General features: G+C 41.1%; 4 protein-coding genes and 1 long non-coding RNA gene across 9 annotated transcripts; 3 read left to right on the forward strand and 2 right to left on the reverse strand.

The window, feature by feature from the left end:
- Positions 1–11,487: 11,487 nt before the first annotated feature.
- LOC117561457 lies at positions 11,488–11,845 on the forward strand. Its single transcript, XR_004571379.1, has 2 exons — positions 11,488–11,628; positions 11,721–11,845. It is a non-coding gene; the product is annotated as an uncharacterized LOC117561457 (long non-coding RNA).
- Positions 11,846–16,807: 4,962 nt separating this feature from the next.
- Positions 16,808–115,011, forward strand: garnl3 (GTPase activating Rap/RanGAP domain like 3). 5 transcript variants are annotated; one of them, XM_034238859.1, is made up of 31 exons: positions 16,808–17,264; positions 65,314–65,383; positions 77,194–77,268; positions 79,786–79,885; positions 82,358–82,476; positions 83,391–83,455; positions 84,695–84,758; positions 84,896–84,922; positions 85,302–85,377; positions 86,014–86,112; positions 86,215–86,318; positions 89,441–89,549; positions 89,673–89,718; positions 90,861–90,967; positions 91,062–91,177; positions 91,547–91,669; positions 94,042–94,116; positions 97,418–97,532; positions 97,777–97,803; positions 99,100–99,204; positions 100,024–100,140; positions 101,158–101,309; positions 101,955–102,113; positions 102,439–102,505; positions 103,451–103,558; positions 104,068–104,186; positions 105,749–105,884; positions 108,011–108,070; positions 110,740–110,958; positions 111,740–111,860; positions 112,288–115,011. In XM_034238859.1, the coding sequence occupies exons 1-31, from the start codon at positions 17,167–17,169 to the stop codon at positions 112,451–112,453; spliced, it is 3,144 nt and encodes a 1,047-aa protein (XP_034094750.1). In that variant the 5' UTR covers positions 16,808–17,166; the 3' UTR covers positions 112,454–115,011. The 5 variants fall into 5 exon arrangements, with proteins under 5 accessions (XP_034094750.1, XP_034094751.1, XP_034094753.1 ...); XM_034238860.1 differs by having other exon boundaries at positions 16,809–17,264; positions 91,565–91,669; XM_034238861.1 differs by lacking the exon at positions 16,808–17,264 and adding an exon at positions 59,020–59,293.
- Positions 38,686–40,368, forward strand: LOC117561451 (transcription factor Adf-1-like). Its single transcript, XM_034238888.1, has 2 exons — positions 38,686–39,150; positions 39,675–40,368. Exons 1-2 carry the CDS (start codon positions 39,021–39,023, stop codon positions 40,286–40,288), a joined length of 744 nt encoding a protein of 247 aa, XP_034094779.1. The 5' UTR covers positions 38,686–39,020; the 3' UTR covers positions 40,289–40,368.
- LOC117561449 (protein ANTAGONIST OF LIKE HETEROCHROMATIN PROTEIN 1-like) lies at positions 39,643–42,465 on the reverse strand. The gene is made up of 2 exons (XM_034238886.1): positions 42,116–42,465; positions 39,643–41,601 (listed from the first exon to the last, which is right to left on the reverse strand). Exons 1-2 carry the CDS (start codon positions 42,229–42,231, stop codon positions 40,695–40,697), a joined length of 1,023 nt encoding a protein of 340 aa, XP_034094777.1. The 5' UTR covers positions 42,232–42,465; the 3' UTR covers positions 39,643–40,694.
- Positions 115,012–121,821: 6,810 nt separating the features above from the next.
- ptges (prostaglandin E synthase) lies at positions 121,822–124,606 on the reverse strand. The gene is made up of 3 exons (XM_034238892.1): positions 124,414–124,606; positions 124,223–124,305; positions 121,822–122,842 (listed from the first exon to the last, which is right to left on the reverse strand). Exons 1-3 carry the CDS (start codon positions 124,528–124,530, stop codon positions 122,593–122,595), a joined length of 450 nt encoding a protein of 149 aa, XP_034094783.1. The 5' UTR covers positions 124,531–124,606; the 3' UTR covers positions 121,822–122,592.
- Positions 124,607–126,257: the final 1,651 nt, after the last annotated feature.

Below are 126,257 nucleotides of genomic sequence, written 5' to 3' on the forward strand. Positions count from 1 at the left end.
GACAACAGAAGTCCATTGTTCAGATAATTGTTCAGACATGTTGGGTACAGATCATCGTTCGGCTCCAAACATCCTCCTGCAGAAACAGACTCTGACACAGCAGGCTGGGAAACTGAGGAGAACTATTATTTAATAACTGCATAATGAGTTTCTCTCTTTTTGGTTTATGATGCAAGCCCTCTTAAGTCTAAACCAGCAGGTAAAGTCATTTTGGGGAATAGCTTATTAGTTTATCTTGTAGAGAATTAGATGACAACAATGAGGCCTTCTTCACATCTGTATGCACAAAATGTGAAGCTACATCCAGGAGAGATGGTTAGCTTAGCATAACATTAAGACTGGAAACAGCTAACCAAGGTAAAAAAAACAACTATATATCCAAATGTATATATAATATAATATACAAACATCAAAGTCACAAAATAACACACATATACATTGAGGGAGTGGAAGAAAAGCAACTCAAATAAAATAGTAATTTTTATTCCGAGTGAACTCTAGTTAATGGTTTAATTTACTTCCTCTAGGCTAGGGTAAAGCAGTGAAAATATTAAAAAAAATAGCATACTTTTTAACTTGTATTGATTTTTTTAGGTTGACAACAAACATTTAGTTGCTGCCCCTGTCTAAAGCAGTACATTAGTTAGCTTATTTACCAGTATTCCTAAATAAAAGCATGCCGACCACATCTACTGTAGGTATTTGGTAATACGCTAACTATGGATAATACCTCAAACAACCCCACTTTAAACAATTCAAACCCCTTTAAGTGTGTGAGTGTTACGTCTCCCCAAACTGCCACTTCCTGACTAATGGAGGATGCACACAGAAGTACCCTCTGCTGCTGTCGAGATAATATGACCTTTAAGTGCTCGTGTGAAGGTCATTGGTCGGGTGATTGAGCCAAAATCACAGCAGGAGGCCGGATACGGATCATACGCCACACTCCCCATGACACTGGAGTTTTAAAACTGACAGCTGGTCATTACTGTGCAGATCAAGCTGATGAAGTCTTGCACAGATATGGAGCTCCTGATGGCGATGATCATCACACATAAAAATCACCTATTCCATAAACTCTTCTGTCATTCAATGTGTTGAATCTTTCCAAAACTCTCTCATGCTTCATTTACTGGTATTTTAAAACCAAATTGGACTTCTAAAAAATATCTTCATTTGGTTTGTGAAACTTATAAGGCAAAGAGTCTCAAAGCTACAGCCTAAAAGCAGCAATACTCAGATGTAATTTTATTAATTTAGCCGACAGTGACCATGGGCGTCACAGCCATTATATGAGGGTGGGACAAGTCCCCCCCACTTTTTCAAATGATTAGTTTAGACCAGTGGTTCTCAACTGGTGGGTCGCGACCCAAAAGTGGAATTTTTTTTTTTGGGAAAAAAGTCAAACTTTTATTTTGAAGGCCCGATTTTCTAACGCTGTGCGTGCAGTAGGCGTTGAACTGGAAGTACCGGAGACCATAAACGGCTTTGAAAACTTCTGTCACGTAGTGATCATCTTCTCAATAAAACATCTTTGCTGATATTTTTTCGAGTCTTCTGGCCAATTAGAATCAAGATTGTTGCCGGAGAATAACTTTGCGGTAGAACTATTCTTTATACATCCATGGGTACAACTTCAGATACAAATGAACACGTAATGAAATATGACCCCCGGTTTGATGATTAACAGGTCACAGAACAATGGGAGCTACCTACCCTAACCCACAATTTAAAGTAAGTCACACAGACTCGCTCCTCTTTGCTCTTCTCTCTGTGAGGAGCAGCAAGTTCAGCTTCAGAACAAAGTGAAAAACAAACAATGGCATAAATGGCTTTAGCCCCGGATGTTTTTTCTTTAGCCCCGGACAAATTCTCCCTCAATAATATAATACATTAACCTACTTTACCTATAGGACGGACGGCAGAAATGTAATTTCCCATGTTCCATGAATGCAACACAGAGGCAAGATGACGCCACCAGACCAATCAGAGAGTTGCATGGAAATACACGTGTTTTATTGGCTGACAGGTACGTACCTCTCCTCTGTGACAATGTTTAAACTTTAAACTGTCAGACCCGGACGCGGAGATTCTGAAGATGGACATTAGACATTTCTTTAATAAAAAAGACGGCAATTCTCAAGTGGTGGCTCACACAACAACCCCAGAGCCACCACCTGAGCCAGATGAACAAGGTATGTACCTGTCAGTAAACTTACAAGTTATGCGAACATGTAAGCAAAGCATACATTATAGCTACGTTGACGTTACTTTGAATCGCGCGGTTAAGCTAAACCGTTAGCAAGTAGCTATAGCTAGCCAGATATATTAAATAAACACTTTGTCATACAATCTAAATGTTGTGTTTTTTAGCGTTACTTGGTGATTTCAAAGAAAGCTCTCTGGGAAATGTTGACTTACTGTCTGTGTTCGACATGAAGCTAGAAGCTACCTTACAGTAGTACACAGTTGATCCTGATTCCTCAGTCCTGTCAGTTAAAGTGTTTCATAGTTAGCTTAGCTAAGCATCAACCTAGCACTGAAATATATATATGGATGTTATGTGACAGTATTTCTGAGAAAAAGTCAGCTGAAATGGTGGCATAGTTGCCACTGCTTTACGTGTCGACAGCATGTTTGAACGTATTTGCAGCAGTACATGTGGCTGTCTGGCCACTGACGTTGCCATAACAACACCTGCATTTAAATGTGCAACCTCTTTTTGTGACAGATTTTGCATGAAAATATAATTCTTCTGATTTATATTTCCTATTGACAGCTAGTTTCTATGTGAACATTATGAGATGGACAGCCAGCTAACAAGCTTTTTATACAAATATTTCAAGGGACACTGTGCTCCCAAATATTAAGCCTTGACCCGCATCTTAAAATTGATATGATCAAAAAATGATCTGCATTGTCGGAGGCCTTTTTTCCTCATTATCATGTCAAATTGTACAGCTTTCCTTAGTGTTGAATGCAGAAAGATGACTATATTAGAGTATTAAGTGAAAATGACTATATTAAAGTTTTAAGTGAATTACTCAAACTGCATTGGTATAGGAATGATTCTGTCCTATTGGCAGATAACTACTCTAACAGTGATATCTACAAGAGATGTAAATGTAACTATTTTCAATTGGTTAGTATTACATTTTGTGACAGTGTGGTGACACTCATTTTAATGAAGACAAATGTGTGTATCTTGAAATTCATTTATTTGACAGAGCTGGAAACTGATTGACTTACATACTTGTTTGTGTTTACCTACACAGTCATCACAGATGAGCCAAACAGAGTAGAGGATGAGGAAAGGGGAACAGGAGACAGGGACACACAAGAAGGAGATACAACAGACAAGAACAACAATGGAGGCAACAATGAACAGGAACACCAGAACAGACAAGAGTCAATGGGTAACATGACTGATTTAGGGACTGCAGATACAGGGCCAAGGCAAGTGATACATCACTGCTTTCCATCCAGCATGTTTGGCCAGCAAAAGAGATCATTTCAACCGCAAACAGCAAGTGATGAGGGATTATTATGTCCTCCTTCCATCCCTTTTTTCTGTTTAATCTGATTACTAACTACTTCTAATCATTTGACATAGTTTATGATTTAATTGGAAAATGAAGTGTTTTTAAATAATAAACCGTTTCTGATTCTTTGATTTCTTTTTGACATATGGGTGTTGAGAGATGTATCCATATCTCTTAATGTTGCTCTCAAAGTGCACAAGATTGATGCTTTTAACTTCAGTATTTAAAAAAAGTCTTCCTGGGGGACCCCAGAGGAGGTGAGTTCCCCCCAAAATAGCACTTTATCTCTGCTTATGTAACTCCGGTGTAGTGTCCGCTCGTCAACAGATCACTCAGAGCTGGTGATTACTTTCCTGCATTTCAATGGACAGCATATAAAAAGGACACGTGAGCTGCATTGCTTAAGAGATCCTCTCATGCTATCTCTTTTACAAAATAAGTGTCCAGTCAACAACAAAACATCAGTGATCGTATAGTGGTAGTATATTTTTCACAAGCAATGTGAAACATTAAACTTATACAAACTGGTGTACAAAACTCACATACCTGCGTTGATCTCCTGGAGTGTCTCTACTCTTTCTTCTCCACATCTCTTGTCCACCATCAGAGATTGCAAACATTTCAGAAACAGCTAGAGGTAGGGGACAAACAACTTGTTCGCTGGGCATGTCAAAAACCTCCCTGCTTTGATCAAGACTTTAGGGAGCCTTTAGCCCCTCTACCAAAGGGACTGGAAAGCAAGCTTTGAAAATGCAGTACCATCTACATGCTGTCATGTTCCAGACACTGCTCTCAACCACTCAGGGCCTGCACACATACCTGCAGAAAGAAACAATTGACTTGGTGCAGGCAGTAGATTACAAAACAGCAGTTGAGAACACACTGAAAAGTTACCAAAGTAACGAGAAAGCACATGAGGTCTATGACAAGACCAAGGCCCTGTGCAATGATCTTGATATTCCCGAAACTGACACAGAGGAAGAAGCGTAGAAACATGGAAGACTTTGTAGTCAAGGCATCATGTGGAGCAATGTGAAACATTAAACATAAATAAACTGGTGTACAAAACTCACATACCTGCATTTCAATGGACAGCATAAAAGGACACGTGAGCTGGGTTCTGGTGCTCAGATTAGCTATTGATGATCACGTTGATAAATCATATAAAACAAATAGCCAATCACACTAAAAACATGTTGCTGTGACTGTGAGCATTAAACAATTAACATTAAACTAAACAAACACAACAGTACGTTATTGTCCTTATAAAATAAAAACATACATTTTGTCCACCGAGATAATACAGGCACCTTACCCTCAAGTGATCCTCACGTGCTTTGAGAATCTCCCACAATCCATTGCCGTAACAAAGCTAATGCAGGCACACGTTTGTGACATCAGATGGCGCAATTGTGTATGTGCGTGTGGGGAGTCTTGCAGTAGAACATTTGACTGTAGCGCCGCCACTGTGGGCCAAGCCCCGAATGTTTCCAGGTCCAGGCGACGCCCCTGGTGTCAGTGCTTCACTATCAAATCCATTCCACTTGCTTATTGAGAGAATGCCCAAATCAATGAAACTCCGTACCATGTTTTCACTGCTACTTTGTACCAAGGCAGTTTCTCCCATAGATATATATAAACACTAGATGGCTCATGGGAGATTTTCCAGCGTAGCTGACCGGCCGCCATCTTGCTACAGTCAACAGTTACTCTGATTCGCGCTATGGTAGCTGTTGTGAGGTGAGTGATCTGCACAAAAATACTCTTAACTCGCTGAAATCTTGACTGATTTACAAACGGTTTGGTTTATTATTATTAAACATTATTAGCATGGCTATGATACAGGATGCTTGGGCATGTTGAAATTGCAGCTTTTCTTTGTGTAGGTGGTTGTATTTGTTAGCTGGCTAATAACAAGAGGCTGTGAGTGAGACCTAGTATTACAAAGTTCACCCAGCAACTTTAGACCAGTGAGAGAGGCAGAACTGCTCTTTCTTTTCAACATAACTTAAGTTACACATGATTTCTTCCAAGTGGTTTGGCTTGTTAAAAACATCTTGCATTATGATACAGGAATTTACTGGCATTGTGTTTACAGAAGTACCTGACTATGCCGGACTTTTGTGCAGCCTACGGATGCTCTAATCACCGCAGTCTGCAAACAAGAACCCGTGGGATCACCACATATGTTTATGTTTGCTCAGTCTAATAAATACATAACATGGTTGTGAAAGAATACCAAAGCTGAGGCTGGACGATGATTGATTGTTGGTGTGCCATGTGTCACCGTGTGTCTTATTGGTTTTGTGTTATACTGTATTTTATTGTGTGCAGCTGGTCCTTATCTCCAAGACACATTTAAAACAAATAACCTTGAAGCCCCATCTCTCCCCACCTGCTCCTGCTTCCTACATCCCCTCCACACCACACCAAGTTGTTCTTCTTAATAATAATATTACATTTATTTTGGGGGTCCGCCTTTCATAACACCCAAGGACACCTTATAGGGGCATAGGGGCAATATAGGGAACAATTTAAACAGTGGATTTTGTGATATATCAGCCGGGGTGAGACAAGACAAACCACAAATGGACTACAGAAGGACACAAAAGGACACATGGTACAGTTTATATTATTCTTGGTCTTTTTTCAATAACATATTTCAAAGGTTCTGGATTTGTTTACAAATCTAGAAACTAAATACAAAACTAGGATGATATGAAGATCTCATGTCAAAAATAATTGCGATAAATTAGACAGAACTGGCCTGTCTGTGAGCACATTTTATGTTGGTTTGGTTCTTCTGATAAAGGTGTGAATATCTAAATAATATACCAACATATGCTATTGTCATTAGTTGTGTCCCTGTTCTTCAAGCTAAGGCATTGCTAAATTAACAACTCTTGGCTTACAGAGTGGTAACATGAGACCGATTTTTATATATAAAATATAAATGTATTTTAATTTTATAATGTATTTATAATTTATTTTAAATATTAACAATATAATAAAATAAATGGAAATATATTTAATATAAATACCTTGTGTGTGTGTGTATAGCTATAGCTTTATCTGATTAATGTTATTTTCATATGAAAGTCCATGATTATAAGTAGGCAGTATCATAACTACATCTTTGATGTTTATAAAAAACCAAACCGTTTGAAAATTGGTTGAAAATTGAGCAAGCTATGGTTATTTAAATAGTAAACCATAATGTTATGAATGAGACAACTGCCTGTAGCAAGATGGCGGCCAAGTGGCAACGTCGGTCTCCATTGGCCAGCAGCGCGGGTGAGTCATCTAGTGTTTATATATATCTATGGTTTCTCCCATAGCGCGCGCATGTTCAAGGAGTGTTGTCGTAGTTGGACAGCTCAGATCTGTTGTATGAAGCGATGCCGGTAGCAGAGGTAAGGCACACACACCAAGTGTTCAGGAAATGGTTAATACAGCGAAAATCAAAGCTGACGATCTCTTGGTTTGATATGTTTTCTCCCCAACATGGACAACATGGACATAAGAACATTTTTTTCAAAGAAGAGAAAAGTAAGTCATCAGCTGGTAGCAGTTAATCAGTTAACAGTGATGGCAGCGGAGGACTTTCGTCTTTATGTCATGATAGAGAGATACAAATACTGAATAGTTTAGATGAGAAAAGGCATCGAAATGCCAGGTTACTAGTATTTATCATGTTAACAGGGAACATGAATAACCCGATCTCTCTGTGCTCATGTAAACACCATATCCCCAATATGATCATAACCGGGATAATACTCATAAACGGCTTACTGGTGTCCATGTATGCCCCTTTCACACCAGCGCTTTTTCAGCTCCGGCTCGGAGCTGGAGCCTGAAAAGCGCCGTTTTTTCCTGTTCACACCGCAGCGGCGCCGGCTCTTAGCTCCAGAATCCGGTTCACTTCCAGCTCCAAAAAATTGTCGGTCTAGAGGCAAGAGCTTCAGAGCTAAGAGGTGGCGTCGCTTACGTCTCTCTTACGTCGAGGCGTGCAGGAAACTAAACCCGCCTCCCCTGAACATGGGTCGACTGTCATGCCTGCCTACAAGCAGTAGTGCTTATAAACACACTTTATAAAGTCAGGCAACACTAACCAGGCTTCGTGTGATTCTGTTTATTTGTATCTTACTTTGACCATCCGTTCACTGTTATTGATCATTGTGGAGAGAGGCAGACGTTTTGTTTTGTATTGTAGCAGCTATAGGATGGAATCAATACATGGGCTGCACAGGTTGTCGTGTCCGACTATCACAAGTAGAATCATAATAAAAATACGCCGGTAAAATGTGCCTGTAGAAAACGGTTTATGGTCCGTTTAGCTTCGGTTGCTATGCTAACATCACCCATTTTATACCAGAGAAACTTTCATAACAGCGTTATGCCAAACAGCGTCAATTCAGACTGACACACATTCAGGGGAACTGGGGATATGTATCAGCTGCTTGTGTGAGTTGGACAGTGAATACTTTAGAGCGGCCGCTGTAGTGTGAGCTAACCGGGAGCTAACGGGAGAATAAACTCCCGTGGAAGAGCAGCCAGCACTGCAGCGGTCGGTAAATGCCGCAGAAACACATTAATAAACAATGAACCACGGCACTCTGGAGAAAAGCATAAGGTTGGAGAAGTCGTTATTTAATTTAATCTGGCTTCGTGTGATTAAAAGCAACACGATCATCGACCCGACGGAGTTGTTGTTGTTGTGAGCGCCGTAACGCCGTTGGGGAGCAAATCAGCCATGTAAACGGTGACGTCATGACGCAGCAGCGGCAGCACCAGTCTGGCTCTGGGCGGTGTGAACAGAGCGGGAGCAGAAAAGGGAAACCGGAGCTGAACCAGAAAAGCTCCCGCTCGGAGCTAGAAAGGGAAAAGCGCTGGTGTGAAAGCCGCAGTAGAGACGCAGTCAGTGTGTTTAGGAGCCTCAGTTCGATAAGAGATTATTTTCTGAGTTCTTTAACTTCGGTACTCTCTCTCAAAATGGTAATGTGCATTATGTTTCAATTATACTTCTTATCATTCAGAAGCTTTTTGTGTGTGTTTATGTTTTACTGAGTGCTTATAGGCAATTTCCATCCCAGTATTCAGTTAACTGTTTATTTTCTGTGCACATTACATAGCTAATATTCTACCTCTGCTTGGGACTTTGAGTCTTCAAAATGTCCAATGTCACAGACTGGGACTTACTTTAGAGTCAGTTGTATTTACATTCAGTATGACTTGTTATGATTCAATGTGAAAGAGTATACTGCTCAATAAATAATGATCACTTCACCACCTCTCTTGACATCTAGGCGCTTGAGAGTGAGTCAGAGGCAGAACACAGGGACAGTGGAGAGAGGTCCATTGCTGAGGTGAGTGATGAAAGGGAAATAGACAGTTTAGAGTAAATTGTGATGTGGACTCTCATCCCAGAATGTTAAGGAAATCAGTGGGGATATTGAACATGAAGCATTTCAGTCAAGGGGCATCATGTGACCAATATAGACAGAAGAGCAACATTTAAGTCAATGATACCATTCCTAGGTGAACTTAACATCAGATGTCAGAGTCAGATCAGTCTCAATGTTAATAAATGCTCACAGAAGGATTCACAAATGTATTTTGCGATTTATATATAAATGACTCCACAACAATATCTCTCAATGCACTCACAAATATTTATTGTTGTATATAAATGTACAAAAAATGGGCATTTAAACTGCATTTTATTAATTCAAAGACGGCTCTGAATTAATAATCAAATATGTTTCCTTTCCTTACTGCTGGATGAAATTACAAAATGTACCCATCATTTTCATCATGCTAGTATAGCCACATAAAAGTATCAAACCACCTGTTAAAATGCACCAGAATACAGGAAATATTTGTTTTTCCCGTGGGGGCGACCCCTACACCCCCTGTAAAAAATGTCCCCCCCACATTCAGGATGCTTCCTACGCCCATGACAGTGACACAAGGCCAGAATATTTCCAGGCTTTTTCAGACGTGCTGAAGGTTGCAACCCCACAAGGCCTTTCAGTGTCCTCCATGTTCATTAAATACAGAAAAGAGCATTGCATAACCTCACTGCTGCACTCCATCTGAGAATGCATTTTTATTAGATGGTATTGATTTGGAAAACATATACACAGTAAAATCTGGAGTGTTAGGCCCCGGCCACACGAGGACGATAACGGTAAAACGCATACGCAAACGCAAAAAAGGCTTCCGTCCAGGGACGTGCACAGGTACGGGCTAATGTTGCCCGGGCAACGGCCCGTTTGGCCTTTTTGGCTGACCTGCCCCTCAGGAGAGAGCGAGTGTTTGTTTTTGTTTTTTCTGTTGTGGCCGAATCAACATGATAAGCCCTCAATTAGTATTGTAGCGTCTCGCTGCGGGAAACACACTTTGTCAGCGCTGTCATCTGCCGGTGCGTTAAGACCACCTCAGTGTCGGATTTTGGAAACTTGATTTTGAGTTGTCTCATGGCAGTTAGGGTATAAGGGACAAACCAGGGGACTTTACTTCCTCTTGATACCGTCGGTTATTTACAAAAAAACACCTAAATATAGCCTACTTGTTGTTATTGTGCTTCTGTCTTTCTGTGTCTTTTCATCTGTAAACTCCCTCAACGCTCGCTCTCTTTTCTTGATCGCCCTCTCACGGGTGAACAGTTCAACATCCCGCTTCATTGTAGGATTTCTGCCATGTCTCTACTTTAGTTTGACCATCTCTGTTATTAAGTTATGGAATACTAAATAAATAAGTAATTAGATAACTTACCATTACTGCGCTCATAAAGAATGATAAGAATAAGAATAATGCGTATTGAATTGGTTTAATTAATTAGTGAGTTTATTTAAGGTAATTAGTTAGAAGCCCTATTTTATCAGTATGTCTGGACTGCACAGCAGTTACAATGGTCAAACTACATTAGAACAGAATTGTCCCCATTTTGTCTTTAATAGTTACTAACATTAGATATTTTTGATGAGATATGGACCGCAAAACAAAAAATGTCCCTGGTTTTCATTTTTAAAATCAAGTCACCGAATGCAAGTAGTCGCCTTAGCTTATTTTGTTATGAGATGTGAATTACTGTTCAATTTAGTTGATGTAATAATCGTTTGGTTTCTTTTACATTAAAAACAAGTTACAATTTTCAAAAGATCTTGTGTTTTTTATCGGGGGGAGGGCCTTTTCCCAGTTTGGAGCAATAGCCCCTCCAAATGTCTGTGCACGTCCCTGCTTCCGTCCACACGCAATAGACACCGGAAAGTTTCTGTCCACACGAGACAGCTCCGTTTAGCTCCAACCGCTGGAGAAGCTGCAGTACATATGCCGAGCCTGTACGTGGTGCTGTAACATCCTCCACAAAAGCAGCGAAGAAGCATGGTTGTCATGGTTGCCCTTCCGTTTATTCTCCGCGGTGGGGGCCGAGGGAACCGGGCAGTTTTTCGCCAGTCAACGTGTATTAAAGTTGAAATCTTCCGGACAAAATTATAAAAGTGCCGGTCAAAGGTCTTCTTTGTTATTTATTGAGCTTTAAAACAAATGAATAACGACTCTATATAATATAATAATAAAATACACGGAGCCTCTCTTTGTCCTCCCTCTCTTCTGACAGCGTCAGTGTCTCTCATGCAGCAGCTGATCCAGTAATGAGTGACCCGGCCGACAGTAAAAATAAACATATTTATAACTAGTTTAGGTAGTTTGAGAGGTAATTAAAATAGCTACGGGTGATTCTTTCACACACACATACGGGTTTTGGGCCGAGGGCGACACCGTACTTCCGGTATCCGCCATTTCACACGAGGTGCAAGCAGAATATCATAGTCTATTGCCTTAATCAATATCTAGTTGTGGTGGTTGCATTCTCCAGCCACCTTCCTTGTGTGTGTGTTTTCCCTTTCCCTGTCTGTGTGGGCGTGGTGCCTGTCACTCCTGGCTCCCGGCTCAAATCTCCACCAGCTGCAAACAGTTGAGCACTCTCCTCTGCGACACACCTGATTCCCATCAGCCATTACGGATGGTATATCAGCGGAGGCTCCACAACCTGTCAGCGCCAGATCGTTGTTAAACCCCAGTGGTAAAACTCTTAGCCTTCTCAGCCTTCTTAAAGTATAGTGATTATTTTCACTACACCTGAATATATTCTTACCTGTTCTTCTTGTGCTCCAGGATTACGCTTCAGTGGATTACGTTCCAGTGGATTAAAACTCCGGAGGATACTCTTCAGTGGATTACGCTCCAGTGGATACTCTCCAGCCGGATTATCTCCTCCAAATAAAACCTTTGTAACACACTGCCGTGTCCTGCGTTTGGGTTCTCTCAGATAACCGTAACACTAGTCAACTCTAAAATACCACATATAAGCATTGGCATGATAATATTATTGTGACAAGTGGGGTATTCACCTGGTGTTTCCAGAAGATAGACGTAGATGCTGCCAAAATCGACCGAAGGCCACTTTCGAGAGTCGTTTTTCCATACATCTGCAGGCAGCCTGTAAGGGCAATCGGACAACCCACACAGCTCTAGTTTACGCTGGTAACGACCTAGAGCACACCCCTCAAGTCCAGAGATGTAATCCGAAGACATGCAGCGATTTCTTCGGTCGTTAATTCAGAAAAAAAAACTAGTGCGCTCTGCCTGGCTACATTACCTAGCTGTTTATATTAGCACCTCCAGGATATTAGCACCTCCAGGAAAATGGCGTATTTATATATATATATATATGACGCGCGTTGCATTGTGGGTAGCTCGTGACATCACTGTGTGTGAAAGAATGATCTTACTTGAAGTGTGTGTTTTGCTCCGTTCACCGCCGCATCACAGCGGGAGGAGCTGCAGGTGAGCAGAGCTGCGTGTCTCCGTCCTGTCAGATTAGACTTCACTCGCGTTTAGGTCCATATCGAGAGAAAGATAAATAATCTGAATTCAGTGTGCAGTTTACTTTGACGCGGGGGTGAGCAGCAGAGGTGGGGAGATTGATTCATCATTATCAGAAAATTATCGTATAGGGCGTATAGGTCTACACACGGAGCCGTTGGACCCCCCAGAGCGTTCCGTATGCCGTTCTATCCACCTTGGGACCCGTTATCGTTACCGTAGTCGTTTAGTGCCGTATTCTGTCGTCCTAGTGTGGCCGAATGGTCTATATGACACAAAATGGTAACGACCGTTATCGTCCTCGTGTGAGATAAGGAACATATGTTCACTGGCTCAGTGTTAAAATTGACTCTTTAAGTGTTAATTTAACACTTAAACCTCCCTTTCAATCAAGTCAATTTGAATATTGAGCCAGTGAACATATGGTCCTTATCTCAGTGTTAAATTAACACTCCAGATTTGACTGTGTAAGCAAAATAAATATCCTTGCTATGTTGCCTCATGGAAGTCTAGATTACAGTCAATTCTGTGTCTCTAACGTTAAACCTTAACAAGAAAGTCTTATTTCAGCTCTTTCTCTTGCTGTAAAGACACGGTGAGATTGAAAAGTGGTGTTAGTGAGAGGAGAATCTTTGTATGGCGTCTCTCTCTCTGAGTTACCATAGCTGTGGAGAAGATGTGGTGAGCTGTTGTAGCGCAGAGAATCAGATGGTCTTAGCAACACATCTGAAGTCTCTCCAATCACACAAACATGCCTCTCTGAATGCAGCTGTGTGAGTCACGTTGAGAGAATTCCTCATATAAACAGCGGGTGTGTGTGTGTGTGTGTGTGTGTGTGTGTGTGTGTGTGTGTGTGTGTGTGTGTGTGTGTGTGTGTGTGTGTGTGTGTGTGTGTGTGTGTGTGTGTGTGTGTGTGTGTGTGTGTGTGTGTGTGTGTGTGTGTGTGTGTGTGTGTGTGTGTGTGTGTGTGTGTGTGTGTGTGTGTGTGTGTGTGTGTGTGTGTGTGTGTGTGTGTGTGTGTGTGTGTGTGTGTGTGTGTGTGTGTGTGTGTGTGTGTGTGTGTGTGTGTGTGATCAGCTTCTCTTCTATTGGATGGAAAAGGTGAAACGAACAAATAAGAACTTCCAACATGCACATGAGTATTTCCCGATCAAAGTAGGGACCTTAATTTAAGAGACCCTATTATTCTCGTTTTCAGGTTCATATTTTGTGCCTCTACTGGGACATTTTTCTCATACTGTCTGTCTTTTCACCCTCTGTCTGAAACCAGAGCCCAGTCTGCGCTGATTGGGTAGCTGGCCGGCTCTGTTATAGATGTCTCGTCCCTTATCACGTACACTTTGTTGGAGCGCTATACAATTGAAGTGTGAGTGTTAAATAGTGATGTCACTTTGTACCCATGGAGGCGTTTCAGGCAGGGGAGGGGGGGCATTAACTAGCATTAACAGACTTTCTGGCCACCATAAACCACAGTGACATATTATTGCCTTTTAAGATGTTATGGCAGATAATTGATTATTGATAACATATTTAGCAGTTATCATTATTGTATTTTTATCCTGTGTTTGCGGCTGAGGGAAATGTCTCTTCAGCTGCTAAATGTCAATTACATTACATTTTACCTACAGCGCCAAATCGTAAAAGTTATCTCAGTAAACATTTCATTTGAAGCAGGGCAGGTGCAGACTGTACTCTTATTATATTAAACATGAATGTCATTACAACAGGTTATGTTAAAGGGAACTTTTGTATTGGGGACAAATGTTTTATACTTTTACTTGAAACTAATTTGATTTTGAAAAGAGCATTTTCAAGATAAATGATTACAAACTTTGGGGAAAGTGAAATGAATACACACAGACACGGGAGACTGTCTGTGTGTGTGTGTGTGTGTGTGTGTTTCGGTTTGCCCTCTGAATCCCCCTCCTCGTCTGGCCCTAATGAGGCGCAGGATGAAACCTCCACCCACACCTTTATATATTTGGAGCTAATCAGCTAATCCATAGCACCCACAGCTGGGTGCACCTGCAGCAGAGCGAGGGTTTAGCAGAGTAAACACAGCTTCAAGGTCTCCCCTCCTGCTATTCTGAGTGTGATATCCTGAGATTTCCCAGCTACAAGTTAGACAAAGACAATTAATATAGATGCATATTATTGACGTCAACAACAGTGCATTGTGCTGTAGGCTGTAGAAACAGGCACTTATGTGTACTCTCATGTTCTGCCTTTCTCACGCATATTGTAATTTACACATTTTATTCTAAACACATTCACTCTTTCTCAGATAGTCTCACCACAAACTGTTCTTTTGAAAATTGGAATAGCTGTATTGGCATGACCAAAACACGTTTACAAAAGACTATGCTAAGGAATAGGCCTGTCTGTATACATGAACAAAAGCACAATTAGCTTGTGTTCTGTACCAGCAAACCAGTGCACTTTTTGGATCACGAACAAACAAATTAAATTCATTTCTGAAAAAAATAAAAAGTATATATTCTGATTTAATAAGGTGTGGATGAGTATGGCAGTATATTCGAAAATAATCCCAAAAATTAAACAAAATAATGTTGTTTTTTAGTTGGGGATGTTGGGGATCGCCGGTTCAAGTCCCCGAACAGACCTAATATGGAGTGTGGAATGTTACTTGGAGAGGTCCCAGTTCACCTCCTGGGCCCTGCCGTGGAGGAGCGCTGCCCGGCAGCGGGCACGAAGTCCTCGGGAGGAAGGAGTCGTGGACAGGGGAGAGGCGAGACGGGGTCCAGAAGTGCTCCACCCAGGTGCCGATGACAGCGTGGGCGACGTCCGAAGCCGCCGTTGAGGCGAACCGTGAGCCAAGGTTAGAGGAGAGGCCAGGCAGGGTCCAGAAGTGCACCACCCACGAGCCGATGAAGGCGTGGGCGACGTCCGAAGCTGTTGCCGAGGCGAGGGAAGAGGCCAGACAGGGTCCCGAAGCGCGCCACCCATGGGCCGATGAAAGCATGGGCGACGTCCGAAACTGTCTAGGCGAGACGGGGTCCAGAAGTGCGCCACCCAGGCGCCGATGAAAGCATGGGCGACGTCCGAAACCGCCGTTGAGGTGGTGAAAAAGCGAGAGTGTCCACACGAGGTCGACTGTCTGATCGAACCTCCTCTCAGGCACCAGAAAAAGCTCAAAAGGGTCGTCCTGTCCACGATCAAAAACAGGTGGGTGAAATTGTGAGAGGATCCACACGAGGTCAACCAGGCTTGGTCGAACCTCCTCTCCGGCACCACCAAAAAGGGTTAACAGTCAGATGTTAACATATGGAAGCAGTCAGCCGTCAGCTGCTAGCCGTTAGCCGTCAGTCGTCGTTAGCTGCTAGCCGTTAGCTGTCGTCGTTAGCCGTTAGTCGTCGGTAGCTGCTAGCCGTTAGCTGTTGTCGTTAGCTGTTAGCCGTTGTTAGCCGGTAGCTGTCGTTATTAGCCGGTAGTTGACGTTGTTAGCCGTTAGCTGTTAGCCGTTGTTAGCCGTTATTCGATGTCGTCGGCCCCAGAGTCTCTGCTAGGCGGCGTGCCTCTACCAGGGAAGGTGCCGCTGCGTGTCGGGGCCAGCACCTCAAGGGTAAAGCGCGGGGCTCAACACTAGCCGTGTTAGCAAGCGCTGTCTGGACATGCAGCCGCATGTCCCGAAGAAACAGTGCCATGAACAAGAAATCGGGTTCTTCCGTACCTAGCAGGTCGCGTATAGTCTCCATGTGGTCGGAAGGCTTGCTGTCTCCCAGTGCCGAAACGATGTGGGAATGGCGAGCGACGTCCTCGGCCATTCCGCGGAGGCCGCACCGAGCCTCAGTCCGTGTGCACGAGGCAGCCACGGACGTCTCCAAAAATCTCCGGCAGTTGAAGAAAAACTGTGTTTCTAGCCGTGTTCGGTTCAGTCTCGGAAACTTCTGCGAGACTTAATTCAGGGTCACCAGTGTAGTGCCGAGAGAAGGGAGTCAGAGGCGGTGCATCGAAGGTGCAAAGTTGGCTTTATTAAGCAGCAGAAAACCACATGTTGCCGGCTTGAAGCCCGGGAAGCAAAGAGGAAGAAGCAAGGAGGGCACACAATAAGTACAGTCAACAACATATATGTCCGTGCGGAAACAATACCCCCAACCTGTAGTTCCATGAGTGAATTATGTTAACTTAATTAGTGATAACTACACTATTAAAGAATATTCGAAATTCCCAAATATTCAATAAAGGAAAGATTTTCTTAAATGATTTGATAAGTTGTCGATGTCTATAGAGAATTTAGGAAACAAAATGTTCCAGGACAGACTTAAATTGTGGGCATTGTTTGAGGAAGTGCTGCTCTCTCTCTCTCCCCCTCCCTCTCTCTCCATCTAACAGCCCTCAGTGCCGGGCAGCAGTAGAAGGAGCGCTGTGGCTCTACTCCTCAGGATCAGTGGATCAGGACTCTCGGTCTCTCAGGTTGACAGCAGCAGCATTACAGCCCGCATGGAGACATTCCCCTCCCCGGACACCATGCACCTCTAAGAGCTCCAACCACACCGTATTTTGTCTCGCCTGAGGGGGGGGGGAGTCTGCAAGATCACTTTCCTCGGACCGAGCGTCAAAGGATTTTTTTCCACCTCTCTTTTTTCCCACCAGCCCGTTTCTCTCCGTTTCTCCTCCGCCTCCTTCACTCTCGCATTTTGGGACTTTTTATTTTCTTCTCCTTTGGAAAAAAGGCGCTGCCGTTTCCACGAGTCTACCTGCTCGCCCAGCACCCATGAATTCAGATAAAAATGTGTACCTCGGCAGAGACAAAGGCATCATGCGGAAGAGAGCCCTGCTCCTTCGGAAGGGTTGCAGCTTCGAGATTACCAGGTAGGACCTCTCTCTGTCTTTTTACGATGTTTGGTCTGGGACAGGCTCGACTACCCCACAGAAACTGGCACTTTAAATGAAGCCACGCCATGAGTGTTTTAACCTTGTGGATTTGGGTATTTAGCAGTGTGTGTGCATACATTAGTAGCCCTTAAAACCTGCATTTGAAGAGATTGGAGTCAGATTTGAACATAAAAGCCTAATTTATTGTGTTAATTTAATCGTTTTTTTCCTGACACCGTGCGCTCTGATTTCCAGTGTTTGGAATCGTTACGCACGGATACATTTGTCTGCACCTGCAATGTTGACAAAGCTGCTGAGTGGCAGGATGCCGTCAATCGTAATTTTATTGCCAAAATCTGGTTTTCATTGGGTGGACCAGCAGTGCCTGAAGGCTGTCCAATCATGCGCCATAGAGCGGCTGTGAATATGCAGTTTTTAATTCCACCAAGAGGAGGTATACATTCTTGGGATCAAATCTCCTGCTGTAGTGTTTAAATGCACACCTGTGAGTGCACACACACCCTGAGGCGATAAATACGTGATAACAGGGGGTCAGGGTGATAGATGGAACACAGACTGTGCAACTGATTTGACTTCTCAGCGTGGTGGGAGTGTTCTTTTGGCAAACCTCCTGAAGGTGTTTTAGATATTCTGAGCGCAGCCTCAACAGGATGACACTGGTTGTCCCTAATGCACCACATTTTCTACATAGTGTCAGTTTGTGTCCTGTGGTTATAGTTAGCATTATTTAAAGGCTCTCACTTTTACTGAGTTCACACTGTTTCCTTCCTCTTTGCATAACCACTGGCTGTGCACAACACTTCCTCGCTGGCTAAGCATTGTTTGTCAAGAACTTGTGATGACATGTGTGTTTTCTTTTGGCTTGCAACATATCTTTATTCTCATTATCGGTTTACTCATTATGGTCTCTAATCTGTATCTAATCTGCGTCTTGTGCAGTTTTCAATATCATATTCAGATGTTTTTGGACGAATAACCCTAGATTTATGACAGTTTTAAGGTTACATATTAACTAACACTCGGTCAAAATATCAATTTGGTACTAGTAAAGGAAACGTAGCAGGCCTATATCAAAATGGGTCAATTTGAACCCAGTGACCTAAAGTGTTTAACAAATCTGCAAACCCGTTTAAAGGTACAACATAACAATCAAAAAATGTCTTGTTTTGAACAGGAAGGTCATCCTTTCACTCCAAAATGTATTTAGTCACCAAAATAAAAGCTTTTGGATTCATACTTTCTCGTGGTTACTTGATCTCACATTTGCACATTCACCGTTTTCCAAGCGCACCTACCACCTTTATACATGTTTTAGTGAACAGTCACCAGTTATCTCCTTCTTAAATGTCTGGTTTTGTCATTATTACTTTAAGAATCTCAAACATATTCAATTGACTTAAGTGTAAGACTGCCTAAAGTTGATCACTTTAAAGTTTAAACCATCAGAATGTTTGGCATTTTTGTTGAGAAAATTACTTTTTTTCTAACAATTGGCCAATACATTTTCTTTTGAATCCCTTTAACATTTGGAGCTCTAGTTCTCATTATCCTGATCTGATTGTCTGTATTGTTCCGATCACATAGTCTCCCTTTCTTCCACCTCCACTCTCATTTCCTGCTATTTCCGACAATCTGTGGAGGTGTACATGAAGTGCAAATGTACTCATGAATCTCGCTTCATTGATGCCTTTGTCTCAGTATGTGTGTTTGTTTGATATAAGACTCTTTTATCGGAGATCTGTCTCCATCCAAGCTGCCAGGTCCCAGTCTCCAAATAAGGGTACGCGGGGGCGAGATTTGGCCAGCTTTGTGCCAAACACTTACTTTCAAATTACACATCTCTTGTAATGAGCTTGATTTATCCTGTGCGGTGAAGAGGCTCGCTTCTTGTCTGCGTGCCGGGGACCCGGAGTCATAGAGCAGAGCTTCCTGGCAGACTGTCTCTCAAACACCAGCAGTTTAACACACAATCAATCCGAGGCCAGCCTGGAGTGCTACTGCAGGGGAAATAGATTCTCCGTGATATGAAAGACACTTACGGAAAAGGGCTGGGGAGAACTCTGTGTATAATTCATTGTGCTGCAGAGGTGCATGACCAAACGGACGTAACATCTGTACACAGTATGTTAGAAATGTGCTTTCTCACGCATAGTACCCTCACTCACACACACACTAACACTGGATGAAGTGTTTCTGTGTGTTTGCCTGTGGAAGTATGTCATGAGGTGGTTTTATCTGGATATCGATCTGCCCTCTTTCTCTTCCAGGCTGCAGGAGCAGTCTCAGAGACAGTGAGGAAAATACTGCGTCCTTTGATTAAGCACCAAAACAACATGGGGAAATACTCTAAACACTACTAGTTACAGAAGAGAGGGGTTCTCCACAAAATGCAACTAAAGTATCAAAAGTTCAAGTACTAATTTTGCAGATAAATGGCCCCTGTGACTGATATAATAGTTATGACATTGTTTAAATTGATGCATTCATTTATTAGCAGTCGGTTACGGTAGGTGGATGAGGTGGAGCTAGTTTTGGTTTGTATTCACTTGGATAGTTTGTAAAGTGGTTCCCAACCTAGGGGTCTGGACCTTCTAAAGGCTCTACTGGTACATCTGAGTGGACGTGAGATGATTAATAATGCAGGAAATAAGGAATAAGAAAAGTTTTGCTACAAAATGTAAATCACTACTAATCTCCAACTTGTCCTTGAAATATGTTATTGTAAGTGAAGTTTTAAAGGGGCCTTGTTCTGCTTTTGGGGGTTTCCTTTTCCTGTAGTGTGTTTATAGGTTTCTGTGCATGTAAATGGTCTGCAAAGGCTAAAATCCCCATGTTCCCTCCAGAGGGAGTTTCTCTCCAACAGTTTAGATTTAGGTTTTGATTAAATGTACTGTTAATTACCACTGACATTTTAGTGTGGGGATCCAAGATTATGTACAATGTTAGTGTTGAATTCTCATGATCTGGGCTCATCTCGACATGCTGATCTGCTTCAGTATAAAAACACACGCATCACATTATTATTTCTGAGTGTGTTTTGGACTCTGCTTCACAGTGACTAAGCTTTATCTAACAAAGTGAGTGGACAGCCAGTTGGCAGGAGTTCTCTGACAGCAGGTATCTGCAGAGCTGCAGGTGAAAGCTGCCAATCGATTGGTCATTTCCTTCCGATGTGCTGGTTTCACGTGTTTGAACTAGGGCTGAACGATTAATCGATTTTAAATCGAAATCGCGATTTTAAATGATGCGATTATCAAATCGCAAAGCCTGCGATTTAAAAAAAAAACATTATTTGTAATAAACGTACGTGCTCCACATGTACCAGCCATTGTTAACCAATCAGAAGTGGCCCATGATAGAAGGTGATAGACAGATTGATCCAATCACCTGCCAAGTATTTTTGAAATACTTTTCCAAATGGCTTCCAATGGAGCTTTCCTAGATGGTTTGGTGAAACAAAGCATCTGGGTAAGGTTAGTAATGCTCCATCACATGTTTCTATTACAGGGTGAATCTTAAACTGAAGCTTGACTTTAAAGCAACCCAACGGAAGTTTCATGTAAGTTTAGTTCTTTCACTCGTAGCTCGGGCTGCGGGGGTGCTAGAGACGGGAGTACGTTGATGCGACCTTCCTAGCCGGAGATATGGCCGCATTTTACAATAACCTTCCATTGGGTCGCTTTAAAAACAAATATCACAAATCGAATCGCAATCGCAATATCTGTCAGAAAAATCGCAATTAGATTATTTCCCCAAATCGTTCAGCCCTAGTTTGAAATTGATGTCTATCTGTGCATGCTGTATGTCAACATTTTTGTGTGACCACATTTGGCAGAGTATATGTGGAAAACAACCGATTGAACACATCAAAGTCTGTTCACGGGTCTATTTGATTATGTTTTTGTGTGATGGCAGTGTAATGCTTTCCTGCATTAAGAGTGTTAGTTGTGCATGTCTTCAGAAACTAACGTTACATGTTGCAAAAGTAAATCATACCACAGGCAATAAGACTAAGTTGCTAAACACCTGAACTGTTGAAACAACATCCATAACATTCATCTGCTATGTAATTATTTATCTATTTATCTAATATATCATTCCAATAACTTGCATATAGACTCTTATTGCACTATTTCACTTTTTTAAACTATTCTTATTTTTGTATTTACTATTACTTGCACTATATTGTTCTGTCTGTGTTATTGTGTTGCACTGTTGGAGAAGCCTGTGACCTAAGAATTTAATCGGCATAACTACACTGTAGATATGTTCGTATGACAAAATAAAGAACCTTGAACCTTGATGTGGTTGAAAAGCATAAATATCTCCAGCCGAAGGGAATTCTGCTGCTTACGTTTTTTGTTTTTTTTAAGTATTGTGTGGTCCCAGTGGGAGTCGACAAAATATAATAGATCGCCTCAGGTGATGTCACATGATGAGTCAGCGTTGGTTATTCAAAGTTTTGAAATGAAGTGAGTTTTCTCTCTGCTCAGAGCTAGCAGTTTATGGCTACATTACCCAGTACTTGCATAATACAACCAAATGGTAATCAGAATGCATAGAGTAAAAAGGAATGACTGTGTTTGGAATCTGGAAAGTGTTTATTCCATGCGTACAAATTATGATGTAAAGTTGGTGACAAAGTACTTTCCAACTGTATACATGTGTGGGTTTTATCTATGTGAAAAATACCTGGATGTATACTAGATTAGCAAGTGAGCCTAATGGACATGCTCAACTGCATGCTGTGTGTATTTTTTGTATGATAAAAATGACTGGCTGTACTAGATCAGCCCATATTTCTGATTATTTGGCATGAGCTTACTGGATATAATGACATTTCCCTATATGCATTGTGTCACTACAGGCTGGGCAATGGCAGAGATTTTGAGCCAGGCTATAAACTGTCATATGTCACCTAATTAAGTTTTTATTGGTCTACAGACTTGAAAGTGACCAATAGATTCACAGTATGATGTCAGTGTAATAATGTTGGTTTGGAAGTTGTGAGAGATATGAGAGCTGCAGGCCGGGTCAGACTGTTAGTCATGTGTCCAGTCACATGAAGTAAAAGGCTGATGGCATACTGAACCTTTTGTTTAATAGGCAGTATGCAGTACTGATGGAACATATAGTATGCAGTATGTTGGCATCGGCAAATGGTAGAGATCTCTGCATCTGTTGCAAATTTCTAGGGCTGTCAGTCGATTAAAATATTTAATCGCATGATGTCCATAGTTAATCGCGATTAAATTAGGCTTTTTATCTGTTCTAAATGTACCTTAGAGGAATATTTTTCAAGTTTTTAATACTCTTATCAACATATGAGTGGACAAATATGCTTTATGCAAATGTTTGTTTATTATCATTTGATCAATGACAAATATTCTCCTGAATATTCTCAACACAACAACCTGGAACCTCTCTCTCTCTCTCTCTCTTCACTCTCTCCCAACCCTGTCTACTTCTCTGCACTGAGCCTGTTGCTCAAACAGACAAGCCTGTTTACAGTTGTCGGCGAAATGCCGCTCCTCTGTCTTCATCTTCAGTCAAAGCATGAGCCTGAAGTTCCCACCTTGGGTCAAAATAATGCGCTGTGATGTGCAGTCGACAGGTTGGATGCGATCCGAATTATCTCACATAGTCCCTCGTCCTCCACAATGTTAATTGTCCTGCAAGCTGTAGCCACCGCTACCCATTTAGCTATCGCTGTTGAAAGCTTGCTGCTCGTAGACACCGTGTCCAGGCGTCTCCCCGGCAAACGTTCAAGCGTGGTCTGCCGCAAGCGAGCGACAGGAGCGGGGCTGTCAGCATCAGCTGTGTGCTTGGCATACAACACATTTTTTGTATCCATATCTCTCGCTAGAATCTCCCACCATCCAACAACAACAACAACAACGTCAAGCCTTTGGGCTCTGAAACTACGGGGCGGGCCGAGGACAAATACACACGCGTTAATCACACGTTAAAATAATTAGTGGCGTTATTAACGCATTAACTTGACAGCCCTACAAATTTTACATTTGGAAAACAGCTAAGATTTCTGCTTCTGATGTCAAAGGAGTGCTGTATCATAGGAGTACTCTTAACAAAGTATGCTGGTGCATAAAACAAGCACACACAACTTTGGGCAAGTTCTTTCTCCTTCAGTCATGAAGCATCTGGATATACTCCAGGAATAACAAATCCAGATATTGAATGTCTTTTCCTATTAATTTTCATAACAAATGTAGCATATCGACTCCTCCTGTCACTGAACTCTCGGTTCTGGCCCGTCTCAGACTTCACAGAATGAGCCCAAACTAATTGTGAGTGAATGAGATTGGGCTACACAGTGACACTTGAAGAGTCAAATAAATCTCTGACAGAACAAACATAACTCTGAGAGACAGAACCAGAGAGACAAAGGAACATCTGAAAGAAAGTAGAACACATTAAGAAGCAACACACATACAAACACTGACTAACAGAGGAAGATGAAGCCAGTGCTAAACATCAGAAAATGGCAACATCAGGACATTCTGATGTGGTGGAAACTAACCTCAGCATGTTGTCTCTGGGCTCTCTTGTCAATCCATAACAGAACATTTGTAGTTAATTTAAGGAAAGGCATGCGGATAGCAGAACAGCCCATTTATCACCAGGCGAACACAGGCCAATGTGTGAATAGAACATGTTACTATGGTTTAATTTGGTAACGCAGACCGAACAAACACTTTGAGATAAGGCGCTGGTTCTGATGTAGAGAGGGAGATTAGATTTGACGGCCCTGGATTAGTTTGCTTTGTGTGTCGTTCATTAATCAATACAGAACCCGCCTTGCTTTCTTTTCCATCCATGCGAGCCTGAATGAACAAATAGCTTCTCATAAAGCAACTATAACTTCACCTTGCAACATTAACGGAGCAAAAATACATCCTGCAGCCGCCAAAACTCTGACTCTCACTCCCTCTGCCTGAACTGCTCATTTCAGAGGTCATTTGAGTGCATGCGCTCTGAAATGCTATCGGTGTCTTCATTAACCTCTCCTGCTGCCAAACCCACGATGTTCTGTGACTGCAGTTGCCAGGGGGTTGCCTGCTTGTCAGATTTGCACAAGACTAGAGCCAGATGTAGCTCAAGTGCTGCATTAAGGTGCTTTAAAAAGGGTCGGCGAGGCAGTTTTGAACAAAAATGTCTTTTTTAAGAGAGGAAAAATGTGTTGGGACCCTCTTGTGGTTTTTACAGAAGGCTTCAAGGCAGCACGTGAATGTCAGACATGTTTTCTATGTTTTTAATTTTAAAAATGCACTAGCAAAGATGGAGCATTTGTTTGCAGACAGAAGGAAAGAGGAAGGCTTTCTGCTGCAGGGTCTCCCTCTGCGTTACAGTCTGTCATAATGCCCCCAGCAGGAGGGGGATTGATGGACTTACTGACATTTTCGCTGACTTAAGGCACTCCTGTGCTTCGCATACTGTGAACTAATTTAGCTCACACACACACACACACACACACACACACACACACACACACACACACACACACACAGCTGATAAAGCTGTATTAGGTTGGCGTTTTGCCTCAATATATTGGCAATGTTTAAAAGCTGTGAACACCATTTCATACATGGTTTGTGAAACATCGTTGGTTATTTTGAAATGAATCCTTTATTATCATTAGCCGCGTTCACACCGCAGTACTTTTCCCACTTTAGTTCCGATATAGTTCCGAAATGTCGCGTTCACATCAAAAAGAGCCAGAACTAAAATTAGTTCATCAGAACCTTTTTTACCCCCTTTTCCGTCCCTGCTAGAGAGCAGGGACTTTCGTGGGAGAAAAAGGTTCCTAAGTCTGATTGGCTGGGCGGATTGCAAACCACACCCCGTAAAACTCCCAAAAAGTGTTGTGAAGCCGCCATTTTATTATCCTCGCATTAGCATTATTAGCATTAGCCCAGCGCAAAAACTCCAGGGGACTCTGGGGACTTCGGGTGGCAGTATACGCCGTGAAGTGGTTTGCGGCCTGCCAGTAAACCCAAAGCAGAAGAAGAAGTGACCTCAGCGCCTTCATTTGCCTAATCCACCCCCAGGGACTTATTGCGGTGTGAACGTGATCTGTATTTAGTTCATGCGAACTAAAGAGTTCTCATGAACTAAGTTCTCATGAACCTTTGTGGGAAAAGTACTGCGGTGTGAAAGTGCCTATTGGAAAATAGAAACTCCCCCTGCAGGGAACTTTAGGATTTTAGCCTCTGCAGGCCATTTACATGCACTAAAACCTATATAACGCACTACAGGAAAGTGAAAACCCCAAGAAGCAGAATAGGGCCTCTTTAAGGAAAGGGAAACATCATTTGAGTATCCGTCTTGTGATTGGATCCAAACCAAAATAATTATAGTTTTTTCCTTGGCACATGATGCACCTTTCCGACAAGTTCCCTGAAAATCAGGCCAGTATTTTTTCCGTAATCCTGCTGACAAACAGTCAAACAAACCGAACAAAGAACAAATCCTTCTTGATGAATATAACAACATAAAAAAGATCAATCATGTGTTCATTTAAGCATGTTCTTGATTCAGAGAGCCATTTCTTCCTAGCACGCTTAACATTTCTCCTTGCTTCAATGGGTTTCATCGATATTAGAGGTTTGTTCCATTCAATTGCAGCCATTACAGCTTTGATAAGTAATCGTTCCAGCTGAGGTATTATGATTGTATGTCCAGCGTTGGTGCAAAACTGTAACACTTGTCTGAGCTCCATAGAAGATTGCAGCGGGGACATGTGAATGGTGTGTGAGGCTGGTTGTGCTCCGCTCAGCCGTACAGTGGTCTGATAAACACATGGACTGTAATCACTCCCATATGTGGCTGCATAGCTCAGCTCAGCTCAACCCGGCACGGTTCAGCCGTGCGCACAATGCAGCGCACCGGCCACATTTAGACAGAAAAATAGATTCAAATTACTGGAAGGAAAAAAAAAAAGAAAGGAGAAAAATCCCTCGCTTGATTACAGCCCTATGTAAACTTCTTCTTCTCTCAAACTGAAACAGCTGCTTCCATTTAGGGCTTCATACCTACACATTTAAAATACACTGCTCCGGGAAATCTTGGAAACTGGAAAAACATTTCCCATTATAGCTGGCTGCAGCGTAGAGAGAGAGAGCTGTGCTTAAAGAAAAGGTATCGGTTGAGATGCCACAAGCCACTTTTATTCCAGAACTTGTATAAACTTCCTCTTTTAACCACGGTTAAGAGATGACGCAAAGTGAAAAGTGAGTGTGTGTTGAAGTAAGAGGGATCAAAGGAAGTGTGCACAGTGTGAGTGCGTCTGTGTGTATTCTGCCCACTGCCCCCGTCATAACCCTGAAAAAGCCATCCAGGAAATGGAGCCTGTGAAGGGTTACTGTTGTACATTTTTACCCTGCGGTTTCTAAGGGAGGCCCGCCAAGAAAACCCTCCTCTTGGTTAGAGAGTGAGCAACAGAACGAAATGGTGGAGATATGTGTGGAAACTATCTAGGAAGGGTCTATTTTCAGTAGAGGCTGGAAAGATGTGGCTCTAGTTAAGTTGCTTAAATGAAATTTCTCAGGGACTTTCCAAGACTGTAGTGTATGGATTACATTGCATGTTTCCATTTCCTTTTGCACCATCTTGAAATTAGAACATCTGTATGTAATTTCCTGTTTTCCGTATTGGCTTTTAGGTATTTTTGGTAAAAAAAAGCTATGTGATGTAAAAGATACAGGTGCATATTTGCATGAAATGTGTACCAACAAATGCATCTTCAGTAGGGACATTAAACTCTCCGCAGCACGACTTTTGGACTCCTAGACGCTGCCATTTAAAGAAATTGAAATCTTTATATATTAAAATATCTCATTACATGTTTTTCTAATCAATAAAATAAGGAACTCAGGAGGACATGTTGTCGTTTTTTAGGCTTGTAACATCCATATTGAGCAGAGCCACATGTGGTAAAGTGCCAGAAATATACATTTGACTATTTTACACCTTTTCAATCAAAGTAACTTATTGAGAAATAAGCATAAATGATACTGTAACATGTTGGCGTTTAGCATGTATAGTATTTAACATGATCAAAACCACATATCTCAGCATGCTAAAATGTTCTAACTAGTGCTTAACATAAAGTGAAGCTGAGGTCAAATAAGCATAATTGATGGCAAATGGACATAGGCCACATATATAACTAAATTGTGATTTTCCATTTGTTACTTCATGGGGACACAGGCAGTGACTGTTTGTAGGTTTAATCAATCTGTAGCCAGCTCACAGAAACCACACCTGGTCCTCTAAGAATTACATAAATCTAAAGCCAAGAATGATTCATATTTCAATCAATCAATCAATGTTTATTTATATAGCCCAATATCACAAATGTTACATTTGTCTCAGTGGACTTCACAGTTTGTACAGAATATCAGTATGACAATACGACACCCTCTGTCCTTAGACCCTCACATCGTACAAGGAAACACTTCCAGAGAAAACCCACAGTTTAAAGGGAAAAATGGGAGAAACCTCAGGGAGAGCAACAGAGGAGGGATCCCTCTCCGAGGAGGGATCCCTCTCCCAGGACGGACAGACGTGCAATAGATGCCGTGTGTAAATTGTAAATATTTGACATTTATGATAATATGAACAGGTTTTTGTGATGTGTAGGATGGAAGTAACAAAGAGGAGATAATAACATAGATACTGTTTCACAAACAAAAGTCTAAAAAAACTGAAAACACAGACTGAAAAAATAATGTCAGGATTCACAAATGACTTCATACAAAATTAGTTTTAATGTGTTCCCAAAATATGACTTTAAATGCATATTTCACTATTTTCTTTTTACATCAATTATGATCACAAATAGGTTTCTGGTTTTTTTTCTCCAGTATTTATGAAAATGTTTGCCCTGAAGCAACAAAACATATTCTAGATGGATTAAAGGTGGGGTAGGTAAGTTTGAGAAACCAGCTCGAGATACACTTTTTGTTATATTTCCATGGAATGCTCTTAACATCCCGATAGCAATGAATATCTGAAGTGCTTTGACAAAAAATACATAGAAAAATGTCATCTGTGGAAGCCGTAGTACTGTAAAAAGCACGACCAATCATTTTAGCCGGCCCGGCTAAAATAACTGGATGGCCTACCTGCCTGTCAGCCTTCCATCTGTGCACAAACTTATCTCGTGCCCTCATTGGTCATGTGCGCGTTCGTGTGTGTTGGAGGAGGGGCTCTGTAAGGAAGTGGCAGATTTGTTCCGGCTTTGTATTTTAAAATTCCAGCGCACTCAAGCTGGTTTCTCCAAAATTACCTACTCCACCTTTAATAGTTGTTTTTTATTGGATTGATAATCAAAAGACCCCAATCTTCAAGAAAATAGGATACGAATGTTAGTATTTCATAAAAAAACTAAAAAGAGGAAGGTGGATATTACTGTACTAATACATCATATAAATAATATATCTTGTTTGAATAAACTCACAAGTCAAATGTATGCATGTTTCTTGTTGAATTGTGCTACAAGTTATGACCACAAGAGGGCAGACTCTCCCTGTCAAAGCACTGATGTCACCCTAAAGTTGAGGACCACTTAAAGGTGATTTAAAACAACCTTCAGGTCTTTATGCATGGAGTTTAAGCTTTTTTTATTCTGCACAACTCTGGAAAAAAAAGGACCTGAAGAGCTGCAGAAGCATTTAAAAGTGTAAGCTATTTACAAATAGGTGAAACATTATATGAATGACATGCTCTTCCACAAGGAGGAGAACGTCCATTAAGACGCAGTGACATTTATGGAGTGCAGCTGGACTCGAGTAGCTTCAGAAAAAAAAGTGAATTTCTTTGTGTTCTCTAAAATGGAAATGGCAATTTTTGACCTTAAGTACTAATGCCTCCCTTATGTTTATTCAGGCCTAAAGTGTATTGTCAGTGTCCCAAAAAAGTGTACAAGTGGAAACATGTGTGTATATTTGCAGCATGTAGCCACAGGGCGAAGGGCAGAGTGTGTACAGAGCCGCCCTGATGGCTACAGGCGGAGGTTAATTCTCCTGATCACATTTAATGAGAGACTCATCATCAATCGCTGCGGCCCGACACAGTGGCATTTCACAGAGGCCACACGGTGACCTGCTGGCATTTGGGACGCACGAGAAACAAAGAGGCTGAGCACTGAATCCAAATCGTGTGTGTATGTATTGGCTTTTGTGTGCAAATGACCGCCGTTAGAGAATATGGGAAACCATCAAAGCAGCATTATACTGATAGACTGAAAATACATCCAGAGGTTTGAAGTTATAACATAATCTAAAATAAAATATAAACAGAGATGCAAGAAGAACCTTGAAGAGTTGATCATTGATTAGCCATTTTTGTAAAAGAAATGACAAAAATTGTGAAGTATTCAAGAAAAAAGAGAAAAAAAACTTGTTCCATCTATGACAACAAATAATCCAATCTCATATTTGAGTATCTGACACCAGTGAAGATATTGCGCTTTTTAAAGAAACTGTTTAAAGAATGACCAATAGTTGCTGAATTATTCTTTGTCGCTGGATTACTCAATAAATCGTTGTTACTGCACTGCAATTAAAAGTATGCATTCAGACAAAGTACAGAATTATTAACATAAATATGTATTTAAAGTGAGTAAACATAGTTATTTTTGAAACTTGCATGCTTGTTGTATCTAGATACAGCAGTGAAGTAGTTCAATCCAGCGTACCTATCTAGGGGTCAGGCTCACGCCCATCTACTTCCGGTCCATGGGACCTTATTTCGGAAAAATTATGTATTGAAGTCAATGGAGAGAGAAAACGTATCTTTCGATCCCGTTTGAATTGTGCCACGAATTACACATGATGTTTGTCAATCTTAAAAAATCATTTCCATGTCAAAAAAGTCACAGTTTGTCGTAAAACTGTTGAAATATAAGACTATGAAAAATACGCAACTAGAAAGACTACAAATCCCAGAGTCGCGTAAGTGATGTCATAACTGATGTCACAATTGTTTTCCTCCGCTAAATATAAGAGATAGCTAAGATAAGATAACTTTAACAAGACGCCTGTGTGCTTAGTACCAGGTTGTTATCATACCAGCAATGGGTCTTGCTCGTTCTTTCGCTTCCCGTCTGAAGAAAGGACCAGGGGCCTCATTTATAAAGGGATATACGCTCAAAAAATGTTGTACGCCAGTTTCTACGCAATGTTTGCGATTTATAAAATACTAACTTGACGGGGAAATGTGCGGTCCTCCACGCAAACTCTAACCCATGCGTACGCACTAAGCACACAAACGGGAGAGACGAGAAACTGCGACACCGTTTGCAGAAGGAAGAATGGAGAGAAATATGTGGAAATAATACCATAAACAAAATGTTACCTCTCATTTATCATATAGGAAGAATTCATGTTCAAACATTGATTAAAGCCAATCTTAAAATGATTAAACAAACGCCTGTTTGAGACTCCTCAGTGCACACACAAACATAACTTGGAGAAATAAATAAATACGGATATGTTATTTAAAACCACCTGGAATATGTTGTGTTAATGTTATGAAATGTTTTCTCATGAATAGGAGGACAGAATTACGTCTAAACTGACGCCGTTTTGCATTTCTATAGGTTAGATACGAGCATGGTTTTATATACTATCATGTTTAATCGTGTGTTATGCCGTTTGCCAAGACTTGATAAGTCGCTCGTAAAACACAGGAGGTATGGAAACTAAGAACACCATATGTGGTAAATTGTACAGCTAATATAACATAACACATTAGTTGTATTTCCTTTAACTGGTGGATTATGGATATATAGTTGCTGATCGAAAGCTGGAACACAAACCGCCAAATACAAACAAATAATTCAGATCCAGTCGTCATGACTCCACTCCGGAGGGATTCCCCGATCATTTCTTAGAGTTTCTCATCAAGGGGTGGGTGGGGTGTCCTGTCCCGTCCCCGGTACAAACACACTGCCTGAGGAAGGTTATAGGCTATGTGTATTTTTTTTGTCATTAACCTTTTTCGGACCACTTATTTATTTATTTTGGTGACGATCCGACCTCCATGCTGCTACTCTGGTTCAAACTGCATCCACCAAACAATAGGGTTTATCTCGACCTCCCCAAAATAACCAAAATCTGACACGGTGTGAGATGTCTTTTTTAGCTGTTCTTGTGACGGTGTGTGAAGCAGGTAGGACCCAAATGCAGAATAAAGTGACAATTCCTTTATTTCAAGGCTAGGTGATAACAACGACAAAACAGAACACTCACCGACGAACAAGTCATGACAAAAGACGAACCGACAAAGACAGACAGAAAAACCAGAACTTAAATACACACAAGACTAATCACAGAAACAAGACACAGGTGAGGAGGGAGGAGAAAACACAGGGACACCAGGTGAACACAATCGGGTAAATTAGACACACCAGGGAAACTAACGACCGGGAACCACAGACAGATTTAAACAAGACACAACGCAGACAGAAACAGGCAAGACAGGAGGTGAAGACCTTTCAAAATAAAACAAGACAAGACAAAATACCACAAAGACAGATCGTGACAGTACCCCCCCCCCCTCAAGGGACGGATCCCAGACGTCCCAAAAAAAACAAAACACAAAAGTCCAAAACCTCAAGCAGGGTGGGTGGAGGGGGTCCGGAGGAGGGACGTATCACTAGGCCACCAGGGTGGGTGGAGGGGGTCAGGAGGACGGGACTGAGCTGACCGCCCAGAGGCACAGCAGAGGACCAGGAAGGGATCTCGGGCGGACGGCCCGGGGGCAAGGCAGAGTTCAAAAAGGGGGATTCGGGCGGACGGCCCAGGGGCAAGGCAGAGTTCAAAAAGGGGGGTTCGGGCGGACGGCCCGGGGGCAAGGCAGAGTCTAAGGTGGGGGACTCGGGCGGCCGAGCATGAGGGCGAAGGCAGCGGCAGGAAGAGTCAGGGGGCCGGGATCGCGGGCGAAGACCACGGCTCACAGAGGACCGGGCTCGAGGGCGAAGACCACGGCTCACAGAGAGCTGGGCTCGAGGGCGAAGACCACGGCTCACAGAGGGCCGGGATCGAGGGCGAAGACCAGAGAGCTCCGGAGGCCGGGCAGGAAGGCGCTGACGGGCCAGCGCCGGAGGCCGGGCAGGACCCGGTGTCGGCCGGACAGGAACCGGAGCTGGTGGGACAGGCCTCGGCAGGATCCCCCACGGAAGAGGACCAGGACACGGGATTGGCAGGACCCCCGGCGAGACAGAGGATGGCGGGGCCTCCAACGGAACAGGACAAGGGGTTGGTAGGACCCCCGGCAGGAGAGTAGTCGGCGGGGCCTCCAACGGCACCGGACAAAGGGTTGGCAGGACCCCCGGCAGGAGAGTAGTCGGCGGGGCCTCCAACGGCACAGGACATTACATTACATTACATTACATTGCATTTAGCTGACGCTTTTGTCCAAAGCGACTTACAATAAGTACATTCGACCAGGAAGACACAACCTTGAAGAAAACAGAATCATATAAGTACATCAGGTTTCATAGAGCCAAACATTTCAAGTGCTACTCAACTGGCTTTAGGTAAGCCAGTCCTTTATTAGTATAAAAGTGCTTCGTTAATAGTTCTAACGCTCGAAGTGGAGTCGAAAGAGATGAGTTTTCAGTTTGCGCCGGAAGATGTGCAAGCTATCTGCCGTCCTGATGTCAATGGGGAGCTCATTCCACCATCTTGGAGCCAGGACAGCAAACCCACGTGTTTTTGCCGATGGGAACTTGGGTCCCCCTCGCAGCGATGGCTGATGCAGAGCGTAGTGCACGTGCTGGGGTGTACGGTTTAACCATGTACAAAGGGTTGGCAGGACCCCCGGCAGGAGAGTAGTCGGCGGGACCTCCAACAAGACAGGACAAGGAGCTGGCAGGACCCCCGGCAGAAGAGTAGACGGCGGGACCTCCAACGGGACAGACATACGATTGGTAGGACCCCCGGCAGAGGAGTAATCGACAGGGCTTCCAACGGGACAGGACATGGAGTTGGCAGGACCCCCAGCGGAACCTCCAACGGACCAGGACATTGGGTAGGGACTTGAGACGTGACTCGAGAGGGGAACTCGAGAGGGGACTCGAGAGGAGACTCGAGAGGGGACTAGAGGAGAGAGGAGGGACTAGAGGAGGGACTAGAGGACGAACTAGAGAAGGGAACTCGAGAGGGGACTCACGAGGGGAACTAGAGAGGGGACTAAAGGAGGGACTAGAGAGGGGACTAAAGGAGGGACTAGAGGAGGGACTAGAGGAAGGACTAAAGGAGGGAACTCGAGAGGGAACTGGAGAGGGAACTCCAGAGGGAACTGGAGAGGGGACTCCAGAGGGAACTGGAGAGGGGACTCCAGAGGGAACTGGAGAGGGGACTTGGGTAGGAACTTGAGAGGTGACTCGAGAGGGGACCCGAGAGGGAACTGGAGAGGGGACTCGGGTAGGAACTGGAGAGGGGACTCGGGTAGGAACTTGAGAGGGGACTCGGGTAGGAACTTGAGAGGGGACTTGAGAGGGAACTTGTGTCGGCCGGTACGCCAACAAGACTCTGGGAGCTGGCGTCGGCTGGGGAGCCAGCAGGAGACGAGGTGCTGGAGTCGGCCGGTACGCCGACAAGACTCGGGGAGCTGGTGTTGGCTGGAGAGCCAACAGGAGACGAGGTGCTAGAGTCGGCCGGTACGCCGACAAGACTCGGGGAGCTGGCGTCGGCTGGGGAGCCAGCAGGAGACGAGGTGCTGGAGTCGGGACCATGACTGCTGGAACCGGTACTTGAGCCGGAACCATGGCTGGAACTGGGGCCGGAACCATGGCTGTATGGGCCAGCTCTGGTGCAGGGACCACGGTTGTAAGATCCAGTTCTGGAGCGGGAAACATGGCTGCTGGGGCCGGCACTGGAGCCGGAACCATGGCTGCTGGGCAAGGAACAGGAACACGGATCCATGGCTGTGTGGGGTGGTACTGGAGCACGGTACCATGGCTATGTGGGATGGTACTGGAGCACGGAACCATGGCTGCTGGGTCCGGCACTGGAGCCGGAACCATGGCTGTTGGGGCCTGTACTGGAGCCGGAACCATGGCTGCTGGGGCTCGGGCTGCTAGCCTGGCCTTGCGACGACTCCTCTTAGCAGCCTCCTGAATACTCTGTGGACCTCCATAAGCCTGATGAGTTCCGGAATACGACTCCTGGACAGGAGCAGGAACTGGGGCAGAAGCACGGGTTGACTTCAGGCGGAACCCACCAAGGCGTACGGTGCCAGGTTGGGAATTGGGAGACAGGGAGCTAGCATGCCTGGAATCACATGCTTGAAGGAAGTCCAAAATCCAGTCAGGTAAAAACTCAACAAAACATGGTTTCTCTGCTGCCAACCGGAGCGCCTCTACCAGAGCGGCCCTTTTCTGCCGAACACTGGACGCTCCCTTCCACCAATCGAAGCAGCAAGCCAGATAGAAAGTGAAATGCTGTAATTGAACCTCCCATGGATCATCTGCTGGGTCCATTTTGTGGTCGGTTCGTTCTGCCACGGTGTGTGAAGCAGGTAGGACCCAAATGCAGAATAAAGTGACAATTCCTTTATTTCAAGGCTAGGTGATAACAACGACAAAACAGAACACTCACCGACGAACAAGTCATGACAAAAGACGAACCGACAAAGACAGACAGAAAAACCAGAACTTAAATACACACAAGACTAATCACAGAAACAAGACACAGGTGAGGAGGGAGGAGAAAACACAGGGACACCAGGTGAACACAATCGGGTAAATTAGACACACCAGGGAAACTAACGACCGGGAACCACAGACAGATTTAAACAAGACACAACGCAGACAGAAACAGGCAAGACAGGAGGTGAAGACCTTTCAAAATAAAACAAGACAAGACAAAATACCACAAAGACAGATCGTGACAGTTCTGTCGTCATTTCCTGCGATCTTCTTCATAAAGTCAGTAAAAATAAATGAATGAATGGGCGTTTCTTTGACTATTTATAGGCAAATATGGGCGTTACGTGGAGCCCGCAAAAGCTGCACCGCATTTCGAGTCGATTGTTTTTTATAAAGGGAAACAGGCGTAGGCCGTGCTGTACGCACTTCCCTACGTAATGTTTTGTGAATCGGAAAATGTCGGAACATTTCTGTACCTATTTTTTTGCTTTGTACTACGTAAGCAACCTTCCCACGTGAATCCTACGCACAACGTTATAAATGAGGCCCCAGGAGTGGCTGGATCAAGTTAGCTACCTAGCTAGTAGCACGTTAGTTAGCATACGTTAGAATATCAGTATGACAATACGACACCCTCTGTCCTTAGACCCTCACATCGTACAAGGAAAAACTTCCGGAGAAAACCCACAGTTTAAAGGGAAAAATGGGAGAAACCTCAGGGAGAGCAACAGAGGAGGGATCCCTCTCCCAGGACGGACAGATGTGCAATAGATGCCGTGTGTAAATTGAAAAGATAATACATTTGCAACATAGGTAGTCCAAATGTTTGGAAATGCATGTGTGTATAATAGGAAGATGAATCCACGAGGATATCCATCCAGGACTTATGATCCAGGACCACAGCAACAGGCACAGCCACGACTCAAGATCCACGGCTCGAGATCCAGGACACAGGACCGCATGCTAAGGCATTACAGCCTTAGCCTTCTCATTTGTATTAGCCTTAACATGAAGTAACATTAAGTAACCCAAAATGTTAAACAGTAAGAGTAGTAGTCATATTTCGTGAACCCTTTGAAGAGTACTGTCACACCGGTGTGATCATTCTATAATACACAATTTAAGCCCGGGGAGAAATGCTAACGCTACATTAGCATCGGCTATCTTTTGTACTTCATGCTATCTGCACAAATGGTTGACATTAACATTAAAAAGACCAGGCAGTTCAGAGAGAATCAAAGGAAGGCAGGCAGGCAGCTGTGCATGACGTTCTTCTGGACGTGTTTCATTGTGGTGATAGTGAGGGTAGTCAATCCCTTGTTTAGCAAGACAGTGGTGACGGCCATCTTGGTGACGTGTGTTGTTCTGTGAGACCAGAGATGTAGTTCATTGACCGTTTCACACACAAAAATGTGTTACTTCAGTTTTACCACACTTTTTCTTTTTTTTTTACTGGCAAAATTATCTTTTAAATTGACAAACATCATAAGTGTAATTCGTGGCACAATTCAAACGGGATCGAAAGATAATCTTTCTCTCTCTGTAGCGGCGATCGCTCATCAAAAAAGGCCACTCATGGAGGTTAGCAGTGAGAGTTCCCAACGTGTGTTGTGGTGAAGGATGAGGTCCACCATGACGTAATTTGTAATGCTTAATTTATTTGTCCAAGGTTAAAATGTCCTTTTACGACTCGCATATCTAAAATCTTGTTTAAAACATAACGATCACGCACACGCTCAGACACAAACAATCACGGTCAAAAAACGTGTGGCTTCCTCTCTAACCTCTCATCCCAGCTGATCACCTGTGCCCACATATATAGGTTAATTACCTCCCGTGCTCCCAGGTGCGCAAATTGGATGATGACGCGTTCACACACATATAGACAAACCCCGTGCACAACCCAAAGCAAATTCGCTCCAACACACCGGCCCCTAATTGTGACTATATAATAAAGTGACAATTACACCAAAACACCAGTGGAGCAAATTATTAGTAAAGAGCACGAGAGTGTCTCAGTCCATACTGTCAGTCAAAAAGTGTCCACAAAGGGAAAAAGTAATTTGAACATTGGGATCTATGTCAGTTCTTCATTCAGCTTTTTGGAGAAGACAGATCTTGGTGACTGGTTGCTCCAGTATGCTGCATTTCGTCTGGACTTTAAACATACCGCACCTGTCCATGTGCGTCAGGAAAGGTCTGCAGTATTTTCCCTAGCAACAAAGGTCCACGGGGGGCAGTAGAGTCTGCAACGATGACGATGTCTCCTGTGACGAGTAAGTAACAGTGGTAAGTACTCTCGGATCCATCTGCTGCCCAGTGGCGCCTCCAGAAATGTTTCATAGGGCTGGCCAAATGAGGCCACTGAAAATCTTGGGGTGGCCCACCAAAACCAAGAATTGAATTGTTGTAAAAGTATAGACTAGATGAAAACAATGGCAAAGAGAATCACCTACTGATATACTTTGGTTTCTTATTTTACATTTTCTGATACTATTCATCTGAAGTGAATATAATACGGATAGTTAACATTTTACTTCAAACAACATTTAAAATAACCTTGTTTTGTGTTATGTATACATGTGTTGGTGATTTATTGTTTTGTTTTTTATATATGCTAATGGTTCTTTCCTTTTTTAAAAGACAAATACAGCTTAATTAAAATAAGTTCCTTTATTGTAAGGCACAAAATGTTCAGCATTCTCAACACATACAATACACAACATGTTCTTCAGTTATATTATGTCTCTAGGTTATAAATTGTTTTAGACTGAACAAAGCTGTTTGTGTCACACTGGGATCAAAGATGATTGACATGACTTTATTAAATCAAGTTTTAAAACATGACTATTTTATTTCAACAGGACCCAAAAACACAAGGGGTATAAAATGGTAAATACATACTGTGATTGAACACAAAAACACCATCTATTATTGACCTTTATAGCCAATTCAAAACATTATAAATGATACAAAATATCACCTTTTAGTATTAGACAGAAAATAGGTGACGAGATATATTTCAATTTTTTTTTTAGATTAGGCCACTGTGGTGAGAGTAATACATATAGCTTGTATTCCATTTGTTTTGAAAATGTATATATATACACTTTATAAACAAACTGGTTACCCTTTTTTAATTAGCATACAGAACATTATGAAACAAACTTGACTAATGGTCGGCTCATAACGAGGCTTGGAATTTCGTCATTTTAGGGGCAAGGCCATTTGGCCTTCCCGTTCACATTTTTTTTAAGGGCACAAAGGCCACATGACAGGGCACAAAGGCCGTTTGGTTAAATTACGCTGGTCAATCAACATGACTGAAAAGTGTAGCACTAACGTCAACACCAGTCGTTTTACAAATGGCTGAATAGCAATAGTGTTTCTTAAACGTATACGTTAAGTTCAGCCATAAACCACATAAGTCAGTCATGTATTATATCAAAACCGCTTAGCAAGAAAAATACTAGATTCAAAGGTGACAGCTATCTGCTAGCTTGTAGAAGCAACACTAGATGTAGACCCCTTGAAGGGAAGACGTTAGCGCTATCCAAACTAGCTAGCTATCGCTAGTTTTCATGACAAAAGGTAACAAGTCTACTTTAAATAGGCTAATACAATGGTAATTACCATAGACTGTATATATAAATGGACGTAGGGTCCGTGACGTCACCCATAGGATTCTGCAGAGTTGCCGTGAAGCCCTTACGGGCCCTCCACACTACAAGCGTTTCAGGCGTAAAATTACGCCTCTAGCGCGTCTGCCCATTCACTTTGAATGGGGTGACGTCACGTCCGCTCACGTTTTCGCCGAACTGCATCACGGGAAGGCAAGCGTAACTTTGAGAGCGTCTCGCGCGTAAAAAGTTGAACAATGTTGAACTTTTTACGCACGAAACGCTCTCTCCGTTCCTGACAAGTGAGCGTAAGCCAATCAAATCCCGTTTCAGAAAATCTGACAGCTCAAGCCGTAGCCAATCAAAAACCGCGCATACGCTGGGAGAGATATCCTGAGATATCCCGCCGTTCATGTCTATATTTGAAATAAAATGGACGAGGTTATAATCGTAGCGGTAGCGAATCACCCTGTATTATTTGATGTGACCCTGTTCACCTACCGGGATAGAAACCAGAGGAACCAGGCATGGAAGGAGGTGGCAGAGACAGTGGGGGAAACTGGTAGGTTTTCGCCTGTTTGGGGATTTTATATCCAGTTTACTTCATGTTAACATAGCTAATGAAACATAGCCGGTATATTTAGCATAAAATAGCGCCATAGACATTAATCACATACATGTTAATCATCCGCTGCCACATCATAGACTATATTGCATTACATTAATGCACACAGTCATACTCCTTTCACATTTCTTAGTTATATATATATATGCAAAAATTCATTCCTAGCATTCTATTTCCATGTAAATTACTGCTTTATTTAATTTTTATCTTTTTGCAATTTAACTGTACAATACATGTTGTGTTTTATATTAGATTTCTTGTTTTGTATATATGCACCATGACATCAAGTCAAATTCCTAGTATGTGCAAAGCTACCTGGCAATAAACCTGTTTTTGATTCTGATAAAGTGTGACATGTAAAACCTTGTATGCAATTGAAAGGGATTTGGTTTTCATTAATGGAGCAATCATTTTCTGAAATTCAAGAAATTAACTGTATTCTTTCATTTTCATTTTATTAGACGAAGTGTGCAAAAAGCGTTGGAAGTCCCTCAGGGACCGATACCGCAGGGAGAGGATCCTGGAGAAGGAAGGGAAAAGTAGCGGGGCAGGGGCTTCCGGGGGATCTAAGCCCTGGCGTCTCGCGGCAGTAATGAGCTTTTTAAAGCCCTTCATGCTGGACCGTGAGACGTCCAGCAATTTCCCCCGGCAACCCCTGCCTCCACCCACCGGAGCAGAAGAAGAGGAAGACTCTATGGGTGACAGCCTGGATGACAGTCTGGAAAGCCAGCCAGAGCCAGGTAGCAGTCAGCCGGCCAGTCAGCCGGCCAGTGTGCCGGCCAGTGTGCCAGACGGTGTGCCGGCCAGTGTGCCAGCATTCCGGGGGAAGAAGAGCAGGGGAAGGGAGATGTCCCCTTTTGAGGAGAACCTGCTGTCGGCCGTAGGCCCGATGCTGGCCATGCCACCACCACCACCACCCCCACCACCAGTGGTGGAGGTGGAAGACGAGGACCTCCTTTTTTTAAGGAGTCTCTGGCCTGCAATGCAAAAGCTGAGCAGGACGAGCAGCATGAGACTGAAAATGAAGCTACAAGAGGCGGTCCTGGAGGCCACAGAAATGGACATTAATAATTAATTAATTAGATACTGATACTGATCCACATTACATCTTTTTACACTCATCACTCATCACACACAACATCACATAAATAAAAGTTATTTAAAAGTATGTTATGGCTATACTGTGTCTTGACTTGTTCATGTGGTTTGTCAGTTACAACATACCAGGAGCTTCTTGTATGTCGATATATAATGTGCTGTCTTCTGTAATTATTCAGGTGAAACCCTGATGAAAATTATGTGTGGTTTATCACTAAAAACAGGGCTGAAGGAAAAAGGTTGTTAGTTATATCATGATATCAATTCAAGAAACATGTTTATTAGGAATGGTTGATTTTAAAATGGCTCATTTGGAATATTTGCTTTTTAAAGAAAATGGGTAGCTCTTAAAAGAGCTTTTTGGTTTGGAGACAAATATGGGCCTACACCACATTTGCCTGCCATCGCACTGCCCCCTCCTCGTTGAAGTAGGAGCAGAAGGTCTCCCGCTGTTGGATGGATTGCCGTGTGGCATTGTTGGAGCCCATCCTCGGTGCATCACACAGGGTTGGAGTAACTTCATCCGTGGACCTTGCGATAGGTGTGCGTGATGGCATATCAATGGTCTTCCTGCGGAGGAAGTTATGCAACACACAGGCAGCCTTCACACACAACTCCGTCACCTCGGGGCTGGTGGTGATGACACGCCTGAGCATTCTCCACTGGGTTGAGAGGATGCCAAACGCACATTCAACCACCAACCTGGCACGGCTGAGGCGGTAGTTAAATAACCTCCTTTCACGGGTGAGGTGACGTCCAGGGAATGGACGCAGAAGGTTGTCCAGCAGCGGAAATGCCTCATCTCCAACGAAGACATGGGGGAGAGGGCCCCGCCGCTCTGATCCTGCGATGACGGTGTCAGGTGGTAGCTGCAGACTGCCGTCTCGGAGGCTCTCTCCAAATGCAGAATTCCGCAGGCTCCCACTGTCGCTGCTCCTCCCAAAGCCTCCAACATCCACTACCCTGAACAGGTACTCAGCATCCACCACAGCCAGCAGTACCAAGGAGTGGGTGGACTTATAATTAAAGTAGAGGGAACCTGCATTTGCTGGAGCCTGGATAACGACGTGCTTCCCATCTATGGCACCAACACAGTTGGGAAACTCCCAGCGCTCCTGGAACCCAGCAGCGATGGCTCTCCAATCCTCCACCTGTGGTACCGGCATGCACTCCTCGACCAGGGCGGTCCAGATGGCCCCCGCAACCTCCTTGACAATGACTGCCACTGTAGAACGCCCGACCCGATAGCTGAAGGCTATCGTCGCGTACGAGTCACCAGTTGCCAGGTACCTGAGAAAAAAAGATATATACATGATTACAAAATATATTTATTCAGACCCCACACACACACAGACCACAGATCCCCCCCCTCCACACATTGAACACAGACACACACATTGAACACAGACACAGATTGAACACACATTGAACACAGACACACACACATTGAACAGACACACACATTGAACACAGACACACACACATTGAACAGACACACACATTGAACACAGACACACACATTGAACACAGACACACACATTGAACACAGACACACATTGAACAGACACACACATTGAACACAGACACACACATTGAACACAGACACACAGATCCCCACACACACACATTGATCACAGACACAGACACACACGCCATGTACACAGGGGAGCAATACTGTGTTTACCTAGATATCTTAATTAATGTTACCCATCTGAACTAAATCACAGACTTCAGTCATCATTCGTGCATTCTCTCTCCTTCTATACAGAGTCAGATTAAAGAAGTAGAAATACACAAAACGTACCGTAGGCAGATGGCGAGTCGCTCGGCGGGGCCGATTGACATACGCAGATGGGTGTCCACCTTTGTAATCAGTGGGCCCACCTTTCCGAGCAACTCGTCGAACACCTCCTTGCTCATCCTGAAGTACCTCTGAAAAAGGCGGTCATCGAGACGGAGCTCCTGGACGAGAAGGTGGTATTCCCCCCTTTGTAGACGGCATCCATTTTAGCAATAGTGGAGAAGAACCGGGGTTTTTCACTTTGTATGTCCGGGGCGGGAGATTCACATGGAGATTCTGATTGGTTGTTGGTCGCGGGGCTCGAAGAAACGCCCCAAGCGTAAATCTTGGGGCGTTGGAAGCGAATTTTACGCTTGTAGTGTGGCCGGCCCGTTAGTAGGCAGAGTCGGCCACTAACGGCTCGACGGTGTCGTCAGAGTCTAATTCCCGCCTTCTCCCGCCTTCTCCAAATAAGGGCAAAGAGGCGGAGCGCTGAGGCGGAGCGCTGAGGCGGAGCTGAGGCGGAGCTGAGGCGGGACAGGGCGGGACCTGCTGCCAACGAGCGTGACGTTCGAGTCCTAGCTCAGGCTAAGAAGCTAAGCTAACATGCTCTCAGTATCAATCGAATGTAAAACATGATTGATGAAAGTAGTAAATCGGTCAGATTTGACCCGAAGACAACAGGAGGGTTAATGCCATATTCACTTAGTAACGCATGAACAACTTTTACAAATATTTCTATATAGTCTGTGTTGGTAAATGTCATCTAGGTTGCACATTTCCTGCTGAAATACATGTATACCAAGTCACTGCGTGGCACTTTGGTTTTGATAAAACAGTATAGTTCCACTATATAAACGTTACATTCATAATCAAACGAGACAATCTGCAAGATAATTAGCTATTTGGTATTATTCTTAATGCTTGTCATTCACATGTTAATAAAATAAAATAAGTACCGATACATAGCAGAATAATTGTGGCGGTGTTCAGCTTAATAAGCCTTGCTCAACATCATTTATTTAGCCAATACTACAGCGGGCTGCAGGCGAACCAAGTCCGCGTTACGATGCATTCCTTGATCTCCAGTTATAACGCCGGACTCCGCCGCTGGCCGAAGCTAACGGAGCCCCAGGGTGCTAGCTACGGCCGCCGGGACGCGCTAGCGAGCTAGCACCCTGCAGCCCCGTTAGCTTCGGCGGCGTGGACTCCGGCGGCCCACCCCTTTTAACATTTGCTCCCGTTTAGCATTATGGGCGTCATAGCCATATAGTATACAAGTCTTACCCAAGGCTGAATCATAAACTAAACTGTATATATGTATAAAGGGTTACGTCCAGCTGGCTAATAAACTACATAACAGGCTAAGCTAACAAGCACACAAACACCTGCTAACGGGGTTAACATGTATAATATTATCATTTTACTCACCGAAAAAAGCTGAAAGTAGACTTCTTGGAAGATCTGTTAGTACATTCAAGCGCACAGCACGACATTTTAATTATCTGGTATTTGTAACAATATTCCCTAACAGGCACGATCACCACGAACACAGCTAAAGGATCAAGTACAATAACTACAACTAACTAACGTTGTAGCCTCTATGGTTGTACCCTAGCAGATTGGACAAGTTGCTGTTAGTTGACAGTGAGGCACGTATCTGTCAATCAAAGTGACCACGCCCTAATGTATGCACAAACTTTAAGACCTAATATAAATATAAAGGGTCGCGTTAGAAAACAATTCACTCACAGATCCATAATCATGAAGGTGGAATCTAACTGTATCGATAATAAAATGTATGGAGCCAGGGGTAGAAACATGTTTTTTTCTGCTGTAAAATCGGGCATTTTAACATGGGGGTCTATGGAAATTGCTCCTTTCTGCAGCCATCGCCTATCGGCCAATATATGAACTGCAGTGTGTGGCACTTCCGTATTGGCTTCCCGGCTCTACCCCACAGTTTGCCGCTTGGTAATTACCTATCAATAGTACTTTCTATAAACACGTAAATGTTAAGTCCTTTCAAATACTACCACATACTTCAGTTAAATCATATCAAAACAGCTTGGTCCGCTTGCTTACCTGTGCTTGTCTTGCTCCCGCGGCTGAGGAGGAGGCTGTCGGGCCCCTACAGGCTTTTCTGACGGAACAATCACAGCAGAGAAATCGCTCTGATCCACAGACACGGGACTATCCTACTGCGCGCACTAATATGACTTTACTAGCATTGTTTACACGGCATCTCTGATGGAACAATCACAGCAGAGCAATCGCTCTGATCCACAGGCACGGGACTATCCTACTGCGCGCACTAGTATGACTTCACTAGCGTTGTTTACACTGGAACTTTTGACAGGGGCACAAAGGCCACTTTGGCCGTGAATTGCATTTTTTTTCACAGGGCATCACGGCCAAAGTGCGGGGCCATGGCCGTCGTGGCCGTCGTGAAATTCCCACCCTGCTCAGAACACAGAAGAGGAAAAACTGCATAGATTCTCGTGTCATTTTGAAGGAGTTGCAGACCTAAAGTGTGTAGAAGACATTAATAAAACTGTACTTAGGTTTTAGTTTCACAAAACAGAGTTCCACATGTACTTTCTAGCATGTATGGCCATCTCCTCACTAGCCCTATGCTGCTGCTCCCCTGCCAGCTCTGTCTCTCCTTTACTCATCTTCTTCTTAAAATAAGAAGAGATGTCTGTGGACTTTCTCTTCATTTTCTGCAAATTGACATTACACACAGCAGTGATTAATAGTAGCCTACGCATTACACCAGCCCAGCATACTGACATCAGCTAATGTTAGCTTAGCAAGCTAAACTAACGCTAACTAGGATAGCCGCAAAAGTGTGTTTACAGACGAATTATACCTGAAGCCAAGCCAGCCTTTACTGAGCCCCGAGCCTGTTTTCCAGGTCTTCCAGCGTTTTTGTCGTTATGCCATTGAACACAATTTGTTATCAGAATAACAGCTAAAGGTAAGCATATCTCCGTTTTTTGCTACCTAAAGCTAACACACTAAAGCCTAAAGTGTTGTGGGGCTTAACAGGCTACGAACGAATATGACTTACCTTCTAGAAGTCTGGTGGATTTTTGTCAACTCCAGTCCAGTCAGTAGAAAGAAACGTTTTGCTGCAACCTGCTGCTGTCTGTGCGAATATCAGAGTGGTGCGCGCGAGTATCAGAGTGTTGCGCCGAGTATCAGTGTTACCATGGTAGCAGAGGGAGAGGGAGGGGCTGCAGTATGAGCGACTCGCTGGCTGTGTATTTGTTGTTAAATATCAGATAAACTACTGTGCATACGTGACTGGTGGTGTGTGTGGTGGGGAAGGCCAACAAATATATCAGGGTGGCCATGGCTCCCCCTGGCCCCCCCCCTGCTGGCGCCACTGTGCTGCCAGTAAGCAGATGCTCAGCTTTCATGCCACGAGATGCCTCATCTGCTGGATTTTGCTTCGTACCAACTAACCTCCATTGTGAGATATCAGTTGGCATCTCTTATAGCAGAAATCCTATTGGCCACGAAGGTGTGAAAACGCTTTGTTTAATTCCTAATGTACTTCAGTACAGTTGTGCTATCCGTCCAGAAGGTTGAACCTTTCAACTCTAGCTGCAGCTCAGCTCTCAGCATCTTGTCAACTCGCACTGCAAGCACAGCAGCTGTTAATTCCATTCTCGGGATTATCACTGTCTTTACTGGAGCAACTTGTGATGATGAATGAATGTCTTTCCGGTCATTCTGCAACCGCAGGTATGAAACTGTGCCGTATCCATGCTCACAGGCATCAGAAAAATTGTGTAGTTGGGCACTTGTGGCCTGTCCAAAATCTTTAGGTTTGATACACCTTGGCACACTGAACATGCTTAGCTTTTGAAGGTCTTCCAGCCACTTCACCCACTGCAGCTGATTCGTTTGTGGGATTTGCTCATCCCAGCTGTAGCTTAATCTGCACAGGTTTTGCAGCAGTAGCTTGCTGTTCAGTGATGTCCCTTTTTAAAGCTTGCACCGCAATCAAACACAACTCTCAAGCTTCCCTTTTTAGGCTGATGCACCAGACTTTTCCTTCTCTGCCTTTCAGTTCAGGCACTCTTTCTGCATAGCCCTTTTTTATGACATTGCCCAGAAAGTTGACATACTCCTCGTTAAATGTTGCATTTTTCTTGAATTTCCTTTTAAGACACAGAGCCCTTTGCTCAGCAACATGGCGATTGTTTGGCATTGAAACTTTCTCTTCTCTGAAAGGTAATTTCAGACTGTAATGTCCATCAGTGAGGTTGGCGGAACTTTTCATGATTTCCAAAAACTCATGATCTTCTCTGGACATATCAACTGATCTCTCATTGAAGTCGTGGTTGTATTGCTTTACCAGCAGTTCCTCCAAGCTGGTTAATGATATGTGATTGACTGCAATTGTGGGACAGCTGTTTACAATGTGGCGGTCTCCTCTCAGCAGTCCATTGACAACCCACCCTAGCAGGGTTCTGACAGCATAAGGTCCATCATCATTGCTGTTCACCACCTCCCATGGTTCCATGAGTTTTGAGACATTAGCTCCAATTAGCAGCTCCACGTCAGCGTCAATGACAGGAAGTTTCACAGAGTTTAAGTGGTGCCATGCACTTATCTCTTCCTGTTTTGGAATGTTGTCACGAGTCACAGGCATTACAGTTTGTGTGAACACATCAGGTAGCTCATAGTAATTGTTACTGTTGAGTGCAGCCACCTCCAACCCAGAAATGATGTGACTATCACAAGCTTTTCCTGATTCATTGTTCTCAACAGGAACTTGGATTATCTTCCTCTCATCTTAAGCTCCCTCATCAGTCGCTCTGAGCAAAAGGTGGCCGTGCTACCAGGATCTAGGAAGGCATAAGTGTTTATCACTGTGCTGCCGTTTGTAGCCTTGATCTGAACGGGCACAATGGGCAAGGCACACTCCTGTCCTCCAGCCCCAATATGGCCACATGTTTTGGTAGAAACGTTGTGATCCTCTATTGATGTTTATTGCAGTATGTCCTCTGATGAGACTTCCTTTCTCGGTGAATGGATGTGGAGGATGGTGGGATGTTTTAAATTACACACTTGGCAGTACAGGCGGCTGCGGCAGTCCTTACTCATGTGTCCAACAGCTAAACAACCAAAACAAGAACCCTTTTCTTTCAGAAAACAAATTGTCTCTGTGTGCATCATCCTCTCCATTTTGTAGCATGTCTCCAACTTGTGATCCTCTTCACACAGCAGAAAATATATCCTTCTTGGCCTATACGGTAGGCTATTCTCCTTTTGCTTTTCAGGTGCAGTTCCACGATTGACAGCTTCAACAGAATTCGCAAAACTGCTTCCTTTCTGGCGGCTGCCAGGCTGTGATGTGTTGTTTCCACTTATTTATTTTGGTGAAGACATGGATGTGTCTTGAATGTTTCCAAACAGCGGATCAGAGGCAATAGATACTTGTCGCTCAACAAACTTGACAATATCGCTGAAACCAGCTTGACGATGTCGCCTCTCCTGTAGCTCGTAAGCAAGGTCTCTCCATCTTTCCCTCATTTTATAGGGCAACTTTAAGATCATCGCCCGCATGTTAGTTGGCATATTCATCTCTGACATGTAGCTTATGTCCTCCATGGCATTGCAGCAAACACGGAGAAACAAAGAAAAAGCTTGCAAAGCTTTAACATCCTCTGCTTTCCCTGGTGTCCATCCAAGCCCTTGCTCCATGTATGCAGTGGCTATTATTTGTTGATTTCCAAAGCGTTCTCTCAAAAGTGTCTTTGCTCTTTGGTATCCCCTGTCGGGTGGCATGTGTTGACAGCTTTTAACCAGTTCTTTGGGTTGTCCCTTGGTGTATTGTTCCAAAAAGTATAGGCAATCAACATTATTAGCAGTCTTTGCTTCTACTCCATGTTCAAATGCTCGTATGAATGCACTATACTCCAAAGGGTCTCCATCAAAGGTTGGTATTTCTCTTGGTGGCAGTGACAATGTTGACTGTTGCTGCACCAGCAGAGCTGTGATATCATTTTGCCTTTGCATGATGTTGATAATGTTGCTTTGATTCACGTTACTTTGCACTGAACCTGTATGTTGGTTGGTTTCCTGCACCAAATGTGTGTCAAGATCATGAGTGACTTGTGTGGCAGAGAATGTCTGCTGACATATTTTAGATGACGTAAGTTCATAGGCTTTAGATCCATTTCCTTCTGGTATTGCCGTGGCTGTGAATGCCTCCATTGGCAATTACTGCCACAGACTGATGGATGATGCAACTGCTGGTTTGAATCTTTGGGGCGCGCACCCATTGACAGAGCACAGTTCTTATCCTGTTCTGTAGGATTATGGTACTGCAAGTTTGCATCCTTGTGCAGAGTCTCCACTGACACTACAGCTCTGCTGCCCCCTTTTGGTGAGGGGTTGAACTGACCTTCTGAACCTTGTGGTTTGAATTCTGTAGCAGAGGGTCTAAGAGAGATGTTCCTTTTGGCTCTGTCTGGATACGAATTCATTCCATTTGAATCAGCCCTTGAGCTTTGAACCTCAGATCCTCTGTACCTGAGCACATTGGCCTTTGCTGTATAGGCAGCAATTCCACTTTGCAATCCAAGCCACTCCTTGCGTTGTCTGATCTGCTCCTCTTCACACTTTCTGGCTGCTGCGAGGCTAAGCTCTTCACACTCCAGTGCATGTTTTTCTTTGAGGATAGCCGCCATAGCACTGAAAGGAGCCGCTTCAGCCTCCGCCTTGATACATGCAAAGGAGATGGATGACATGTTGGATCTCTGGCTGGAGCGGCCAGCTGATGTGCATGTTCTTCCAGTTATAATAGAAACGCTGTCATTTGGACTGATGTCATCAATTACCACATTAGTTTTGGTTGCAGCATTGACATTTACCACATCATCATCAATTGCATGTGTAAATTGCTCCTTTGTAGTTTGCAACCACCTTTCCATTTTATTCATCATTTCTCGATTGCCGTGCATTCGTGTTTCAAACCATTCATTTTGTTTTATAACTTCATCCTCTGGTATTAATGGTTTCAGAGACTCATGCAACTCATTTAATTCGATCATTGTTTTCACAAACATTTCACACATGGATTCCATCTCAGACACATTTTGGCTTGAAAGTATCAATTGTTCAACATCCTTTGTTAATTTATGCAGTTTCTTTATCCTTGAATTCCTTTCATGTTGAATTGATGCTATTTTTGATTCCAATGCTTTAACAGTGAGTTTAGGCTGTCTTTTACCGAGCCCACTCCCTGTATCACTTTGAGTGGCAGGCGCTTTAGGCCGACTCCCCTCTTGGCTCATCTTGACAGTAACGCAGCAGCTGCGGGAGGTTTTATTTTAGAATTGTCGCAGGGTTTACCTTTATCCTGATATGAGAAGGTCTTTCACAGCTTGTAACAATTCTGAATGATCCTACCGTGGCTCCTCGTGGCTTTCACAGCGTTCACATGTCAGCAATCATCTCGAGCTGTGTGGGAGCGCAGCAGCTCCTTCTTCCGTATCTGAGATCCTTTGATTCATTCATTGGAGCGAGTTTTTCAACAAGTGTAGCGGCGATCGCTCTTCAAAAAAGGCCACCCATGGAGGTTAGCAGACAGAGTTCCCAACGCGTGTTGTTGTGAAGGATGAGGTCCACCATGACGTAATTTGTAATGCTTTATTTATTTGTCCAAGGTTAAAATGTTCTTTTACGACTCACTTTTACGTATCTAAAATCTTGTTTAAAACATAACGATCACGCACACGCTCAGACACAAACAATCACGGTCAACACGGTTTAAAAACGTGTGGCTTCCTCTCTAACCTCTCATCCCAGCTGATCAACTGTGCCCACATATATAGCTTAATTACCTCCCGTGCTCCCAGGTGCGCAGATTGGATGATGACGCGTTCACACACATATAGACAAACCCCGTGCACAACCCAAAGCAAATTGGCTCCAACACTCTCCATTGACTTCAAGACATAATTTTTCCGAAATAAGGTCCCATGGAGGTCAACCGGAAGGGGAGGGACTTCGCCACTCTATTGCCCCCTGAGGACGGTGATATCAATAGACACTAAAGCTGCAGATTCAAAGAGACTGAATTGTATGTCTTTGTAGACGTACTATACATATTCTCTTTTTATGTCATTTGACATCTTATTGTAGAGATTAAATGTACATTTTTGGAAATGTTACATCTTTTTGTAGATATTTTGCGTCTCTTTTGGTTGTTTGGCGTCTCTTTGTCTTGATTTTGTCTGCTATGTATGACTCTCAAACAAGAAATGTTAACTGCAAAATAAGGCTCTGTGCCCAGTAAAGCCACTTGGTAATATTGCCATGTTCAGGGGTCAAAGGATACATCTGAGGAGTCATGACATGGTTCTGGGTTGGAGGGAGAAAAAAACAAAGTTGTGCTATACTTTAATTCACTTACCCTCATTTTCTTGTAAAAAAAGTGGATCATTTTAGCACTTTGGCTCTCATCCACTAATTACTTTCAATTGTTTCGCCCTTTTTGATTGAATTACAGTAACTAACATTTGAAGAGGTCGTAGAGGTTTTCATTATTAACAATCTTATTATAATCCTAAATATTAAAAGTAACTATAATTGTCATGAAAATACGGCAGATTTTAACCTAAAATATGTTGTTCTTATAAGAAGCTCAGTACTTTAGAAGTGTATTTAAGTACATTCCTTGAGTAAATGTACTTTCCACACCTGCCAACAACTCCTCAATCTAAACTAAATGTCTTCTTATATTATCATTTTGCTGCCTCTACTTTTCCAGAGTGTGGTGCAGGTCTAATCATGCCATAATCAAATGAAGCCGTGTATCACCAGCTTCCTCCTCCAGGTTACATATTACCCAGGGAGCAAAGCCCTATCAATGATAGGTAGCATCATAGCAGGTGAGGTGTGTACTGCACATTTGCATGTTGTTTCTAGATAAGTGTGACAGATACAACCCCTGCTGTGTTGGGGCTTTTAGCAGTGCTACACACACTTTGCATGACATGCTTTATTCATTTCCATACAGCTATTTAGAGACATGACTCCAATTGGAGCCAGTGTAGCTGCACATCTAATCACATTGTGTACACACACACACACACACACACACACACACACACACACAGTACCAGGGTTTTGTTTATCCGACGCGTGGGAAAGGTGCCGTAGTTTGCTCGGTGAGACTAAAAGGCCGGAGTGGCAGCCGTCCAGAGAGAAGGCGGCGGAGCTTCAAGGGATTAACACACTATTGAGTCAAGAGCTCCTGATCCGCATCATGCAGCTTCACCGGCTTCAGCTGCTGAGCGCTTGTGCACACACACACATATTGTGTACCTGCATTTGCACCATTACAACCTCTACTGGCATGGACACATGGATCAGCCCACTCATGATAATGCTTACACCTCCAGTTATAACCTGAGCTTTGAAGTTCGCCTCTGTCTGGGGAACACGAAGCCTGGGATAGTCCAACACTGCTGTGTCTCACCCACACACACACACACACACACACACACACACACACACACACACACACACACACACACACACACACACACACACACACACCACACACACACACACAAAAGAGTTGAAGATTGAGGGTTATAGTTTATATTTCACTTCTTAACTAATTCTGAGACCCCATATAAATCGAAATAAATGATTATTCAGCATAGTGGAAGGTTGAGTTTAGTGTGTGACCCAATTAGGTTTGTTTTTAGCGCAAAAGCTAAAAGAAAATCTGAATATATTTCACTGAATCCACTCACTTAAAAGTGAATCGCTAATTTTCTTCTATAATATTAATACTGTAAGGTTTTTTACTGTTGGTTTAATAAAACAAATCTACTTTAAGACCTCGTGTAATATGAAAACATCTCCAGATGTACAGCCTGGTGTTGTACTAGTACACTTTTTTTATATAACCCCAACTGTGTATGCACATTAAACATTTTGTGAGGCGAACCGGAGCCCAACAATGATCTCCAGGTCTCCTACTCTCTTACACAGAAAACTGCATCGCCACATCTTATAAAGATTAGATTTTTTACTTATCACACTCATCTCATCCATGTAGAAAGGAGGACGGCATGGACGCATGGGTCAAGAAAACACTAAACAAAATTCAATGTTGAAAAAAATGTACTGATTTGAAACCAAATCAGGATTCTTTTGCTGAACATTTCAATTTACAACGCTTACCAATTGTTTAAAACCGCAAACGTTAACTGGGATGTAGTTATTGAAAATGCAGTTTTTTTTGTATGGGAACGTTATCGCAGGACACAGGGTTGCGATTAATCTACAATTTCAAAACGTTTGTGTTTGTTGCAGCTGTATACAATCATAATCCAACAGTTTGATGTAGATGAGGGAGAAGAAGGGAGACACCAGGACTGATGAACACCTGTTGAATTTCATGTCTTCTCAGCCATTGTTAGGTATCAGTTGATTATACAGGATAGACCTTATTATACTAGTTATTTCTGTCATGGCAGCGTTGTTAAGTATTCAGGATGAAACTGTAGCTCCTGGGCCTGGTTAACACTCTGATCTGTGAACAGGAAGTCTTCCCCTTCCGACTTCCCTTGTTGCAGCCTGCCTTCACAGCGACCGTTAAAACCAGAAGCCTTATGCAAAGGCTTATGTGGGGTGTCAAAGTGTGGGTGTGTGATGGAGCTGTGTTTATGCAACATGTTTGAAGGTGTGTGTGTGTGTGTGTGTGTGTGTGTGTGTGTGTGTGTGTGTGTGTGTGTGTGTGTGTGTGTGTGTGTGTGTGTGTGTGTGTGTGTGTGTGTGTGTGTGTGTGTGTGTGTGTGTGTGTGTGTGTGTGTGTGTGTGTGTGTGTGTGTGTGTGTGTGCGTGTGATTGGCTTCAGGCTCTAATTAGAGGCGGGGTGTTCAGGTGTCTTGTTTGTAACTCGATCCCAGCGTGAGAAAACAAAGGCTTTATTTTCAGAGGTGTCTTTGAAAAAGGGTTTATTTTTCTTCTCCAGGCTGATGTGGATTTCATCGGCATTTCAGCATGAGCTATTTTTAATATTAGTCGCATTCACAGAGAGAGAAATGCCATGTGTGTTTGTAGCTCTTGGTGTTTTCCCGTGGCATGGCGTGCCACAGAGGGGGGTTTCTACTGATTAAAGATTGATGAGCAGCTGAGTGCCATGTAGCCTGAGCTGAGCATTCCTGCACTCTTTCATGTCGTGTGTGTGTGGGTGTGTCGGCTGAGCTGGAGACACTGGCTGTAGCTGGGCTATTGTAAAGGTATCAGATTTACCTTGGCTCACATTTCACCTGCTAGTGTGTGTGTGTGTGTGTGTGTGTGGCCTAGCATTACTATACTTGTGGGGACCTAAATCTGTCTACACAGTCACGTGTGAGGACTCGCCTCCCTTATGGGGATAAAATGGAGGTCCCCATGAGGGGAATCATTCATTTTAGGGTGAAGACTTGGTTAGATTTAGGGTTAGGGTAAGGTTAAGGGTAAGGGTTAGGGTTAGGCATGTGTTGGTTATGGTTAAGGTTAGGATAAGTCTCCAGGAAATGCATGTAAGTCAATGTAATTTCCCCTGAAGTGTGTGTGTGTGTGTGTGTGTGTGTGTGTGTGTGTGTGTGTGTGTGTGTGTGTGTGTGTGTGTGTGTGTGTGTGTGTGTGTGTGTGTGTGTGTGTGTGTGTGTGTGTGTGTGTGTGTGTGTGTGTGTGTGTGTGTGTGTGTGTGTGTGTGTGTGTGTGTGTGTGTGTGTGTGTGTGTTGCGCTAGGTTTCACTGTGTCTCGCAGATGGCCACTGGGCTCACAGGGAGGGGGGGGGCAGGAGCTCCAACAAGCCGTTTAGGACAGAGTGAATTCACATACTTTACAGAGATGCTGTATGAGAAACCAATGTGAGTTTGGAAAATTGCACAATATAAATCTATTTTAGTATACCTCAACAATGGAATTATGATCAGTAGAAATGGCCATGACATGGGACCTTTAAAAAAAAAATGACGCATATCTCTCCATACCATTACGGTACGGGGGCCTAGAGCACCATGAAAAAGATGCACCATCAGAATTCAGTCATGGTGCGTGGCCTGTAGCTTCACTACTGTAACTGTGAGCTTGGACTCACTTTTAAACCCAAGAAGCAGGATCACATCCGGAATGGCCCTGCACTACTTGTTCTCATAACTTTAAAAGTTATATGGTAATAAAACAATATACTATTATCATTTAAATCTGCAGCCTCTTTTGACTAAATTAATTTTATAGTGAGCTTTAGCCCACTGTGCAGCTGTGCGCGATCTTACATGTTTTAGTCTACTCCAACTGTTCTTATTGTGTTGATCTTTCGAAGCAAGCAGCTGTTTTCTCTAAAAAACCCTCTGTAGACTATACTTGCTTAGCAGGCAGCAAAAAGCTGACCGACAGAGTTGGCGACTCACTGGTGAACATAGTGAAGCATTTAGCAGCTAAAGGGCCAGATATTTCCCTCAGGAGTTGTAGCAAACTTGTATAAGATGTGTATAAGCAGAGTTTTACAGTGGAAAATCTGTCGGAGGTGAACGTATTAGGTAATGGAGACACCGTTTCCAAATTACCTTAAAGCTAGAGTAAAAGGCAAACGCAACACAGGCAAACATAACACATCCCAGAATGTATACAGCTCTCATCCTGCAAATCTTACTTCTACTTTAATTGAATCATCCCATCATCTCCTGATCGCTATGCTGGTATACAGTGGGGCAAAAAAGTATTTAGTCAGCCACCAATTGTGCAAGTTCTCCCACTTAAAAAGATGAGAGACCTGTAATGTTCATCCTAGGTACACCTCAACTATGAGAGACAGAATGGGGGGAAAGAATCCAGGAAATCACATTGTAGGATTTTTAATGAATTAATTGATAAATTCCTCGGTAAAATAAGTATTTGGTCACCTACAAACAAACAAGATTTCTGGCTCTCACAGACCTGTAACTTCTTCTTTAAGAGCCTCCTCTGTCCTCCACTCGTTAACTGTATTAATGGCACCTGTTTGAACTCGTTATCAGTATAAAAGACACCTGTCCACAACCTCAAACAGTCACACTCCAAACTCCACTATGGCCAAGACCAAAGAGCTGTCAAAGGACACCAGAAACTAAATTGTAGACCTGCACCAGGCTGGGAAGACTGAATCTGCAATAGGTAAGCAGCTTGGTGTGAAGAAATCAACTGTGGGAGCAATTATTAGAAAATGGAAGACATACAAGACCACTGATAATCTCCCTCGATCTGGGGCTCCACACAAGATCTCACCCCGTGGGGTCAAAATGATCACAAGAACGGTGAGCAAAAATCCCAGAACCACACGGGGGGACCTAGTCAATGACCTGCAGAGAGCTGGGACCAAAGTAACAAAGGCTACCATCAGTAACACACTACGCCGCCAGGGACTCAAATCCTGCAGTGCCAGACGTGTCCCCCTGCTTAAGCCAGTACATGTCCAGGCCCGTCTGAAGTTTGCTAGAGAGCATTTAGATGATCCAGAAGAGGATTGGGAGAATGTCATATGGTCAGATGAAACCAAAATAGAACTTTTTGGTAAAAACTCAACTAGACGTGTTTGGAGGAGAAAGAATGCTGAGTTGCATCCAAAGAACACCATACCTACTGTGAAACATGGGGGTGGAAACATCATGCTTTGGGGCTGTTTTTATGCAAAGGGACCAGGACGACTGATCCGTGTAAAGGAAAGAATGAATGGGGCCATGTATCGTGAGATTTTGAGTGACAACCTCCTTCCATCAGCAAGGACATTGAAGATGAAACGTGGCTGGGTCTTTCAGCATGACAATGATCCCAAACACACCGCCCGGGCAACGAAGGAATGGCTTCATAAGAAGCATTTCAAGGTCCTGGAGTGGCCTAGCCAGTCTCCAGATCTCAAGCCCATAGAAAATCTTTGGAGGGAGTTGAAAGTCTGTGTTGCCCAGCGACAGCCCCAAAACATCACTGCTCTAGAGGAGATCTGCATGGAGGAATGGGCCAAAATACCAGCAACAGTGTGTGAAAACCTTGTGAAGACTTACAGAAAACGTTTGACCTCTGTCATTGCCAACAAAGGGTATATAACAAAGTATTGAGATGAACTTTTGTTATTGACCAAATACTTATTTTCCACCATCATTTGCAAATAAATTCTTTAAAAATCAGACAATGTGATTTTCTGGATTATTTTTTTTCTCATTTTGTCTCTCATAGTTGAGGTATACCTAGGATGAAAATTACAGAACTTGCTCAATTGGTGGCTGACTAAATACTTTTTTGCCCCACTGTATATTTCCAATTTAATACGAATGACTGTCCTGTTTTGTTTCTTGTGTGCTTGTAAAGCTCTTAAAGATATCATACTGTGATTTGAGTCTCTAGAGAGCTACAGTATCGTTGAAGCATTTCAGAGATGAACCTCACAAGTTAGATATTATAAAACCTGAAAACAGAAGTCTAGCTTTCTCTCAGACCACCTAAATAATGTGTATAATGCCAGGACTCGTGCTTAAAACCTACATCTTCTGATGATCCCCTTAAAAAGATATATCTGCTGTAATAGTCTAGTTTTAGTAATAACAATGTTTTATGATCATTGCAATATTTGTTCAACTTAATTTAATGTGCACTTACTGTACACATACTTTTCTACATACTGCATTTAGTTTTAACAAAGCTTAAACAAAAGACAACATTCAAGTGGAGAAAGTAAAAATATTCTTTGCACATTGGGATCTAATAGATGTGGTAGCCGAGTAGCAAAAGGCAATCTCGTATCAGCTGTACCTCTGGGACTGACCACTGACCGCCTAGTGTTAAATAGGTTGATGAGAGGCAGAAAAGTGCATTTTAAAGAGGTGAAAAGAGAGACAAGAGCGAGAGATACAAAATAAGAGAGGAGAAGAGGGAGGCTGCGTGAATGACCTCATTATATTGGTCCTGCAGTTGAGTGGGATTATGGGTAGACCCTGGAGAGCACATAAGAGTGATTGATTGGTGAGGATCTGAGAGGCCAAAGAAACACAAAGACCAGCATCTTCTGTAAGAGAAATGTTAGAAAGATTAGTCATTTCAGATCCTTTATATTGTTTTAAAGGTGTAAAGATGAGCAAAAAGTTACCTATACAATGTATGGGCTGCCAGTAAACTTCCTTTTACTGGTTGACCAAAATCAATGTATTAATGTGTTAAGATTTACCACTCCAGACTTGGCCTTTTTATACCTTTTTTTTTGTATGGACATACTAACATTTATAACTTTAAAACGTATGAGGAAGTGGGACATCTATTTATTGAGGAATAACTAAGAGAACGATTGATCCTAAGATGGCGACCCAAATTGTATTGTTAATTGTTTATCAATATTTGTCTCTCCCTGCCTCAAACGCCTCCATTGGACTCCTTTGTTTACTTCCTGGAACATAGTGACATCACAATGTAAGACTTGCGCTCCTAGTGGCTAGTGCTCCTACTCATTGCAGAGCAGACTGGGCTCTGGTTTCAGACAGAGGGTGAAAAGAGGGGCTGCAGCACAGGCAGTATGAGAAAAATAAAGAGCTTTTTGAACATTAAAGCATGGAGACATGTCACAGTAGAGACACTAACTACAAATATGAATTTGCATAATATGTCCTGTTTAACATTCATGGTTTCTAGTTCATTCTTTTTTCTTTGTATATTGATTTTCAAACACAAATGGACTGATATGACAGAGCGGTTGTGATTGGCAGTGTCACATTACAGTTTTGCAACACACAACTACCTCATTCTCTTCAGGTTAGAATAAATAAAAAATAAAACGTTTTTAAATAAATGAGTAAAGCAAATATATGTAAAAAGGGATTTGGGTATTTTTCTGGAACATCTGTGAAGGTCATCCTCTTTGCATATAAGAAAGGCCCCCAGACAACTTCCTGGAGGAGCCTCTCAACGGATTTTTTCAAGCTGTAAATTATTAAAAATGTCTCTTATCCACACAGTGTGGGAAGGTGGTCTTGTTAGTATTAGGCGTCTTGCTAGTAATGTTGCAAAGGCTATAATGTCCGCTTGGCAGGTTGGGGATGCCAAATACTGCTGTAAAGGCATTAGGCTACACGTCCCAGTGACCTCTGACAAAGTATTGAAAATTGAAATCCAGTAGTTTTACAGAGACGTAAATGACCCGAACATATGCAATAGTTTCTAGTTAATTATAAAACATGTTATAATACTAATATTCCCGTAATATTGTGTTCTATAATAACTTAATACTGTAAAAAGAGCTATTCTGTATACTGAGTATTTTGATACATGTTATTTATTTAGCTTGTATACTTCTACTTAACAATTTCATTCAGGGAGTTGAAACGGTGTATTTTAATACCACAGTATTTATATTTTAATCAAAGAAAATATATGATTCATTCTTCTACCACTTATTAGTACTTAACATGTTATTGATTTCAAAATAAAAGCTGATGTGCTCTAAATATTTGGACATGACATGATGCAAAGCTGACCCCAGACAACATTTCCTGTCTTGTTCTGCTCTGAACTGACATGAAATAGCATTTGAGAGCAGTAAAAAAGGTAAATGCATGTTACACATCCCTCACATTTTGTGTCAGTGCTCCCACCGGATGACATGATGAACCTGCAGCCTCAGTCCTCCTGCTTCCTGACATCTCTCTGGCTCCAGGACATAGTTACTGTAGAGGAGCTCCACATAATTGACAGTGATGTAACAGCAACTCAAAGGGGGAAAAAATGATAAGCATAATCTGCTCTGAATGGTGCCTTTTGCTCTGCAGAGCCCCCAGCAACAAAGTGTGCTGGATTGAAATGCACCATTAGAAAGAGAGAGAGGGAGGGGGAGGAAACGGTAGAAAGAAAGGGGGGGGAATCACACAGTAAACACATGCTTCTGTGGCACAGAGCCGTTCCGCTTCATTATCATGCTGTGACCAGTTGCGCGCGGAGACCAGAGACCACCAGCCGCGTTTGGATCAGTTTGTCGGAGTTGTTTGCGCCGCAGTGATGTTCCTGCGCTCTTAACGAGGAGAAACACACGGAAAGAGGGGGAAACAGAAGCAGAGGAGCCGGTTTGTTATCGACTTGTCCGCTGGACTGACATCGCATGGGGACATGAACAGTGTGGATCAAGCCTCTAACAAACTGTTGACTTTCAATCATCGGTAAAAAAAAATAATATCCCAAACAAATATCCTTTCTGTATGTCATCTGTTGAATGCATTGCTGCTCTCTGTCGTCGCTCTGTCATATCCCTGCACCACTGTTTTATTATGCAGAAAATGAGACAAAGCTGAGGACAGGTGTGCAAAGCAAACCATTTGTGGCTGCGCAAAGTGCCTTGTTATTACGCTAATTGTGTTTGCAGAAATCGACGGTTTTGGGATTCAGCTTTGTGTCTAGTTGTGTATGAACTGCATAATTTATTGATCTTTTTCCGTTTACTCAGCTGGCAAACTGAGCGCCACTGAATCCACAAGTATCCAGGCTGGAAGTATTGACGCTCCTCGACGGACTCTTTTAATTTTACCAGTTTATGTGCAGTTTTGCACCAGTTTTATGAATTGTAAAGTCGGTTCATGTGTGCGGATATTGCTTATTAATGCATCTGTCCCTTTTCTTTCCTTCTGGAGTGCAGATATGTGCCGGGGAAATCATGAATAATGCATGACATACTCTTCAATTGAGGTGCATGCAGATCTGCCTGTATGACAGCGACAGAATAACATATGTGGCCTCACTGTGTGCAGGTACAAAGCTAAGTTCAGTTTTATTCTAAGGTGCAGTGTAGCAGCTAATTTCCAGCCACTCACGTTGATTAGAAAATGGCATGCTGCAGCTCTTTAGCAGCAGGAGGCTGGCTGCAGTGACACTTGAACAGATAGATCATATAGTGAACCCAAAGCTCTTATGGCACAGTGCTGCTGCCAACAGCACAGACTCCTCCTCCTCTCCATGCTGCACCAATTGTGTAGAGAGGGAGGAGGGAAGAGCAAAAGATGTCTTGAATTGTTCATGAAATGCCCCAGTGACTTGATGTTATGGCATGAATTTGCTTTGTGTTGGAATTATCATCCCTATATTTCTTATGTCTTTACATATCTACAGCTAAATGACTTGTGTGCCTGTTTTAATAAGAACAATCTTGAGTCGTTCATAGATAATTGAAGGATGGGTTAGCAATGAATCTGCATTGTGGGGCTGCTCCTTCTTTGTCAATAGGTTGGTTGATTGGACGTTTGAGAATGAGTTGATAAGTCAATTTTGTATCAAGTAGGCTGAATTAGTTATTTCTAAGAATCGTCTCAGCATATCTGTGGTAAACACAATATTTGAAGTGGTGCTTTAGTATAATCTTTTGCAAAGAAACTCATATTTTGACAGATCTGTTGATTAAAACAAATCTGTCAAAAATGTACCAATGTTTCCAAATATGTGCAGTATTTCCTAAAATGTGCTGCAGAAACGGTTGAGTGAAGTTTGAATTATTTAGATTGTTACGTCCCGATCACCTTTTTTTGATCCCGATCCGATTCCAATCATTTGATTTTGACAATCTGCCGATACCGATTTTTCCCGATCCGATCTTTATGCAATGCATTAAGAGAAAAAAAAAGGTAACAGATCACAGCTGGTCATCCAACGCGATGAATTCAGCTATCTTGGCTGTTATTTGTTTGGCCTTTTCACTGTTCTGGGGCAGTTTCTCTTTCCTCTTAAAAGTCTCTGAAAGTGTCGGTTGTTTCAGTGCCGTTACCTGAGTGGCCGTTACCTGAGTGGCCGCTGTGTCCTCGTCGTGTTGTTGTTGGTGTTTGTTTCTCAGGTGGCGTATTAGATTGGTCGTGTTGAACGTAGCTCTGTTCTTTCCACCACGCGGAACCTCCTTCTTGCAAACATTTCATCTGGCTGTTACACTGCCTTCGCTTTCAATTTTATAATACTTCCAAACTCCTGACATTTTCTCTGTCCCGACTCCCGAGTCACCAGCTGAACGTAGCCTCTCGTTAGCTTACTGCTACTATTAGACACTGCGCCCACTCTGTTGCCAGATTTGAGAGAAATAAGCAACCAGGTCTGAAAACAAGCCCAAAAGAAGCAACACATACATGATGTTGTGTCATTTTAAACCAAAACTAAGGCCTCAGGATGACTTTAAGACGTGAACATGGTCATTTTGGTTTTGTAACATTAAATAAAATTAAAAGAAATCCCGATCCCCGATTTTTTTTCTCCCGATTCCGATCTTTTGAAAATCACGTGATCCCCGATCAGGATCGGGACATCTCTAATTGTTACATGTATTTGCCAGTTGTGGATGTATGAGTCAGAAAAGCTGTTGGCTGGGATATATTCTGAATGTTGGCTCTTTTTAAAGGTTTTATTGTCTGTCTCAAGAGTCTTGAGTTAGCTTCTTCAGCTCTAAGCACCAAGGTCTTCTGGTGTATTTGCTTTTCTTTCTAATGCAGTCTCAAAAAGAGCAACTATATTGAATGCTTTGAGAGTTTAAAGAGTCTTATTGAACTTAACGGATAAAAAGGATTGGCTTTTCTTTACTTGAGCAGCACTGTGAGGTTGAGTATGATCAGTAGCAGTGGGATTTATTCCTCACATTTCCCTGTACGGAGCCTTTCAGTAGCGACTTTCCATTGTCTTGTGACAGGAACCTTTCCCGCTCTCCATCACCGAGGGCAGCGGTTCAGTAATGAATATACATTTTACATATTTTCTATTTCTGTTTTGTTCAAGCTTTCAAAGTAATTTTTGTCTTTGCTTGACAGACATTTCCCTGCTAGAAAGTGACTGAAGCGTTGTGATGCACAGTTTGTGTGTCCAAACAATGCAGGTTGTTTCACTTTGTAGTTGATATTCAGTTAGAGTTCAAATACATAAACGCACAAAAAAGACTTGTAGACATTAGTCCCGAACTACTACCTGCCCCCTGAACTTGTGTTTTCGTTAAATTAGAATAAGCTCTTCATATCTTTTGCATGGAGTCAGCCATGTTGCACTGCCATGATTTAACAGTTGCTCAGACCTCGTGCTTTTTTTAAACTGTTTGACCAGCATACTTCTTGTTGTCCTGCTTTTAAAACTATTGTAACGCAAAGCACCGCCTGTATTTGGTTCCTTCCTAAGTATTGGTGTGTTGGATCTCTAAAATGTGCTTATTTACAAAGTAATCTAAAGCTGATGGGAATTATCTGTACAGGTATCTGGTAACAAACCATCCCATCAAGTAGCATGACATGCTTCAAGATTAAGGGGTCACCAACATAGTACAGGTTATCATGTGGAGAACATGAGTGTCTCTACCAAATATGGCAGTGCATCCAATAATTGTTGAGATGTTTTAGCCTGGGCTGGACTTTGGGACTGCTAGATCGACCAACTGACTGATTAGAAATTAGCCATAGCCATTAGACCAGTGCTCTTTAAGATATAATTTGTTGGCAAAAAAAATTGTCAATGACAATAAATCTTGGAATGTACATTTACTTGACATTGGAATCATTCTCAATCCTTACTTTCTTTACGTTTATGTAGCAATAATTCCTGTTGAGAACAAGTTCACACTGTAGATTATGTGTATGTTTTGTTGCTTTGTTTTCTCTCGCACATTTTACTCAGAATCTGCACATCATCTCCACTGTACTCCCTGAGCTCTGTTGACAGGTGCATGCTCGTCATCACTCTGAAGGCTCTTTATCTGCTTGGTTTGTTCCACCCTTTAATGTTAGTCAGCAGCTTTGACAGAAACCACCTTGTGCTCAAATGGCTCAGAGTTCACCCCCTCCTGCATGTCCTAAAATATGTTTTTTTTTAAGCATAAGGCTAGGCATTGCCTTTGGGAATTATACAGCCAAGTGTTGTGGTTTTTTATTTTGTGACTGCTTTGATGCAAGCATTTACTTGCTCCAATCCAACTATTATGACATCTCTCTTGAACCACAGCCTTAAGAGGGACGCAATTCATTTTGAACATTTATATAACAAAGGAAGGATTATTTTACTAGTTCAAGGTGTCCAATGAAATGTTTACATTATGTTCAATTTGCTATATAACAGGTACATAAATTAAATGAATAGATTTCCATTTTAAGTTGTAGTTTCGCTGGAATATTTCAATGCCGTTAACAACCTTAACTATTTGTGTCGATTGGTCCAAGGTTGGGGGGGGGGTTATCGGTTATGCCAGTTTGTGGTAATCATTGTATGGGCCATTAATACGAGATCTCTGAGCATATACATTCTGTCTTTTCCCAGTCCCCTTGAAGGTATCTCTAAAATCAGCCTTTGTGGGTCATGTAATCGAGAGATGTCAAAACAAAATCCTCAATATTTCATTTCATCTGTCACTACTGCCTTTAAATCAGCCTTAAATTAAAATGTCTATCCATAAATACCATTTACAAAGCTCACAGTGATCTAGCCAAAGTATATTTGTGTTGGCGCTGCTGGTGTGAAGCTGCAGCACAGTGTTTGTCTTTGTGGTTGATTATATTACAGTGCATGTTATTTAGCTGACTTCTATCCAAAGCACCTTGCATATATCATTTAGACATGCCTACAAGAAGAATCTGGGGTTCACTAGATGATTAGCATCTTGCTGATTTATTGGTACTGTTGTCTAGGTTGGATGAAAGTCAAATGTTCATGTTTTGGTGGACTTTCCGATCACCATATTTGTTTAAAACTATATACAGTATAAGATGCTTCGTGCATATATTGGTCACAATTCTTTAAATAACAAAACGTAAGAGTTTTTTTATATATATTCCCTTTTATGTGTCACTACTGCCTTTTTTTATCAGCCCTAAATGAAATCATCCATCAATAAATACCTCTAAAAAGATGAGCTTCCCTGGGAGATGGAGGGGTCATTAGGAAGGTGGGTGGGATGCTATCACTTAATCTCCCCAACACCAATCCTCTTCCTGACCGCTCTCTGAGGAAAGGTGAAGGGTAGGAAAGATTGCAACATGGGTGCAGGGAGAAAAAGTGGGAGCACATGAAGGTAAAATATGTGATGGAGGGGGAAGAAAGTGGGTGAGGAAAAAGTGATGGATACTTCCTGTAGCATGGACGCACTTTAAAATGCATCCCCTTAAGCTTAGAGTGTACATTATGTATTATCAGCAGCACTCTGCAGAGAGAAACCTGAGCGGAGAGGGGAGGAGGGGGGAGATATAGGGGGAGGTCCGGAGCGACAGGGAGCAAAAGGTATGCAGGTCTGTAACAATATCTAATGTAATAACTAGACAAAATGAAATACAAATTATGTAATAAACCCATAGCCTGAATGCAATATTTAATTAATTTCCCTGCATTTTGAAATGAATTATTCAAATGGCAGTGTTTAGAACAAAATGCAAGAGTTTATTATGTAATATAAACCGTATGTTTTAATAAACAGCCTGCATGAAATATGACATACTGTACATATCCTTGCATTATTAAATCAATTATTACAGATTGCATTAGTACATTTTATGGAAAATGTAATAATACATGCATAGTGTTTTATATTTACACATGAGCAATAATAATCTATAATGTAATAGTATAACAGCCACCGGGTCATTGCATTTGCATTGAGATAATTTAGCTTATCCAATACATTTTCCTGATTGCGCGTTTACTTGTTAACTTAATACAAGTCTATCACTCGTACCAGAGTATTATACAGTGTGGTACGAGGACTTTGTTCACTACAGCAGTACACTTGAGGCTGTGTTTCTTATATTTGGTACAAACTGTCTCGTGTAAAGTGGCTTTTAGTGTCTGTCTCATAAACTTCAAAAAAATCTCAAAACGTCTAAATCCTGCTGCTGTTCATGTTACAATCAGAGATATTTGCAACCTTTACTTGTGTCTGATATGTGTTTAGTGTCTTTCTAAGCATTATGAATCTACTCTGCGTGCGCTTTTGGTGATTTGACCAGCAGTCCGCTCTCTCAGACAGTCTCCATCTATCACTGAGGCCTAATTGAATCTGGACCTAGTCTCAATCAGGAGCTGGGCTGGCCTCCAGCGGCTCCACCACACTGACACACACTAAGGCAGGAGGAAGGCTAAGAGAAAGAAAAGGGGAAGAGAGACATGACATAAAAGCAGATGCAACAGTTGATGTGTGTGTGATGGAGGAGACGCAGGCCATGTGTGTGACTGTGTGTTTGTGTTGCAGCTCTGCCTCGGAGGACTTGGGCTGCAGGCGTGGAGACTTCAGCAGGAAACACTATGGGTCTGTGGAGCTGGTGAGTCCCTCCCACAATGCACTCTGTCTCTGTTTGTCTGTGTGTCTCCTGACCATCTTCATCCTTGATTCTTCCTCCTCTCCCTGACTGCTTTTGCCTTTCTGCTGGACACCAGAGGACTGATGAGTCAGACGTACTGGGTGTGGTCCGGCTTTGTCACAATGTGTGTTCCTCTCACACTGATGCTACAGCACAGTGTGTGTCTTTGTGGTTGATTACATTACATTGCATGTTATTTAGCCGACTTTAATCCTTGCATACTATACTGTAGACATGCTTACTGGAAGAATCTGGGGTTCAGTAAATGTTGAGCCTCTTGCTGATGTCTTGGTATTGTTGTATAGGTTAGAGGGAAGGAAAAAGTAAATGTTTAAAGCACTTTTGAAACAAAATATTAGTTTTTAACTATAAAATGCTCCATAAATGTATTAGTCACAATTCTTTTCATATCAAATGTGAAGGATATTTTTAAAACAAAATGTTGTTGTTAAAATATTGGGGGTATTAGTTCCTGCCCAAAATTGAGTATGGGTTGGACTTTATGATACATACAATTTCTTTAAGACTCCAAATCTACTAGAGCCCTTAAAAGTTGTTAACTATTAATGATGCATTCATAAGGTGTTTTTAAGATAATTTAATCTGATACTTTTCTTCTTTAAGAGAATTTTACTAAATACTATCTTTCCCAGTCAAGCAATTTGGTCATTGCTTATCTTCTTTGTTAAACATTGTCTTTATTGATGTTGTAATAAGAACAAAAGAGAAAAAGGGGCAGGTGATTGAGAAAAACAGGAAAGGAACAGATAACAGCCATTGGGTGTACATTAGTCATGAAAGTTGGATACAAAGAAACAAAAATTACAAAAATGAAACGTAATGGCAACAAAAACAATGACTATGAGATAAAAGATATAAGACAGCCCTCTGACTCACATGTGAACTCTCCAGAGTTCCAGGTTTCCCCTTCAGGTCACAAGTCGTGTTTTAACAATCTGAAGCCGCAAAGTTACTTTAGTACATATAGTACAGATATCAAATAAATGAAGTAAGGCATAAAGAAGAATAACCTTGAAATATTGAAGTACCTCAAGTAACATTACTAAGCAGTTGAGTCATTGTAGCTTTAGAGAAGTGTGTGTGTGTGCGTGCGTGCGTGTGTGCGTGCGTGCGTGCGTGGATGCGTGGGTTGGGTGGGTGTGGGTGTCGATAGCCCAGAGGGACAGGAAGTCGTAGGGCTTCTCTCTGCAATCGTACTTCCTACCAGAGACATGTTGTGGCTTTGTCTCCACGTGTGCGACAGATTAGTGCTGAGGAGAAACCGCATGCTGTCTATCAGCAGCAGCAGACTGACACCACTCTCTGTGTGTGGGTGGTATAGTGGCTTGTATAGTGGCTTTGTCAAATTACAAAGCCACTATATGTGTCAGTTTGGCATGGCAATATGTTTAGGTCAATCTTGAATCAAATAATTTATTCGGGGAAGTTAGCTTTTCATATTCTTGCTAATTAAAAGTGCGCAGGATATATTGCCTATTCAGAGCTAACATCATTTTCATTGAAATTCACACGAATAACTCACATTTAAGTTCCAATATACCAAAAGGAAAATCTCATAAACCTTAAATAATTATCCTTCCCTGTCTGTTTTGAAGACATGGCAATTCCTGCAGGAATGAAAGGCTGCACTGTATGACTGATAGAAGTGGATTATGGGAAATGAATGGCAGAGCTTGATAAACCCAGGTTGATCTTCAGAAATAACCTCAGGAGGATAAACTCATGATGCCCAGATTATTTGAGCAATTATCTTTGTTTCTCTGCTCTGAAGTGAAATCTGTTTTCTGTTGGAAAGATAAATATAATTGCTTTTGTAAAAAAAATGCTGCCATGATGTAATTCTAGTGGAGAAATACTAAATCATTTAATAATAATATGTATTTCAATAATAATTTGCTTAGAATTTGGCAAAAATAAAAAATATTTAGTTTAGAAAAACAAATTCTGGCTTCCAAATCAACCATTTTAAATGAATGCATCCAGAAGAAATATATAGGGGGAACATTTTATTTTTAAATATTATATGTTACATGCTAAATCCTAATGTTTTTTTCCCGGCGCCACCTGATTCCATGTGATTTGTCCAAAATAATTAAAATTGTTGTCTAAAAAAGTTGTTTGTTGCATTAAATTTAACCACAATGTTATCTCCACTTTTTAGAACTCTTTTTTTTAAAGTGAACGAGAAAACTTGTTTTCAAATGTCTCCTCACAAGTGGGAGCCACAGATTCAGAGCAGGATCTCCCTAATAAGACAGAGCCGAGCCGTGACTCACCATCACTCTGTGTTTTATGTCTGGCTTCTTGTATCAGCCAGTAGCAGTGACTAATAACAGGAGGAACCTCCACAGACACCGAGGGGGTTGGAGGTATGATTCACCCTCGTCCACAAACACACACACACACACACACACACACCTTTAGACATTAAAGAAGTGTAAAGGATCCGGTATGGCGTACAAACTCTTTTCTAAGCGGATTTGATCAGGAATCAGGGACAGTTTTGAAATACAAATGAGACATTAGAATGCTTTTTTCAGAATCTATCTTTGTGTGTATGCAATCTGAGCAGTCATTTTACAAACTTTTGCAGTAATCGATGAAATAATTGTGATATATTTGAGTTGAGACTGACTTACGCATTGCTTAAAAACATCCTCAGCCAGAGACACTGACATAAGACTTCACCTACATTCACTCTGAACACAGTGTAAAATATTCATGTTGTCACCGCCTCACTGCACAGGAACATATTGAATCATAGGCATAGGCTTTTCTAGGCTAAGTTCTCCTGAATAAAGGGGAGTGTGTTGAGAATCAGTGTTGGGTTTATCAGCTCTTAAACTTCTTCAAACCCTGCACACAAATGATGGTATGTGCTTTTATTTAAAGGGACAAACAAAGCCATCTCCCACTCTGCCTGTCACTTTTATTCAGTGACAACTCCACGGTTCACTTTTAAAAGCTTAATTGTGTGGGTAAAAGCTGAAGGCAACAACAATTAAACCTGTGTGATCCTGACTAAACAGCTCGGAGAACGTTGTGTTGTTTTTATTTATTTCTTTACAGATAATTGAATTGTCTTCATCCGAGTCCCACAGATAAAGGCGGTGACAGATATAGGAGAGAGGTGGGCGCTGTGTCTCTGAGTGTTATGAATCTTCACGGGAAAGCTCAAATAAATGTTGGAGAATTTAATCCTTCACACACGTTCATGAAACAAGGCCAGAGTATGCGCCTCGTAATGCTCCTTCATTTAAAACAATAAGCGTATATCAAAATGTGTGCATCAGATGCTCTCGGTGTGTTTGGGCCTTGATACCCAATGTGTGTGTTTTTGAGAAGCAGTGTGTTGGGAGGTCAGCTGTCAGTCCTCCGCTTCACCCCCACCCTACCAGTGTGACTGTCACTGCCCCAGAGGCTTTTGACTGCACTGTCACACTGAATAACAAATAATGGCAGATTGAGTTTATTTTTATGAGATACGGTGTGTTTAATTAATGTGCTCCAGCAATTTAGAAACTTATATGTAGTTCCTTCAAATTAAAAGGGTGATTAAAGACACAATGAGGAGGATTTGTCGTTGCGATTTGGTGACAGAATACTCAAAATTGGCCCCCCTGTGAAGCTAATGATAACCAGGTTTTATGATGGGGGGCCCCTGTTTTGAAATCCTGCTTTTTCAAACAGGTTCTTACTTAGAGCTATCTTTTTTTGTCGCTCAACTTTTCGACACTTCAGATAAGCTATAGGGTTGAAACCTCGTACTAAAGGTTGTTGTAGCTTTTGCATTTAAATGTCTCGTTCTGTCTATTTTAGACATAGCCGTGCTTTCATCTACCTTTGCAAACTCTACCAGAGTTTCTAAAAACAAATTCATGTTTATTTTTTCAAACATGAATTTGCATCCCTCAATTTAATTCCATTTCCATTGAAGGGGCCCTATTCTGCTCATTTCCAGGTTCATATTTGTACAGTATGTTCTGCTCCTACTGTGACATGTTTACATGCTTTGTTGTTGAATCCTCTTTTGAAGTCATTTAAAACAGCTTACGTATTGTGGCCTGCTCTTGTCTCTCCCTCTGTCCCCCCTCCTCCCATCTTCCCTGATACATAAGTAGTAATGTAATAAAGCAGCGTTGCATGGCGCTCACTGCAGCATCTGCCCACTCTTCAGTGTCCTTAAAGCGGCACCACCTTACTAACATGACTCCTGGGTGGGAGGATGCCTTTAGTCCCAGTCATTTCATTAGTCATCGCCTGTGTTGCTGTGGTACAAATGGGCAGATTATGGATGTGGTGTCTCTGTTGTTAGCTGGATTTGTCCTAGCCGCAGGCGGCATTAATGCTAATCAGGAGCAGTCAATGGCTACTTAGCAATCAGTCACGTTATGGACCCGGTTTGTCTTTGATTTAAAATTTACAAAAACACAGGTTAGTGTACAGCGACATAATGCATTATACATCATGATTAGCATTGCAGGAGTGTTGCCCTATATGAAAGGGCTTTTTGTATGTTGTGCAGTTTGTCTGAACGCAGCTTGATGTTCTCTTCCCAGAGTATATGATGGGACCAAGGTGATGATGTAGTACATGGTTTTAATTATGCTTTTGCTTTTCAATGTTTGCCATTTCAAACCATGAGCTGGTTTAAATAACATTTGCCTTGATTTACAATATGTTCTCATTTGTTTTATCAGTACAGTTTTTAAGCTTTTGTGCTTTTCTTTGCCATAGTCCACTTTGGACTATATGAAATATTTCAGGATTGCACTTTAACTCACTTGAAATGTTCTCACTTGCTTGGTTTCAAAACATAACAAATGCCATAATCTGTTCATTGGGGACCACGAATGCTATTTGTCATTGCTGTTGCCGGCCACTATTGCTCATGTAAACCTACTACTGCTACGCCCCTTGTAATCTCAGAGGCACCCGAGTCATTTTGTTCTGGAACCGGGCCTGTACATGGCCATATACTAAACAAACTACAGAGCCCATTCCGTGTCCTGTTAGTGTTTACTTCCTCTCTGCCTTCTTCTGGTGATTTATCTGACGTCCAGCGCTCCGTCTTTTAACCTCTTTTCCTTTCTCTTTCTTGATCCTCCTTAGCAACCTTCATTATAGTCCTTGACAGTGGTCTGTACTGCTGTATTAACAACGTGTCACATGTTAAGAAGTTACAATCAGAATCGAGTATTCAACTAAGCCGTGTAATACAAGTTGTTAGTAGCCTTAAGGGCCTACACAGTTGTTATGATACCACATTGCCCTTCGCTGGATGTATAATGAGCTGCACTAAACTACATTGTAGCATTTAAAATACCTAGCCATTATTTTGCGGTTATTTTGGTGAAAGTAACTCAAAAGTAACTAAAGTAGTGTAACTCATTACATTTCAGAGACAGTAATATTGTAATGTAACTTATTACTTTCAAAAGACAGTAATAAGTCATATGTAATATATTACATTTTGGAAGTAACTTGCCCAACACTGCTCAGAAGCCACATATAGCTTGTTTGTTGAGCGCCAAAGAGCTTTATTGTTGTCATATTAAACAATAAAACACAATGGGCTTCTGTTGAACAGATTAATCAGGCTTTGACTGAACAGTAAATATTTGTTATTAGGTTCAGTTCATTGTTTGGGTACTGTCATGGGATTTCTTGATTTCTTCTTCTGACACCATGCAATTTGAAAATGAGAATAAAGACTGGTGAAAAGATGTGTTCACCACACAATGGTTTCTGATGCCATGTTCCACTTCCTTTTCTAAATGCAGTGGCTGTAGTATTGTTACTGTGAACTGTCTGAGTCACCGACGACCTGTAACACAGAGACATTTATATCCAAACATCTCTCAGTATGCAACCTTTTGAAGATGTGACTCTCGTGATCTCATGCTCCACCTTCTAACTGTATAACCTGAAACAACCACACACAAACAGACACACACTCGTCTGGCTTTACTTTGATTTAACTGATTCTTACTGATGCCCTGTCCTCTATAGTAACTCCGATGGCTACCCATGATGGCTACTTACAATAAGAGCTAAAAGACCAAACAAATATTGACATCGATTTGGATGATTGCATTTGCAGTGATCTTTCATGCAAAAACATTTCTTAGTTTTAAATGGTGTGTAGGTGGAAAGCCTTGGGTACGATTGAAAAACGAAGACATTTGAAGTCAATGCATTTGATTTTTAGAAACTGGGATGGACATTATTCCCCATTAATCCGACATTTTATACACCAAACAATACTCTGATAATCTACAAATTGGTTATGACACACCGATTGACATTACACTATCAAATTCCTAAAGAAGACATAGCTTAGTTCCCCTGGCAGTCATTTTTTGTTCCCGCACATGGTTTTTGATAGGTTAGAAAAAACTTCCAAAGCTTCCAGAGCTGCATGTTTCTCATAATAGACAGGAAAGCCCATAACAGTATGTATATTCCTCTGGATTCTCCCTTCTTATTCCTCTCCTCCCCAGTTTTCCTCTTTTTCCTCTCATCCCTCATCTCTTCTCTCTGACTATGCACCTGCCTCTCTTCACCCCCCCCCCTGCTACTCACTACTTCCCTCCTCACTTCCTCTCTCGCTCTGCCTTCCTGCAGGTTTGTGAGTGTGCATGAAGAGGCCCACTGATGAGATCAATTATCTATCAGCCGTCACAAAACTATTGATTTAATACACAGACACACAGGCGTCTCCCCCCCCCCCCCTCCCTCTCTGCAGCTCCTTTGTCCCGCAGGCCTTGGGGAAATCAGAGACTCTGAGTACGCCGTGAGCTCGATTCTGTTTGTGAAATGTTCAAGTGATGCCCTAATATGGGAGCTGTTTAAGTGTGTGTATAAGAGAGTGTGTGTGCATCTCCTCTCCGTCTATAAAGCTCCAAAGCCTTGTCCCTTTCCCATGGGGTTACGCCCGGTGGAGACGGCCATTATTCGTCTATCATTCGGCTTTTTGTTGTCATTACACATTGCTCTCTTCCTCAGCAACCTCATCCTTCATGCTGTCTCCCTCTTTTTACGTTTGATTCCCCCTTTTCGCTCCTCTCCCTCTGCCCCTATCCCTCTTCAATTGCTCCCCGGTAGAAGTGATGTGTTTTATTGGTTGTTTGTTAAAGTGTAGAAGCATAACGTGTTGCCCCTTCTCCTCCGTTTCCTCCCCGGCTCACTGGGGGACCGTTGGAGTGCAGCTTTTCCTTGTTTGCCACTCTTCTGTTGCATGATTTAAAAGCTGTGTGTGTGTGTGTGTGTGTGTGTGTGTGTGTGTGTGTGTGTGTGTGTGTGTGTGTGTGTGTGTGTGTGTGTGTGTGTGTGTGTGTGTGTGTGTGTGTGTGTGTGTGTGTGTGTGTGTGGTGTGTGTGTGTGTGTGTGTGTGTGTGTGTGTGTGTGTGTGTGGTGTGTGTGTGTGTGTGTGTGTGTGTGTGTGGTGTGTGTGTGTGTGTGTGTGTGTGTGTGTGTGTGTGTGTGTGTGTGTGTGTGTGTGTGTGTGTGTGTGTGTGTGTGTGTGAGACTCTCCAGAGCACTTAATGGCTTCGTTCTCCAGCTATTTTTCAATCTTTCACCCAAGAAAGCATATTCACACATAGCAGCGCAGCCACTTACGTAAACACGCATTGAATACAGAATGTCACACATGTATTCCTCTCTTTTTTCACACAGATACACTTTGAAGGTGGTGCATTACTGTGTCTGAACCCAGCATTATATTCCTCTCCATTATCCTGCGATTTGACAGTTAATGTTGCGGGAGGCGAGAGGAAGAAAGAGACCTATAGCTTCCACATTTACCTTCTTTCTCCATGCACATAACTTAGCATAAACACTGCAACCACACCAGGAAGTATGCACAATATATATTTGTTTTCAGGCAGTAATATGCATATGAAAGAAGAGCAGGCAGTATTTCCTGCAGCCTCTCCTCTCACACGGAGCCAATTATTGCACAGAAAGCTCTCTGTCGTTTATCAGAGCCTCACAGCTGCAGTAAACATGCTGCGCTGGATGTATTACCTCAGTATATAAAGTGTACCATGGGGAAGAAGTGCAGCCACTGCGATACTTTAATGTCATATTAATGGGAATGTTTTCAAGATATCAGTTCGTTTTTTACTTATCACTGAATTGCAAAATTAATCTAACACCCTTTCGCTCCTTTTTTTTGATTGGAATTACACAAAAATGACTTGTAAAATAAGTAATAAACAATTTTTTATCATAAAGAACATTTGATTGAAAAACATGTACGATGCACACGATGAGGCAGTTCATCAAAGAGGCCATATTATGCTTTCTAGTTTGTTCCTTTACTGAAGTGTGTTCTTGTGTGCATGTAAGAACTGCAAAGGCTAAAATCCCTGTGTTTCTCTCCCACATACTCAATTAATAATTGTTGAAAAATATGCGTAAAATATACAATTTAGAAAGATATGAAAACTACTCCTATTTAAAAGTGTCTTTTTATGTGATCCAAACTGTAACGTTAAAATTAAACTGTTTATTTACGTGACATAGTTTGTACAGCATATTCAGAGCCAAGTTAAAGTTTAAAAAATCTCATTTAGGAGCTATCTAATAGCTACAGTACTGCATATGAAAATTACCAAGCTAGTACCACTACATGTTTTTAAAGCTCGGTTGGATGCTACAAAATCAGATGCTATTGGTACCTGTACTTGTGGTTAAATATGTAAATTGTAATCCCTGTACATTTTGCTGTATGATGTCCTTTTGTTGTTCTGTTGTTTATGTCTTCTTGTGGAACCTACTGCTGCAGGTCTCCCTTGAAAAAGAGATCATTGATCTCAATGGGATTTACCTGGATAAATAAAGGTTTTGAATTGAATTGAATATCAGATTTAATTTAGCATGAACAATAAAGTCAGCGTGACAGTTATTAATGACTTTATTCAGACTGTACAGCTCTTGTCTTTCCTCCTCACTTGCCCACAGGAATGTTATGAATGGACTTTAACCCCCCCCCCTCTCTAGGATAAGTGCTCTCTCATCACTTTCTCTCGTTATTGTTTTGTCTGACATCTAATGAGCCGCTGAAGTGGGGCACTACGCCCACTCTCCAAACTGATAAACACGGCTTAGTTTGGTTGTGTTTCGCCATTCACAATCTGGTTTTAGATATCTGTTAGTCAATGTGCGTAGACCCTTAGAGCAGGAACACTTTAACGATGTCAGACGTTTTATCTGAGAGTGCTGCTTTTGATCATATGACGTTTACATGGAAAAAGATAAACCTGGGTTTTCATTTCCCTGTGTGCATGATCATAAGGATATCCATGTTTTTGATCCTATGCCTGCAGCATGCCTTTGAACCAGTGATGCCACTTATTTCTGTGCCGACTGAGTTACTTCAACACTTAATGATCACAGGTGGTGCTGTATGTAGCTGCTCCATCTCAGCATGGCAATAAATAAAATGAGCGACAATTCAATTTCTCCCACAATATTGTTTTATATTTTATGCCTCTACTGTGCCATTTTTCAATTCCTATCACAATGTGTTGGAGCGCTAGCCAATAAAAGCACAAGTGTAACATAGTGATGTAACAATGTTCTGGAATTAAACAAATGAATGGGGGAGTGTGTGGGAGAGAAACTCGCTCTGGAGGGAACTTGGGGATTTTAACCTTTGCAGACACAAAGACCTTTAGAACACATGGACAGGAAAGGTAAAACCCAAAGAAAGTATCTAGATGTATTTTCTGTCATGTGACTGTGAGACAGAGAAAATGAAAAGCTTGTGTTCTCTTTGTCCACATGTTTTGCTTAGAGCTGCACCGATAAGTCTTTTAATACTAAGAAAAAACGATATAAAGATGTCATACTTTCTCTGTTTATGTCAGAATAAATTGATTATCCTTTAGTTTTTAAAGCTGTTTTTTAACTAAAAGTAGACATCTAAGGACATGACCCATGCTTCTTAGTTTCTGATTGATATCTTTTCTCATTGTTTTGCCATTTTATGCAGTAAACTATTAATATAGACACAATCTGCATGCGTAAAATATTCTTTATGGTTCCGAGAGGTCAGTTAAACTAAGAGGTGCATTTTAGCTTTCCATGTCCAGTCCTTTTTCTCAGAGGAACTTCCTTCACATCCTCGTCTTGCTGGGCTCTTCTAGACCAGTTCAGGCCATCTGGACGTTTCAATGTCCAGCCAACTTTTTTTATTTATTTTATGTCACATGTCGGCAGAGCAGAGACCTCTCTTGGGCGACGGGAGCAGAAATATAGCATGCTGGTCAAAGAGCAAAGGGGAAAGACGCAGAGAGAAGAGGAGAGGAGAGGAGAGGAGGGAGGGGAAACTGCAACAAGGAAGGAGAGACTCTACAGTCCGTTGCCTAGCAACAAAAACATCCTTCAGTGTCATGGTGTTGGGATCGATAAAATGGAAAAGAGGGGACGTGAAAAGGAATAGATTGAAGGGGTTTTGAAGAAGGTGGCCAATCATTCATTACAAGTGTTGAGACGTCAGTATCAAATGGAACGTTATTAACTGTGTTTACATACACAGGTTTTATCTTACTGTGACAGAGAGGTCAAACATCAGTCAGTGAGGATTAAACACATGTGTCAAAAGCTTGATTCAGACATTTTGATTTTAAATCCATAATGTTGTGCCATTTTCTTTTTTTAAATGTCTATTAATTCTGTTTTAAAACGGTTTGTTTGCTGCACATAAAAATAAGACTACAATAATTGTATTAGTATTATATTAATTGTGGACTTCAATTAATGTCATGACTTGTGTTATCCAAACATTTCAAATAACTGCAATAAGTCCAAAATCAAAATATATTGAAAAAAGATAGACTGTGCATTCATATTCAAAATGTATAATGCTTTATTTATCAAACCAAATAATCTGATAAACTCAAAAGTTAGATTTATCAAAGAAAGTTGCTTTAAAGACAAAATATGAATTGGATTTAGTGTGATGAAATCATTTAAATTTTTCAGACGATGACCTTAATAAATGATGACAAGAGACATTCAAAGTTTTATTTGAAAGCCCTAAAAGAAAGTAGAAATAGCCTAGACATATAATACCCATGTAACAGCCAAATATAAAACATTTCTACACAACAAACCAACCAGCCAATGCTTATTGCATGATTCAAATGATGACGTTTAGACTCTTCTGCAACCACTACTTAAATACTTAATCAGGTAACATACTTATTGCTGAGGCTACAAAAAGGGGCTGGACTTCACCAAAATGGAACACCCTGCAAAAGAAGCATCACTAGCACCTAACAATTGGAACCATTTATTGGAGTTGTACGTGCTCACAGAGGGTTCGTTCTGTTCTCACCATCATTAAGTGTCCCCTCTCTCTCTCATACTCTCTCCTCTCCAACGCTGTGTCTGAGAGAGGTGAGTCAGCAAAACACGGATAATTGGAGCAATAAGTAGAGGGTGGCAGATGCAAGAAAAAAAGAATAAAATACAGCATAAAAAGCAGGTTATTCATTCAATCATTGCAAAGTAATTATTGATGATAAAAGAAGAGATTATGTACAGGTGAAGGGCTGCTGAGGACAGATGTGTTGTACCTCGTGCTGTTGTGTTCACATGGTGACACGCAGCCATGGTTCCTCTTTTCCTCCGCGATGATAGCCGCCTCTAATGTATTTACGACCTGCTTAATACTGTCTGCCAAAAGTCATGGTTTGTCATATGCCTAATTTTAAACATGTCTGTCTGTCTCCCAGCTAATCTCCAGTGACGCAGATGGGGCCATCCAGAGGGCAGGACGCTTCAGGGTGGAGAACGGCTCTTCAGATGAGGTCCAAACAAAATTGTCTATTAACACTTTTGTGCACATGTGCATCCAATCCATCCACTTACCCATACCACAGTAAATAGAAAAAAGATCTCGGATTATGATCATTTTCGATGCCATAGAGTTGCCTTGCGTTGTCCTGAAACGCGTGCATACATAGACAGAATAAGAGTAATAAAGGTGTGAGAAAAGAGCAAATATAGAACTATAATAGTTACATATTATTGATTTTTATTTATTGTTATTATCATTATGCATTTATTATTATAATTATTAATATTAACTTTTTGTAGGTATTATACAATATACACAAAATGAAGTATTTACAACAATTTAACGATAGAAATAAGAAATTACAATGTGTATGTGTATGTGAGGTATATCAAAAAGCTGGGATGGTAAAACATTTATAGATGAAGACACATTATTATATTTTATATTTATTTTATTAACGGTGACTTAAAGCAATAGTTTGAAAGGTACAAAATATGCTTTTTTGCTGAAAGTTAGATGAGAAGATATAATCCTATGTCGTCATGCTAAATGTGAACCTATAGTAAGGATTAGCTTAGTTTAGCATAAAGTGGCAACTGGGAAAAATGGCCTGGCTCTTTCATAAATGTGTATACAGCAACTCTGTACGCTTGTGTTTTTATTGAGTTTTCACAACAATAATAACAGAACAACAGAACAACATGTGAACCTAAAGAACAAAAAGTAATACACACAAATCAGTTATAAAATAAAGCACAATAATTACTAGTTGTCTAAAGTCCTTCAATATTCACACATACTGTACAGGTGTCACCAACTACATTTGTCCAAGGGCCAAAATTAATCCAAGAGACACTTTCGGGGCCAGAGATTTATATATATATATATATATATTAATATACTGTATATATAATTGATTGATTGATTGATTTTTTTTTTATAAGCCTGTATCCGGGGTAATAAAACTGAAAGCAGTCCTGATTGGCAGGAAAAGGAATCAACTTTTTTATTAATACCGTGTCCTGATTGGTGGGAAACGGTTGCAGGATATAAGAAAATTGTTTGCCAGGTACGCATATCTGAAATAATGTATGCGCTGCCATTTCCCCACATAAACATAAAAGTCTGCAATGAAACGGTTGTCTGCTGTGTGCTCCACTTCCGACTTGGCGAACCGGTAACTTTCTTGTTAACCCGTTTTGGTTGAAAAACAGAATAAGGTCGGTTTTTCCTATTTGGGTTTGAAATGGAAAAACCAAAGAACGAACCATAAACTTCTCCTCATATTTTTCTAAAAGTAATCATCATCTTTTTATATATATATATCACCTATACAGCACCTTTGGGAATGTAGTGTCTTGATCAAGGACACAACTACGTTTTTTGATGAGCGTGGGGCTCAAACCTGTGTAACTCGAGGTGACATGAGTGGAGGGCGGACGCACTGACCACTCCGCCAACGCCACAGTCACCCCCACTGTGCGGGCCGGATCAGAATGTCTGGCGGGCCACCAGTTGATGGTCACGGCTGTACAGGAATGAATTAGTCATTCACTTACCCATTGGTGTCAACCATGTAAATATTCCACTTTTCCCATTTCCTATTGAATGCATTCTCTTGGATTCTCAAAACATATGTCAACTTTTCCATGATAAAAAGATCTCGAACAATTTCCAGCCACTGCTCCTGATTCGGAGCGTTCACATTAAGCCAATTCCTAGTTATAGCTTTCTTACTCGCTGCAAGTAAAACCTTAGTCAAATATAGATCACCTCCCATCACAACATCCTTAATGTTCCCAAGATACATCACCGGGCAGGTATTTGGGATTCCATATCCCATAATAATTTTGACAACTGCATTAACCTTCTCCCAATATGACCTTATCTTTGTACAGTTCCAGAAAATGTGCGAGTGGTCAGCCTCCATGTTCCCACACAACCTCCAACACTGTTGGCAACTTTAAAGCTTACTCATTAAAACATTTATTTAAATTGTACCAAAAAATGCATTGTTTGTTTGATGGGAAGATATTTGATGATGCTTTTATTCTCAAAACAAAGTAAGAATTGGAGAACAAAGAAGCTGGGAAACAGATTTCTTATCATTTGAAAAGAGCCATGCTAGCTGTTTGCAACCCCTACTGGCTCCTATTTATCACACACAGTCATGTCAGTTTCACAGCAGTGTATGTCTATTTTGGTGACCTGTCCTCATGTGATTCACTCCCTAGCTTTTGTCTCACATCTCGGTATGGATTAGTTCCATCATGACAGAATAGAAACAGAAACCACACAGTCTGTGGCTCACTGTGGTCAGGCTGCGTCTGATTTCCTGACCTGAGAGTTTTAATCGTTACTGCTGCATTGTGTAACAGTTTTTCAGAGAAGACCGCTGTGACTCAAGCTGTGTGTGACCATCATGATGACAATGTGTTTTGTGTGTGTGTGCCGTGTGTATGTGTGGGTCTGTGTGGTGTGTGTGTGTGTGGGTGTGGTGTGTGTGGTTTGTGTGTGTTAAAAACAGGCTTTGGACTACACACCAGGAACCTGGAGGAGAACCGATGTCCATCTGGAGAATCCAGAGTACCACACCAGATGGTTCTTTAAATACTTCCTGGGAAAAGGTCAGTGCTGCTCTGTGGTGATCTGTTAAAAAAAACACACACACCAACCCACACACACAGTAAGTGTTACACAGAGGGCTACATAAGGCTGATTCCTTCTGGTCGACTTGTTTGTCGTTGTGCTATAGTCTGACCAAATTTGGACAATCGCTGGTGGTACTTTGAAGTAGAAAAGTGTTTCTAGGCCAATATTTGTGTGGGTCTGGGGGGGAATTTGTGTAAACACACACAGTATTTTCAAAGGCCTCAGAATAGTGCTACTATCATGTAAAAGTTGGCATATGGTGGTTGACGAAGCAGTTTTTAGCAAATTGGGTGGTGGAGACTGGCTCTCATAATCGGTTGTTTAGATGCAGGCAGCTAAACACAAGAGTTCAAAAAGACTGGTCTTTTTAATAGCCAAATCATTTTATCATATTACTGTAAAACACATCCAATCACGTTTTCGGTGGTGACTTCTATTTTTGGAAAATGCATGAATGGGCTGGTGTGGGCTGTGTATGTAGCTTTCAGTATAAAACAATCTGCTCAAAAAGATTTTGCTGCATATTTGTATTTGTATATCATAATTCAAGTTACCAGTGCACCGGTTTGGTTAATCCACGGTAACGTGCATCATTTGATTTGATGAAGATTTATTTCGGTGAACTACAGCTCAAGAAACCATGGGTTAATGATAAAGGAGAGCCACAGAAATAAAACATGGTCTGAATCTCTTCCCTGGTCCACAGGACACTTCTTATCTTATGAAGTCAGTCACGTCCTTACTCTGCACCACTCTTCATTCAGGGCCAAAACTTGTTAGCATCCAGCAATATCCCCACAGGGAGTCTCAAACACACTCTAATCCCATACTGCGCCCGGGGAGGAAGCCCTAGAGGACACACACACGGCAGAAAGAATTGCCTCCAACAGATAACGCAATTAAGATCGGACTGTTGGCTCCTGAAATGAGCCTGGCGCTCTGCAACAGGCAGGCAGGAGCCATTCACTGTGATTGTTAAAATATATATATTTAGAAGTGCTCCTTTCACCTTTGCGACCCTCATCATCTCTCCGTCCTCATTATCACTGCGCCTCGCTCACAGTGTGGGCGGCACAGAAAGTTGTGCAACAAAAGATCATTGTCCGGGGTTTCTTTACCATGACTCGAATCATATTCAGCTCTAAAAGGATGAGATAAAGGACGGATGGATGGAAGTGATTGTGAAAAAAAGTTAGAACATTTCTCCTCCAGCCAGGGTGTAATCACGGTATGGCATGGGCAGTTTAAAATGTCGCCATGTCTCCAGAAAGTTGGCTGCAAACCTGTTTGGACTACAGCTGAGCCATCTGCGTCTCACAGCCGGAGCAGAGCCGACTGCATCGTACAACACATTACCAGGCCAGGGCCAATTATTCTAACACTGGCACTTCCTGTGTAATGAAGCATCCAAAACAAAGGCTCGAATTCTCCATGTCTTGATGATTAGGTGAAGAAGAACAAACGTTGTTTCCTCATTGTCTTGCGTAAGGTACGAAGACAACTCTGATTACAATTTGCTTTTCTTCCCAAATAAATAAAAGCTCAAGCTGTCTAAACTAATACCTGTATAATTGCAAGCCGACCATGCAAAGTCATCGCTCACCTGAAGCATGAAAACATTGTGAATGGAGAATAAAGAGAGCTAAAAGCCGAATAGAGAAAGAAAATGTGGGATAAAGAAAACATTAGAGGGAGAGAAAGCACCAGAGGGAGGACAAAGGAAGGGACGGCAATGCAGAGAGATATCCTGCATCTAATTGGGTTGGAGGTCTGTTCAGCATTGTTTCCCAAGATGTTGCCCTGTCAACCGAAGAAGAGGAGGCATGAATGTGTGAGTCTGCTGCTGAGATCTTTGTCTGCGACCACACACAGAGAAAACTGGTGATGAATGAAAGGAAGGCAGAAATGATGAAAGAATAGGAAGGACAGAAGACAAAAAAAGCAGGGAAACACTGAGATTTGAAGGAATTTCGGTGGCCTTCTACCTTAATAAGTACAACTAAATAATCAGTTCTCTGATCACTTTGTACGATACGATAACACTTTGTTGTTAGAGGAAATCTGAAATGTTCCTTTCTTCTGCGACATGTTTCCATGCTTTAACATTCAAAAAGCTCTTTATTGTTCTCGCTGCAGCACCTCTTTTCACCCTCTGTCTGAAACCAGAGCCCAGTCTACTCTGATTAGTTAGCTGTCTATCACGTACAATGCGTTTGAGGGCTAGCCAATAGAAGCGCAAGTCTTACATAGTGATGTCACTATGTAACGGAGGTAAACGAGAGAAACTCCCTCTGGAGGGAACACAGGGATTTCAGCCTTTGCAGACCATTTACATGCACACAATCCTATATAACACACTACAGGATGTGGTAAACCATAACAGCATAATAGGGCCTCTTTAAAGTGGGTGTGTGTATAACTGTGTACATTTTCTCTGTCTCCCTCAGTCCACCAGAACTATGTGGGTACAGACGCAGAGAAGAATCCCTTCTACCTGTCGGTCGTTCTCTCGGATCAGAACAACCAGCGGGTCCCTCAGTACCGAGCCATCCTCTGGAGGAAGACGGTGAGATTAACATCTGCACAGTAATGGTGGAACAAGTTCTCAGGTCCTTTATACACGTAAACATAGCACTGAAGTCAGAGTCATACATGTTGGCGGCTGTGGTCTGTACGGACCTTGCTTGGTAAACAGAGGCGCGCCACTTCAAGTATCCAAAGGGAGAAGCAAGTAGATCATAAAGGTCTACATAGCACTTTACTATTGGAGTCAGTTCCCCTGCAAAAACAAGTTTTGCTAAATAGTGATATTATTTAAGGGTTTTTTCTCTTGTTTTAATGATTTCATATTTGAAAAGTGTACCTATTTGACCCTAAAATGTATATCGTTACGACACTACCTATGGAGTTTTTTATGGTAAATCACTAAGTTCAATATTGTAGAATAAAAAATACAAACTTTACCTCCAAATATAAGTTGAGTAGAGGCATAAAGTAGCATGAAATGGAAATACTCAAATTAACTACAAGGACCTCATTAATTAATGTAGTTACTTTCTACCTTTGCCTCATTACTCTATTTTTGAGTCTGTGTGCATGTGTATGAGATGCATGTTTATTATTGTGTGTTTGTATACATAAAGTTGTTATTATAAAGTTATTGTAGTGACTCAGCTTTATGACCAAGATAGCTGGGATTTAATTTAGCCTCATCTGTAAACTGATTAGGCTGGTGCACCTCCACCGCCTGATCACATTGATTTGTCTTGTTCCTGTCACACTGCTGCAGGATGTTGTTGTTATTGAACAGAACAATCTAGTTTGATTTGAATTGCTCCGATTTAACCTTGTGATTTTTTTTTATGACTGATAGAAGAAAATATACTGGGACTTTCTTTAGTTTAATACTGAGTTTTGAGGATGTTCTTTGATAAATGAGCAACAGGTTGTAATCCCTGATCTGTGTTGTTGTTGGCTCAGGGCACTCTGAAGATCAGCCTCCCCTACAGCCCCACCAAAACACTATCCGTCAAGTCCATCCTAAGGTGAGTGTGCAGCCTGCAGCTCAACACACACATTTCATTCACTCTGGTCAACACATGTACTGAATGAGAGGGGATATGGTTGGTTATCTAAAGCTGGGCTGAGACATAAAGACTGAAGCAGAGCCTCTCATTTGCCCAGTAGCCGTTAAGGAGCACCGTTTTGTATGTCAAAGCCCCACAAATATAATAGATAGTCTATGTGATCTACATGACACAGTGTTTACTGTGGTTTGGTGCATTCATACTGTATTTGCCACAAATTATCACTAAATCTATATTAAGAAAATATCATTTTTGAAAGTCTCTATTGGGGTATGATAACATTTAGTTAGAATAAGATATGCAGCTTGGTCTCACAATGGTAGGACATACCCATAATCATTTCAGTTATTTGATTAGTTTCATGTTTTTCTTTCCTCCTCATGAAGAATTTATCATTTCAATCAGAAGAAAACGTTTGGTCTTTTGTGATGAGGGTCTTTAATGTCTACTTTTTCCCCTATCGTGCGTACACAAAGATAATTTGTAAATAATGCAAATTTCAAAGGCAACACCAAATGCCATTGATTTTAAATATGTGAAATGGACATAAAGTACATATAAAAAAATAAAGAAACCATTTTTTTAAAACAATTTAAGGTGAAAAGAAAAGAAAAATAAGAGGGAGAGTTTTAAGGATTTAAATGTCTCTTGATTTGGTTGGCCATCAATGTAATGCTGCTGTTAACAATTATCTTCATTATGATGCAAATGTGTTTGAACATTTGGGGAAATGATAATAGTTTTCCAGAGCCCAAGGAGATATATTCAAATATATTTAGGTTCTAGTTAGTTATATAATGTATAATAAAACAGCAGCAAACCCTCACTTTTGAGAAGCTATAACCAAATAATGTTTGTTTTACAAGCACAATCGTTAAATAATAGCACGATCGCTCGAAAACCGACTCAATCTGGAGACTCATATGTTGTGTTCAGTATCAGATGTCCTGAGTGACAGGTAACAGGATATAATAAGATGCATGAAGCACAAGATTGGAGATTATAAATTCCTCCGGCTGAGCGCCATCACTCCTCTAAGTGAGGATGAATGAGGACAAGCAGGAAGAGAAATCCCCTGTATCAGGTCTCTCATTTCTCTGTGCAACCCTTAAGGCTATTTGTCTTCCATCAATCCTAAGCACTCCCTTTCTTTCTCTTTTTATCCATTACTACTTCCTCCTCTTCCCTTTATCCCAGTGCAATGAACATGGACAGGTTTGAGAAAGGCCCGAGGGAGATCCTCAATGCCGAGATTCAGAAGGTGAGACTCAGAGCAAATTAAATGAAGCACGGGTCCATTTCATGCCAGGCCTGATCAGCAGCATGTACACTTCACACCATCCTCAGGCTGACGGGCTGGTCACTGTTTATTATAATTATTGTGTCCTCTTTCCTCAGGATCTGCTGGTGTTGGAGGAACAGGAGGTATTTTTGATTATTTTCCATTTGATTCTGTATTGATGCTTTTTCTGGTAAAAGTCCTTGACATACTGTTGATACAAACACTTTGATATTGTCTTTGATATTGATACTAGTCTAAGATAATTATATTTATCTCCAAGTTTAATTCCTTTTTATGTGTAGTTACTAGTATGCACAGTAAATGCATGCTTTCAATACTGTTCCATCTTCTTTAAATACCCAAGTTGTTATTTTTACATTCAACACTGATAATAAGCACTTCTAAAAACCTTGTGTGTATCTTTTGCACCATATTTACTTGCATAGGAGCATAGTATGATAAATAAATAATGATATCAATTGTAAATAGTTTCATAATTCTAACCCAGCTATAATTTTGTAGGGTTCTGTCAACTTTAAATTTGGAGTCCTGTTTGCCAAAGACGGCCAGCTCACAGATGACGAGATGTTCAGCAACGGTAAATCCTTTATACTTTTTTTATTTCAGTGTCCAAACACTTTTTAAGGGATGTTTTCATTTTGGGAAATGTGATTTATTGCTAAAAGTTAGATAAGAAGATCAATAACATCTTAATATCGATTGTTGGAGGCAGCAGCTTAGGTTAGTTTAGAATTAAGACTGGAAAGATCGGGAAAGCCAAACGGCCCGTCCACACTACAGCTTCGACAGCTTCAAAAACGGTTTCCAACGCGTCTGCCCATTCACTTTGAATGGGGTGACGTCACGTTGCCTCGCTTTTCGCCAAATATCAAAATCCACCAACAAGAACTTCTATATCTCTCCTTCATGCTGTATCTTATTAAGATGCACAAGGCTAATACATAGTTCAGAATCAGATCATAAACCCTGTTACTTATAGGTTTCACATGCTTTTTGTACATGTATAGAAAACAAGATATAACTTAGAGCGTTAGAGGTGTGGCCATGTGGATTGTATTGCTTTCGGATTCTGTTGATGAGCGTGATATCAAACATCTTATCTAACCCCCCAGCAAGAAAGCAATTAAGTGTATTTCCCAAAATGTCAACCCAACCCTGTATTAAATACATCAAAATGATACCTGCAAAGTTAAAAGTCCTGTGTTTCTTTCAGAGATGGGGAGTGAGAGTTTTGACAAGTTTCTCAATCTGCTCGGTGACTCCATCACGCTGCAGGGGTGGGCCGGATACAGGGGGGGGCTGGACACCAAGAGTAAGAGACCTCTGAATAACTACATGATTAAAAAGTACAATGCTTTTTCAATATGCCAATCTCTCATTGTCTGCTTCTGTTTCGGTCCGTTTTCTCCTACAGATGACACTACAGGAATGAACTCCATCTACACGGTGTATCAGGGCCATGAGCTCATGTTCCACGTCTCCACCATGTTACCCTACTCTAAAGAGAACAAGCAGCAGGTGGGTTTCTGCATTATTATCTGTTAGATAGTTCTTATCTTCAGCCACAGTAAAATGTGGATCTGGATTTACATGAATTTACATGAATTTACATGAATTTGTTTAAAAGATTCAGGGTACCCAGAGGATAGATCCTACAAAACTTGGCAATTCTCTAGCTGCACAATGATTGAACATTTTCATGGTCCCCAGGGCCCAGTGGTTCAAAACTTGTAATCCCTATCTCAGTGGTTCTCAAATGGGGGTACGCGGACCCCTAGGGGTACGTTGGAGTACTCCAGGGGGTACGTGAGATTTATTTTATGTTAATGACAACAACAACAAAAAAAACAATTTTAGGAAAAGTAACGAAGTTTGAGCAGTGTGGGTTTTATATTAACAGAGTTGCACATATTTCAAAACGCGAAGTGTAATAACTGCAGTGGCCTTCCTGTCACTGAGAATAACAAAGATCCTCAGTGAAGCACAAGCCCATGTTTCACTACATTGTAAGTACAACTTATTAAAAAGATCAGTTCAATGCAACTAATGTCGTCTTAGTGTTATTGCATGATGTTAAAATTGGTTTTCCATGAATTTAGTGATGGATTGTAAACATTTGAAATGTAGCATTTAAGTGTTTCTCAGTTACAAGGTTGTTGTTTTAATAAATCAGACACCGATGGTGCAGCGCTGTACTGTACCTCTTTATATTGGCATTTCTTCCCTAACAAATAGTTTTTGCACTGATCAGGGGGTACTTGGCTGAAAAAAAATGTCTAAGGGTGTACATTATTGAAAAAAGTTTGAGAATCACTGCCCTATCTGATCGGATCAGATTTGGATTTTGGTTAATTAAAAAAAACAGGATTAGGATCACTTTGATATCAGATCAGGAAATCCAATCCAAGCTTTAATCTGGATCAAATCTTCAAAATGGGTAGTTCAAACCGACAACACAGGATTGGGATCAGTTTGATCCCAAAAAACTGGATTATCTTGATCCCACCAGAGGGGTGGATTTCCAGTGGATTACCAGAGCAAAATGTACTTTACAATTTATTTAAAAATATGTTTCAATATAAATAAGATGGCAAAGTTTGTTAACTGAAATAATACATAATTTTTAGCCTTCATGGCAAATCAATTTTATTTTTCATTTTTTGATCACGTTTGTGGTGGCCTATTTTGGTTTCAACCACATGTTGATGACATAAATGTTTATGCTCATAAAATTATCACAACAAAGATTGTCAATCACAAATGTAATTTAGATTAAAGAAAAAATATCTTCAACAAAAAAAAAGTCCATCATCTGTCATCACCTTTCAAAAGTAATTGCGGACAATAGATGTCTCTCTAATCTGGTCTCTTGTCTTCCTTGTATTGTTTTTCATATCCACTAGATGGAGATCGGTAGGATTAAAGCACTGATATTCAGGATCTAGTCATCTTGAAAAGTCTGAATCTGGATCAGGGTGATCCTATCCTGAATTGCTTTGAAATACAGGGACAAAATCTGTCCGAGTTGTCTGATCCTGGATCACAAAAAATGGGATTTCAAAATCTGATCGGATCTGATTGAGATTAAAAGTTTTGAACTACTGGGAAGATTTAACATTTAGCTTTGGTTAAAATCGGTCCAAAGCTTTGGTTTTTCACTATTAAAGTATAGCAAGGTAAGTTTATTTAAATATCACCTTTCAACACAAGGCCATTTCAAGTGCTTTACAAACAATGGATATACATTAGGATATAGTGCAGCAGAAACACATTATAAAATGACATATAAAAACATTTAAAAACAGTCAATAAAAAGCAAAGAGAGTATAAGAGAGGAAAAATAAGCTAAAGTAGAAAGAAAATAGGTAAAAAAGTTACAATGCAGTGTAAAATATGAATAATTATTTAATTGAGTAAAAAACAATTGCATTTAAATCGGGTCTGTTTCTCCCGTTTCTGTCTATTTTAAGATCGCAAAAAAGCCAAAGAATTACCCTCTGTTTCTGCTTTTCACTACAATTAGAGAAATTGCAGAAATTCTAATTGCACATCAGTCACAGTCATCTCTCTGTCATTTAGCAGAAAAAAGACCCTAACAATGTGCTCACTGTGGGAAGAAAAGAAGAAGAAAGGACTTCAATGTAAAGCTCCTTTCTGTTATGTCAATATTAGTGAGTATGACTCAAAAGGGCTGCTTTGCAGATCTGACATGTAATTGGATTTCTTCTTATGTAAAAAAGAAAAAAAAAAGCAGTCAATATTAAGGAACAGTCTGTGCCCTACTGCATGTGAGTGTGAGGGGAGGGGGGGGGGCAACAACTGGAATCATGGGAAGGAATATGAATCACACATGAGAGGTAAAGTCAGTTCAGCTTAACGCGTGAAGTGTAGTGTTGTTATCCACCCAGAAGTGTGTTGTAAAAAAAAAGCCGTACTGATACTGAGGGTAAACAAAAGTTAACTCTGGCATGATTTCCAGAAGACATTAATATTAAAAACAACAGGATTTATATTCTTAAAAATAGAAATGGTTCTTCTCTATGAATTTGGTTATTGAATATGGTCTCTACCTTATGGTAATAACATTTGAGAGTGAATATAGTACTTTTTTTTATTTTTTTTACGTTGTCTTTATTAGAATTACGCATCGTAAAACACACAAAACACGAAAACAAAACATAAAATGACAACAACGCTAAAATAATAATAAAATACAAAATAAATCAATGAACATGACATCATTTACATTTAAAATAAATACAGTTAATACAAATACATACACATAATGCTAATGGAAATAGTAACAACAAAACAAATTAAAGAATTAATATAATAATGATTATAAACAAATAATAGAATAGAATAAAATACAATGTAATATTATATAATAAAATAAATATTTGTACCTAAATTCAGTACTCAGTACGAATGCTAATTTCTCTCCGTGTCTGCTGGATGTGTCGTAACAACTTTAAACTGTGTCTATATATCAATGCTGTGTTTACGGTTTGTTGCTGTGCCCCTAAGTGACCATAAAATCAATTAATCCAGGTTTAAAGACGTCCTCCTGCCTCACATGAATCACAGAGCTCGACATGGTTACGTTTTTTGTCTCACCTTGTGTCTCTTTCGTCTGTCAGGTGGAGAGAAAGAGACACATTGGAAACGACATTGTTACCATAGTATTCCAGGAAGGGGATGACGCATCGTCGTCCTTCAAACCGTCTATGATCCGATCGCACTTCACCCGTATCCTTCACATGGACAGAGATTTTCAGAACAAATGAAGTGGTAATCAGCTCAGAAGCTATGAGCAGATACCACATCATAGTGTCTCCTTTATAATCAGTGTTTCCTTCACTCCCTGTCCAGATATTTTTGCATTAGTTAGGTATAATAGCCAGAATGACAGTTACAGGTGAGTGCTTTGATTAACACTCTGCTTTAAGGTGGTTCAATCCACAATGTGCCTCTACCTTTTGATTGTTCCTTTGATTAAATGATTAAACAGAGAGTTCACCACCTTCTACAGTATGTGGATGTCCAATCAGTGGTGTTGAAGGTAGTCTTTTGAGACAATACATTCCTCCTTTTGCACCATGAACATTTGCTGCACTTCCTTTTATCTTTCCTGCATTTGAAGTTAAAGTGAAGTAGTTTGATGCAAAAGAAGAACTTCAAACTATTTCAATTTGGATGTCTGATCTCCAATTATTCGTACCAAGGCAGCATTCCTGAACCAGATGCCACTCTCTGGTTTGTAATACTAGCAAAGTGAACTTACTTTGCAAGTATAACAAACCAGTTATGTTTCCAAAAGAAAAAATGGTAGCCCTCAAAGGTTATTATGACATTGTGTTTGGACTTAAATATACAGCAGTTTTTAACAGAGCTATCCTCTCACATTTTCACATTTCTTCTGCTGTGTACACAGCAGAAGAAATGTGAAAAGTGAGAGGATAGCCAGCAGGAACATGTAGGCACTGCCAATACACCCGTCTGTACAGGATAAGTCAGCTTTCTTTGTTAATTAAGAACATGTTGAGACTAATTGTACATCAACATAAAATGTGGTACATTTTCCCTTTGAAGAGGACCTATTATGCTTTTGGGGTTTTCAATTTCCTGTAGTGTGTTACATAGGTTGTTGTGCATGTAAATGGTCTGCAAAGGCTAAAATCCTACCTTTGGACTACTTTGTTTACTTCCTGAACATGGTGACATCACTATGTAACACTCACACTTCTATCGGCTGGCTCTCCAATACATTGTACGTGATAGGCTTAGGGGCAAGTCATCTTTAAGTGGTTGACCAATCCCAACAGAGCCGGCCAGCTAACCAATCAGAGCAGACTGGGCTCTGGTTTCAGACAGAGGGTGAAAAGAGATGCTGCAGCACAGGCAGTATGGGAAAAATAAGGAGCTTTTTGAACATTAAAGCAGCACAAAAGGCACAATATGTCCTCTTTCAAACAAGTTGTTCATGTTGCATACTGTTTGATGTGCTTGACATCCATTATAAGTATAAGAGAAATATGAAATATCTGCTATTTGTCACAGGTTGAAGATATTCTCAGAGGAGAGCGTTCCACTGTTTGGACCCCCTCTCCCATCTCCACCTGTGTTTACTGATCACCAAGAATTCAGGGACTTTTTATTAGTCAAACGTAAGGACATTTGAGGAAAGATGCATACAAATACAGCCATTCAATAACCCTGATATGCTAATGTTCTCATGTGATCTTTCTTTATCCCCTGCAGTAATCAATGGAGAGAAAGCCACACTGGAGACGCCAACGTTTGCCCAGAAGCGCCAGCGGACACTGGACATGTTGATCCGCTCGCTCTACCAAGACCTCATGCCTGACCTGCACAAGGTACCGCTGCCCAGTGACTCTGAGTCCTGCTCATTCTTGAATGAACGTCCTTCTCTTTTTTTTTACTATCCAAGTTGTCTCCTCCTTGTCACTTCAGTCACTGCTGACTTTTGTTCTGCATACTGCGTCACACTGGACTGCTGCAATGCTGACTTTCTCAGCAGGGCTCTCTCTCCTCACGTCACTTTTTTATCTTAATTCTCTTGTTTTTTCCCTATCCTTTTTTCCATGTTGCTGCTAACACAATTTAATTCTCACTGCTGCTGTCTCACCCCCTGCCAGGGTCAGTCTCTAAGACCCCTTTCTGCTTTCTTTTTCCCCTTCATGTGTGCGTGTGTCTGTGTTTGTGTGTTGGTGTTCCACGTTTAGGTTCCTTTTTCTCCCCAGAACATGTTAAACCGGCGGTCCTTCAGCGACGTGCTGCCTGAGTCTCCGAAGTCTGCACGCAAGAAGGAGGAGGCACGGCAGGCAGAGTTTGTCAGAATAGGGCAGGTAAGGAAGTGAAACACACACACACACACACACACACACACACACACACACACACAAAGGCGGTATTACCAACCAATTAGAGAAACACCCACTTGTACACACACATGGAATCCAGGATACACACCCACATAAAAGGTAGAAACTCACAAAGAGTGTACAGGGCCAAACACACCTAGTGAGGAAACTTAAACACTATGCACATGTTTACACAGATGTTTACATTAAGCTTTTATCTAACTTGTGACATGTAACATTTTATATATACACTTTGTAATAAACATATTCATCTTTCGTAAATTGAGTTAACAGGCGGGAAAAAAAGTTATTTGCCACCATTGAAATGTAATATAGATTCATAGTTGGGGGACAAAATCCTCAGTCCTTGATTTGTTAAAACGTGCATTTCAGAGTCTAGAAGGAAAGTGTAAAAAAACTCTTCTTAACTCTTAGTTTAAGAATAGCGAGTCCAAAGTAAAAATAAAGAGAAACTGCAGTTGTAGCAGAAGCAACAGACATCTTTTGAAACCAGCTTCTCTCAATTGTGAGGAATATCTGTGTCTTTATACTACATAATGTAATGTAAGAGCTGTAATTCCAGACAGACATCACAGTGAACTGGACACCTGCTCTCAGGAGAGTCAGGGTGAAATAATATACTGTAGGAACAGATCTCTGAGACTCTGTCTAGTACTCATTACGGGGCTGATGTAATCACCATTATAATTTTTTCCTAAGCACCTACAGATGATATAACTATGATTATGCATGAACTAAGTCTGAAAACACAGGAAAAAAAGAGTTAAGAACTGTCCCTGGTGCTGAGCCTAGATGACCTCCGGCATTATAGAAATAAAAGTCTCTGGTTGTTGATAAAATAATTGATATTCTTGGGGCAAATGAGTGGTCTGTTGTAAGCTAAAACATAATATATTAGTAATCAGGCATTGTTGTTGATATTGGGTCTTTTTACCCAAGCAAACCAAACAAAAAACAAGATATTTTTATTTCAGGATTAAAATGCTGAGAAAATAAATAAGGTAGCAATTTGTGGCCTGTTGTGATAAGGAAAACTACTAAATTAGACCAATCTATCAGGATTTGTTGTGAACTACAGTATACCCTCACCATACCATATACAAAAGCTCTAAGGAATATGTTATTAGTTCAGCTGAGTAACAGCGATAAAAGAAGGTGGGTTTGCAATTTCAGAAGGAGCCCTGTTATGCTTCTTTTTTCTGTTATGGAGTGGGTTATATAGATTTTTGTGCATATTAATGCCCCGGAACATGATGACATCACTATGTAACACTCGTGCTTCTATTGGTTAGCGCTGCAACACATTATACGATAGGCTAAGGGGCGGGACATCTCTAAGCGGTTGACCAATCACAACAGAGCCGGCCAGCTAACCAATCAGAGCAGACTGGGCTCTGGTTTCAGACAGAGGGTGAAAAGAGGAGCTGCAGCACAGGCAGTATGAGAAGAGCTTTTTGAACATTAAAGACAGAAAATACAAATAGGAACCTGAAAATGAGCATAAAGGGCCACTTTAATAGCTTCTAAAAACACGTGTTTATGTGTCCAAAGTACTTCTGTCCCTCTTGTTTTTGTTGTTTTTTATCTTAATTTGCTAACCCATGTTCTTGTTGGTGTTACTGTTTTTCTCTTGCTCCTGTCGCTCACCGCACATAAACACAAAGCCGAGGCATCGACACAGTGTGCTGTAAAGCATGAAAACAAAGGAAGGTAGACGTGTCCAGGCATTGATTATCTAGTTCTGTAGAGACGAGGCGTTTGTCCTCAACTAAACAACTAAACCGACTCCCTCAATGCACATTTAACACAATGCTTTCATGTTTTCATGGACTCCTGATAGGTCAGAATATGTATTTTTATGGATATTTTCCCACGGATGGCAAAGTACACAGCACAGCCTGACCATTGTTCTGTCGGGTGCTATTGATTTCATTATCTCCAGATTGCCTGTTTATGCAGATATGTAAATAGAGATGCTTGACTGTGCAGCTCGGATGGACATGCTCAATCTGATCAGATTGTAGAGCATTTGTGCAAACATTATTCTATTTGAAATCTAAAGCAATTACACCTTTAATTTAGTGTATTATGATGTTTTACTGTGGCCAGTCTGCTTTCCACCTCTGTGTTTTTCACAGTTTCGCTGCCAAAATAATCAGGAAACAAGGACTCATCAATGGCAGGCTAGATTAATATTAGTGACGAATAAAAGATGTATAATTCAGAAAGCTCGGTCCACTGTTGTCCTTCTTGGAAAGCATGTATATGCACTATGTAACGTCTTCTTCTTCCAGCACTTTAAGCTGTTTCATATCTGATGGCATTATGTTTTTTAGGCACTGAAGCTGAAGACCATTGTTAGAGGAGATGCACCGACCAGCCTTGTCACCACCGGCCTGTGCAGAAAAGAGGTGAGAGCACATCTATTTTTACCTTAAATGACACAACATCTTCGTAGTTTAGTGGGAATGCTGACACAGCATTCCAACTACTTGTTCTTCTACGCACAAAATTCTTTATTATTCCGCCGGGTTATTTTGCACCTCTTCTGCTCCCACATTCCACATCGCAGAAACTCCGTTCAAACATCAAAATGTTCAGCTCGATCGGGAATCGATGGCTATTAATTTTCTTATTCATAACTTTCATAATTCCAGAGATACATCCCATAATTCATCACATTTTTAACATGGAAGTCAATGGAGAAACTCTTCAGACTTGAACAATCTTCATGCAACTTCAACTGCTAACTGTTCCTTCATTCTTTCACTCAGAAACCTCATTCCAACTTTAAAATGTTACACATCTTTCTGACATTATTCGTGTTACATAACTGTTCAATCAGATTCATACTTTTAGAGATATCAAACATTGTTCAGACCTTGGTAAAGACACCTTCTTCAGATTTTAACATTTGTGTGTATTGCGCAGCTCGTTGAGGCTTAGAGTGCGTGATGTCACAGCTAGAGTGGAGGAGAGCTTGAAATTCGCCTTCATATATTTGTTTTAATCTGCCATAATTCCCAAACCCTACACTCCTTGGACATCATTTTTCCTGAAAAACGTAGGAAAGCATCTCTTCGCTTGACAAATTTAAAAATAATTAAGCAAAATAATTAAACAAAATGCCTCTTGAGGGCATGAAGTGACAAAAACTTTCAACATGTCTCCATTAAGGCCCATTATAAATTCAACCTGATCTTTCCTCACAGCAGCAGCCGCACACCTTTAGTTAATCTGCCAAAAAGGCCACATTATTGACCCGAAAGTACACAAAAAGCACACTTCAGATACTCAAGGTCCTTGACATGCTTCACACGTTGAAATTTCACCGATATCTGTTACGGTTCTTCAACAAAACGTTTACATGTAAGAGGTTTATCTCTCATTCAGAACAATGGAAAGGCTCTCCTCTCACTGATTACTGCACATCACCATGGAAACCTTTGATAACTGGGCTCAAGCACAGGTGTTTCATAACGTCGTTACCTCAAACATAGAGAACCGCAGTGACGCATCCTAAAACCCGGAAGTAAGTTAGCATTTTTACCACGTCCGGTTCCTTCGATAAAAATCAATGCAATTTCTCCATAGGATTTGGGAAAATAGCTCCAAATAAGGTCTGTGTTTGACACAAATTGAAGAGACGGATCACGTTTTGTTCTACGACATTAAATACATCAGCAGTGACCCCACTGGTGATTTCTGAAGAGTTTACGTGTCTGAAAAACGATGGTTGTTAACAAGTGGCTGAATAGGACTACAGAAGTTGTCCAGGCCGTTTTACGTCATTACACCGAACACGTGAACACTCCGCTAAGTTTGTTTGCCCTGTTCTGCTTGAAAGCAAGTCCCTGCCTCCAGCAAACTGTTCAAACAAACACTTCAACTCGTACCATTTACAATCTGTATGTTTGAATATGGATCTTAAGTTGGCGTGACGTTGAAGCAGCGACCCTGCTGTAGTTCCTTTATAGCATAACGTTAGCATTTTGCTTCTTGCGACTAGATTTATGATTCGAAAATTATAAAAGTAGGATAGACATGTGGAGATTATCCGGCTGAACAAAACGTGATCCGTCTCTTAAATGTGTTTCAACCACAGACCTTATTTCCAGCTATTTTCCAAAATCCTATGGAGAAATTGCATTGGTGTTTGTCGAAGGAACCGGAAGGAGTTTACATCCGGGTTTTAGGATGCGTCACTGCGGTTCTCTATAAACACCTGTGTGTTGGAGATATGACATGATGATGTCATAACTCCAACTGACATGCTCAGAACGCCACCAAACATCACATGATGGTTAACACTGTGGCCCTGAACAGCTCTACATCAAATCTGATGTTACGTAATGTGGTGTTACTATGGCAACGCATCCCTCGCCATAAAACACGATGTCGCTGTAACTCCAATGGACACGGTCTAATCGTCCCGCAATCTTCACTTGTATATCACCGGTCCATGCCTCAACAGCTCTACACCAAATCTGAGATCTCACCATATGTCGTTTCCATGGAAATGCATCCCTCGCCATGAAACACGATGTTGTCGTAACTCCTATGAAAATGGTCAAAACAGCACCAAACTTCAGATGATGGTTAATGGTCCAGCCCTCAACATGTCTATGTGCCATTAGTGAGTTTTCCTCAAAACTGTTGCCATAGCAACGCATCCCTCGCCGTAAAACAAGATATTGCTATAACTCCTATGAAAATGGTCAAAAGTGCTCAAACTTCACATGTGTGCTAACAGTCCAGCCGTGAAGACATCTACATGACAGTTTTGAGATTTCTTCAAATGTCGTTGCCATGGCAACACAATGCTCGCCATGAAACACGGTTTTCTCATAACTTCAGTGAAAATGCTCCAAACGGCCCAAAACTTCACAGGTTTGGTAACGATGCAACCATCAACACATCTAAGCGTATTATGGGGTGTCATGAAATACTGTTGCAATGGCGACAGATCATTCGCCATCAGGTTAGTTCAAAAGTTTGCAGTTCAAATATTCTACTGCTTTTCCAAGCCTTTTTACTTTATTTTCTTCTCATTACACATTCAAGCCCCCAGTGTTCATGTGTAATTTCAATCTAAATTATTCACTTTCTTCTTACACATTACATTTCAGCATAGCAGTTTAGCGTCAGCCTTTCAGCATAAAGCATTCCCACTAGCAATTTCTTCAGGAATTGCATTCTCTAGTTTAATCTCTTACTGAATCTAAAAACCTTTATTTTAACAAAAGCCCTAAGCGGCCGTCATGGCCGTCATGTGAAATTCCTACCCTGATTACAACAACAAAACAAATCAAAAATTCCCTAACAAAACTTTTTTTATTATACGTTTTTATTAGTCATGAACAGGAGTGCCAATCATTTTAATCAAACTCAGAAAATGAACAACCGGAAGTGGTTTTTAACCTGCCAGTCAAGGCTGTAATATACTTTCTTTAAACATATGCCTTATTTGAAATATTTTCAAAACATGTTTTAAAGTCATATAAACTAGAGAGTAAAGAATTTAGACAAAAGACCAAGAAAACAGATCAGGTGTATTTTTTGTTAACAAACTAAAAAGAACAGACTCTTTTAAGAATATTTCCAAAACAACATCCTGCCAAACCAAGTAGATCCTTATCACACTATTTGTATCTTTGTGTATATCTACATGTGTCTGTACAGTATGTTCATATGTGCATGTTTTTTCTGCAGCCATGGGAGTCCCAGCTGTTCTGCAGCACGTTCCCCTACGAGATCGTGTGTTCAGACTCCTGGGGTCAGTCTCTGCTTGCGGCCACCGACGCGGCGGGGGTCATGCTGCTAGATGGTGAGGTCATCCCATAATCAATATCTCCCTATGCCCTCTAAAATCCATATCCATTCAATACTGCACTAAGGAGAATGCCAAAGCTAACAATAACTTGATGATGATGATGATGATGATGATGATGATGATGATGATGATGATGATGATGATGATGATGATGATGATGATGATGATGATGATGATGATGATGATGATGATGATGATGATGATGGTGATGATGATGATGATGATGATGATGTTTCAGGCCCTGATCCAGCCTCCTCCAACGCTGGTGAGTAGAACATTCTCTGAGGATTTCTCTTTTTCCACAAGATTAAAAGACTCTCAGGATTCAAATGTTGTATTGTCCTCTGCACAATAGATACAGCAAAGTTGTTGGCAATGCAAATGTTCAGTCCCACCGGCTCAAAAACTTTGAGCAACAACAATTTGTTGTAATACTGAACGTTACGGAAGAGGATTAGGGCTGTATGTGGCATTTTTATTTTTAGATCTGACCAAAAGAAACAAAATCAGACTTTTTCTGAGAATTCTGACTTTTTTCTCAGATCTCCAAAAAAACTGTCACTTTTGATCAGATCTTACGGAGCCCCTAAAGGTTCATGGAAAGAAAAAAAAAGTATCTCGTGCGCATGATACACTTTCTTGTTCGCAAGAGATACTTTCTCGTGCGCACAAGATACATTTTCTTATGGGAACTGCCCGTTTATTACGCCATATTATTAGTTTTATGAAGAAGTCCGGTTGCCAGGGCGTGTGTGTATGTGTGTATGTGTGTAAATTACTGTTCATGGTAATTTGAAAACAAATGCCGGTGTCGGACACACACATACACCGAACACACACACAGAGCGGAGCTGAGCAGAGCACAAACACACACATCATGTAGCATTTCCCTCCGAATAATGGTCGAAGACTTGACTGATGATATGAATTTATTGAAATCTCCAATATCAACATAAGAGCTTGTGCCTCTTCGGGGGGTGCTAACACTTAAACATAAACTTTATCCTTTACTTTCTCCGTTAATCTCCGCTCCTTTTCTCCGTCACATTGTTTCCATAGCAACAACAACTTCCTGTCAACAGCGTAAACTCGCCTTCAAAATAAAAGCATCTAAATAAAACAGGAAGTTAACCTAAATTACATTTAAGACATATATACAACTGCAACAAAAGTAACAAAAACAATGTAATATCCTTTTCAGTTTCACAGAACACAAATTGGGTTATTTACACATCATGCGCCCTGGTGACCGCACATCTCCTTCATAAAACGAGTAATAGGGGGAATAATCGGGCAGTTCGATGTGTGTGTGTGGTTAAAACGTAGCAGCCTCGATCTCTATTCAGCCGTTCTAATGAAGGTATACACAGTGAAGGTGGCGCGTAAAAGACACAATTAGAATACAACGTATATTCAAAATAGTATATTATTGAACTGAATGTAAACTTAAATAATGTACAGTAAAATAGATTATGTATGCTGTAAAAATATTTAACCAAAGTTGTGACATATCATCAGATATTACCTGTATTTTAATGGTGATGTATGCGTTGTGTTTCAGAGTCGCAGTCCGTGCCCCCGGTGCAGGTGTTTGATAAAACCATGGTGGTGAAGCAGGTGCACGTCCTCGAGCCTCAGGACCTGCTGATCACCAGGGCCGATAAAGGTAGGACTACCACCATCACTCACACACACACACACACACACACACACACACACACACACACACACACACACACACACACACACACACACACAGTATGACCCATGATAGCACTTTTACATATACAAGACGGCATTCATTCAGAGTCAGAGGCTGCTGTACAAGGTGCCACATGCTCAGGGAGACTCACATCCACACACACTCCCAAAATCTCGCACTAACACAGTTGGCCATTGAGAGCCATTGGGGGTTAAGTATCTTGCCCAGGGTCACATTGACATGTTGACTGCAGGGTCTGGGGATCGAACCAACAACCCTCCTCCTTTTTCTTACATTTATATAAAAAGATAAATATGTATGTTTGTCTGCTTCGGAAAATCCCTAAAATGCATTTGTTAATACTGTGTGCATTTTATTTAATTTATTTTTTCAATTTCTGACCCAATTTCTGACCCTAACATAATTGGACCCTTCTGATCTACACAAAGTCTTTGTGTGTTAACAGACGGCTTTAGGATTCCTCCCCTGTTTGCCTCGACTAGAAGAGCATGTAATTAATTACCCTGCAGATGATTAGCTAACCCTTATATTGACAAACAGGGTGGACTCGGGTTTGATGGTGATTATGTGACGGCAGCGCAAACATTTGTCACGACTGTGTGTGGGCTTTGATAAATCTTCTGAGAGAGCACAAGCCTACGAGTAATCCTCCTGCAGAACAACACCATTGTCTGGCCGTGGGAGGATGCTTAAAAAGGAGACGGCAAATTAGGAGTAACCTTCGTGCAAAAAAAACAGAAGTGTCTTTTGTTTTGTTTCCAGGGAAGGACGCCCGGCTCTATGTGTACAGACTGAGCTCGCTGAAGAAAGGCCTGGAGGAGAAGCAGATCGTCAGGAGCAAGTGTGACAGCCGAGAGAACAAACTGGAGAAAACTAAGGGTAAAACTTAAAAATAAACATAGTGAGCACATCCCCAAACCCTACAACTTACATGAGAAATGTAGACTGTAAAAGACTTGTGAAAGATAATAAACATTAGATAGATAGATAGATAGATAGATAGATAGATAGATAGATAGATAGATAGATAGATAGATAGATAGATAGATAGATAGATAGATAGATAGATACATCATACACACACACACAAACACACACACATACATACATAAACACACATATACTCACACACATATACTCACACACACATACACACAGAGACACACGCATACATGCTGCTGCTGTGAGGAAAACATTTCCCAAATTGGGATCAATAAAGTATATCTAATACATAGATAGATACACATTTGGCTATTCGATCGTTCACAACAATAGGGGAATTACGATGTAAAGCGACAAACGCATTATAAAATGACATTTAAACACATTCAAAACCCTCATTAAAAGGCCACAGGAATATAAATTAAAACAAGTTTAAATAGAATAAGAAGGTTATAAAATATGAATATATCTGTATAAGGTATTGTGGTGCTGCAGAGAAGAAGAAATCCTTCTTGCAATACCAGTCAATATATTGGCATTTAGCAATTTTTTCAAAATGGTGCCCTCCTAATAAGCACTGATCATGGTTAAGTCCACTGCCCACAGAGAATAATGGCTCAGCCTTGATGAGATCCCAAAAACATTCCGTAATGTAAAATGTACTTTGATTCAGCTGCTTTAAATTATTCCTCCTGTTCACACTCAGAGATTGTGAATTGCCATTGAGAGATCCTTCCTAATGCACTGAGACATGTGGGCCTGGAGCAGATACAGCGACCTTTATGAACGTCCTTTTGCCAGCGCAAAAAGGAAACGTTTGACCTGCTGCATGTGTCAGGCCAGATGTTAGTGGGGGGTGCATTGATCTGTGGGATGGAGCCAGGGAACACCACCTGCAGCACATGTTCTGTCTGCTTCTCTTTTATCTTACCCTCCTCCGCCTCTCTCTCCCAGGCTGTCATCTGTACTCCATCAACACGCACCACGGCTCCGAGCTGAGGATAGTAGCAGCCATCAGGAACAAACTCCTCCTCATCACCAGGAAACACCCCCGCTTCGAAGCCCCGGGAGCAGAGTCACCAGTGGAGGAGTTTCAGTACATACGGGTACCAAAAAAAACTCAATAATTGGATAGATTTATGGATTCTTGAGTGAATAAATATAATAATAGAATGTACTGTCCCTTTTTACAGCAATTAGGGTAATTTTTGTAATATATATTGCCCCAATTTGCCCAAATCATGTTCTATTGTAGTCTAGTTTATTATTATTTTTATATTTTGAACTTGTATGTTATGTATCTTTTCTTCGGTATCAAATAATCCTGGGATGGGAAATGCTTGTATAGATTGCAAGAAGGAGCTGCTAATAGCTAATTTTGCATGCTTTTAATGATTGAAACTTGACAAATGTCAACAAATAACAAATGGGGTTCAGGTTGTAGCCCTCAACTTAGAGCATGGTTATCTGTCAAGTCCAAGTAATTAAATACTGTAAAAATACAAATAAAAAAACAGCAATATTTTTGCTTTTATTTTATGCAGTCATCACCAGAAAAAGATAAGCAGCCCCATATTTAAATGTGTTGTTAAACAACGCCCTTCTTTTCTTAACCAAGTAGAATTTAATCCACATGGTGAATCCCTTCTAAATTTACCAAAATGTTATATAATGACAACTTTCTTATAAAATAATGAAGCCTATCCATGTGTTTGAGACTAAGATGTGTTCCTGTCTCCTCCCTCAATCAGGAGATCTGTCTGTGCGACCCCCCAGTGGTGATGGCGCTGGTGGACGGGCCGACGGGGGAGAACGACAACATGATCTGCGTGGCCTATAAACATCAGTTTGACCTCATCAACGAGAGCACGGGAGACGCCTACCGGCTACATCACGTCGACGCCAACAGGGTGAGGCACATTTTGTCTTTTCTTACATGTGTTGTCTGCGAAAGTTTGTCAGATCTGAGATGGCCCAGTTAGCGTCTTTATTTAGCCGCGGATCAGCCAGGGCAAATGAACACGTTGTCATTCACTGCCACCAGCTGGAGAGTGGGGAGGACGAGCAGCTGTTCTAATAAACCAGCTTTTTCTGACCATTTCCACTTTGAGACACAATGAGAAACAAACTGTTGCCTGGAGTGTTGCGCAGTAACTTGAGCGTTTGTGACTTGGCATGATTTGTCTCCAACGCCTGACCTTTGAAATAAATGCACTAAACTGTCTCTGCCTGCAGGTAAATTTTGTAGCAGCCATCGATGTGTATGAAGACGGAGAGGCAGGCCTGCTGCTGTGTTACAACTGTGAGTCCCTCTTTAACTCTGCTGCTGGAAGGATGAGTTTGTATAATTCATTATTATTTAAGTCATTTTAATGCAAAAAATGATAGATAGTAAATGGTGATTTTCACCTCGCAAATATAAACATTTCATCCTTTTTTCTATTGTATATCATATTAATCTAGTCTAGAGTCTAGTTGCCAGCTTAGTGAACCCTGAAATGTTGAGTACACATAAGTTATAGTACGGGTCCCCAGCACATACAAACTGCCGGGTGCTAACTTGCATATGTTGGACAATTTGCACAATTAGCATAAGTTGCTAAATGAATGGCATTATAGACTATGTAAACAATAGTAAAAAGATAGATTGGCCGATTTGTACAGTTTTGGAGTGGTGTTGGTGTTATAGAGGATGCCGAATCAATTTCTGACATTTTCAGGATAAAAAAAATTGCAGTTTAAAAAGTGGGCATATTTGTTCTCGGTGGGCTGATTTGGACTACCTATATAGTGTTGCCACCATTGTATATAGAGAGCACAACATTAACAATGATTGGCTCTACTGTGGACAATTATATTTCAAATAAATAGGCAATTTGTCCAATCTAAATTAAATCTTTAAAATCGTCCCAAAACTCATCAAAATCAGCCTTCAGAGTACAAATATTTGCTGTTTCTGGTTAAAACTGCCATTTATTATCTTGAAATGTCAGAAATTGACTCAGCATCCTCAATAATAGGACTCTAGAGCTGGCATCACTATAAAATGAATATCTTTGCGTTTCTGAAAAAAAAGACATTTAAAGGTATCCCCCTCGGACCTAGCTCAATTCAGTGATTGGTTTTAAAACGCATCTACAAACACCTACTTGAGATGTAAAGCTCTATAAAACGTTGACAAAAAAGGAACAATTGACGTAAGAAAGTATATTTTGAAGTTTGAAGTTGTTTCCTGTGTCTCTTGCAGATATTTGCTCCTATAAGAAAGTGTGTCCGTTTAACGGCTCCACGCCGATGATCCAGTCCAACGCCTCTGATTTCCACTTCAGCTGGAACCAGATGCCCAATGCGATCGGTAGGTTACCACGGCAACAGAGCCCAGGCCGCACCCAGTCCATGCTTCTGACCTGGGCTTGCTGTCGCCATGGAAACACTGTGTGTGTTTCTGTGTCTGTGTGTCTATGTTTGTGTCATGTTTTTATGAATGCAGAGGGCGATAACAAGCAAATACAATTGGTTCTAAATCTGTAAAGCTGACCCAGTTCATAACAACAAGCTGCTGTCTTCATTTTTTCTCACAGATACAGACACAATTGGAGAGCCTCAGTTTCAAACAGCAGTTTTGATAAATAAGTGTAAAATGATGATTGATTAATTGTTCAAAGTAATTTAAGTGCAGAAAAAGTAAATGTTGTTTTTTAGTCAGAAATAAAGAATTGAAGACTTCCATCCTCATGCATCTGTCCTCGGCTAATGATGACATTTTATGGTGAATGGTTTCACCCAGGATGGTATGCTTAAAGTTGGGCAGTTGAGCCCATTTCCTCTCCCTTGTTTAGTAATATGCTCATATATTCTTTGCAGTCTGTGCGTTCCCTTACATCCTGGCCTTCACAACGGACTCCATTGAGATCCGGCTGGTGGTGAATGGAAACCTGGTTTACACCGCGGTGGTCCCTGAGCTACAGCTGGCCTCTTCACGGGTCAGTACCATCAACAGCTAACACGATATCATGTCTGTTTGATAACAATTTGCACGGAACTGATGTAAAATTGTTATTTTATTGTTTTATGAATGAACTATCTTTATTTATATAGCACCTTGCATGCATAGAATATCAAAGTATGAGTAAAGTTAAAAGAGCAGCTGTTGAGGTTTTGGTCAAAGATCATAAAACAATAAGGAGTTTAAAGGGGACAAGCCATCAAATGCCTTTTAAACATAAGAGAAAAGCTTTAAATCACTTCTAAAAGATATGGAGAACCAGTGTAGATTGTGTAAAACAAAAGCTATAAGATATCTTATTTTAGTTTTTCGTTAAAATCCTCGTAGCAGCTTTTTGAATAGTCTTTTTTCAATGGGAAATGGTTTTAGTTTGCTAGTACGTAAGATTAGTAAAAAGTACAAACAAAAGCATATTTTAACTTTACTGCATGTCGCTGGATCAGTAGTGATTACCTTTGCTTTATTGTGCAACTGATAAAAGGCAGTCTTGGTCAACACATAATGAATAATTATTAATATTGTGTAATTAGGTCCTAAACTATTCAAAATGTTGTTAATTAGAAAGTGCATTATGTGTACCTACTTGACACTAGACAGTGCTTCTCAAAGTGTGGTCCGCGGACCACTGGTGGTCCGTGATCGCCCCCTAGTGGTCCGTGAGTATATTGGTAACATTTCACATTTGAAATTAATTAATTAATTTAAGTTTTCCGCACTCTCGCGGAAATATCTCACCCAATGGAGTGAGGTTAAGTTTCATTTTCGATTGCATGATATAGCCCAGCGCAGCACCTTCGTCACACATGTTGCCACTTGTTTGTATCATTTTCACGAGATTTGTAATCTGTTCTAGAAAAACGATGTGTTTTGGGATATTTGTGGAGTTAGGTGGTCCGCGAGTGTGTTTTTATTGGTGAAGTGGTCCTTGGTATGAAACATTTTGAGAAACACTGCACTATAGCTAAAGCTCTTTTATCTCGTGAGGGTTCTGAGGCCTCTCTGCATTACTGCTGTTTCAGCTCCCTCATTTCAATCAATCTTTATTACCCTGGTGGGAAATACGGCTGGCAATCTGCATGGTTACAACTCCATAATGCACTCATCATTCATACACATGGAACATTTGAAAAACATCACAGTGCACATGGCATACCACAAACACCATGTCCTTTACTTATAGATGGATAGATACATAAATAAATAAATGGATAGATAGATAGACAGACAGACAGACATTCAATCTACAAGATTTACAAAATTACTTTAAAATACAAATAAAATTCAGATCAACACACAAAAATAAAAATATTTAGAATAATATACTGTACTGTATAAACTATAATCTATAAAATATTCAGAATAAATGAGAATACTCTTTTATATACCAATCTACTTATCATAGTGCACTACCTTACTTATCATAATTCCGTTGTTTTTTCTTTCCATGTTTCACCTTCTAACCATCCTTTAGGTCCATGTTTTCTCTTTACATGTCTTTATATTGACCTATATTTCCTCTCTTCTGTTTCCCGCCCACAGTCGGACATCTATTTTGTTTCGTCGGCTCCGGTGAGCTCAGCTTCAAACTGCAGTTCGAGAGACACCAGTTCCCAGAGTTCCCCACAAACGCCCACGGGCTACGAGATGCCCGTGTTCCCTTCCCCGCTCGGCGATGGTAAGCCCCGACGCTTAGTGAAAGCACCACGGGAGGTTGATAGTAAAAGCTTCGTTATTAAAGGTTTTCAATTGTCAGTATTTTCTGCAGAGCTGTGTGACTTTGGATGCTGCCAAGTTAGCCTAAAGCTGGAGTTTCATTTACATAAGCTGCAGCTAGAGGTTCCCACAGTGGAATCGTGTGTGGGTTTCTAGGGCAAGATAATTAATTGCATAAATCTCCCCTTTCATTATTACCTCATCCTTTCTCACTCATGACATAATATAGTTTATGACAAAATGCCCTCATAGTTGGCGCTACTGGAAAAGATCTTCAGACAGTATTTAGCTTCTATTTTCTACTGTAACTTACTAGCATTTCTGATGGTTTTCAGTATTTTAGCCTATTATCTTCAAATCCTGTTAACTTGACATTAAGGCTGACCATTGTATTAATATTTGTGATTAGTCCCCAGCTATGCAGCCATTTGTTTCCCTTTAATTTTGTATATTTAAATAATAAATATAAAAAAACATTCAGTGGGAAAAGCAGATAGGAAAATACAAGGTGAAAAATCCTCTGCATTTTGAGCTGATTTGAAACACTGTTTTTAGAGCTTGTATGCAAAAAAGACAGTTAATAACAGTGAAAAATGAAGTGCCTTTGTTTAACTGTCACGTCTGCCTTTCTCGTTGCAAGCTTGGATCATTTATAATGGTTTTGGATAACAATGGAGATCTATGGCTCAGAGGAATACATTATTCCAGACTTTGGTTACACAGGGAACCATTGTCATGGGATTTGTTGATAATAGGAAAAAATATGGAATATCACTCTCACTTATTCTTTAAAGTATGCCAACTATCACATTTTGGCACATCAATGAAAACAGATTTTTAAAACAATCATCCATATAAAACATGACAAACATCAATGTCTATTCACGCTCTTGCAAATTGATTTTCCTCATTAGTTAAATAAATGGAGACTTGCGGTTGCAGCACAATAATCCAATCTATAAATATGGAAAATGGTTGGCTGTTATTTAATTATAATATAGTTAAAGGTCTAAAAAGCATCGCTATGATCCTTTCCAGTCTTACAAACCACAAATAACACAAGGAGGAACAGACCAATCACCCTCCACCATCACGTGTACACACAGTAAGTGTCCTCCCAGGAAGAGAATGCTTTCACGGATGATGGAGGATCAATATGAGCCCCTCCCTCTAGCCCACTTTCCCTCGCTCCTCCATCTTTTATTCTGTATTTGACCATTCCCCTCCCCCTGCAGCTGACCTCCCCCTCAGTCTGACACTACTGTCTGAAAATTGGGGCATATTTACGATGCACGGCTGTCGTTAAGGGCCTGGAGGTTTGTCATTCAGACTGATGGATCATGGCGACCTCACTTTGTAGATTTTAAAAGGGACACAAAGTCGTCCCCAGATACATGCATGTTATTCTGTAGGGAAGGACGAGGATTGAGGAGAAAAATGAAAATGTCATGTGTGCAGCATGGAGGCAGTTTTCTCTGCTTCCCTCCGGGTATTCACAGGTCACATTAAGGCTAACAGGGAGGAAGGTATGACTGTCGCTGCTGTAATTAGCGCAGGACGGGCTTTATGCTTTTAGGCTGGTTCGGGTTATCATTTCTCTCCAAGGGATTATTTGCATGTTATCAGAATCAGAATTAAGTTTATTACAAGGTACGTTTGAACGTACATGGAATTTGCTGTGGTGTATTATGGTGCCAACATAAACAACATAGAAGAAAATAAGTTGTTGGAGAAGGTACAAAATATAACAATGTTATATATTTAAAAAATAAAAATATTTGGCATAAAAAATCAAAATAAAGACAATTACACCATATATAAATATATAGATATTAAAAAAAACATAGTACAATGAATATAGGACAACATATGACAAACTGTGTGTGTGTGTGTGTGTGTGTGTGTGTGTGTGTGTGTGTGTGTGTGTGTGTGTGTGTGTGTGTGTGTGTGTGTGTGTGTGTGTGTGTGTGTGTGTGTGTGTGTGTGTGTGTGTGTGTGTGTGTGTGTGTGTGTGTGTGTGTGTGTGTGTGTGTGTGTGTGTGTGTGTGTGTTCAGTTTGTGTAACCCTCTTCTTCATCCCTGGTTCAGATTCTATTCGGATCCCCTATGGTACCAAGCTTTCCCTGTACATGTCTAAGGATGCTGAAGGTACTGCAGGATTTTTCCCCACATGCTCATGAAAATAACGCTCATAACGCTAACCCCACTCACATGCAAAAGCTCCCAGAGTGCACCACCCTGTCTGCTCCTCGGCGGCATGTTGACTTGCACGTTGGTCGAATGTTAAGTGAACATTATGTCTTCCCCATCCCCTCCCCCCACCTCCTTTCTGTCTTAACTAATTAAAGAATTACAGCGAGGGGTAGAGTTAGAGGGAGGTGATGGAGTGCAAAGTGAAAAAGTGAGGCAGAGGAGATAACGTCGATCAAGGGAGGAGGGTTTTTTTAATTACAGGAGGGAGGAGAGGTTGGGGGGGATGCAGAGAAGGTATGCATGAGAGAGAGAAAGGGAGGGGTTGTGTACAAGCTTGGGAGAGAAGAAGGAGGGAGAGAAGAGGGAAGGAGAAGACACGTCTGCCGCAGCATGATTTACAGATTGCACTGTCGCTATGGAGACTTTTGTCAGCCCACTCTTCGATCCAAAGTCCAAACAGCGGTGCCACAATCTGGGGGTGAGGGAGGGATGGAGGGGGGAGAGGTAGAAGGGGTGCTGACAAAAATCCCATCCTCTAACTGCCTGCCGTATCTGCTCCTTGGGGAGGGTTTCATCTGATGTAATCGCATCAGTAATGTGAACAAGATGCTGGTACTGATGTGGCTGCTACCAAACGCCTGCAGCAAAACCCCCCTCTGCAGGGGAAGAATTCGACTCCAATTAGTGCAAAAAACACCCCCAATATTTACATTTAATTCCATGCAGAGTGACACTTCCCCCGGTCCAGAAGCGCATGTGGAATATATTGATCTGAGTGATTTGTATATTCCAAAATAACTGCATGCTTTTCCCCCTTCACATTATTGCCATTTCCACTGTGTGACAGCGCGGGTGCAGGAGAGAGGATCTGTAACAACAGGAACACAGTTTTCCTGTCAAACATCAGCTGTGACCCTCTGTTTTCCTCCATGGCTGTTCACTCACCTCTCACCCGCTGACATTTCAGAAGAGACAGTCCTCTTTGTGCGGCGCTGTAGCCTCCACATCAATTCATCCATGTTTCTATCAGCCTGCCTCAAAAGAAGCAGAGTTTGGCTGCTCAATTGCAATACTGCTCTCATGTGGCACGATTTGTTCACTGCACATTTGCACACTGCTGCAGATCATGAAAAACTACATTTAATGTGTCCCAAACTGACTTTTAAGCATTTAATATCCTCACTGAATAATAGATGGCCTGCTATAAATGGCTACAACTGAACAGTTAGCTCTCTGTAGAAAAGGTGATTAATTTTAAGATCACATGCTGTTTCGGTAAATAGGACTATTAATCACTTCAGAGTGTCTTCGTGTGAATATGGAGGGTTAGTTTTATTTTATCAGCTCATCAACCTAGTCTCAGTCACAAAAAAGGTCCTTTTGCAAATAATTTTGATTGATTTCTACCATCCTAGCGAGACATTATTTACGATTATTTTTTACTGTGCTATGAAAATCCACTAGAAACTTGCTCGACATCAGTTATCCTTCACGTTCAACACTCTGGACCTTGTTTATTGGTGCATTCAAGGACTTTATTTGAAATACATGAAATAACCAGTTCATGTTATGATTTCAACAACATCTGCAGGACGTTTGCTTTGTGTTTGTGAAGTGAGCACATGAGAGTAATGTTGAAGGGTCCTTGAATGCACCACCAAGAGGGTTTCAAAGGAATAGTTTGACATTTTGGAAATATAATTGCCAAGGATTACATGAGGAGGTTGATATCATGTCTGTCTGGTAAATATCAAGATACATGTAAAGGGTAATTAGTTTATCAGCAAGGGAAACATCTAGCCCCAGTTTGTTTCTCTTATTTATTAGCGTTTTATTCAAAAGATGTAAGCCAATGTTTCTATTAAAGGTAAATACCTAATGCATTGACTAGAGTCAATGGCACCTATTTTACACGTGCAAGAGTGTTATCCATTTTCTTATTTAGCTCTCTGCAAGGAATAAAAAAGGAAATATTTACGAAAATGTCAAACAATTATAAGAAATAGTCTCTAATCTCAATTTTGTGTAATTTCGGCAAAGAGTAAGTACAATGACAGTATATGTATAGGCATGCTATTCCTTTTTTATTTGAGTTTTTATATCAATTTGCCATCCTACTGATTTAATCCCAAAAAGTATTGTATTTTCAAATCTTTTTTGACTTTTTATTCTAAATCCTAATATGATTTATAGGATAATAGCTTTATTATAATCGGACTGGTAAACCCAGTGCATGGACATAAGTCAGAATGATCCTCGTTACCGGACAGACTTCATGTAACGCTTTGCAATACATAAATAAAGATGTTTCCCAAAACTTCAAGGGCAACATAATTTCTCAAAATTGAAAGTGTAAAAAGTCTGTGAAGATGTGCTTTTAATAGAAATGCAATCATGTCGCTAATAAGCTAAATCATGTAAAAACACTTATGTGCTTGAAGCGCAGAGTTTCATACATTTCTCATTAACTGCTACACACGTCTCACCTTTTATATGTGTCTTTTCCCCGATACTATTCCCATCTTTGCTCTTTTTATTCCTTGTTCATATCTTGTCACCTGACTCTCCCCGCTGCTCTCTCCTCTTCCTCCCTTCTTCTCTCCCTCTGGTCTCCCGCCCTGCAGGTGAATCAGCATGTAAGCACATGTTCAAGATCCCTCTGTGTAACCTCGTGGGCCGGAGCATTGAAAGGCCCCTGAAGTCCCCTCTGGTCAACAAGGTGCTGACCACGCCGGCCCCCACCATGCTTCCCCCCACTGCCCTCATCTCCGCCACACACTCCCTCTCCCTGTCCCGCATGGAGATCAAGGAGATCGCCAGCCGCACACGGAAGGAGCTGCTCGGTAAAGATTAAATAACACACTTAGTTTTATTTATTTTCTCTAATGTCAATACATTAATCCTGGTGTTAAAGCAGTAGTTTTGCATATTGGGAACCACAGCACCTGTTAGCTAGCTTAGCATAAAGACTGGAAGCTGAGGGAAACAGCTAGCCTGGCTCTATCTAAAGGTAGCAACAACTCTAATGCTCATCATTAGACCTGTTATTTTTCTGAAAAAACTGGATATAAAAAAAGATTTGTATGCTTCTTTATTCCTTTTTAGTTTGAAAGTTTAACAAACCACATGTTAATGGTAATGACAAATAGCATCTGTTTCTGTTTATTCACTTCTTTTTTCTTTTTTTTACTTTTTTTTATTCCACAAAATGATAACATACATGGAGATGTACATACAAATCACACCCGCCTCAGTTTACAGTGCACTCCAATCTACACGTTATTGCTCACATACACATACACATTACCCCTTTCCTTCTAAGTATTGGCAAATTATACATAAATACAGACATTCATTTAAATTAAATAAACTTTTTCTCACATGTAGCTCTTTTGCTCAATGTTAATACATTATAAAACTGTTTTAAATAGATTTGTATCTTCTTTTGTCTTCAATGTATGATAATGATAGTTATAGAGTTTTAGCATTGTTAGTAGGGGGGGTATTGCTACCCTAGGAAAAAGCCAGGCTAACTGTTTTGACTGGTCAAATGAACATATTCCCCAGAAACGTTTTACTATTCTATAGATTTAACATATTTCCTGTTACCTCACACTAACGAAGGCTTGACAGAGGAACCGAGTGGGAAGTCAGACAGTGGGACGGTCAAACAGAGGAAGATGAGCAAGAAGAACACGGAGGAAGAGCCCAAAGCACGAGCACTGACGTCAACAAACAGTGACAGGTGTGGTGGAAAACACTGTTCATGTTAATGCTCTTCATTTTGTAGCCTAAACATTTTGTTTATTAGCTCATAAGAAAATTAGCTGATCAGAGTTTGTGATGTCATGTTTTTTTGGCTTGTGTAACCATTAGCCAATAACCAACCAAGGTAACCCCCCCCCCCCTTATAACCTGAATCTCCTCCTAGCACCATTGTGTTATTTTTAACCAATCACATCACAGAGGGGTGTGGGGAGTGGCTCCTTATTTTCATCTAAAGTAACAGACAGAGAATCAGCACTTTTGAAACAGGGCTGAAACAGAGGGGATTATGGGATGCCGCAATGAGACAAGTTTTGTATATATCTGAGAACTATAATATATTGATGAAAAAGAGTATAATAGGGTACTTTAATGTACATTTTAAATAATAATTCTATGCCCCCCAGGTTAGCCTCAGAGTCTGGAGATGCGGAGCTGGACGTGCAGCTGCACTGTACGTCCGCTCCGGAGGTGGAGCCGGAGAAGGTGGTGCTGCTGACGGAGAGCCCGCCTCTCGCCAGCGCCTTCGCCCTCTCCACATCCTTCGAAGAAGACGTCCTGGACCTAAAATGAAGACAATCCCACCGTGCACTTCTCTGCCCCCCCCCACTCCCATACTGTCACCTTTATTTCATGTTTTGGTTGGTTTGCTTTTGTTGAATTATTTTTTTGTTGTTGATTATATCCTTGTATCTTGGGTCTCCCCATTCGTCAGACAAGATGGGTGCAGCGGGGGGGTGAGGATGTGTTTGTTTGTTTCCGCGAGCAAGTCTTTCAGCCGCTGTGTGTTTCGGGTGTTTGTGTGGCCCCCCCACAGCAAATAACCCAAAGAGGCGTTGAGGCTGTGTGAGCTGCCGCAGTTTATTCAGAGCTCTGCAACAGCCTTGAGGTAATGTTAAAGGTTTGATCACAAACCACACACTGAATGTAAATCTGCGCACCGAGGCACGACGTAAATCTCACAGAGCCCTCTGAAGTTGCTAGAGCTTCATATGTGTTGTATATTATGTGATATTTCCTTTACAACTGTTGTATGATATGCATATATGTATGTGTACATCTGTTTATACATGGAGTGCATACACAGTGACGGGCATGTATGCCTGTCATGCCTGTCATGCCTGTGATGCATATTTATAGATATTATAGAAAAAATCATTTTATTCCCATATTTAGTAAAAGTAGGATGTGTTATGCTCTCTGCACATATTAGTCCTTATTCTTCTCCTTATTCACAGTATACAGGTAGACAGGGCTGGAGGCAAATTCTCCTACAAGTGCCATTTCCCAGCATCCTCCACTGAAGTACACCTCTTATCTGCCACCAAAATCTGGTGTCTTGAGAGTAGCAGCCATGATTGTAGTCCTATATGATTACTATGGTGTCCCACATCTCCATTCAGTTTGAATTCACCTACAGGAGGCACTCTTTTAAAGCCACACAGAGTGAGACGTCCTTACTTCTGCATGACCTGCCTTTGCTACATGTATTAAGACTCCTGCACCAAAAAAAAATCTTCTTTGGAAGCCACAAGGTCTGTGATATCATAACAGAGCAGCATAAAGCAAACCACAAGCTGAGATGAGAGAAAAAGTGTGGATGTTTTACTAGACTGTCCTGTGTCTGTAAAAGGAATTGTAGACAAAACTACACATTTGAAATACAAATCTAAAGTTCAAACACAGAAAAAAACAATACAACTACTTTAGTTAATAGCAAACTTCGAACTGCAGTCCCTATATAAGGCTTTAATTAAGGCAGTGCAAGGGTTTAAGTGATGACAATAATGCACACACTCAGACATAAACTATTCTTCATACACTTACAGCGGCCCTATTGTGCTTTTTGGGGGGGTGTTCTCTTTCCTGTAGTATGGTGATTAAGTTTTTGTCCATGTAAATGGTCTGCAAAGGCTAAAATCCCAAAGACCCCTCGAGAGGGAGTATCTCCCCGTGATAGGCTCCCTAGGTGCGGACATCTCCAATCACAACAGAGCCGGCAAACTAACCAATCAGAGCAGACTGGGCTCTGGTTTCAGACAGAGGGTGAAAAGAGGTGCTGCAGCACAGGCAGTATGAGAAAAATAAAGAGCTTTTTGAACATTAAAGCATGGAGACAGACATGTCACAGTAGAGGCACAAAATACAAATATGAACCTGAAAATAAACATAATTGGGCCCTGTTACGTTTTAAGTACTCATTTTCATTTCAAGTGCTTTGAGCACCAGGAAAAGCGCTTTATAAATGTAATGTATTATTATTATTAAAATACTTATTTTGAAGCCTTTCATTGCACTTTTATTCTCTAGTACAAATTTGCTTTTCCTTTGCACTTCAGATATTTACATACGTCTTGTCACAACGCTGAATTTAACATAAAATAGGGGGAAATGTCTAAGTGATGGACACTAGACAGTCTGTAAAACCAGAAGAGAAGTCTTTAAACATCCACTGGTGGGCGAGGCATCAGACTGGGAGCAGTGGTTCTGCTGATGGGAATGACAGCGCCCCTCTGTGGTGGTTTCTCTCACAGCAGCCTTCAGATCTTGCATGAGTCTCCTCACGCCTCTCCTCCTTTCTCCTGCTAGTCTCAGTGTGAACCCTGCAACACTATAACATAACTCAGAAAAACTCAAAAGGGAAGAAGAAGAAGAACGGGGGGATTGTTTTATAAAAAGGTACTTTAGTGTTTATTACTCTGAGTGTGGGATGCCTGGCAGTTTGTTTGTCACACTGCTTCTCCCACTTTACGATGTTTCTCCTGTATTTCTGTCGAGTACTCTTTGTTCCTACCTCCCCTTGGCATTTTCACAGTTTTTTGTTTAGTTTTATTTGTATTTGAATCTATATATTTACTGTTTAGACTGTTGCTAAACCTCTCTGTGATATCAAAACGAAAGAAAAATTAACAAAAAAAACACCAAGTGTCTTAAAATATTGTATCGCCATCGTTTTTAATGCCAAGTACTACTTGTAAATGTTTGTGTATCAAATGTGGCCTCAAATGAAACAACTATATTATTATTATGATTATTATTTGAGCAATTATTTTAAACAAGTGCTGTAGACCACTGCTGTGAAAGTAGTCGATTCTGTTCATTGATATGTAATAAATATTTATGAAATTTGATCTGTTTGGGTATTATTTGTTAGCGTTTGTAGTTGTTCTCATATTTTAACAAATGTTATATTGTACACTCATAAGCAAACTGCACACACGTATGCAAACACTCAAAATAATTGTATTTTTTTGCATGTTGTAGGCTACTTTGCTTTTTTTGTTTACTTTTGTTGAATATATAGCCATTGCTATTCCTAATGCTTTTTTATTCTCATCTGCACAACTTGTGTCTTTTTCTGTTGTGTTTCTACTGCTTTGTTTTATTGTGCAAACAAATACTATCTCACATCTCATATGTTTCTCAGGAGACTTGGAGACAGTGAGACGTCCAACAGAGTTGTTAATTAATTGAGGAATAATCTTCCCTGTTTCCTGCAGAGCAGCTGACACAGGCAGATGTTTGGAACAAATGGTAAGACAGACAGTGAGGTGTCTGAAGAGGTGTTTGATACACTGTTTGAGAGGGAGCCATGTGATGGAAAACAAACAGACAACAAGCATCGAAGCCATTGTTGTGTGATTGCAATCTTAGTTCAGACAAACACAAAATCAGTAGTTCAGATAAGCTTGTATCTGCTGAAATGGAAACAGTCATTCATGCAATTGTAAGGTTATATCCTGTCATGGCTACTTTAATGCAACTTGTATGAACTGTAACTCCTGTTTGCAGCTTGTTTTAAATTCTGCTGCAGGATTTTCAAGAATAATATAAAACAAGTCCTTGTTATGTCATGATCCAGTGCCTCCATTGGACAAACTTATTTTTATTGAATTTTTTCCAAAAGTCCAAACTCTTTCTAATCTCATTCATGTGACATCAATTAATTAAGTTACTAGCTTATTTGAGCACCAGGAAAAGCACTATACAAAAAACAAATTATCATTTGTTATGTATTCCTAATCAAGGCAGCATTATATTACTGCCCTCATGATACGCCAATTTTGTACATTTTATTATGAATATTGTTATGAATACAAGCGGCCGAGATGGGTTTTCTCCGCAGGGTGGCTGGTGTCTCCCTTAGGGATAAGGTGAGAAGTTCGGTCATCAGGGAGGGACTCGGAGTTGAGCCGCTCCTCCTTCGCGTCGAAAGGAGCCAGTTGAGGTGGTTCGGGCACCTAGTTAGGATGCCACCTGGGCGCCTCCCTAGGGAGGTGTTCCAGGCACGTCCAGCTGGGAAGAGACCAAGGGGTAGACCTAGGACCAGGTGGAGGGATTATATCTCTTCGCTGGCCTGGGAGCGCCTTGGGATCCCCCAGTCAGAGCTGGTTGATGTCGCCAGGGAAAAGAAAGTTTGGGGCTCTCTGCTGGAACTGCTACCCCCGCGACCCGACCACGGATAAGCGGGAGAAGATGGATGGATGGATGGATGAATATTCAGCTGTTCCTTTATTAAAAAGTCTCATTTATTTTCAACTGCTTCCAAGCTATGTGCATGACCTAATGACTCCAAATCAGTGAAGCATCATAGTATAGACAAGTAGGACACAACTCGGCTCTTTTCTTTTGAATTTGAGCATCTTTATGAAAATGGTGCTGTTTTTTTATTGAAAGTCTTGTTTTTGTTTTTTAATCGTCCATGTCATGTGACCCAGTGACTCCACATCAATGCAACACACACTGGACAGGTGAGAAACACCTATTTTTTTATTCAATTAAATCAAGACTTTTCAATAAATAAATAAAACAGCTTATTATTAATAACAATGTTTGTATAAAAAAGAGAAAAAGAAAACACCACAGCATTTCACAAAACACCACAGCATTTCACAAAACACCACAGCATTTCACAAAACGCCACAGCATTTCACAAACACCACAGCATTTCACAAAACGCCACAGCATTTCACAAAACGCCACAGCATTTCACAAAACGCCACAGCATTTCACAAAACACCACAGCATTTCACAAAACGCCACAGCATTTCACAAAACGCCACAGCATTTCACAAAACACCACAGCATTTCACAAAACACCACAGCATTTCACAAAACGTCACAGCATTTCAGAAAACACCACAGCATTTCACAAAACGCCACAGCATTTCACAAAACACCACAGCATTTCACAAAACGCCACAGCATTTCACAAACACCACAGCATTTCACAAAACACCACAGCATTTCACAAAACGCCACAGCATTTCACAAAACGCCACAGCATTTCAGAAAACACAACAGCATTTCAGAAAACACCACAGCATTTCACATTGGAGGGAAAGGGTATTCCTTTAGGGAGAACACTTCTTGTTTGTGATTGGACCTAGCCAGCCAGAGAAGCACTCCTGTGATTGGTTGTTTTTGCTGCCAGTCAAGAAATGACGCTTCGTGATTGGTCAACACCCGACAGCGAAATATGTCCCAACCGTTTTGATTGATTGATTTAAAAGTTTATTAACAGCTTGTATATTGGGTACAGTACAGCTCAAAACATACAATTGTTAAGGGGATGCAGACCAGAGAAAGACTTTCGTCTTGTTTACATCAGGGTCCCCCATTTCCAATTCATCATATCATTTAAGACATATAAAACATATTTGACATACAGATGGCTTATTTACAATTTACATACAGGTGGTTTTTTACATACAGATTGCTTATTTACAATTTTCATTTTAGATTTCATTCTAATACATCCTAACCGGACATTTAAGACATACCAAGTCTACAGATATACAGTTAGTAACAGAGTCTAAAATGCGAGTATATACATAGATGGGGGGGGGGGGGGGAAGCTGTCCATTGTATGACAGGTTGAGATTTGTACCATTACCGGGGCCAGTTTTGCAATGCTCTCCCCCGAAGGTGCTCTTTAAGAGAGGTTTTGAAGGTAAGTATAGTTTTACTTTCCTTTACAGTTGTGGGAAGAGCGTTCCACCTTGATGTGGCATAATTGCGAAACGTGTATTCCCCCTTTTTTGTGCCAAATCTGGGTTTCACATGATTTGTGGAGCTTCCTCTGGTGTTATGATCATGGTATTCCTTGACCTTTGGGAAGAATTTTGACATGTACATGGGTACCATAGAGGTGTAGTGGATCTTGTAGACCAGGCCCATTGCAAGTAGCTGTACTCTGTCGTCTACTCTAAGCCATCCTAGGTTGTCAAAGTGGGCAGAGGTGAGGTGGGTTCTAGATGAAAGGTCAAGCAGTAGTCTGACCAGTTTATTTTGCGATCTTTGAATTTTTATTTTTAGCGCCTTGGAGGTGCTATGGTACCATGACGTGCAAGCATAGTCATAGTACCCTTGAATGAGTGCTCCTGTCAGAGTTTTCAGGGTGTTTTTGTTTACCAGAGAGGAGATCCGGTATAGGAATCTAGTTCTTTGATTGACTTTTTTTATTACATTGGATGCCATTTTGTCACAGGAGAGGTTTGCCTCAAGAATAGATCCTAGGTATGTAATTTCCTTCTTACTTGTGACAATAATGTCACCCACTGCAACTGAGAAGTCGTCGGATTTGCTGAGATTATGTTTCGAACCGAAGAGAATGGACTCTGTTTTACCCAGGTGTAATGATAATTTATTATCGGCGAGCCAGGTGCAGATTCTGCCGAGCTCGGAGCTGAGGGTTTTTTCAACCTGCAATCTGCTCCTGTCAGAGACCAGCAGGGCTGAGTCGTCCGCGAACAGGAACAAGTTGCAGTCACATGCTGATGACATGTCATTTGCATAAATTAGGAACAGTAACGGACCTAATATGCTTCCTTGTGGAACACCACAGCTCACTGGGAGGGGGGGGGACAGAGTACCGTTTACCTCCACCATCTGTTCTCTCCCTCCAGGTAGGATTGCATCCAGCTCACCGATAGTTTATCAAAACCAATTGCTTTTAGCTTGTCAATCAGAATGGGGTGATTGACAGTGTCGAAAGCCTTTTGTAGGTCCAGCATCACCATGCCGCAGTACTTGCCCTCGTCCACCTCTTGTTTGATGTGGTCGCTCAAATAAAGAAGGCATGTGTCAGTGGAGTGGGATGTTCTAAAGCCAGATTGAAATTCATAGATTAGTTTCTTTTCCGCGAGGTACTTTTCGACCTGTTCATATACTATTTTTCCATGACTTTCGAGATGGAGGTAAGTTAGGTTGACCAGATCCCAACAAACCAAATGTGGGACAAGGAGTATTGTTGTGTGGGACAATGTGGGACACCCTCTCAACAGCCCCCCCCCCCCCCCCCCCGGAAAAAAAAAACTTAACAAAATATATAACAGCAGAGCAAAAAGTGAAGTCAAAATGCAGTAACAATTTAGTATCTTAATAAAGAAAAGTAAACTAAGGCTAACCAAGGCAGCAGGCATTATTCACTTCAAGTGTTTAGAAATGCATCTTCTTAATTCAACTAGTGTAGTCTGTACAAGTAGGCACAACATAAATTAATAAATGAGTGAGTTACTCTCATTGGTTAACACTTGACCAGCACCCGCCGTGTGCAAAATGTAATATGCGGGACATCGTCTCAATTTGCGGGACGCACCAAAAGTCGTGAAAATGCTGTGCAGTCCCGCGCAAAGCGGGACATCTGCAACTTGCAACTACACTGGACAAGCAGTACACACCTTTTTATATTGCATTCTATTGCTTTTTCTCTTCTAGTAATAATATTTTTGTGAAAATGCAGCTGTTGCTCTATTGGAAAGTTGTTTTTTCACCTCTTTGTATTGACTTTTAGTGCTTTTATATGAATTAAACCATAGCCACAAGGCCTGGATAAACAATGATGTAAGTGTACTCTGATAAAATCACAGAAAAACCTTTTAGCCTCGATTTTTGTTTTACTTGTTGCAGTTCTTCCACTAACTGTGCTCTCTTTTTATGGAAGTAGGCGAGCCTCCACCTCCTGAACAATAGACCATCAGGAAATTCAAGCTGATCTCTAGACAGGGACCAGCCTGGGGCACAAAGAAAACATAGTTTTTGCAAAAACCTTCTCCTGATGTATCGCGAAAAAAAAGAGAAAGTAACATTTGTATGTGGCTGTACATTTCCAGTAACTCAATACATTTCAGATTGTGGTTTTTGATTTTGTGAGTCAAGCATGATGATTATTCACTTGGCTGAAAAAAAGAATGACAGAGAGGAAAGCGGGCCCTTTTACCCTGAAGGTACAGACAGGTTGAGACGACCCCTCCGCTGACTCATGCAGGAAATAGTCACACCCCTGTGTCCTTGGCATGTCATTAGCTTTAGGTTTCACACAGATCATATGTATGCTCACTCGTTAAAACCAAAGGATTAGGTTTTCCAGTCCTCCCACGTTATCAGGGTTTGTTATTTTTCTTTTGTTAGGAATAAAAACTTCATAACCACGATCCCTTACAGCCGTATAATTTCCAAGTTTAGTCATCGGGATTACTGGAATTACTGCCTGGAGCCAATTATAAGTCACATTGGGTTGAGGAATCACCAAACCAAATATGCCGTGATCAAATAACAACAAAGCATTTCACCAATGATGCAATAGATGATCTGGGCAGGTTGGCCTGCAGACCACACGTGCTGTAATCATTGACATGGCGCTCTGCTGTGTGTCAGCCCCCCCTGGCCCCTCTGTACAGTGAACACAGCCACAGGTCTTACATAATAGGTGGAGGAATGCAGGAGCTTTGCCATGGACTTCTGGATCACCTCACTCTCACACACGAACACACACACAAAGTGGGGCCCAGTCCCCTTAACGGCAAAGTTCACCCCAAAATCATAAAATTCATATTTTTCGTCTTGGCGTGAGTTGCAGAGTCCTGGAGATGTTGGCCGTTTAAAGGGATGTATCTTTCCAGAAATCATGAAACAGTTACACTCATTCTCAGACCCTATGTCAGAAGTTTTAAGTGGAAACTTTCTTTGCTGGATCATCTCACTGTCACACACCAACACACACACACATACACACACACAAAGTGGGGCCAAGTCCCCTTGAAGGGAAAGTTCACCCCAAAATTAAGAATTCTCTTACCATTTGTGTTATTTATCAATATTGACTGTCGTTAACTGCTTTTTTTCTCCAACTTGATGGCATTCAAAGTGGAACAAAAAAATGTTTTAAAACGTAAAAGCAATGTCTCTTTCCAGACATCATGGCACAGTTATTGAAGATAATCCTCAGTCCTTAATATATGTCAGAAGTTTTATGTGGAAACTTTCTTTACAATTGAAATACACTAGCCATAGTGAACATCCTTCTGCCCGGTGATTCAGAGGGTGTAGTTCAGTAGGAAGCAAATAGTTCCTGAAACTAAGCACATAAAGTCTGTGGATTATCTTGATTAACCAGGTCATATGATTTCTGGAAATGTACATTAATGTAATCTTTTTTGGGTTATATTAGCGAGAATACACCAAAACAACAAAAGTTGATTAAAGTCAAACACGTAAGATGAAAAATATGAATTTTTGACACTGTGATGAACTATATCTTTGACACTAGATCACATACAGACTCTGCACAACCAGGCAGACACAACACAGAGGATCTCTCTGCTAAAAGACAATCCATCCATCCATCCATCCATCCATCTTCTCCCGCTTATCCGTGGTCGGGTCGCGGGGGTAGCAGTTCCAGCAGAGAGCCCCAAACTTTCTTTTCCCTGGCGACATCAACCAGCTCTGACTGGGGGATCCCAAGGCGCTCCCAGGCCAGCGAAGAGATATAATCCCTCCACCTGGTCCTAGGTCTACCCCTTGGTCTCTTCCCAGCTGGACGTGCCTGGAACACCTCCCTAGGGAGGCGCCCAGGTGGCATCCTAACTAGGTGCCCGAACCACCTCAAAAGACAATCAAATTACTTAAATATCACTCATGTAATCTTGGTTTCGTGTGTTAATTGTTTTATTGCCTCCAAAAGAATGCATATAGTGGTTAAAAAACATAACTGTATACATTAAATTGAATAATAAATTACTAATACAATACTTTAAAAATAGCCTTGAAATGTGTTTTCAAAGATAGAATGATTTCATATGTTCTCTGCAGGTTGTTGTGAGATGTATTCCAAACTCAGTGATAGGATTCCTTTCTTTAAATTGATGTAACTTGAGAGACAGTTTGACTCACACAGTGAAAGTGGTCTTAAATCTCTCAACACATCTTCAGTCATCATGCGTAAGCTTTTGTTGAACATAGTACACAAACAAAATGTTAACACAACAGATGGAGTATCCACAAAGGAAGCAGCTGAAGCCATGGGGGTGCAGCACTACGTGAATGGTGGTCCGTGTTGTGTGTAAACACAGAATGGATGCAGGGAGGAATATTGCAAAGTGGCTTCAGGGGGTTACAACAAAATCTAGTTACAAAGACAAAAACGACCTTCATATTTCTTTTTTAAATAGTACAGTACAAGATGTCAACTTCAAATAAGAAATTCTCACATTTCAACATTAAAAATACTGATAAAATCTCACAAAAACCCAGCTGTGGTGTAATCACACACCTATTATTGCACTCATTCTTGTCTTTAATGCTCTTCCCCTCAGGAGGCCTCTCCGGTATCCTGCTCCTCTTCTTGCTTTTTAATCTGACACAGGTCTCAGATCCCAATCCCTCCTGCCAGGAAAACTCCTCAAGTTCATCCCTCCTTTTCTGGATTTTCATGCATATGCTGCGACTGCAACAAGGATCTGCAGAGCCATGGAGACACAAGGTATCTGAGCCACAATGTAGGCCAGAGAGCGGGTGGGGGCTCGCAGGGCGAACAGGTAGGCCACGCTGTGCAGCACACGAGCCAGGAAGAAGACCAGGAAGTGGAGGCGGGCCACAGGAAGTGAAGGTCCGATCATGGAGTAGATAGCACCCAGGAAGAGGAAGGGGAGGATGTTCTCTAAGTCGTTAATATGAGCTCTAAAAGGGGGAGGAAAGGAGATTTAATCACACACACATACATCTGTTTTCAATATCATGCAATGTCCTGACTCAGTGAAGGGATGATGAGTACTCCTGGTACTCCTGCTGTATTTCAGTGACTGATGTTTTTTCTGCATTTTTCCTGACAAATCATAGCTCAATGTGACTTCATGCATTACACATCAGCAGACTATACAACTTTTTTGCTTTTGGCTTCCAGTCAGAATGCTTATCACCACTTCCCTGCTTCCCCTCCGGCCTCTGGAATCTACTTTTTAAATAATATTATTTTAGGAAACATGCCCTGCTCACAGCTCTTGCAGAAACAGCACATACAAAAATTATTGCATATTTTTTTGAGAAGAGCATGTTGCAACAACTCGTTAAAATGAACTAAACACCAAGCCAGATCTTTTAGCAATATGCTCAGGATTTGAATGCACAGTTAAATGAATGGTCCAGGATACACATCCAGGGGGAAAGGTAGGGGAACGTTTGTACTATAACACATGTGCAGTCTGTCAGGGATCATTACCTGACAAGTTAAAACAAAGCAGAGGAGAGTGTCTCCTACAGGCTGCCCAATGAAAAAAATCACATGATGTCACTGCAGAGTTGCATGTAAGTTTGGAAAAATTACTTTTCTTACAAGAAAATCAACATGCAGTTCATTATTTTGAACAGACAACCAAAAGCCTTTATAAAAACTGTCAGCACAAAACCTTTTTTAACACAACATATTACTGATTAAACTACTCACGATGCCATGGTGAAATACTCAAGTATTGTACTTCACGTACTATAAACATTTGTGGTAGGCTACTTTTTTCATTTTATACCAATTTGACACATTTAGTACGTTTTTACCACACTATATTTTCTTGAGAACTAATGTTACTTTACACATTTGGATTTTTGTTAAGACAGTTATGTATAGTTGCCTTAAAGATGACATTACCAAACATAATATACTGATTGTATTTAAATAGGTGAAATTCTACTTAAAAGCAATAGTATTTAAATATAATAGGCCTATAACACTTGCAGACGATATCCCTGTGTTGAGTACTTTTATTCACATTTTACTGATGTACCTTTTTAAAGTAACCTGCGTCAAATTGAGTATTTTACCACTGTGGTAGGAAATTGCTATTTTAACTTTGTTACTTTACTTGTAAAATGTTGGAAGGACGTTTTTGTCTTCTATACCCATTAATAAAATCAGTCAATAAATCAATCAAGTTGTATGAATACTTCCTCCACCACTGGTTGTTACAGCAAAAGTGATCAGTCTAGTCAAACGAGTGATGGATCGCTTTGGCAGAATTATTTTTGTACAAATTGAAAGCGTGTCTTGAGAGTGTTAAACTTCCTTACCTCCGGCACCTCTCCACATACGGGTCCTCTCGGTGGAACTGCAGCCCTCCGTGCCTCAGCGCGTCCTCGGGGTTTGCAAAAGCCTTTTAGGGAAGAAAAATAAGACTTTGCATCAGAAAAAAGTTTCCCGGAGAGGAAATGATGTTGCTTTCTCTTTTTGTTATCCTTTCCTCTGATTCATAGCCACTCACCTTTTTACGCAGCCTCACTTGTCCCGTTATTATCGCTAGAATGTACATTTTTATCACCAGAAGCACGGCGTAGAAAACAAAACAGGAGAAAACTTCATTTCTTGTCAAGAATGCCATGTTTTTTTGGGTTTAATATCCAAACTGAGCTTTGGTGGAATAAAAAAGGGAGTGCTCTGAGGTCGGTGCGTAAAACTCCAGACAAGTGAGAGTGAACGTGAGACGAGGCTTTTTGTACTGCTGGGAGATCCACCCACTCCCAAATGCAATTGAATGGAAGACACGTAATGCTTCATTCATAATTATGTGAATCTCACAGTGAGAAATCATGGCAATGCCAAATTGGTTTCACGAAAAAAGTCACGTAGGAAGTGAAGGGAGTTTTCAGATCTTTACAACAAGTACATAGGCCTACCAGCAATGACCAAACTGTTGAAATCTCTTTATTAGAAGCAATAGCACTGTATTAAAAATTGTACTAAAATAAAGTGCATTACTACTCACAAAAAGTATTCAAAGTAGTCTACCAAAAAGTTAAAGTAGGCTACTAAATAGGCAACAGTATGTAGCCTAATTATGCTATTTAAAACAAAAAAAAGATTATAATCTTTTGACAAATATTTGTATTATCATTACGGAAAAGACATTTTAAAATTGTATACCCTCTCATACAAGTACATTTATGCAACAGGAAGTATGGCTAATACAAATATATATATATATAATCATTTATTATATTAGGTATATCAAATAAGTATCATTAGGCTACTTAAAATAATGTAAAGCAGGGTTAGCTTGCAGCAAGTTTTATTAATGTGTAACGTATGGATCTGGATCTGCGTATTGGCGTATTGTAGGGAGGTACCCAATTTAGCCTATAATGAAAATGTAGATATAAATATAAACTATAGTGTTGGAGTAAAAAATACAGAATATTTCCAGCCCAAAAAGTCCTTTTTGCTGAAGTCTACGTTTTAAAATATCCATTGCTTATGGTTACTTCTATATTGTATAATTAGGGCCCGAGCACGAGAGTGCTGGGTGTCCCTAGCAGGAAGTGCGAGGAAACCTATTACTGAGGGTTATTATTATTATTGTTGATATTTTAAGAATAAAGATTACAAATACAAAATCGAACGCACCCACGTTTTTTGCGTGACCTGACCAACAGGTGAAGGCTGTGTTTAGCTAACATGCTAAATGCTAAGATGCTGTCTGCTGTCACTGAGAAAACCTTCACCTCCAGGGACTTGTTTGAGGCCTTTCTGCTGCTCGTAAATGTTATTCTGGTTATATTATTTGAGAATGAACAGAGAAGTTACACCTGGATCAGATTGAGGGAGATTGTGTGATGTGGTTCAGACGGGTGAGTAGGCTACAACAACAAAGTATTACATGTATTATTGCGGATCTGTTTTTGCTTTAATGTGTGTGTTTTGTGGCATCAGTTTCTGTGGAGTTTCATTTGTTGTTCTGTCTGCTCTGGTGTCGTTGTATATGCTGTATTGTAAGGTTATGTGGCTCAATGCTTGTTACATCCTCCATGGTGTCCATTGACTTCATTGTCGGACATTTTTGTGTAATGGTCTGAGTTTAGTCTCTTTTCTGGATAATTGTAATAGTTGTGTCATTGATCATTAGTTGTATGTACAGGCTGCTAAATGCCTTTAATAAATAGGCTGTTGTTGGTTTGGACAAAGGAGCTCTGTGATATGTTAATGCGTTTTTTGCAACCTAAATATGTTCTTTTATTTAATATATTATCTAAAATTGTGTTTTTCTCAACCCTCTCTCCAACAAACAAACACCTTCCCCCTATACATTTTAACTGACCTATATCTACATTT

Source organism: Gymnodraco acuticeps, unplaced genomic scaffold (genome assembly GCF_902827175.1).
Source record: "Gymnodraco acuticeps unplaced genomic scaffold, fGymAcu1.1, whole genome shotgun sequence".
NCBI lineage: Eukaryota > Metazoa > Chordata > Actinopteri > Perciformes > Bathydraconidae > Gymnodraco > Gymnodraco acuticeps.

What these genes read in the sequence shown, in the direction of transcription:
- ptges (XM_034238892.1), bottom strand. Translation starts at nt 124,530, where the DNA reads ATGGCATTCTTGACAAGAAATGAAGTTTTCTCCTGTTTTGTTTTCTAC. An exon ending in AAGTGAGGCTGCGTAAAAAG is followed by an intron (nt 124,306 to 124,413) that starts GTGAGTGGCTAT and finishes CTTCCCTAAAAG; the next exon opens with GCTTTTGCAAACCCCGAGGA. An exon ending in TATGTGGAGAGGTGCCGGAG is followed by an intron (nt 122,843 to 124,222) that starts GTAAGGAAGTTT and finishes TCCCCCTTTTAG; the next exon opens with AGCTCATATTAACGACTTAG.
- garnl3 (XM_034238859.1), top strand. Translation starts at nt 17,167, where the DNA reads ATGAATTCAGATAAAAATGTGTACCTCGGCAGAGACAAAGGCATCATG. An exon ending in AGCCAGAATGACAGTTACAG is followed by an intron (nt 89,719 to 90,860) that starts GTGAGTGCTTTG and finishes TATTTGTCACAG; the next exon opens with GTTGAAGATATTCTCAGAGG. An exon ending in ATCACGTCGACGCCAACAGG is followed by an intron (nt 102,114 to 102,438) that starts GTGAGGCACATT and finishes CTCTGCCTGCAG; the next exon opens with GTAAATTTTGTAGCAGCCAT.
- LOC117561451 (XM_034238888.1), top strand. Translation starts at nt 39,021, where the DNA reads ATGGACGAGGTTATAATCGTAGCGGTAGCGAATCACCCTGTATTATTT. An exon ending in AGAGACAGTGGGGGAAACTG is followed by an intron (nt 39,151 to 39,674) that starts GTAGGTTTTCGC and finishes TCATTTTATTAG; the next exon opens with ACGAAGTGTGCAAAAAGCGT.
- LOC117561449 (XM_034238886.1), bottom strand. Translation starts at nt 42,231, where the DNA reads ATGAGCAAGGAGGTGTTCGACGAGTTGCTCGGAAAGGTGGGCCCACTG. An exon ending in CGACTCGCCATCTGCCTACG is followed by an intron (nt 41,602 to 42,115) that starts GTACGTTTTGTG and finishes TTTTTTTCTCAG; the next exon opens with GTACCTGGCAACTGGTGACT.